The following is a 138041-nucleotide window of genomic DNA, read 5'->3' on the forward strand; positions in this document are numbered from 1 at the left end:
AAGTGAATTCTCCACCCACCAGAGTTCTTCCCATTCAACACTTCTGCTGACTCAGATTTTTGATGCTTTCCATGAAAACACAAAAAATTGGAATAAATTCTCACACCTTCCAAAGGCAGCTGGAGCTCCCAGGGGCAATCCCAGGGCTGGGATTAAAGGGGAGCAGGATTTGTGAGCCAGGACTGCAAACACTGATGCTGATTTGATTTTCCCCTCTTCAATTCAGGTACCCCCAGATAATTCCCTCACAAATCCAGGCCATCATTGAGTTAGGAAGGATTTGTGTTTGTGTCACTTCAATGAGAGGATTTTCCTCAAAAGTGAAGTGAATTCAAACCACTTGAATGAGAGGATTTTCCTCAAAAGTGAATTCTCCACCCACCAGAGTTCTTCACATTCATTTCTCCTGCTGACTCAGATTTTTGACGCTTTCCATGAAAACACAAAAAATTGGAATAAATTCTCACACGTTCCAAAGGCAGCTGGAACAATCAGAGTGAAATAAATCCCTGGAAAAGCTGGCCCAGGACTGAGGAGAGAAGTTTTGCTCTCTTTTCCAAACATTTTGTGACAATCCCCTCCTGGAACCGAGAGCCGCAGCTCCCAGGGCTGGGATTAAAGGGGAGCAGGATTTGAGAGCCAGGACTGCAAACACAGGAAAAACCTCAAAACGAAGCTGGCAGAGATGCCAGGGCTGGGGCTGCCCCAGAAACCCCAAAGTGGATGGGATGGGACAAGCCACGAGCACCAGCAGGATTTAGGGATGGGGAATGAACAGCTTGGGGTGCAAAAGCTCTGGAAGGAAACACTCAGAGCTCTGCTCTTTGGAATTATCACCTTTAACTCTTGGGTTTGCTTTGTTTTTCCCATAAAAGCTGATTTTAAGGGATCTCTGTAAAATCTTCATTTTCCCATCTGCTTAGATCTTTACAAGAGAAGGGATGGGGGGGAAAGGAGGGAGAAGGGGAAAAGAGGGAGAAGGGAAAAAGAAGGAGAAAGGAAAAAGGAGGAGGGAAAAGAAAGAGAGAGAAGGGGGAAAGAGGGAAAAAGGAGAAGAAAGAGGGAGAAGGGAAAGGAAGAAGGGAGGAAAAAGAGAGAGAAAGGAAAAAACAGGGAGAAGGAAAAAAGAGTGAAAAAGTAGAAGAAAGAGGGAGAAGGGGAAAGAAAAAGGGAGGAAAAAGAGAGAGAAAGAAAAAAGAGGGAGAAGGGGAAAAGAAGGATAAAGGAAAAAGGAGGAGGGAAAAGAAAGAGGGAGAAGGGGGAAAGAGGGAAAAAGGAGAAGAAAGAGGGAGAAGGGAAAGGAAGAAGGGAGGAAAATGAGGGAGAAGAGCAAAAGAGGGAGAAGGGAAAAAACAGGGAGAAGGAAAAAAGAGTGAAAAAGTAGAAGAAAGAGGGAGAAGGGGAAAGAAAAAGGGAGGGAAAAGAGAGAGAAAGAATAAAGAGGGAGAAGGGAAAAAGAGGGAGAAGGGAAAAGAAAGAAAAGGGAAAAAGAAAAAGGGAGGAAAAAGTGGGAGAAGGGAAAAGGAGGGAGAAGGAGAAAAAAAGGAAAAAGGAGGGAGAAGGGGAAAAGAGGGAAAAAGGAGAAGAAAGTGGGAGAAGGGGAAAAGAGGAAGAATGGAAAATAAAAAGGGAGGAAAAAGGAGGGAGAAGGAAAAAAAAGGGAGAAGGAAAAAGAAAGAGGGAGAAGAGAAAAAGAGGAAGAAGGGAAAAGAAAAAGGGAGGAAAAAGAGGAAAAGAGAGAGAAAGGAAAAAGAGAGAGAAAGGAAAAAACAGGGAAAAAGAGGGAGAAGGGAAAAGACAGAGGGAGGAAAATGAGGGAGAAGGGAAAAGAAGAAGAGAGGAAAAAGAGGGAGAAGGAAAAAAACGGGAAAAGGAAAAAGAAAAAGGGAGGAAAAAGTGCGAGAAGGGAAAAGGAGGGAGAAGGGACAAGAAAAAGGGAGGAAAATGAGGGAGAAGGTTAAAAGAGAGCGAAAGGAAAAAGAGAGAGAAAGGAAAAAACAGGGAGAAGGGAAAACGAGGGAGAAGGGAAAAGGAGGGGAAAAGGAGAAGAAAGAGGGAGAAGGGAAAAGAAAAAGGGAGAAGGGGAAAAGACAGAAAGGAAAAAGAGGGAGAAGGGAAAAGGAGGAAGAAGGAAAAAAGAGGGAGAAGGGACAAGAAAAAGGGAGGAAAAAGAGGGAGAAGGGAAAATGAGGGAGAAGGGAAAAAACAGGGAGAAGGAAAAAAGAGTGAAAAAGTAGAAGAAAGAGGGAGAAGGGGAAAGAAAAAGGGAGGAAAAAGAGAGAGAAAGAAAAAAGAGGGAGAAGGGGAAAAGAAAAAGGGAGAAGGGGAAAAGACAAAGGAAAAAGAGGGAGAAGGGAAAAGGAGGAAGAAGGAAAAAAGAGGGAGAAGGGACAAGAAAAAGGGAGGAAAAAGAGGGAGAAGGGAAAAAGAGAGAGAGGAAAAAGCAGGGAGAAAGGAAAATGAGGGAGAAGGAAGCACTTGGCTCCTCTGCATGGAGATGGGGAAGCAAAAGAGGGAGAAGGAAGCCCTTGGAGCCCTGCAATCCGTTCAAGATGAGTAAAACTGAACAAAACCCCCAGGGAATAAAATCAAAATAGGGGCATCAGTTCAGCTAATAACATTTGAGAGGCGATTTGAAAACTTCTCGCCTTGTAAATCACTTCAGCACCGGGGCAAACCCCACTGTGCTGCCTTGCAGGCTCAGAATCCCGGAGAAACCTCACAGGGAGCTCCTCTAAAACTCCCAGAGCCAAACGCAGCAAAACCAATTCGGCTGCTGCCCCTCAAAGGGAGTTACAAGAAACCATCCGGGCTCATTCTGCTCCTTTGTGCCATTGCTGCTCGTTTGGAACCTGATTAAAGCCATCTGGTGACAGCAGCCACTTTCTTTTTCTAAAGAAATCTGCAAAAAGTAAAAATAAAACCCAATCCAGGGGCCGGGAGAGGTGCTGGGGGCTCAGCCCTGCAATGATGCTGCTTTATTTGTCCAAAAGGTGATTCCAGAATGAATAAAAGAGCACAAATCCCTGAAAATCATCTGCCAGGACAGGTGGGAAGCTCAGATTTTTTCACTCATTCCTCCAGGGAATGGCAGAAGTGAAGCACAGAACCATTAGCACATTAAACAAAGCACATTTGATTTTTTTTTTTTAACTATTTTTTTGTAGCATTGTAGGAAAACATGGATAAAATTACCCAAATCCTGCTTTTTTTTGTTTTTTTTTTTTTTTTTTTTTTCTGCTGTCACCTCCCTCTGCTTTTCCTGGTGAATCCCAAGGAGTCAGAGTGTTGGGCAGGATGAAACAAGAAAGTTTTTCAAATATGACTGCTTAGTAAAAGATTTTGAGAATACAGAAACTATATGTGAGATTGAAATGAAAGTAACTTTGGAGATACTTTAGTTGTGACCAGTTGAATGTGATTTTTTGGGAAGAAACAATTTTTTCTGCAAGTAGGTAGACTTAAGATTCAGAGCAGGCTTTGCAGCTTGGTAGATAAGGCTTAAAGAATAAGATTTAGGGTTTAACATGTAAACATAGCATGGCAATGTAGTGATTTTTATAGGTTGTGTAGAAATGTTATAAGATATGCATGCTGTAGTAGATGGGTTAATGAGAATTTGCATATTTAACACTGAAGACGATTTATTGTATTGTAACGGGAGTTTTGCTCTCTTTTTTTGCTCTTTTTTGTTTTCTTTTGTTTCCCTCCAAACAGAGATCTGAACTAAAAACTAAAAGAATAAAACTAAATTTGAAACGAAATGTGTTAAAAATAGAATAAAACTAAAATTTGACTCCTCAGCCCCAGCCTCACCTGAGGTTTGTGCCTCAATTTTTGGGTACAAAAGGAAAAATTTCACTTGTCCAAATCTACATTTCCCTGATGGAATTATTCCTGATTTGCTTATCAGGCTGGAATATTTGATTTATTTGTGAATTTTAGGATGTGAGGGGTGCCTTGGTCCTGGTGGAATTATTCCTGATTTGCATTTTAGGCTGGAATATTTTATTTATTTGTGAATTTCAGGATTTTGTGAGGGGTGCCTTGGTCCTGATGGAATTATTCCTGATTTGCTTATCAGGCTGAGATATTTTATTTATTTGTGAATTTTAGGATGTGAGGGGTACCTTGGTCCTGGTGGAGTTATTCCTGATTTGCTTATCAGGCTGAAATATTTTATTTATTTGTGAATTTTAGGATGTGAGGGGTGCCTTGGACCTGGTGGAATTATTCCTGATTTGCATTTTAGGCTGGAATATTTTATTTATTTGTGAATTTCAGGATTTTGTGAGGGCCAAGGTGGAGGCAGGACCCTGATTTGTGAACTCTCAGGGTTTTTTGGTACAAAAGGAAAAATATCACTTGTACAAATCTACATTTTCCTGATGGAATTATTCCTGATTTGCAGATTAGGCTGGAATATTTTATTTATTTGTGAATTTTAGGATGTGAGGGGTGCCTTGGTCCTGGTGGAGTTATTCCTGATTTGCTTATCAGGCTGAAATATTTGATTTATTTGTGAATTTTAGGATGTGAGGGGTACCTTGGTCCTGGTGGAATTATTCCTGATTTGCATTTTAGGCTGGAATATTTTATTTATTTGTGAATTTCAGGATTTTGTGAGGGCCAAGGTGGAGGCAGGACCCTGATTTGTGAACTCTTCCTTAAGAGCTGCAGGCCCATCCTGCAGCATCTGTTATTTTAATAAATTATCTGTTATTTTAATTTATTATCTGTTATTTTAATAAATTATCCTCCTAAGGGGTTAAAGTTCATCCCCTCAATTTGTCCTCAATGAAACAACACCAGGACAAGGAGGGAAAAGAGGGAGAGGTGAATTTGGGTTTGATGCCACAAAAAGCTGCTCCTAAACCCTTTTAATTTTATTTCCTTCCTAATTCTGATTTATTTCCACATTACCCAAACCAACTGAGAAGTGCAGGAAAAGAGCAGAAAAAATTCCAAAAGAGATTTTTTTTTTCCCCTCCCTTGCTGTTTCCGCATTTTATTTTATTTTGTTTTATTTTATTTTATTTTATTTTATTTTATTTTATTTTATTTTATTTTATTTTATTTTATTTTATTTTATTTCCTTCCTAATTCTGATTTATTTCCACATTACCCAAACCAACTGAGAAGTGCAGGAAAAGAGCAGAAAAAATTCCAAAAGAGATTTTTTTTTCCCCCCTCCCTTGCTGTTTCCGCATTTTATTTTATTTTATTTTATTTTATTTTATTTTATTTTATTTTATTTTATTTTATTTTATTTCCTTCCTAATTCTGATTTATTTCCACATTACCCAAACCAACTGAGAAGTGCAGGAAAAGAGCAGAAAAAATTCCAAAAGAGATTTTTTTCCCCCCTCCCTTGCTGTTTCCACATTTTATTTTATTTTGTTTTATTTTATTTTATTTTATTTTATTTTATTTTATTTTATTTTATTTCCTTCCTAATTCTGATTTATTTCCACATTACCCAAACCAACTGAGAAGTGCAGGAAAAGAGCAGAAAAAATTCCAAAAGAGATTTTTTTCCCCCCTCCCTTGCTGTTTCCACATTTTATTTTATTTTATTTTATTTTATTTTATTTTATTTTATTTTATTTTATTTTATTTTATTTCCTTCCTAATTCTGATTTATTTCCACATTACCCAAACCAACTGAGAAGTGCAGGAAAAGAGCAGAAAAAATTCCAAAAGAGATTTTTTTTTTCCCCTCCCTTGCTGTTTCCGCATTTTATTTTATTTTGTTTTATTTTATTTTATTTTATTTTATTTTATTTTATTTTATTTCCTTCCTAATTCTGATTTATTTCCACATTACCCAAACCAACTGAGAAGTGCAGGAAAAGAGCAGAAAAAATTCCAAAAGAGATTTTTTTTTTCCCCTCCCTTGCTGTTTCCACATTTTATTTTAATTTGTTTTATTTTATTTTATTTTATTTTATTTTATTTCCTCCCAAACAAACTCTGCTGAGCAGGATCTCCATCCCTGCCCTGCTTCAGGTGAATTAACTATTCTTAGTTAAACAGATTTGCTTTAGTCTCAGTCTGAAGCCAGATTAACTCCTGACTGCTGGGATTATGGATTTACCTCTGCAAATAAATCACTTTTGAATCTCAGTTCCAGCTTTTAGTTCATTCTAGCTCAGCTGAACAGCTTTTAGTGCCTCCTTTGTGCTTCTGAAAGAATGATTAAACATCATTAAATCCAAGCTCAGGGCTCTTGCTCACAGCTCCAGGGAATAAACAGCTGATTTCAGGGGTTTTTTGAAGAATAACAGAGTTTTATATGGATTTTTTTTTTTCAGCATAATTAATGCCATTTTAATAATAATGCCAATTTTTTCAGCATAATTAATGCCATTTTCTTCTAAATCTAGAATGTTTTTGTAGTCCACACCACCTCCCCCTAAACAATTATTTCCTTTAAAATCCAAGTTATTTAGAGATTCCAGCCTTGTGGGGGGATTCCTGAGGATGTGCTTTCTATTTCTTTGCTATTTTAATCAGCAAACTTAAAACTACAGCAAAAACACCAAAACACCTCCTCAGTGAGAATCTGTCTTTAAATATTCCATTTGCCACGAGTGCCACGTTCCTCAGGACACATTTCAGAGCAACTTGGAGCTGTCACATCCCTGGGCTGCAGCTCTGTCCCCATTTGGAAAAAAAAGCAGCAGAAATCTGAATTTCAGAGCCCACACCACCTCCCCCTAAACAATTATTTCTTTTAAAATCCACGTTATTTAGCAATTCCAGCCTTGTGGGGGGATTCCTGAGGATGCACTTTTTATTTCTTTGCTATTTTAATCAGCAAACTCCTTAAAACTGCAGCAGAAACACCAAAACACCTCCTCAGTGAGAATCTGTCTTTAAATATTCCATTTGCCACGAGTGCCACGTTCCTCAGGACACATTTCGGAGCAACTTGGAGCTGTCACATCCCTGGGCTGCAGCTCTGTCCCCATTCAGAAGAGAAAAGCAGCAGAAATCTGAATTTCAGAGCCCACACCACCTCCCCCTAAACAATTATTTCCTTTAAAATCCAAGTTATTTAGAGATTCCAGCCTTGTGGGGGGATTCCTGAGGATGCACTTTTTATTTCTTTGCTATTTTAATCAGCAAACTCCTTAAAACTGCAGCAGAAACACCAAAACACCTCCTCAGTGAGAATCTGTCTTTAAATATTCCATTTGCCACGAGTGCCACGTTCCTCAGGACACATTTCAGAGCAACTTGGAGCTGTCACATCCCTGGGCTGCAGCTCTGTCTCCATTTGGAAAAAAAAGCAGCAGAAATCTGAATTTCAGAGCCCAGCAGAGACGCGAGAGAAGTGAGAGCACCAAGAAAAGCTCCAGGTTTTTTCAGGTATTTTTTTATTCCCTCACTAAATCCCGACTTCTGAGTGATTTCCAGCATAATTAGCTAATTAAAGGGGCTCACCCAGCCAGTGTTCTTGCAAAAATCTCGAGGTAGGTCCCAGGAATTTGCTGTTTTCTGAGGGATTGCAGCTGATTTGTCACCAGCTGGAGGTGGAACAGCTCACGTGCTCCTCATGATCATCTTGCAAGCTAAAAGCTCATTAACAACAATTAGGAAAAATAGATAAACTTGGCAGCTTTGTGTTGTTTTCTGCCTACTGCAGGCACTCCTTAATGCTGTTGTAAAAAGGGAATTTTATTTTCCCTTTCACAGCCAGCAGAACAGTGGGGTTTAATCTGAATTTCCCTCAGTGCACCAGGATATCAATTACAGCAAATTGATAAATAATCAGCTTTATTTCACCTCAAATTCCATCCCAAAGGTGGCAAAGGGCAGAACCTCACCTCCAGCTTTATCTCTTCTCCTTTTTAATCTGTTTTGTTTCCATGGGGTGCTCTGGCTGCTCTGGGCCGGAATTTTGAGCCACAAAAGCCTCACCTGACCCAAAAACCTCCAAAAACCCCAAAGTGAAAAGAATCTGTGGGCACACAGGGAAACATCAACCAACAGCTGAGATATTCTCAGCTCTGAATGGGATTTTTAGATAATTTCTGTTCAATAATTTGGATTTGCTCAGCATCCTTAGGAGCAAAAGCTCATTAAGGGTTTGACACTAATGAGGGAGCTCCTTCTCTCACTGGAATTCAAGGGGGGATTTTTTCCAGAGAAGAGTCTGGGGGGGAGGGTTTGGGAAAGGGGAAAATTTTGGGAAAAGTGAAGGAGTTTAGGAAGGGGTGGAGAAAGGGGGTTTGGGAAGGGGTGAAGATTTTGGGAAAAGTGAAGGGATTTGGGAAAGGTGAAGATTTTGGGAAAGGTGAAGGGATTTGGGAAAGGTGAAGATTTTGGGAAAGGTGAAGGGATTTGGGAAAGGTGAAGATTTTGGGAAGGGGTGAAGTTGTTTGGGAAAGGAGAAGATTTTGGGAAAGGTGAAGGGATTTGGGAAAGGTGAAGGGATTTGGGAAAGAAGATTGGGAAGGGTGAAGGGGTTTGGGGAAGGGGAAGATTTTGGGAAAAGTGAAGGAGTTTGGAAAGGGGTGAAAAGTTTGGAAAGAGTGAATGAGGTTTGGAAAGGGTAAAAGGGTTTGGGAAAGGTGATGGGATTTGGAAAAAGGTGAGATTTTGGGGAAGGTGAAGGGGTTTGGGAAAGGGTGAAGGGGTTTGGGAAAGGATGGACAGGTTTGGGAAAGATCAAGATTTTGGGAAGGGTGAAGAGTTTGGGAAAAGGTGAAGATTTTGGGAATGGTGGAGGGGTTTGGGAACAATGACAGTTTTGGGAAAGGTGGAGGTGCTTGAGAAATGATGAAGAGGTTTGGGAAAGGGGAAGATTTTGGGGAAGGGTGAAGAGGTTTGGGAATGGTGGAGGGGGTTTGGGAAAGAAGATTTTGGGAAAAGTGAAGGGTTTGGGAAAGGGGGAAGGGGTTTGGGGAAGGGTGAAGGGGTTTGAGAAAGGGGAGGATTTTGGGAAAAGTGAAGGAGTTTGGGAAAGGGTGAAGAAAGGGGATTTGGGAAGGGGGAAGGTTTTGGGAATGGTGGAGGGGTTTGGGAACAGTGAAGATTTTGGGAAAGGATGGACAGGTTTGGGAAAGATCAAGATTTTGGGAAGGGTGAAGAGTTTGGGAAGTGGTGGAGGGGTTTGGGAAGGGAGAAGATTTTGGGAAAAGTGAAGGGTGAAGTGGTTTGGGAAAGGGGAAAGAGTTTGGGAAGAGTGAAGGGGTTTGGGAACAGTGAAGGTTTTGGGAAAGGTGGAGGTGCTTGAGAAATGATGAAGAGATTTGGGAAAGGGGAAGATTTTGGGGAAGGGTGAAGAGGTTTGGGAATGGTGGAGAGGGTTTGGGAAAGGGGGAAGGGGTTTGGGAATGGTGAAGGGGTTTGAGAAAGGGGAGGATTTTGGGAAAGGGTTAAGAAAGGGGGTTTAGGAAGGGGGAAGGTTTTGGGAATGGTGGAGGGGTTTGGGAAAGGATGGACAGGTTTGGGAAAGATCAAGATTTTGGGAAGGGTGAAGGGTTTGGGAAGTGGTGGAGGGGTTTGGGAAGGGGGAAGGTTTTGGGAAAAGTGAAGGGTGAAGTGGTTTGGGAAAGGGGAAAGATTTTGGGAAGAGTGAAGGGGTTTGGGAACAGTGAAGGTTTTGGGAAAGGTGGAGGGGTTTGGGAAGGGGTGAAGAAAGGGGGTTTGGGCAAGGGTGAAGATTTTGGGGAAGGGTGAAAGGGATTGGGAAGGGTGGAAGAGGTTTGGGAAAAGTGAAGGAGTTTGCAGAGGTGAAGGGGTTTGGGAAAGGCAAAGATTTTGGGGAAAATAAAGGAGTTTGGGAACAGTGAAGAAAGGGGGTTTGGGAAGGGTAAAGATTTTGGGAAAGCTGAAGGGGTTTGAGAAAGGGAAAAATGAAGGATTTATGAATATCAAGCTGCTGAGATAAAAACATCTCCCAACGTTTCATTCCCCAAAGGGAAAAAAAATAAAAATAAAAACCCCAGCAACAAACCCAAGCCTTGATGAAATATTCAAGCTGAAACCCACAAATGTTGTTAAACAAAGCGAGAAAAGTTCCCATTCTCACCGGAGAGAATTCCTGCACAACACAAAGGGTTGGAGGGGAAACCTTGGAAACTTCAACCCCATCTTCCCATTCCTCCTCACCTCAACCCCTGCTCCCACTTACAGGCAAACTTATTTATTATTTCTCTGTTTATTTATAACAATTTTAAACCAAACCCCTCAGTTTTGTTCTGCCTCAGAGCTGGGGTCAATTTCAGAAAACCTTTCACACTTCCCCAGAGCTAAAAACAGCCAGGAAGGAATTCACACCAACAGCTGAATTTTGTAGGATTTTTTAGAATTTTGTATTATTTTGAATTATTTCCATTTGTTAACTGCTCTAAATCAACCCATTAACATCTTCTTAGGGTTGAGGGTTAACATCATCTCACTAAATTTCATTTTATGAGTCCCTGTGACATTTCAGTATAAAAACAGAAAAGAGGGGGAAAAAAGGCCAAGAAAAACAGGATCTAAAAGGCATTTTCAGTCCTTTCTAGTGAATAAACCACTTTTGGTGCTGAGCAAGTGCTTCTTGTCACGTGTCCAGAGGTGCTGAGACAACACAGGGCTGCTCAAAAATAATAATTAACAAGTGAGTGTGTTTAGCACTGAGGAGAATGACCTGTGATGTGGGCAGAGCTGCAGCAGCCACAAGAAATCCTCTGCAAAAAAAAAAATAAAGACACCCAGAACCTGAATGTGCTTTTTTCTGTCCCCACTGAGCAATTGTCAGCACTCCCTTCCCAACCCGAATTTCTGCATCCTCACAAGCCCTGCACCACATGGAGCTGGGATCTCAGCGGGAATTGCAGCAAGAGATTCCTCCCTAACAATCCTTGGCCACAAAACAGCCCAAAAAAATCCCCACTTTGGGCTTTTTTGGCTCTTTTCTAAGCCCCTAACCCGTTGCATGTGTGACTATTGTCCAAGCTTTGCTCCTGAACAAGCAAAATTCTCTTGTAACCAACCCAGCCTGCACAAAACCAGGAATTATTCCACGCTGGAAAAAAAGAAATCTGCCAACTTCAAAACATCCTTTTCCACTTGGAGTCAGCTGGGAGAATGATCAGGGCAGGGATAAATGCACATTTATGGTTTGCTGAAAGCACAGAGACATCAAATGCTGCTCACACTTGGCACATCCCTCCCAAACATCAGCACCCAGCAATTAAAAACACCAAATAAAACACCAAACGCTTTTGTTGCCTTCTCCTTTTCGGGTTCTTAAAGATCACCCAACCTCTCTGACCCTGCATAAAGCACAGGAGCCCCCCCAGGGCAGAGCAGCCAAATTTTGGTGAAAATTCCACACGGGGCAGCTCCCAACACTTCATTTAATCCGAATTTAATCCACACTGCTCGCATGCACAGGGAGTTTTTAATTCACAATTCCACTCGTTTATCCCCTCTTATCCTCCAGCTCTTCCTCCCATCCTCATTCCCACATCCCAGCCACATTTCCTCAGCTCTCAGCCCCCTCCACAACACTTCATTTTTTGCTTCCAGCCCTACAAATCATCCCTTTTAATCCGCTGCTTTCTGCACTTCTTCCTCCCAAAAACGGCTGAAAACTCCAGGAAAAATCCATCGGTTTTCCCCGGGACCTCCACCTCCATCCCTGGGCTCCAGGAGCATCTTCCCGGAGGCAGCAGAAAACGTGAAAGGACCAAATTTCGCCTCGTTTCACACCAGACGAGCCCGGCCACTCCAGGCATCTCTGCCTGACTAAAAACTGCAGCAAAAAAAAACTCCACAAAGCGAAGAAAACTTCCCACTTTCCCAGCTCCAGCATTTCGGGATAACGGGATGCTCGCCCCACGCCGCTCCACCCGCAGCTGCTCTGACACAAGGATCAGCCTCGTTGCCTACGCGTAAAGCGATTAACGGGAGATTTTTTTTTTTTTTTCCTAAAATTACGCTGGATTCCCGTTTTAAAGGGCTCGGTTATCCCTGATCCGTGATCGTGGCAAAGGGGGATCCCCTTGGAGGTTTAAAAAGGGGATTTTGGAGCAGTTTTGCTGCCAAGCCCTCCCCCGGATTAAGTTCAGCTCTTCCCCCCTCTTGGGGACACAAACGCACGGCTTTTTAAGCTTGTTTTTTTTTTCCTACATAAACACAAACCCGCACCGAATTTTCTCGTTTTGGTGCCCTTGCCCCGTTCCAGCTTAGCACGGAGGTTTAAAGGGAGTTTTTTAAGGGTTTTTTCCCCCCCCCTCCCAGCAAAGCCACGACCCCCAGCACCCCCTCACGGTCCCGGCGAAGGGAAGGGGAGAGGATCCCGGCGAGGAGGAGGTGGAAGGGGGGTTTGGGGGATTTTAGGAAGAGGAGAATAAAGGGGGAATCTGGGGAGAGGTGGGAGTGGATCCCGAGGATGAGGGGGGGAACGTGGAGAGCGGAGGATGTTCCCTCAACAAAGGCAAAGTTGCGGAGCCACCGAGCCCGGCGCGGGGGTCCCGCCCGCACACAAAGGCGGCGACCCCCGTGAGGGATGAGGGGGGAGCGGAGCGGGGTCCGCCTCAGCCCCACCACGGAGCACGGCGGGGGGGGTCCCTTTGAGGGGGGCATCACCGAAGACCCCTCCTCTCCTCTCCTCCTCCTTCTCCTCAGCCCCCATATCCCCCCAGCTCTCCGTCCCTCTCTGCCCTCAGGAGGGGTCGCGTCCCGCGTGTCCCCCCCCGCACACCTCCCGTCGCCCCCCCGCCCCCCCGTCCCCTTTATTTACCGCCATCACCAGCACGCGCGAGCTGTCACCCAGCGCGAGACGCCCCGGCCGGCCACGCCCCCTCCCCGCCCATTGGCCACCGCGCCCCGCCCCGCCTTTCCATTGGCTGGAGCGCGCGTCGCTCAACGCCAACACCCGCCTCCCTCTCCGCCGCTTACGCCGATTGCGTAGCGTGGCACACAGGCGAGGAGCGCGGGTGTTTACGCTGTTTGCGTAGCGTACGCACTCCGCTGGCGTAGCGTACGCCGCGGCGGGCAGAGCGGTATCGGGGCGTACGCAGTCTGCGCAGCCGGCAGGCGGCGCTGTTCAATGGGCGCCGGGGGGGGCGGGCCGGCGCAGGTTCGAGTCCCGCCCCCGCCCGTGACGTACCGGGCTTTGTGAATCGCGGGGCCGAAGTTCGGTTGAGGCTCGGGAGGGTAAATAAGGGTGTCTCGGAGACAAAGAGGCTCCTAAAGGGGCGGCGCGGGGGCCCCCGAGGGGGTGGCGTGGGGTGGGAGGTACCCCACGGCGGCCCTGAGGTGATGGCGGTGCTGAGGGGATGGCGAGGGCGCGCCCCACGGGGGTCCTTTAGGTGATGGGGGGGCACAAGGGGGAATCTGTGAGGGCTTTGAGGTGATGGATGCCTTGAGATGGAGATCCTGAGGCGATGAGGGGGCACCCCGGGGGGATCAAGGGAGTTCTGAGTGATGAAGACCCTGAGGGGACTGGGGGGACACCTTAAAGGATCCCTGAGGGGAGGCCAAGGGGAGGCCAACTATTGAAGACCCTGAGATGATGAGGGGGCTAAGGAGGTGCTGAGGTGATGAAGACCCTCAGGGGTCTTCCTTCTGGTGAGGAGACACCCCAAAGTGTCCATGAGGTGGTGAGGGCACACCTCAAAGGGTCCCTGAGGTGATGAGGGGACACCCCAAAGTGTCCATGAGGTGATGAGGGGACACCCCAAAGTGTCCATGAGGTGATGAGGGGTAACCCCAAAGGATCCATGAGGTGATGAGGGGACACCCCAAAGGATCCATGAGGTGATGAGGGGACACCCCAAAGTGTCCATGAGGTGATGAGGGGACACCCCAAAGTGTCCATGAGGTGATGAGGGGTCACCCCAAAGGATCCATGAGGTGATGAGGGGTCACCCCAAAAAAAACAACCAACTCTGATGGCAGTGAGACTTGGAACAGGCTCTGCCACTGAAGCACTTGCGACCCTGATAACATCACCTGTATAAATAAATAAATACAAATAATGAAAAAAATCCCTCTTGGGAATGAATTTAGGGAATGGAACAACACTGACAGAGATTTTGAGAGGCGCAGAAGCAAAAAAAAAAAAAAGGATCCACAATGGAGCATGATCTCACCTCTACATCTGAGAAAACAACCAACCTTCCCAGTTGGGATTTGACAGCAAAAATGAGGATTTTTTCAGGGAAAAAGAGTAATTTTGGCCATCAAGGGAGTGAAAGGAGCAGCTCCAGGGGTCCCTTTTTGGAGCTCCAGGAGCAGCACAATGAATTCATAAAACCCCAAGAATCCCCAGGGATTCCAGCACACACTTCCATGGTTTTTAGGCACACGAGCAGAGTTTTGACATCTCTGGTTACGGAATTAACAAAGTATTCCCGACATTCACCATGACTAATCTGCTCATTAACAGGGATTTTTTATTTTAAACTTTAAGGTTTGTAATGGGAAACAGGACAGGGATAACCATCCCTATAAATCCCAGTTTGTTTCTCTAAGTTTTCCCAGTTTAGGACAGTGAATTTTCACCACTGAACAGTCGTGAACTTGGGGCTAAAATCTGCAAAAAATTCAGTGTATTCAGCATGTTGGAATTTTTTACCTCACTTAGGGGACATTGTGCCATTTCTTATGGCTCATGAACCATCTCTTTCTGGGCCCTGTGCTGATTAAATTTATTAAATCCAAAGAAGACTGGAAATTTACAGCACAAACCAGCCCAACCCTCACTGTGCAGGGACAACTCCTCCTCCCAAAATCCATCCTTTTATTGAGATGAAATACAACAAAACACCGATGTGGATATAAAAAATAATAGGAATTTAAGGGATGTCTGTATTTTTCTGGAATTTCTCTTTTCCCTGCACAAAACACTGTCCACAAAACCAGAGGACCAATGGATCCAAGGGAGGAAACAGATTTTGACATTCCCATCAACTACAGAGGATGAAGGCAAGGTAAGAACGTGCCAGGAAGAGGAAAATTAGGGAATTCCTGGATTTTTTTCACAGGGAAATATTTGCTTTAGGGGCATAAAGTTCTTGAAGTAAATCCAAAGGAAGACTGGAAATTTACAACACAAACCACCAAACCCTATCCTTTTATTGGGATGAAATACAACAAAACACCTATGTGGATATAAAAAAAAATAATAGAAATTTAAGAGATGTCTGTAATTTTGTGGAATTTCTGTTTTCCCTGCACCAAACACTGTCCAAAAAGCCACAGAACCAATGGATCCAAGGGAGGCAGCATATTTTGATATTTCCATCACCTACAGATGAAGGCAAGGTAAGAATGTGCCAGGAAGAGGAAAATTAGGGAATTCCTGGATTTTTTTCACAGGGAAATATTTGCTTTGAGAGCATAAAGCAAATCCAAGGGAAGACTGGGAATTTACAACACAACTCTCACTGCAGGGACAACTCCTCCTCCCAAAACCCATCCTTTTATTGGGATGAAATACAACAAAACACCGATGTGAACATAAAAAAAAAAAGAAATTTAAGAATGTGTTTTTCTGGAATTTCTCCTTTCACTGTCCAAAAAACCACGGAACCAGTGGATCCTACCCTCCCAAACCACGGAGGACACCCAGAATTGCACGGTTTGGAACGGGGAAATCTCCAGAAGGAGCAGCTCCTGGGGCAGATTTTGGAGGAGCTGGTGGTGCAGGCAGGGTGAGGGTGCAGTCAGGAGCTGCAGGGGCTCCTCCTCACCTGATGCCAGCCACGGGCACCTGCTGCTGCTTGCGGATCTTGTTGAAGAGCTCCATGTACTGCACCATGGTGTCCCCGGGGCTGTAGGTGCTGTCGTGCTTGGCGCCGAACACCGACGGGACGCCGGGCGTGTGGCTGCCCATGAAGCTCTGCATGAACTCCATCAGCAGGTTCCAGCAGTCGTTGGCGATCACACAGGGGCAGTATTCCACCTGGGAACACAGCCCTGCAGGTTTGGAGCTGCTCAGAGGGGCAGAATCCCACCTGGGAACACAGCCCTGCAGGTTTGGAACTAGCAGCAAGAACAGTATTCCACTTGGGAACACATCCCTACAGACTTGGAGCTGCTCAGAGGGGCAGAATTCCACCTGGGAACTCATCCCCACAGGTTTGGAGCTGCTCAGAGGGGCAGAATTCCACCTGAGAACTCATCCCCACGGGCATGGAGCTGATCATAGGGGCAGAATTCCACCTGGGAACACAGCCCAGAGCTCTGGAGATGGTGCCAGGGGCACTATTCCACCTGGGAACACAGCCCTACAGGCTTGGAGCTGCTCAGAGGGGCAGAATTCCACCTGGGAACTCATCCCCACAGACTTGGAGCTGCTCAGAGGGGCAGAATTCCACCTGAGAACTCATCCCCACGGGCATGGAGCTGATCATAGGGGCAGAATTCCACCTGGGAACTCATCCCCACGGGCATGGAGCTGATCATAGGGGCAGAATTCCACCTGGGAACTCATCCCCACGGGCATGGAGCTGCTCAGAGGGGCAGAATTCCACCTGGGAATATATCCCTACAGGTTTGGAGCTGGCAGCAAGAACAGTATTCCACCTGGGAACACAGCCCCACAGGCTTGGAGCTGGCAGGAAGCACAGGATTCCACTTGGGAACACATCCCCTCAGGTTTGGAGCTGCTCATAGGGGCAGAATTCCACCTGGGAACTCATCCCCACAGGTTTGGAACTAGCAGCAAGAACAGTATTCCACTTGGGAACACATCCCTACAGGCTTGGAGCTGCTCAGAGGGGCAGAATTCCACCTGGGAACACAGCCCTGCCGGCTTGGAGATGGTGTCAGGGGCAGAATTCCACCTGGGAACACAGCCCCACAGGTTTGGAGCTGCTCAGAGGGGCAGAATTCCATCTGGGATCACAGCCCCACAGCCCTGGAGCTTCCATGCAGGGAAGGCTTTTCATGGAAACATCTCAAAACATTCAGCATCTAACAAGGATGGGTAAATACAAACAGGACATGCTGGGAACATGCAAGAGACCCTTTCCAAAGGGAAGGTAAAATTCAAAGGGAAGGACAGCAAGCCCCAAATCAGCACGGAATTAGCACTGGAGAGGTTTTATCCCCTTTACCTGATTAACCTGAGGGATGGTGCTCCTGTTGTGCAGCTGGAATTTAATCAGTTTTTTATCGGGATAGAATTCCTGCAGGGATTCCCACTGCAGGGACAGCCCTGGAGCACCAAGGATTAAACCTCAGGAGAGGAGATCCACAGCTGCCTGCTGCACCAGCAACACCACTGAGACACAGACAGGACAGGGAATTCCAGAATCGTGGAATGGTTTGGGGATAAAGCTCATCCAGGACAGGGACACCTCCTACTGTCCCAGGCTGCTCCAAGTCCCCTGGCCTTGGACACTTCCAGGGATCTGGGGGCAGCCACAGCTGCTCTGGGACATCTATTCCAGGGTGTTCTCACCTTCCAGGGAAGAATTTCTTCCCAACATCCCATCCATCCCTGCCTGGAACTCCATGCCCTTGTCACTAACTCACTCCTCTCCATCTTCCCCCTTGGCTCGCTTCAGGACACCCTCAATTCAATCCCCCCTAAACCTTCTCCAGCTTCTCCCGTGGACTCCCCCTGCCCATCCATGAATTCCCCACCCTTCCCAAAGATCTCTCACCTCCACGGAGATGCCCCTGGCGCTGGGGCCCATGGTGACCGTGCCCAGCTTCACCAGGAAGTCGCAGTACTGGTAGCGGGTGCCGCGGCTCTCGATCTTGTTGGCCTTGGCGTTCTGGAAGAAGCCCTTGAGCTTCACCATGAGGGTGTCAAAGTTGGCATCGGCCACCAGGCAGGGCCCGTTCTCAAAGAGGGCGAAGCAGCTCAGGGGGTACTCGGAGTTGTGCATGACGTACATCAGCTTCCCTGTCTGCCCTGCAACGACAGCGAGGGCTGGAAAAACGAATTCTCTCGGATTCTCTGCTGCTCAGAATGACCCCGAGATACCCAAGCCCTCTTCCCCTCCTTTTTTCCCTTTTCCTTTCTCCCTCCTCTCCTGGCTCCCCACATCCCTTCCAGGCACTGATGTGTTCACAGCCCTGGCTCTGCTGAGCTGCCGTTCCCAGCTAGACCCATTGGGATGTTCCAGAGCAGCTTTTTCCTGCTTTTTTGGCAGCTGGAACGTGGAGGAGAGGCCAAGCCCAGCTCCCTCTGGGCAGTGGGAGCTCCTGGGGTTCTCCTTTCACCTCACCCCGAGCCGTGCTGATGTTTTATCCCGGTGCTGCCGAGGATTTCTTTTCCCCTATAAATTTCCATCAGAAAAACCAAGCTGTTGCCTGAGTGCATGCCATAACAACACGTGAGGATGGAGAATTAAAGCAAGGACGAGAGGCAGGAAGAGGAGCTGCTTTAAGGCAGGAATTTTGTGGGAACCCAGGAAATTCCTCTGGCTGGGAACAACAGGCTCAGCAGAGCCAGGGCTGTGTGGTGAAAATCACATCAGTGCCTGGAAGGGATGTGGGGAGCCAGGAGAGGAGGGAGAAGGGAAAAGGAAAGGGAAAAAAAGGAGGGGAAGAGAGGAAAGGAAAAGGGAAAAGAAGAAAGGGGAAAGGAAAGAAGGAATTGTAGAATCATCAGAAGTTGGAAGAGACCTTCAAGATCAGCCAGCCCACCACTGCCACTGTAACCCCTAAACCACATCAAGCAGCATCAGATGCAGGCGCCTCCAGGGAAGGTGGGGAAGGAGGAGAGAAGGGGGAAAAGGACGGGAAGGAGAAGGGAAAGAGGAGCTCGGAGAAGGGCTCAGCTGACCCTGCGTGCCGAGGGTGGCCGCGGTGTGATAGGTCTCGCAGTCCACGCCGAACGTGCCCTGCTTGTCCGCGCCCAGCGCCTCCAGCCGCCGCGCCAGCAGCTCCACCGTCTGCTGCACGCTCTTGCCCTCGGCCACCGGCACCTGCGACACGCTGCGACACGGGCCGGGGCTCGGGGACCCGCCGGGACATCCCCGGGGCTGCTCCGCATCCTCGCCCGGAGACTCTCCCCGCGTCCCCGGGGCTGTCACCTCATTCCGGGAGCCTTTCCCGGTGCCTTCCCTCCATTCCAGGAATCTATCCCGGTTCCGCCCCCCATTCCAGGAGTCTATCTCGGCGCCTCCCCTCCATTCCAGGAGCCCTTCCCGGTTCCGTCCCCCATTCCAGGAGCCCTTCCCGATGCTGTCCCCCATTCCAGGAGCCCTTCCCGGTTCCGTCCCCCATTCCGGGAGTCTCTCCCGGTTCCGCTCCCCCATTCCAGGAGCTTTTCCCGGTTCCGCTCCCCATTCCAGGAGCCCTTCCCGATTCCGCCCTTCATTCCAGGAGCCTTTCCCAGTGCCTCCCCCCCCCATTCCAGGAGCTTTTCCCGGTTCCGTCCCCCATTCCGGGAGTCTATCCCGGTGCCTTCACCCCCATTCTAGCAGTCTACCCCGGTTCCACCCCTATTCCAGGAGCCCTTTCCGGTGCTTTCCCCCCGTCCCGGATCCCCCGCTCTCACCAGGTGACCCCCATGGTGCCGGCGCCGCCACCGGAACGGGCGGTGCCGGTGGCCCCGGAAGAGGCGGGGGCAGATCCCGCGTGTGCCGCTCCGCCGTGCCCCGGTTCCGCTCCGCCGTGCCCGGTCCCGCCGCGATGCCCAAGGCCCGGCGGGCGCGGGGCTCGGGCCCGGCGCCGGCGCTGCCCTTGGCCGAGCAGATCCTGCAGGACGCGGCCCCGCGGCTCCGGGCGCGGGAGAAGCGCGGGGCGGAGGAGCCGGGCGGCGATGGCGGCACCGGGGACGGGTTCGTGGACGCGCGGCTGTCCCGGCGCATCCTGGAGCAGGCGCGGCGGCAGCAGGAGGAGCTGGAGGCCGAGCACGGCCCCGGAGCGCCCGCGGCACCCCGAAAGCTCAGCGCGGTTCTCGGTGAGCCCCCCGGTGAAAAACGCCAATCGCTTGGTTTTTTAGATTTTAAAAACGCCAATCACTTGTCTTAAAAATTTTAAAAGTTATAAAAGTAAAAATTCTAATACAAGTAATAGAGTAATAGAATGATAATAGAGTAATATTAGAGTAATAATAATTTGGACAATTTGAATTAGGACAATATGAGACACTAAAGAGTTACGGACAGTCCGGGTCCGTAACCTTTTTCTGGGCAGCACGAACCCGAAAAAGGACCCACGTTAACAAAGGATTAACCCTTAAAAACAACAGTCTGTTGTGTATTCATACACTTATGCATTCGTTATACTTTTATTATGTATGATGCATAAATTCCATTCAAACACAGGATTCTGTCTGGTCATCGACAACTTCTTCCTCTGAATCCTGACAGCGCCTTTGAGGCAGGAAGAAGTTCGTTTCTTCTGATAAGAGGGCAATAAATTCACTTTCTCTGAAAGATTCAGGTGTCCTGTGGCTGCTATCTCGCTGCGAGTCCTTTCTTTAAAAAAAAAGTATCCTATATAGGGTAATTTCTATTTTAACATTTTTTATAACCTAAAACTGTATTTAACACGCTACTTAAGAGCATCAATACAGCATCACTTTCTAACACAAGACATAAAATATTAATTTGAATATTTGCAAAAAGCCAATCTTAAAATACCCGAGGGTGCCCGGCCCCGGGCTGAGCCAGCTCCGCTCCCCGCAGGTCCCGACCCGGACTCGGAGGATGATGAGGAGTGGCCTTCGCTGGAGAAGGCGGCGGCGGCCGCGGGACGGAGCGGGGACTACGGCGGGGAGGTGGAGGTGGACCCCGAGGACGAGAAAGCCATCGAGATGTTCATGAACAAGAACCCACCCCTGAGGTGAGCGCTGTGGGCTGGGGCCGCCTCCCTGCGCTGGCTGTGCCCTGTCCGGTGTCAGCCCCACGGAGCCCCGAGTCACCCCAGTGTCCCAGTCCCTATCCAGTGTCAGCCCCCAGGTCACCCCCATCCCCTGTGATGTGATCCCATCGTGTCACCCCCCTGTTACCCCCGATTGTCCCCCTGGTGCATGCACAGATTGTCCCCCAGCTGGCCCCCATCCCTTGTCAGCCTCTGGCTCGCCCCTGTCCCCTGCCAGCCCTCCCATGTCCCCCACTGTCCCTGTCCCCTGCCAGCCCTCCCATGTCCCCACTGCCCCTGCCACCGCTCCCACGTCCCCTGACCCCGTCCCTGCCGTCCCAGGCGCACGCTGGCCGACATCATCATGGAGAAGATCACGGAGAAGCAGACGGAGGTGGAGACGGCGCTGTCGGAGATCTCGGGCTGCCCCATGCCCCAGCTCGACCCCCGTGTCCTGGAGGTCTACAGGGGTGTCAGGGAGGTGAGGATGGAACATCCAAACCCACAGCCACCACCCTGAGGTGACAATGTGCTCTCTTGTCCCTGCTGTCACTTCCCCCAGTCACAGCCTGGCCCCTGTCCCTGTCTCTGAAGGTGCTGTCCAAGTACAGGAGTGGGAAGCTCCCCAAGGCGTTCAAAATCATCCCTGCCTTGTCCAACTGGGAGCAGATCCTCTACATCACCGAGCCAGAGACGTGGACAGCGGCTGCCATGTACCAGGCCACCAGGTAAGGTCACCTCAGGGACCCTCTGCCATGGCATCTTTGGGGTTTTCGTTCCCATAACCACAGTCAGATCACCAAAACTGGTTACAAAACACCAACCCGCCCATCGGGCCTCCTTTCCTCACCCACCCCTTCGTGCTTTGCTGGTCCCAGGATATTTTCCTCCAACCTGAAGGAGAGGATGGCCCAGAGGTTCTACAACCTGGTGCTGCTGCCGCGCATCCGCGACGACATCGCCGAGTACAAGCGGCTCAACTTCCACCTGTACATGGCTCTGAAGAAGGCTCTGTTCAAACCAGCAGCCTGGTTCAAGGGTAGGGCTCCTGCAGGGTCCCTGAGGGGCTGGTGCATGCCAGGGGGTGTCCCGGTGATGCTGCAGGAGTGGGGATTTCTAGGGGGAAGGGGCTGAGCTGTGCGTGGAGGTGGTTGGTGCCTGACTGTGGTGGGGCTCACAGGGGTCCCAGGATGAGGGAAGAGAATCTTGACTCCATGTTCAGAAGGCTGGTTTATTATTTTATGATATATATTACATTAAAACTTTACTAAAAGAATAGAAGAAAGGATTTCATCAGAAGGCTGGCTAAGAATAGAATAAGAAGGAATGGTAACAAAGGTTTGTGGCTTGGACTTTGTCCGAGCCAGCTGACTGTGATTGGGCATTAATTAGAAACAACCACATGAGACCAATCACAGATGCACCTGTTGCATCCCACAGCAGCAGATAACCATTGTTTACATTTTTTCTGAGGCCTCTGAGCTTCTCAGGAGGAAAAATCCTAAGGAAAAGATTTTCCATAAAAGATGTCTGCGACACCTGACTTGTGGTGGTGTTCACAGGCATCCCAGGACGAGGGAAGAGAATCTTGACTACTCCATGTTGAGAAGGCTAGTTTATTGTTTTATGATATATGTTATATTAAAAGTAAATGATATATTAAAACTATAGTAAAAGAATAGAAGAAAGGATTTCAGCAGAAGGCTTGCAAGGAAAGGAAAGGAATGGAATGATAATAAAATCGTGTGACTCTGAGAGTCTGAGCCAGCTGACTGTGATTGGCCGTTAATTAAAAACAACCACAGGAGACCAATCACAGATCCACCTGTTGCATCTCACAGCAGCAGATAATCATTGTTTTTCTTTTCCTCTGAGGCTTCTCAGCTCCTCAGGAGAAAAAAATCCCAAGGAAAAGATTTTTTATAAGATGTGTCAGTGACACCTGACTGTTCCCCTTCCCAGGGATCCTCATCCCCCTGTGTGAGTCTGGCACCTGCACGCTCAGGGAGGCCATCATCATCGGCAGCATCCTCAGCAAGTGCTCCATCCCCGTGCTGCACTCCAGGTGAGGCCCTGAGGGGCTGGGGGGGAAGAGTTTCTCCTGCAGGGGCCCTGGGAAGCGCCTTGGATCCAGCCCTCAGCCTCTCCAGCCCCTCGGAGGTGGTCAGGGGTCACTCAGCTCCCTCTGGGCTTGAGGTTCAAGGCTCAGCTTTGTGCCTCGGTGCTCCATGGTCCAGTCCAGGTCCCCCTGACCCCTGTGGTCCCTCCCTGGTCCTTGTGGCTCCTGCCTAGCCCCCCCATGGCCATTCTTCAGTCCCCAGGACTCCAGTCCCCCTGGCCCTTGTGGTCCCTTGTCAGTCCCTGAGCTCCATTCTCCATCCCCATGGCTTTGGCTCTGCCTGTTCCTTGGTCCCTGTGGCTTCTGCCTGGTCCCCCTTGACCTCTGTGGTCCCTCCTCTGTCCCCGTGGCTCTGTCCCCTGGCCCTTCACCCTGTCCTGTGTCCCTGTGGCTCTGTGTCCTGACTCTGAGCCCCTCCTTGGTCCCCATGGCTCTGTCCCCTGACCCCTGACCACTCCTGTGTCCCTGTCCCCTGGCCCCTCACCTCTCCTGTGTCCCTGTGGCTCTGTGTCCTGACTCTGAGACCCTCCCTAGTCCCCATGTCCCTGTCCCCTGACCCCTCACCTGTCCCATGTCCCCATATCCCTGTCCCATGGCTCCTCAACAGTCCTGTGTCCCCATGGCTCCATCCCCTGACCCCTCACCACGCCCTTGTCCCTGTGTCCCTGTGTCCCTGTGCCCTGACCCGTCACCCCATCCTGTGTCCCAGTGGCTCTGTGTCCTGACTCTGAGCCTCTCCCTGGTCCCCATGTCCCTGTCCCCTGCCCCCTCACCTCTCCTGTGTCCCTGTCCTCTGACCCCTCCTGTGTCCCCGTGACTCCATCCTGTCCCCTTACTGTTCCCATCCCCATGTCCCTGTCCCTTGACCCCTCACCTTTCCTGTGTCCCTGACCCCTGACCTCTCCCATGTCCCCATGTCCCTGACCCCTCACCTCCCCCATGTCCCCATGACTCCATCCCCTGTCCCCTCACCTCTCCCCTGTCCCGTGCCCCATCCCCTGAGCTGTCCCCTGACGGCTCCCATGTCCCCATGACTCCATCCCCTGAGCTGTCCCCTGACCTCTCCCATGTCCCCATGTCCCCATGTCCCTGACCCCTGACCTCCCCCATGTCCCCATGACTCCATCCCCTGTCCCCTGACCTCCCCCATGTCCCCATGTCCCTGTCCCCTCACGGCTCCCATGTCCCCATGACTCCATCCCCTGTCCCCTGACCTCCCCCATGTCCCCATGTCCCTGTTCCCTGACCCCTCACCTCCCCCATGTCCCCATGACTCCATCCCCTGTCCCGCGCCCCATGCCCCGAGCTGTGCCCGTGCCGTCCCTCCCGCAGTGCGGCGCTGCTGAAGCTGGCAGAGATGCAGTACAGCGGCGCCAACAGCATCTTCCTGCGCCTGCTCATCGACAAGAAGTACGCGCTGCCGTTCCGCGTGCTGGACGCGCTGGTGTTCCACTTCCTGGCCTTCCGCGCCGAGCGGCGCCCGCTGCCCGTGCTGTGGCACCAGAGCCTGCTGGCCCTGGCCCAGCGCTACAAGGAGGACCTGGCCTCGGAGCAGAAGGAGGCTCTGCTGGAGCTGCTCAAGTTCCACAGCCACCCCCAGATCTCGGCCGAGATCCGCCGCGAGCTGATGAACTCCGGCACCAGGGACGCGGAGGGGGAGCGGGCGCCGGCCATGGAGTGAGCGGGGAAGGGCCGGGACGCAGCTGGGAGCCTGGGGCAGGAGATCCCTGCTGGGTCCTGCTGCTCTGAGCGGGCACTGGGACAGGCTGGGCCCTCAGAGCTGGACTGTGCTGCTGGCAGTGCCACCCAGGAGCCTGGGGACACCAGCACGGGGACCCTCTGGCTTGTCCCTGGACACTCTGGCTTGTCCCTGCACACTCTGGCTCGTCCCTGGACCCTCTGGCTCATCCCTGCACACTCTGGCTCATCCCTGCACACTCTGGCTCGTCCCTGGACACTCTGGCTCGTCCCTGGACACCCTGGCTTGTCCCTGGACACTTTGGTTTGTCCCTGGACACCCTGGCTTGTCCCTGGACACTTTGGTTTGTTCCTGGACACCTTGGCTTGTCCTTGGACACCTTGGCTTGTCCCTGGACACCCTGGCTTGTCCCTGGACACTTTGGTTTGTTCCTGGACACCTTGGCTTGTCCTTGGACACCTTGGCTTGTCCCTGGACACCCTGGCTTGTCCCTGGACACTTTGGTTTGTTCCTGGACACCTTGGCTTGTCCCTGGACCCTCTGGCTTGTTCCTGGACACCCTGGCTTGTCCCTGTACTCAGAAATAAAACCAGAGCCCTGTCACTCAGTCAGGGCTGGCTCTGCCCCGCGTGCTCCCAGCCTGTCCCTGTCCCCACCAGCTGCTGGAGCTCCTTGCCCAGGGATTTTCCCAAAAAAAAAGCTTCTCAGGGTTTGGTTCCTGAAGCCACAGGGCCACCATCCTCACCTGGCCATGGGTCACCTGCCTGGTGTGCTCCTGGCACTGTGCCCGAGTGCCACCTCTGCTGGAAAAACAAACCCAGGGGAGACTTTTCCACCAGGCCCTGGTGCCACTGTCACTGCCAGCTCTGTGCCCTGCTGCCACTGTCACTGCCAGCTCTGTGTCCTGGTGCCACTGTCACTGCCAGCTCTGTGCCCTGCAGCTTTGGGCCACAGAGAGGAGCCCCTGCTGCCCCCTGAGCTGTGCCCAGGGCAGCTGCCCCGTTGTCACCTCTGGTGGCAGGAGGAGCCCCTGCTGCCCCCTGAGCTGTGCCCCCTGTTGTCACCCCCGAGGTCCCCACGCCCCTCAGCCTTTTCTGTGACTCGCTGATTTTATCTGATTCGAGGCCGATGGGCACAGGAGGGAGCCTGGGCTGGCACAGAGCTCCTGGCACTGTCCTGGCACCCCCTGAGCTGCTCCAGGGCCCCTCACCCTGCTGGGGAGAAGGTGAGAAGGTGATGCCTCTGCTCCAGGGCCACCTCACCTGCAGGAAGGATTTTGGCTCCACCACCACCCCTGAGTGTCCCTCAGGGTCCTCTCCCCACTCCATGCTGGGAAAAGCAGGGCTGGAGCTCCCAAGCGATCCCCAAAACCAGGAAAAGATCCAAGAACAGCACAGGGAAACCCTCGAGCCACCGTTTTTTTGGGTTTTTTTTTTTTTGTTTAAAATATTTTATTGCAACATCACAGGGTTCTCTGGCTCTCCCAGCAGCGAGACTCGTGCGAGTGAACACCAAACCAGTTTTACTCTTAAATTAAAAATTCACTTTGATATATATATATATATATTTATATATTAAAAAAAAAAAAAAAAAACCAAAAAAAAACAAAAAAGAAAGAAAGACATTTCCTCTTGCACAGGCAGGCCCTGTCCCAGCCCTCCTGCTCGCAGGAGGCAGCGGCTCCGAGGGTTTCCGGGCCAGGCAGGCTCAGGGAGGAGCAGCAGCCCCACCTTTTTCCGCCGGATTTTTGTGGGCTTGGTGCCATCCAAAAGGAAGATCTCGACCTCCTTTTCCACACATCCCCCACGGGAGGACAACAGCCACACGTCCAGATGTCCCCAGGGAGCAGCAGCAGATTCTGCTTCCCATCCCTGTGGAGTCTCTGGCTTCTCCTGGCTAATTCCACTCTGGATTTCTTATAGAAAAGCAGCATTTTTTTTTTTTTTCCTTTTTTTTTTTTTTTTTTTTTTTTTCTGTTTTACAACAATTTTTATAAAAAAAAACTAACAAGGAATCAACAACAACAACAATACAAAAATGCGGTAATTGCTTTCCCAACTCAAGTGCGCAGCAAAGTTTTCCACCCTGTCAGGAGGCAGCTCCAGATCCACGCGGATTGGACGCAGCTCCCTCCTGAGCACGATCTGAAATCCCTGCCTTGGAAGAGTGGAGATGCATCCCAGACCATAGCAGCACATTCAGAGGTTTTCCTTAAATCCTAGTCTGATGCCTAAGCTACCAGAGGCAGCTCTGAGGAGAGTCTGCCACTGCCCAGGGAGCCAGGGAAGGGAGAAAGGGGGAAGGCACTTGACTGGGGAGGAGAGGAGAGCAGCACCCAGCACCCTGAGGGATTCCAGCTCTCCTCCCTCCCCTTTTCCCAGCAGTGAACAATAAATTAAGCAGCCGAGGGGACCCTGAGCTCCTCCCGAGGCGCGTCCCCCGAAATTCCCACATCCAACAGCAAAAACCCAAACAAGCCCCACGGCTCCTCCCCAAGCACAAGCAGCTGCACGGCGTCCCCGGGAGCTGCGGGGACGTGGCACGAAGCAACGGGGACCAAGCAGCTGCTCCACGAGCCCCACAGCAGCTGGGGGTCACCGGGACCGGGGCGGCTCTGCCGTTTCCGTCCCTCACGGGGGCTGGAAGTGGCCGCGAGGAACCCGGAGAGCCGGGGAACACCAACACAGAAACGATTCCAACTTCCCCTCCAGGCTCCTGGGTGGGCAGGGGGGGCGTGCGGCGAGCCGGGGGTGTCCGGGGAGGGGCTGCAGCTCTGGCCGAGGGCTCCTCGCTCACAGGTTGACGTCGGTGACGTCCGTGGGGGTGCTGGTGGGCACGGGCTGGCTGCCCGCGTACGGCGCCGCCTTGGAGCTGAATTCCTGCTGGGGTTGGGATGCCTGCTTCAGGCTCTCGGCCAAGGCCGCCTCGATCTGCTCCTGGCAGGCCTTCAGGCAGTCCTGCAACGGGGAAACACAGATGGGGCATCAGATCCTGCTCCTGCTGCTCCTTCAGAACAGCTCTGTCCCTGTCACCGGAGCTCCTTGCCCGGGGATTTTCCCAAACAAAACCTCCCAGGGCTTCAAGTCTCTGACTCCCCCAGCAACCTCTTGGATTGCACTGGGATGGTTTATTATGACTATGACAAGAATATATTGCTTTTCTGCAAGCAGACATGATATTTCAAGAGAAGACATCGACTTCATCTGCAAGGGCAGGGCATGAAAGAAATGAAAATAATTATTGATTTTTTTTTTTTCCATCTGGCCAGCAGCAAAAGGAGATTTTCTCCATCTTTGTCCCTCCTCAGGTAAATCCCCACACTTTGGTTGTCCTCCCGCCTCCCTGGAATGTGTCAGCAGAAGTTCCCAAAGTCCTGGAGCCAGGGGGTGGCTCCAGATGGGTGACAAGAGCAGGACAAACGTCCCAAATCCGAAAAATGTGAATGTCCTTGCGACATGGATCCTTCTCCAGCTCCCCAGCCCCTCCAGGCCAGCATTCCCAGGAATTCTGCTGCGTGCCCCTGGTTCAGAAACTTCTGACAAGGTTTCCACCCTCCTGTCCCCTCTGGGACACCCCAGAGCTGGGGGACAGCACAGAACCTCGCCAGAAATGCAAACCCTGCTCTGGTTTTTCCCCCTCGAGCTGTAAAAGCAGGAGGAAACTCCCACCCGGACACCCCAGGGGCACAGCCCGGCCTGGTGACAGTTTGCACCTCACGGGACATTGTCACACCCTGAAATCAATTACCAGGAATCCGCGGCGGTTCTTAGAAACTGACAGAGGATGTGGCGAGCGAAAATAGCAACGCCCGGCTCCTCCTGCCCGGCTCCTCCTGCCCGGCTCCCCCTGCCCGGCTCCCCCTGCCCGGCTCCTCCTGCCCGGCTCCTCCTGCCCGGCTCCTCTGCCCGGCTCCTCCTGCCCGGCTCCTCTGCCCGGCTCCTCTGCCCGGCTCCTCCTGCCCGGCTCCTCCTGCCCGGCTCCTCTGCCCGGCTCCTCTGCCCGGCTCCTCCTGCCCGGCTCCCCCTGCCCGGCTCCTCTGCCCGGCTCCTCTGCCCGGCTCCCCCTGCCCCGGCCCTGAGTGCCAGGGGCACCTGGGCAGGGGCTGGGCACCCCCTGGGCAAGGGCTGGGCATCACCAGGGGCACCTGGGCAGGGGCTGTGCATGCCCTGGGCATCTCCATGAGCACTTGGGCAGCGGCTGGGCATCCCCTGGGCACCCCCTGGGCACCTGGGCAAGGGCTGGGCATCCTCTGGGACACCTGGGCAGGGGATGGGCATCCTCATGGGCACCTGGGCAGGGGCTGGGCATCCCCACAGACACCTGGGCATGATCTGTGCATCTCCTGGGCAGGGGCTGGGCATCACCAGGGGCACCTGGGCATGGGCTGGGCATCTCCACAGACACCTGGGCATGGGTTGGGCATCTCCACAGACACCTGGGCAGGGGCTGGGCATCCCTAGGGGCACCTGGGCAGTTGCTGGGCATCCCCTGGGCACGGGCTGTGCATCATCATGGGCACCTGGGCAGGGGCTGTGCATCCCCACAGACACCTGGGCATGGTCTGTGCATCTCCTGGGCAGGGGCTGGGCATCACCTGGGCCTCTCCATGGGCACCTGGGCAGGCGCTGGGCATCCTCATGGACACCTGGGCATGGGCTGTGCATCTCCATGGGCACCTGGGCACGCTCAGGGAGAAGCAGCAGCACAAATGAGGGAGCTGAGCCCAGGAGCTCTCGCAGGAACCCAAAACTCTGGGTTCAATCCCAGGAGGAGCTGCCCTGGCCCTGCCCGGGCTGGAGCTGTTTGTGAGGCACCCCACACCTGGGCAGGGGCACAGCAGATGCTGGGGAGGGCCAGGAGGGGACAGCAGGGGACAGCAGGGGACAGCAGGGGACAGGAGGGTGCCGGGCTCCATTTCAGCTCCTCTCCCTGCACAGAGCCCTCCCTGCTTCCCACCTGTTCCCTGCACAGCCCCGGCTCCCAGAGCAGGTTGGGAGCAGCTGGCTGCACTGATTCTCTCTTCAAAAAGGCCCCGGAGAACAAAAAAATTCCATCTGCACAAACAGAGCAGGAGCCTCCCCCCGGACAAAGCCACCCCAGGTCCTGGCAGGGGAGTGTAACCCACCTGGGCAGGGGAGGAGATCAAAGGGGAGAGGAGAAGCTCAGATTGGAGCCCCACAGGGTCCCTGTGCCCCCTCCCAGGGCGCTGAGGGGCTGCAGAGCCCCCCCAAAGCTGCAAGGTTTCAAGTCCCAGCCCCCCCTGTCCCCCCCAGGTGCAACCGGACACTGAGGGGAGCAGATGCTGAGCCTGAGCGTCCCTGTCCCCATCCCAGGCCGAGAACCCGATCCTGCCAACACCTGCCCGGGCAGGGAACGGATCCTGCCCTTTGTGTGGCACTCCAAGGGCTCTGAGCCCACGCTGCCCTGCCGGGCTGTGCCTGGGATCAGCCCTGGGCTCTCCTCAAACCGGGGCAGCACCGTCTGAACAGCAAAATCCCACAGAACCCAGAGCAGATGGGGCTGGAAGGGCCCTCGAGTCCATCCCTGCAGCCCAGGCTGACCATCAGCACAGCCAGACCATCCCAGTGACCATCAGCACAGCCAGAGCACCCCAGTGACCATCAGCATGGCCACACCACCCCAGTGACCATCAGCATGGCCACACCACCCCAGTGACCATCACCTCACCATGGCCAGACCATCCCAGTGACCATCAGCACAGCCAGACCACCCCAGTGACCATCAGCATGGCCTGACCACCCCAGTGACCATCACCATGGCCAGACCACCCCAGTGACCATCAGCATTGCCTGACCATCCCAGTGACCATCAGCATTGCCTGACCATCCCAGTGACCATCAGGATGGCCACACCATCCCAGTGACCATCAGCACAGCCAGACCATCCCAGTGACCATCAGCATGGCCTGACCACCCCAGTGACCATCAGCACAGCCATCCCAGTGACCATCACCATGGCCTGACCATCCCAGTGACCATCAGCATGGCCAGACCATCCCAGGCTGACAATCCCTGTGGCCAGTCCATCACCATGACCAGTCCATCTCAGGTTCTCCACCACCACAGCCAGACCATCCCTGGGCTGACCATCACCATGACCAGTCCATCACCATGACCAGTCCATCACCATGACCAGTCCATCCCAGTCCCTCCCTCACCACGTTCACCTGGAGCAGGTGACACAGGTGACACATCAGGTGGATCTGGAACATCTCCAGAGGCACAGAGCCCACACCCTCCCCATGCAGCTGTCCTATCCTGATGGAGAGCCCTTCCTCTGAGTGGCAGCAAGGCTCCCACAGCTGTGCCAGCCCCAGTGCCCACTCAGAGCTCGGTGCCAGCCCCAGTAACACTCCTCACCTCGGTGCCAGCCCCAGTGGCACTCATTCACCAGCTCGGTGCCCGTGCTCCTGGCCAGCAGCTCGGTGCCAGCCCCAGTGGCACTCCCCAGCTGTGCCAGCCCCAGTGCCCACTCAGAGCTCGGTGCCAGCCCCAGTAACACTCCCCAGCCCTGTGCCCATCACTGACCAGCTCGGTGCCCGTGCTCCTGGCCAGCAGCTCGGTGCCAGCCCCAGTGGCACTCCCCAGCCCCAGTACCCACTCCCAGCTCGGTGCCAGCCCCAGTGCCCGCCACTGACCAGCTCGGTGCCCGTGGTCCTGGCCAGCAGCTCGGTGAGGGCCTCTCCGCTGCCCGGCAGCCCCAGGCCGTGCGCGGCGGCGCCGATGCTGCCGGTGGCGATCATGGACGGGGGGTACATCACAAACGTGCAGTCTGCAGCCAGCACAGAGGGCAGAAAAGGAGATGTTAGAGATGGTCAGGTGGGGTTTGGGGTCGGGGTTTGGGGTCGGGGTTTGCCCCGCAGGGCCCCACAGAGGGGTCTGCGCAGCATGGCGTGCAGGAGAATTGTCACAGAGGCATTTTATGGAAATTTCTCTAGGATTTTTCTGCTGAGAGGCCTCAGGAATGAAATACAAGCAATGATTATCTGCTGCTGCGGGATGTGGCAGGTGAATCTTTGATTGGTCTCGTGTGGTTGTTTTTAATTAATGACCAATCACAGTGAGCTGTGTCGGGACTCTGAGCAGTCACAAGCTTTTATTATCATTCCTTCCCTTCTCTATTCTTTAGTTTTAGTATAGCATAATGTAATATAGTATAGTATAATATAGTATGGTATGATATAATATGGTATAATATGATATGGTATAATATAGAAAATATCATATTCATTCTATTATGCATTATAATGCATATATTATATTAGAATATGGAATATTATAATATATTATATTATATTATAACATGGAATAAAAGAATATTATAATATAATGTAATGTAATATATTATAATATAATGTAATGTAATATAATAAAATAAAATATAATATAATATAATGTAATGTAATATAATATAATATAATATAATATAATATAATATAATATACATTATATTATAATATGGAATAAAAGAATACAGTATTATAATATTATACATTAATACAATATATTATTAATATAATATATAATATAATGTAATATAATATAGAACATAATAGATATTCTATTCTATTCTATTCTATTCTATTCTATTCTATTCTATTCTATTCTATTCTATTCTACATTAATAAATTGCCCTTCCAAGGACATGGAATCAGATTCTCAACTCTCCATCCTGGGGACCCCAGCCGCCCTCCCACAGGCACACAGAGCCTGGCACACACCCCTGCTCCCCTGGCATCCCACAGCACCATCCCACCCCGAACCCTGACTACAGAGAAGCCCCCAAAAAAGGAGGGGAGCCCATGCCAGGCGTGCCAGGCGTGCCAGGCGTGCCAGCAGCCCCCACCTGTGGCGCAGAGGGCGATGAAGGTCTGCGCGTGCTTCTTCACCAGCTCCACCTTGTCGGCGGGCAGCGGCAGCCGGTGCAGGATGTGCGGCAGGAAATCGTTGGCAATCACCGACACCAGGTCCCACTTGAGCTTCTCCAGCACCAGCAGCTCCCAGTGCTGAGGGCACAGAGAGGGCGGCACGTCATGGGGGGCTCAGGGGCACCAGGGACAGGGCAGGACGGGGAAGGGCACAGGGACCGTCCCCGCGCTGTCCCCGTGGCGCCATTCCAGCCCTGGAGGCCCCAGCGTCAAGGCGGGACGGGGAAGGGCAGATGGGTTGTCCCCGCGCTGTCCCTGTGCCACCATGCCAGCCCAGGAGGCCCCAGGGCCAGAAGGACAGGGAAGGGCAGAGGGGTTGTCCCCATTTTGTCCCTGTGCCACCATGCCAGCCCTGGAGGCCCCAGGGCCACTGTAGGACAGGGAAGGGCGCAGGAGCTTACCCCACTGTGCCCATGGCACCATGCCAGCCCAGGAGGCTCCAGGATGGGGAAGGGCAGAGGGATTGTCCCCACGCTGTCCCCATGGCACAATGCCAGCCCAGGAGGCTCCAGGATGGGGAAGGGCTGTCCCTTGGGCTGTCCCCACGCTGTCCCCACGGCACCATGCCAGCCCTGGCTGTGTCCCTGCCGAGGCTCCAGAGCTGCCCCAGGCTCAGCTCAGGCTCAGGTTCATTTCTGTTCCCCCACCCAGCACAAATCCCCTTCTGCCCCAAACTCAGGATCCCACCAGCGCTGCCCCAGAGCTCAGCACAGACACTTTGAGGAAGTGACAACGGTGACAATTCTTTCCCAAGCTCAGATCTTCATTTTCCCCTTTTTTTTTTCTGGTTGTTGCCTCCCTTCCCCTTGCACAACAAACCCGCCCTGGGTTGCTCAAAGGAGCAGAATTGCTCAAGCTGCTCCAAACCCACCCTGGGCAAAATGTGTCACCCTCAGGAGCCATTCCTGTCCCAAAGGCCACCCTGGGCACAATTTACCACCCCATTGTCCCCTCAGGAGCCATTCCTGTCCCAAAGGCCACCCTGGGCACAATTTGCCACCCCATTGTCCCCTCAGGAGCCATTCCTGTCCCAAAGGCCACCCTGGGCACAATTTGTCACCCCATTGTCCCCTCAGGAGCCATTCCTGTCCCAAAGCTGCTCCACCCAAGCTCTGAGCAGCTAAACCCCCTCTCAGCCAGGCCAGAAAAGTCTTTATAAAAATGAAATAAAATAAAATTAAATAATAAAATAAAAGAAAACATTAAAATAATATAAAATAAAATAAAAAATAAAATAACATAATAACATAACATAAAATAACATAAAATAATAAAATAACCTAAAATAATGTAAAATAAAATAAATTACAAAATAAAATATGAATCACATAAAATAAAATAACAGAAATAAAATAACATAAAATAAAATAACATAAGATAAAATACTATAAAATAAAATAACATAAAAATAATAGCATCAAATAAAATAACAGAAATAAAACAATAACATCAAATAACATAACATAAAATAATGTAAAATAAAAAATAACATAAGAAAAAATAAAATAAAATAAAATAAAGAATTAAATTTAAAAATAAAGAATTGAATTAAAAAAAAAAAAAAAAATAACCCCAAGGTGGGTTAGAGAAGGGCCTGGACGGAAACCCAACTTCCTCCAAATGGACAAATCCCTCCTTGCATCATTTCCTTCTCCCCCAGAATGACTCCAGAGCGCTTCTGTGTCCTTCTGAAGGGCTGAGCTGCTGCCAAGCCCCTGCCCGAGGAGGAGGAGGAGGAGGAGGAGGAGGAGGAAGCAGAGGCCGGGAATGCGAGCCAGCTTCCTGCAGGGATGGCCCCGGGCCACCAGGATGTGCCATTGTCCCCAGGCTGCTGGAGAAGCTCCCCTGGCCCTGCTCTGCCCTCCCTCCTTTGGGAAAGAGCAGGGGGTGAGCACGGAGGGGCAAGGAGCAGCTCTGGGCTGAGGAAATTCAGATTTAACTCCCTCAGGGCCCTCAGCCAGGGTGAATCCCTCAGATCCCTGGGTATTCCCTCCATTCCCTCTTTATTGGAGCAGAATGAGCTCCAAAAAGGGTTAAAATCCATGGAAATCCAGTTAATCTGGGTTTAAATCCCTCAGCCAGGGTGAATCCTTCAGATTTCTGGGTATTCCCTCTATACTGGAGTAGGATGAGCTCACAAAAGGTTAAAATCCATGGAAATCCAATAACCTGGGTTTAAATCCCACAACAAGGGTGAATCCTTCAGATCCCTGGGTATTTTCTCTTTACTGGAGCAGGATGTGCCCCAAAAAGGGTTAAAATCCATGGAAATCCAGGCAGGAAGACTCTCCATGGACAATTCAGATTTAACTCCCACAATCAGGGTGAATCCCTCATATCCCTGGGTATTCCCTCCATTCCCTCTTTACTGGAGCAGGGGGTGAGCACGGAGGGGCAAGGAGCAGCTCTGGGCTGAGGAAATTCAGATTTAACTCCCTCGGGGCCCTCAGCCAGGGTGAATCCCTCAGATCCCTGGGTATTCCCTCCATTCCCTCTTTATTGGAGCAGAATGAGCTCCAAAAAGGGTTAAAATCCATGGAAATCCAGTTAATCTGGGTTTAAATCCCTCAGCCAGGGTGAATCCTTCAGATTTCTGGGTATTCCCTCTATACTGGAGTAGGATGAGCTCACAAAAGGTTAAAATCCATGGAAATCCAATAACCTGGGTTTAAATCCCACAACAAGGGTGAATCCTTCAGATCCCTGGGTATTTTCTCTTTACTGGAGCAGGATGTGCCCCAAAAAGGGTTAAAATCCATGGAAATCCAGGCAGGAAGACTCTCCATGGACAATTCAGATTTAACTCCCACAATCAGGGTGAATCCCTCATATCCCTGGGTATTCCCTCCATTCCCTCTTTACTGGAGCAGGGGGTGAGCACGGAGGGGCAAGGAGCAGCTCTGGGCTGAGGAAATTCAGATTTAACTCCCTCGGGGCCCTCAGTGAGGGTGAATCCTTCAGATCCCTGGGTGTTCCCTCCATTCCCTCTTTATTGGAGCAGAATGAGCTCCAAAAAGGGTTGAAATCCATGGAAATCCAGGGAAGAGACCTTTCCATGGACAATTCAGATTTAACTCCCTCAGCCAGCGTGAATATCCATGGAAATCCAGTAAATTGGATTTAACTCCCTCAGGGCCCTCAGCCAGGGTGATCCTTCACAGATCCCTGGGTATTCTCTTTATAGTGGAGCAGGATGAGCTCCAAAAAGGGCTAAAACCCATGGAAATCCAATAACCTGGGTTTAAATCCCACAACCAGGGTGAATCCTTCAGATCCCTGGGTATTTTCTCTTTACTGGAGCAGGATGTGCCCCAAAAAGGGTTAAAATCCATGGAAATCCAGGGAGGAGGACTCTCCATGGACAATTCAGATTTAACTCCCTCAGCCAGGACGAATCCTTCAGATCCCTGGATATTCCCGCCATTCCCTCTTTACTGGAGCAGAATGAGCTCCAAAAAGGGTTAAAACCCATGGAAATCCAGAAACCTGGGTTTAAATCCCACAACCAGGGTGAATCCTTCAAAGATCCCTGGATATTCCTTCTATACTGGAGCAGGATGAGCTCCAAAAAGGGTTGAAATCCATGGAAATCCAGAAACCTGGGTTTAAATCCCACAACCAGGGTGAATCCTTCAGATCCCTGGGTATTTTCTCTTTACTGGAGCAGGATGTGCCCCAAAAAGGGTTGAAATCCATGGAAATCCAGGGAGGAGGACTCTCCATGGACAATTCAGATTTAACTCCCTCAGCCAGGGCGAATCCTTCAGATTCCTGGGTTTTCCCTCCATTCCCTCTTTATTGGAGCAGGATGTGCCCCAAAAAGGGTTAAAACCCATGGAAATCTAAAAACCTGGGTTTAAATCCCACAACCAGGGTGAATCCTTCAAAGATCCCTGGGTATTCCCTCCATTCCCTCTTTACAGGAGCAGGATGAGCTCTAAAAAGGGTTAAAATCCATGGAAACCCAGTAAAATTGGTTTAGCTCCCTCAGGTCCCTCGGCCAGGGTGAATCCTTCAGATTCCTGGGTATCTCCTCTATACTGGATCAGAATAAGCCCCAAAAGAGATTAAAATCCGTGGAAATCCAGTAACCTGGGTTTAAATCCCACAGCCAGGGTGAATCCTTCAAAGATCCCTGGGTATTTTCTCTTTACTGGAGCAGGATGTGCCCCAAAAAGGGTTAAAATCCACGGAAATCCAGGGAAGAGGACTTTCCATGGACAATTCAGATTTAACTCCCTCAGCCAGCGTGAATCATTCTCAGATTCCTGGATAGTCCCTCCATACTGGAGCAGAGTTTGCCCCAAAAAGGGTTAAAACCCATGGAAATCCAGGAAAGAAGACTCTCCACGCCCAGGGATCTCCCCGTGCCTCAGTTTCCCTCCCTCAGGTTCCTGACTCTCTGTGCAGCCCTTGGACATCAAACAGGACCAAACCCCTGCTCTGCTGAGCGCTCTCATTCCCACCAGGAGGGAAGAGAAGGATCCAGTTTGCTTGGAAAAGCCAAAAAAAAAAAAAAAAAATCACTTTTGACCCCCAAAATAAAATTATTTTCATTCATTAAACATCCAAGCGCAACCCAGGGATCCTGGGAGGGGAGGGAAAATAAATTAATTTATTTTATATCCCCTTGCTGGATGGAAGGAGAATTCCCAGCAGGAATGGAGCCTGGGAATGAGGGGGAACCTGCAGGGATGCTCCAGGCTGAGCTGGGAACAGCAAATCCTCCCCCAAAATCAGATTTAAACCTGCAAGGAGCACCAGGAGAGGCCGTGGTGTCCCCCAGGGATGGGGCACCCCATTCCTGCGGCCATCCCCATCCCTCATCAGCTAATTAGGAGTGTTAATTAAGGCAATCACCCCCCACCAATGACTGTTCTGGAGGGGAGGGGATTTTCCCCAGAATTGGGAAAAACCAGGTTGAGCTCAGAGCTCTGCAGTGCCCCTGAGTCACACCTGAGAGTTTTGGGGGTTCTGGGGCTCAGATCCCACCCCAAAACCACCAGAGCTGCTCGGGGGGTGATGAGTAAACCCCAAAAAGCCCCCGGGGTCCCCAGGGATGCTCTGTCACTGAGGAGAGGTCACTGCTCCCTCCTGAGGCCCCAAAAAAAGGGTTTTTCTCCCATTTCCTCCCTCGTGGCCGAGGCTGAGCTCGCAGGGCTGGATCTCAGAGTTTTTATCAGACTCTTTTGGCCCTTCAGAGCTCAGAATGGAACTCTGTGGATGCAGGATGAGAAGTGCAGGGGTTAGAGCAGGAATTCCACCCATCCTCAGCAGCCTGGAGCACCCACTGAGCTCACAGACCCCTCACAGACATTCAGCTGCTTCACTCTGCACCTGAAATCTGAATTTTTCCTGCTGCTGTGGAAGCGAAATCTCCCGCATTCCCCCGATTCCCACATTCCCCCGATTTCTGCAGCTGGGGGGAGGCAGAGCTGCAGAAACTGGGGGGGATGTGGGAAATTCACATTCCCTGACCCTGAGCTTGGAGATGTCACTGCAGTGACAGCCCAGAGTGACAGCCCAGAGTGACAGCTTGGTGGTGGGACAGAAAACTTCATCCACGGCCAGGATGGGGACAATTGAGGGGACAATTCTGCTGCCCAGCACGGGGAGGGTGGAAAATGCAGAGGGATGGGATCAGCAGAGCAGGAAGAGGAGATGCCAACCAGAGCCTGGAGACGTCACTGCAGTGACAGCTCAGAGTGACAGGACAGGAAACTTCACCCACAACCAGCAGGGGACAATTCTGCCGCATGGGGAAAGTGGAAAATCCTTCACCAAGAAGGAAGGGAATGCAGAAGGACGGGATCAGGAGATGCCAGGAGGATCTGGGCGCTGGGAAGGCACCAGAGCTGTGACTTTCGGAGATGTCACTGCAGTGACAGCTCAGAGCTGGGACAGGAAACTTCATCCACAGCCAGGAGGGGACAATTCTGCCGCCCAGCATGGGGAGGGTGGAAAATCCTTCACCAAGGAGGGGGCAAATGCAGAGGGTCGGGATCAGGAGATGCCAGGCAGGAGCTGGGCACTGGGAGGGGGCACTGGGATGTTCCCAGAGCTGTGACTCTTGGAGATGTCACCGGAGTGACAACCCAGAGTGACAGCCCAGTGGTGGCACAGAAAACTTCACCCACAACCAGCAGGGGACAGTTCTGCTGCTGCGCTGGGAAGGTGGAAAATCCTTCACCAAGGAGTAAGGGAATGCAGAGGGATGGGATCAGGAGATGCCAAGGAGATGCCAGGCAGGAACTGGAACTCAGGGCTTTACCAGCAGCTCCTGGGGCGTGATGGAGTTGTCGGTGTAGATGCAGAGCTTCTCCACGGTCAGGGGCATGGTCTCCCTCAGCTTGGAGGCCAGCAGCATGCACACAGCCCCCAGCAGCTGCAGGTGGTTCTTGTGCACGGCCACCGAGGCCAGGAAGCGATCCACGTAGTTCATGGCCAGGGGGAACACCTCCTCCTCGCACTTCTGCTCCTCGCACACCTGCCTCGGACGCGGCACAGAGAGAAAAGGAAGTTTTGGTGAGGGGAGAGAGCTGAGCTCGGCCTCAGAGCTGCTGCTTCACGCTCCTCACAGGGAGCTGCCCCCGTGGTGTCACCCTGAGGCTTCGCCTTCCTGTGGGGAGCGGCTGCAGCTCCAAAGGGCTCGTGGAGAAACCTGAATTTGCCCCGTTTGGCCCCGTTTCTGCTGCGCCCTGCTGGGAACGGCTCCTGTCTGCTGCCACCCCTGCCCTGGGCAGCTCTGGAGGGTGGAGAGGAGGATCCAGGGCTGGAAATTCTACCTAGAACATGTGGATAAATCTGAATTTGCTCCATTTGGCCCCATTTTGCTGTGCCCTGCTGGGGATGCCCCTGCCAGCTGTCACCCCTGCCCCGGGCAGCTCTGGAGATCCAAATTTCCTTTTTTTGGCCCATTTTCTGGCTGGAGGGTGGAGAGAAGGATCCAGGGCTGCCAATTCCATCTGGAGCACATGGATAAATCGGAATTTGCCCCATTTGGCCCCATTTCTGCTGTGCCCTGCTGGGGATCCCCTGGGCAGCTCTGGAGCTCCAAATTTCCTTTTTTTGGTGCATTTTTTGGCTGGGGGGGTGGAGAGAAGGATCCAGGACTGCCAATTCCACCTGGAGCACGTGGATAAATCTGAATTTATCCCATTTGGCCCCATTTTGCTGTGCCCTGCTGGGGATGCCCCTGCCAGCTGTCACCCCTGCCCTGGGCAGCTCTGAATGGGACAAATCCTTTAGACCCCTCTATACTGGAGTAGGATGTGCCCCAAAACGCAGGAAATGGAAACGCAGGGATGAGGGCTCTCCATGCCCAGGGATCTCCCAGTGCCTCAGTTTCCCTCCCTCAGGTTGCTGGGGGTGTGGAGAGAAGGATCCAGGGCTGGGAATTCCACCTGGAGCATGTGGATAAATCAGAATTTGCCCCATTTGGCCCCATTTTGCTGTGCCCTGCTGGGGATGCCCCTGCCAGCTGTCACCCCTGCCCCGGGCAGCTCTGGAGCTCCAAATTTGCTTTTTTTTAGCGCATTTTTTGGCTGGGGGGGGTGGAGAGAAGGATCCAGGGCTGGGAATTCCACCTGGAGCATGTGGATAAATCAGAATTTGCCCCATTTGGCCCCAATTCTGCTGTGCCCTGCTGGGGATCCCCTGGGCAGCTCTGGAGCTCCAAATTTCCTTATTTTGGCGCATTTTTTTGGCTGAGGGGGTGGAGAGAAGGATCCAGGACTGCCAGTTCCACCTGGAGCTCTCCAGGGACACGACGGCAATCAACGGCATCACCCAAATCAACCCCAAACTCCACAAATTCCCCACCAGCAGAGCCCAGCAGCTCCCAAATTTCAGCCCTGCGCCTCTTATCTGTCCCCAGCCACTTGTCACAGCGAACTTCCTTCTTTCGACACCGCCGCCGCCAAATCTATTGCGGTTTCTGCTCCTCCCGCAGCCAACGCCACCCTGCTGCCAGCAGCGATGGGGACAACGACACGCGGGTCGTGACATCCCCCAGGGCCACCTCGCTGCTTTTAGAGCCGCTCCCAAAGCGGGGTTTATCTACAAAAGGGGATTGCGGGAATAATGACAGCAAAGGGGGGGGAAAAAAAAATCTTCTTTAAAATATAAATATTCTGGATTTTTTTTTTTTTTTTAGAAGCGTTCCCCGCAGCATCGGCTGGGACAGGCAGGACGGAGCGCTGCGGAATTGGCATTTATGGGGACCCTGGCCCGAACTTCACCCGCAGATTCATTTTTAATTTCAGGAACTTAACAGCAGCGTTATTATTTCCCCCTGGGGCTGAGCTGTGCCCTGCCCGGAGCTTTTGAGGAAAAAAAAAATCCCAATTTTAGCACAGGAGAGCGAATTTCACCCTCCATCCCCACCGGCATCACCGCTGTGCCCGACACCCGTCAGCTCTGCCTTGTCCCCCGGGCTTTTTGGGTGCAAACCCCGCAGCATCCCGGTACCTCCAGCATCCAGAAGGCCAACATCTTCCTCATGTAGGGCTGGATGTCCCTCTGCACGCACTGGAAGTAGGACACGCGGGGGCTGTAGCGCTCCTCCAGGCTCAGCAGGTTCTGCAGCACCCGCCGGTCCCCCAGCAGATGCGGGTCCCGCCCGGCGCGGGGGGCGCGGGCCGCGGGTTCCACGCACAGCAGCTCCATAAGGGGGCGGGCAGGGGTTCTGGGGACGCTGAGGGGACGCTGAGGGGACGCACGGAGGAGGCGCCGCGGGCACCGCCGGCTCCGCCGCGGGACGCCGGGAACTGGCGCCGCTCCCGCCCCGGCCCCGGCCCCCAGCGCCGCCGCGCGCCGGGAGGGGGCGTGCCCGAGCCGCGCCGCAGCCAATCACCGAGCGGCACCGCCGCGCTGCAGCCAATCAGAGAGAGGCAGCGCCGCGCCCGCCGAGTTGAGGGGCGTGGTTATAACGGTACTGACCAATCAGAACGCTGAGCGCTGTGGAGGGGGCGGGGCCAGGGGTGCTCTGGCGGGACGGGCGCACGTGGGGCGCTGCTGCCATCTTGGGGGGGGACGCGGGGACAGACGGGGGGACGGACAGACGGACACTGCGCCACCCCCGCGCGTTTCCGCTGCGTCCCCTTCATCTCCCCGCTCCGAGGCGTCCGGCAACCCCTGACACTTGAATTTCTTCTCCTATAACTTTTTTTTCCTTTTTTTTCCTTTTTTTTTTCCTTTTTTCCCCCTTTTTTTTTCCTTTTTTCCCCCATTTTTTCCCCTTTTTTCCCCCTTTTTTCTTCTTTTTTTAGCACATTTTTTCAAGGCTGTGGAAATAATCAGCCGTGCACATGTTTGCAGCCTGCTGGCTTCCAAAATTCACCCTGGTGCGGGAGATAACCGTGGGGGGAGCTGCCCAGATAAGCTAGAAAGCATATAAAATTTATATTTTATATTTAATTTTTAATTATATATATAAAATTTATATTTAAAAATCATATATTTGTGTGTATATATACTTAAATATTTTATATATAAAATATATTAAATAATTTTAATATAAATATGTTTTATTTTATATATGAAATATATAAAGTAAAATATTTTAATATAAAATATATAAAATAAATATATAATAGAAAATATAAATGTTATCTATTTTATATATGAAATTAAATATTTTATATATAAAAATTTAAAAATTATATGAAAGAAAAGATATAAAAATAAAAATATAACAAAAAATTAAAATATACCAAATATATCAAATATAAATAATAATAAACCTAGAATTAAAAATATATAACAAAAATATATAAAATAAAAGAAAATATTTAATAGCATAAAAATATATAAAATAAAATAAAATAAAATAAAATAAAATAAAATAAAATAAAATAAAATAAAATAAAATCCACACAAAACTCAAGAACAGAGCAAAAATTTCTGGGATCTGCCATTTAATAATTGCAACTTATGCCATTTAATATTGCCATTTATGCCATTTAATATTGCCATTTATGCCATTTAATTATTGTCATTTATGCCATTTAATATTGCAATTTATGCCATTTAATTATTGTCATTTATGCCATTTAATAATTGCTATTTATACCATTTAATATTGCCATTTATACCATTTAATTATTAACAAAAATAACAAAAATAACAAAAATAACAAAACTTTTGACTCCAGCAAAGGAGTCAGAAGTTTTGTTAATTTTGTTATGTAAACTCCAGTGGTTCATTTTGGGCCTTCTGGTTTTGTTATTTTTAAAAAATTTTTGTTATTTTGTTTGTATATTTTTATTTTTTATTTTTTCTTATTTTAATTATTTTGGTTTTTGCTCCTTTTCTGGTGTTTGTGGCCCCAAAAAAGGGGGAAGGGAACATTGCACAAGCTGCTGTTCCCTCCAGATGATGACTGGGCAGAACTGGAGCCTCTGAAAGCCACAAGGAGAGGCTGGAAATGCCAAAAAAAAAAATTAAAATGCAGGATCCTAAAAAGCTTAAAATGTCTGAGTGTGGGCAGAAAAATGGGGGAAAATTCCAGGAAAACCAAATGTTGGTCACTGCTGGCCGTAGATAGGCGATTTCCTGGCTTGGGCAAGGTTAAAAAAGGAAATTCCTTGGGAGTGGAAATGACAAAAAAACCTCAGAGGTTTCCAGGAGCTCGGCAGGGTGAGGTTGGTCTTGGCTGAGGGATAAAATTGGGATTTTTTTGGGATGTTGGTGATGAAAAGTGGGAGTTTTCCATGGAATGTGGGGTCATTTCTGTGTGTTCCTGGAATTGCTGGGGCTGGAAAATCCCTGCAGGATCTCCCAGTCCAGGCTGGGAATGGTCCCCAGGTTGTCACCAGCTCTGTCACATCCAGGAATTCCTTGGACACCTCTGGGAATGGGGACTGGAAATTCCTCATGATTTTATGGGGAAATTCCTCCTGAATCCATAGGAAATTCCTGATTCCATAAGGAAATTTCTCCTGATTCCAGAGAGAAATTCCTGCTGATCCCATAGGAAAATCCTCTTAATTCCATGAAGAAATTCCTGATTCCATGAGGAAAATCCTCCTGATTCTATGAAGAAATTCCTCCTGATTCCATAGGAAAATTCCTTCTGATCCCATAGGGAAATTCCTCCTAATTCCACAGGGAAATTCCTGCTGATTCTGTGAAGAAATTCCTGCTGATTCCATGAGGAAATTCCTCCTGATTTGATGAAGAAATTTCTCTTGATCCCTTAGGAAAATTCCTCCTGATTTCATGAGGAAATTCCTGCTGATTCCATGGGGAAATTCCTCCTGATCCCATAGGAAATTCCTCCTGATTCCATGAAGAAATTCCTCCTGATTCCATAGAAAACTCCTCCTGATTCCATGAGGAAATTCCTTCTGATCCTGTAGGAAAATTCCTCCTAATTCCTTGAGGAAATTCCTGCTGATTCCATGGGGAAATTCCTCCTGATTCAGTCGGGAAATTTCTCCTGATCCTATGAAGAAATTCCTCCTGATCCCATAGGAAAATTCCTGCTGATTCTATGAAGAAATTCCTGATGATTCCATAGGAAAATGCTTCCTGACTCCACAGGAAATTCCTGATTTCATTAAGAAATTCCTCCTGATTCCATAGGAAATTCTTCCTGATTCCACAGTGAAATTCCTCCTGATCCTATAAGGAAATTCCTGATTCCATGAGGAATTTCCTCCTGATCCTGTAGGAAAATTACTGCTGATTCCATAGAGAAATTCCTCCTGATTCCATGAGGAAATTCCTCCTGATTTTTTGAAGAAATTCCTTCTGATTCCACAGGGAAATTCCTCCTGATCCCATAGAAAATTCCTGCTGATTCCATGGGAAAATTCCTCCTAATTCCATGAGGAAATTCCTGTGGAAATTCCTTCCATGAGGAAATTTCCCATAGGAAAATTCCTTCTGATCCTGTAGGAAAATTCCTGCTGATCCCATGAGGAAAATCTTCCTGATCCCGCAGGGAATTTTCTCCTGATCCCATGTTTCATTTATCCCGATTTTTCAGAGCGTTTTTTGCCCTCCTTTGCCATTTCCCAGCTGTTTGGTGCCTCAGTTCCCTTTTCCCAGGGAATCTCCAATGAAATCTCATTTTCCTTGACTCAGACTCGGAACCAGAGCGAGGCAGCCCTGGGTGAAATCTCATTTTTACTCCAAAAATCAGTGTTTTAGAACAAGAATTCACCAGGAGAGAAAGAAAGAAAGAAAGAAAAAATAATAAAATTTAAAAAAAGAAAAAAAAAAAAGAAAAGAAGAAAAAAGCAAAGTTGAAACCAAAATTTCAGAAAACAACCTGGGCTTGGAAAGCCCCCGGATGGGACAAATTTAGGTCATTTCAGGGGATTATCTGTGGTCACCAATTATGCAAACAGTGAAACAAAAACCACTGCCCTGATGTTTTACATCTAAAATTCAGCTTTTGTTCCACGCCCCTGCCTTGTCCATCCTTCCTGCCCTGATGGGAGATTCCATGGGTTTGGGTTTTTTGAATATTTTAAATATTTTATATATTTAAATATTTCAAAAATTTAAAAGAATAATTTGGGATTGCAGATTATTTTTTTAATATATATTTTTATTTTAAAAATATTTTTATTTGATGTTGTGAGGTTGGGGCTCCTCAGAGGAGCAGCACAAATGGAATTTCCAGGGATTTCCTGGGAGAATAATTTATAAGCTGAGCTCAGGGCAGGGAAGGGAGGATTTAAGCCAAGTTTAAGATGGAGCCTGGAGAGAATCATTCCCTGTCCAGGAATGGAGGGAATCCTGAAGGATTTCCTGGAATAATGATTTTTTTTTTTATTCTGGAAGAATAATTTTTTTTTTTATTCTGGGATAATAATCCAGTGAAGTTTCGGGGTTTTGGAGATGAACACCCTGTGAAGTTTTGGGGTTTTGGGAGATGAACACCCAGTGAAATTTGGGGTTCTGGAGATGAACACCTTGTGAAATTTGGGGTTTTGAGTGGCAAACACCCAGTGAAGTTTGGGGTTCTGGGAGATGAGCATCTGGTGAAGTTTGGGGTTTAGGGAGACAAATATCCAGTGAATTTTTGGGGTTTTGGAGATGAACTCTCTGTTAAGTTTGGGGTTCTGGAGATCAACACCCAGTGAAATTAAGGGTTTTGGAGATGAACCTGGTAAAATTTGGGCTTCTGGGAGTTGAGCATCTGGTGAAGTTTGGCGTTTTGGGAGACAAATATCCAGTGAAATTTGGGGTTTTGGGAGATGAATACCTGGTGAAATGTGGGATTCTGTCTGGGAATTCCTTGGGAAACACTGGAGCAGCCCCAGGGCAGGAGGATGAGGAGAATTTTGCTGCCCTCACTCAGCTTTGGGGTCCTGGGGGGCTCCCCCAGCCCCTGGGCAGGCCGTGGAAGGGCTGAAATTGCCAACAAATCCTGCTGCGAACCCCCCAAAGCCCCCAGACCCCCAAAACCCCAAAGCCCCCAGACCCCCCAAAACCCCAAAGCCCCCAGACCCCCCAAAACCCCCAAACCCCCTGGTGCTGGCAGGAAGGGGATCTGGGGCTGCTGGGTCTGAGCCTGCAGAGGTTTCCTGGAGACCCCAGCACAGCCCTGGCAATGTCTGACCCTGCCTGGGCACCGCCACTGTCCCCGGGGCTGGCAGCAGAGCTGGCCCTGCCACTTCCTCCGGCTGCTGTGTGCCCTGCCAGCTGCTGGCACTGGGACAGGGACACTGAGCCTGCGGGGCTCTCAGGGGACAGGGACATAGAGCCTGGTGCTGTCCCCTGAGGGGGGATTCAAGGGACAGGGACACCCAGCCTGGTGCTGTCCCCTGAGGGGGGATTCAAGGGACAGGGACACTCAGCCTGGAGGTGTCCCCTGAGGGGGGATTCAAGGGACAGGGACACTCAGCCTGGAGGTGTCCCCTGAGGGGGGATTCAAGGGACAGGGACACTCAGCCTGGTGCTGTCCCCTGAGGGGGGATTCAAGGGACAGGGACACAGAGCCTGGGTGCTGTCCCCTGAGGGGGGATTCAAGGGACAGGGACACAGAGCCTGGAGGTGTCCCCTGAGGGGGGATTCAAGGGACAGGGACACTCAGCCTGGGGGTGTCCCTTGAGGGGGGATTCAAGGGACAGGGACACTCAGCCTGGGGGTGTCCCCTGTCTGGACAATCTGGGGGGTTCCCAGGGGACAGGGACACATATTCTGGGTGCTGTCCCCTCTCAGGGACAGGGACATCAGCCTGGGGGGGCTCTGAGGGACAGGGACACTCAGCCTGGGGGTGTCCCTTGTCCCTGAGCCTGGGGGGCTCTCAGGGGGCAAGGACACAGAGCCTGGGGGGTTCTTGGGGACAGGGACACAGAGCCTGGGGGGTGTCCCCTGTCTGGGGAGCCCTCAGGGGACAGGGACACACAGCCTGGGGACTCTCAGGGGACAGGGACACAGAGCCTGGGGGGTTCTTGGGGACAGGGACACAGATCCTGGGTGCTGTCACCTCTCTGCAAAGCCTGGGGAGCCCTCAGGGGACAGGGACACTCAGCCTGGGGAGCTCTCAGGGGACAGGGACACAGAGCCTGGGGACTCTCAGGGGACAGGGACACAGAGCCTGGGGACTCTCAGGGGACAGGGACACTCAGCCTGGGGACTCTCAGGGGACAGGGACACTCAGCCTGGGTGCTGTCACCTCTCTGCAGAGCCTGGGGAGCCCTCAGGGGACAGGGACACTCAGCCTGGGGACTCTCAGGGGACAGGGACACAGAGCCTGGGGACTCTCAGGGGACAGGGACACTCAGCCTGGGGACTCTCAGGGGACAGGGACACTCAGCCTGGGGACTCTCAGGGACAGCGACACCCAGCCTGGTTCTGTCCCCTGTCCCCAAGCCTGGGGGCTCTCAGAGCTGAAACCACAGCGGTTCTTGCAAATCATCCCCGGGCAGGTCCCTGGCTCAGCTCTCACACTTGCGGCAGCAATTTCTTGTTTTTTTTTTAGTCTCCTAAATGAGTTTTGTCGAGAGAAAAATGAGGGTTTTTCCACTAATGGGGTGGGTAATAAAAATATGGGGTCAATATTTACAGTGAAAATTCATACTGGGAAGAACCAGGGATTGGGGAAATCAATATTCAGGGTGGAAATCCATGTTGGGAAGAACCAGGGATTGAGGATTGTGAAATTCAATATTCAGGGTGGAAATCCATAATGGGAAGAGCCAGGGATTGAGGATTGTGAAATTCAATATTCAGGGTGGGAATCCATACTGGGAAGAACCAGGGATTGAGGAAATCAATATTCAGGTTGGAAATCCATGTTGGGAAGAACCAGGGATTGAGGATTGTGAAATTCAATATTCAGGATGGAAATCCATACTGGGAAGAGCCAGGGATTGGGAAGAGCCAGGGATTGGGGATTGATTTTTGGTTTTTGCTCTGCTCAGAGCATTCAGCTGCTCCTGGCCTCAGCTTCCCCCCAGCCAGGTGAAATCACAACGTTCAGACACTCCAGGCACCCTCATGGAAACCTAAAATTCACCATATTTATTCTGCATTTCCAAGGCACGGAGCCCGTTTTTATTTCGGTGATTAATTATTAATAGTTGTCTTTGATTAAAGGTAATAAAGGCCTTCAGGATGGGAGAAAACTCCCAGGTGGGAGATGATGCCTTTCAAAACAACTCCACAAACACAGAAACAAAGGGTTTAATTCCCCTTGAAAATGCCATTGTGCACTGCAAGGCTGCAGCAGCCCCTTGGAAAGGCACCTGGTAATTAACAGGGTGTAAATTAATCAGCCTCACACAGGATTTAGGCACTCTCAGAGCTCCGAGCTGCCTTTTGTAGTGACAAAACCCAGGGAGACTTTCAAGTCCTGCCTGCTCCAAGGGGTGGAAACCCAAGATTTGGGAATATTATTATTATTATTATTATTTTAACAGCATCCCCAAGCCAAAATCTGGATTTTTTTTTTTTTTTTTTTTTTGGGCACTGTCACACGCAGGAGGTGCCAACCTGGAGATAAGGAGGACAAAGGAGTTGCTGGGAGCCCAGGGAAGGGGAAATGTGGGATTTGGTTCCCTGGGAAAAGCTGCCAAGGGGTTTGAGCAGCCTGGGGACAAGGACAGGGCCTGGCTGGCTCATGGGAAAAGGGATTTAGGGGAGAATTTGCCTCAGAATCAGGTGGATCCGGGCAGATCAGAGCTTTGCTCCTTCCAGCAGCCAGCAGAGGATGTTGTGGTGGTGAAACCAGCTCGGCGTGACTGTATTTAAATCAGCAGAAATGTAAAATCAACGGGCTTTGATGTAAAGTGAGGCTAAATTTGTGTAAAAACATCTCAGGGGTGAATAAAGCTCCTCCAGCCCAGCAAGCAGTGATTCCTGAGGTTCCCACACATGGAATAAAAATACATTTATAAAAATAAATTTATAAAAAATAAAAATATTTTATATAAAATATATATAAATATATATATATGAATATATGAAACTAAAAATGAAACTAAAACTGAAAACAGGAATAAGGAAATGCTCGTTAGTAGGAGAAACACTCAAAGTGAGACTCCTGCAATTAATTAAAAAGGAGATCAGAGCTGCCTAAATACTGGGTGAGCTAAAACTGGAACTGATGAGAAAATAAATAAATAATAATCTCCAAATACAACAAAGTCAGAGACTCCACCCCTGCTGTCCCTGAGGCTGCCAGGGTGGGGCTGCCAGCAGCTGTGCTGGGACCTGTCCTGGAGAAACCCCAAATTCACTGCGTGTCCGTCTCCCAAAACCCCAAATTTCATGGGATATTTGCCTCCCAAAGCCCCAAACTTCACTGGCTGTTTGTCCCCTAAAATCCCGAGAGGAGTTGTTTTTCCTACATTCAAATCAAGGCAGGGAAAGATGGAATCACAACGTTTGGGATGTCCCAAACCCTTTATAGAAGCGGGGAAAGAAATCCCAATATTTGGGATGCTCCAAATCTTTTATAGAGGCAGGGCAAGATTCAACCCCAGTATTTAGGAAAATGCAATCCCAACATTTGGGATGCTCCAGATGCAACCCCAGTCTTTGGGGTGCTCCGAATCTTTATTGACTCAGGGAAAGGTGCAACCCCAATATTTAGGATACTCTAAATCCTTTGTAGAAGCAGGGAAAGAAACCCCAATATTTGGGATGCTCCAAGTTCAATTCCAATATTTGGGATGCTCTAAACCCTTTATAGAGACAGGGAAAATGCAATCCCAACATTTGGGATGCTCCAGATGCAACCTCAGTCTTTGGGGTGCTCCGAATCCTTTATTGACTCAGGGAAAGAAACCCCAATATTTAGGATACTCTAAATCCTTTACTGAGGCAGGGAAAGAAACCCCAATATTTGGGATGCTCCAAGTTCAATTCCAATATTTGGGATGCTCTAAACCCTTTATAGAGACAGGGAAAATGCAATCCCAACATTTGGGATGCCCCAGATGGAATCCCAGTCTTTGGGGTGCTCCAAATCCTTTATTGACTCAGGGAAAGGTGCAACCCCAATATTTAGGATACTCTAAATCCTTTGTAGAAGCAGGGAAAGAAACCCCAATATTTGGGATGCTCCAAGTTCAATTCCAATATTTGGGATGCTCTAAACCCTTTATAGAGACAGGGAAAATGCAATCCCAACATTTGGGATGCTCCAGATGCAACCTCAGTCTTTGGGGTGCTCCGAATCCTTTATTGACTCAGGGAAAGAAACCCCAATATTTAGGATACTCTAAATCCTTTACTGAGGCAGGGAAAGAAACCCCAATATTTGGGATGCTCCAAGTTCAATTCCAATATTTGGGATGGTCTAAACCCTTTATAGAGACAGGGAAAATGCAATCCCAACATTTGGGATGCCCCAGATGGAATCCCAGTCTTTGGGGTGCTCCAAATCCTTTATTGACTCAGGGAAAGGTGCAACCCCAATATTTAGGATACTCTAAATCCTTTACTGAGGCAGGGAAAGAAAGCCCAATATTTGGGATGCCCCAAATCCTTTATTGAGGCAGGGAAAGAAACCCCAATATTCGGGATGCTCCAAATTAAATTCCAATATTTGGGATGCTCTAAACCCTTTATAGAGACAGGGAAAATGCAATCCCAACATTTGGGATGCCCCAGATGCAACCTCAGTCTTTGGGGTGCTCCGAATCCTTTATTGACTCAGGGAAAGGTTGCAACCCCAATATTTAGGATCCTCCAAACCCTTTGTAGAAGCAGGGAAAGAAACCCCAATATTTGGGATGCCCCAAATCCTTTATTGAGGCAGGGAAAGAAACCCCAATATTCGGGATGCTCCAAATTCAATTCCAATATTTGGGATGCTCCAAATCTTTTATAGAGGCAGGGCAAGATTCAACCCCAATATTTGGGATGCTCCAGATGGAATCCCAGTCTTTGGGGCGCTTCGAATCCTTTACTGACTCAGGGAAAGGTGCAACCCCAATATTCAGGATGCCCCAAATCCTTTATTGAGGCAGGGAAAGAAACCCCAATATTTGGGATGCCCCAAATCCTTTATAGAGGCAGGGAAAGAAACCCCAATATTCGGGATGCCCCAAATCCTTTATAGAGGCAGGGAAAGAAACCCCAATATTCGGGATGCCCCAAATCTTTCACAGAGCCAGGCAAAGATGCATTCCCAATCTCTGGGATGCTCCCAAACCCTTTTATCAAACCCTGTCCAACCCTTTCCAACCCTTTCAAGCCGAGCTTTGCCAAGCTCAGCCCCGAGCTCGGGACCCCTCCCCAGCAGAATCCCTGAGCTCAAAACTCCCCCCAAAAACGCCTCAGAACCAGCCTGGGCTGCAGGTGTGGGGATCAGAGGAGATTTAGGGGTGCACAAGCTGCTCTGCAGCGCTCAGCTGCGCGCCCAGCCCTGCAGGTGAGCAGAAATCGTTGCTCAGCAGCTTTTGTGTTTGTTTTGTTTTTTTTTGGTTTTTCCCGCCCGATTTTTCGCTCTGCAGGAAGTAAAGAAACACTTCTGAGCGCTCGCTGTGGCGTTTGGCGGGTAAAAATAAATTTGTGGGGCACAACGGGTTTGTGGGGACCCCCTGAAATCTTGGGGGGCGGCAAAGGCAGCCTTGTGGTCTTGAAGATTTTTTGTTTCTTTTTTTCTCCCTGACACCATCAGGGGAACCATCCTGAGGGGGAAAACCTTGAGGGCTCTCCTGGCTCCATCAGGGCAGGATTCAAACAGGATTTTGGTGCTCAGAGGTACAAAAATTTGGATTTCCCAGCCCTGCAGGTGAGCAGAAATCGTTGCTCAGCAGCTTTTGTGTTTGTTTTGTTTTTTGGTTTTTCCCGCCCGATTTTTCGCTCTGCAGGAAGTAAAGAAACACTTCTGAGCGCTCGCTGTGGCGTTTGGCGGGTAAAAATAAATTTGTGGGGCACAACGGGTTTGTGGGGACCCCCTGAAGTCTGGGGGTCTTGCAGGGCTGAGGAAAAATTTGGGATTTCCATTCCAAAATTTGGGATTTCCATTCCAAACCTTGCAGGGCTGAGGAAAAATTTGGGATTTCCATTCCAAAATTTGGGATTTCCATTCCAAAATTTGGGATTTCCTTTCCAAACCTTGCAGGGCTGAGGAAAAATTTGGGATTTCCATTCCAAAATTTGGGATCTTCATTGCAGACCCTGCAGGGCTGAGGAAAAATTTGGGATTTCCATTCCAAAAATTTGGGATTTCCATTCCAAAATTTGGGATTTCCATTCCAAACCCTGAAGGGCTGAGGAAAAATTTGGGATTTCCATTCCAAAATTTGGGATTTCCATTCCAAAATTTGGGATTTCCTTTCCAAACCTTGCAGGGCTGAGGAAAAATTTGGGATTTCCATTCCAAAATTTGGGATTTCCATTCCAAGATTTGGGATTTCCATTCCAAACCTTGCAGGGCTGAGGAAAATGGTGGGATTTCCATTCCAAAATGTGGGATTTCCTTTCCAAACCCTGCAGGGCTGAGGAAAATGGTGGGATTTCCATTCCAAAATTTGGGATTTCCATTCCAAAATTTGGGATTTCCTTTCCAAACCTTGCAGGGCTGAGGAAAAATTTGGGATTTCCATTCCAAAATTTGGGATCTTCATTGCAGACCCTGCAGGGCTGAGGAAAAATTTGGGATTTCCATTCCAAAAATTTGGGATTTCCATTCCAAAATTTGGGATTTCCATTCCAAACCCTGAAGGGCTGAGGAAAAATTTGGGATTTCCATTCCAAAATTTGGGATTTCCATTCCAAAATTTGGGATTTCCTTTCCAAACCTTGCAGGGCTGAGGAAAAATTTGGGATTTCCATTCCAAAATTTGGGATTTCCTTTCCAAACCCTGCAGGGCTGAGGAAAATGGTGGGATTTCCATTCCAAAATTTGGGATTTCCATTCCAAACCCTGCAGGGCTGAGGAAAAATTTGGGATTTCCATTCCAAAAATTTGGGATTTCCATTCCAAAATTTGGGATTTCCATTCCAAACCCTGCAGGGCTGAGGAAAATTGTGGGATTTCCATTGCAGTTTGATGGCCCAGCTGCCTCTGGAAGTGCAGGCAGCTCTTCCCCCTTTACCCTGTGGGGTGCTGATAGCCCAGGGCAGCCTCTCCCTGCGCCTGGGGACAGGGACAGGGACAGGGCCAGCCCTGCTGGCAGCGCTATCACTCCCTGTCCCCATCCCCACACGTTTTGTTTGTCTCATTTCTCCTTTGCATTCTGAGAAACCCGAGCCTGGAGCTGCAGGAACACAAAATAAAATGCGAGTTTTTTTGTTTTATCTTTGTCTGGAGCTGCACAGGCACCCAAAAAGAAAAGGACTTCTTGTTTTGTCTCTGCCTGGAGCACCAAAAAAAAAAAAAAAAAAAAAAAAAAAAGGAGTTTTTGCTTTATCTGTGCCCTTTCTGCCCCCACAGGGCCTCGATAGCCCAGGCTGGGCTGGCAGGATTAGACACCAAGGTGCCACCTGCGCGGCTCTGGGGACACCCAGATGTGGCACAGCTTCCCAAACGCCCTCCCAGCTGTTCTCCACAAAACTGTGGGGATTATTCGTGGCTGGAAAAGCTGCAGCCACCCCTCCTGAGTGCCCTTTTTGGGGACATTTTGTGGGATTGTCACAGCCGTGGTCAGGCTGGGCAGAAATCAACCAAAGGATGGGGAATTTATGGGGAAGGGAGGAAATTAGTCCCATCCCCTTTCCTGATTATTTTTTAAAACTTATTCCCCGTGTCACAGGAGCTTGCTGCAGGTCCAGCTGCAGGTCCATGATTTCATTGCTCCTAGAAGTGGACTAGAGATTTCCTAATGGACTAGGAAATTGAGAGTCAAGGATGAAAACCAGTGAAATTCAACATTTTCCTGAGCCAGAGGTGAGAGGGTCATTACAGGGGCTGTAGGAAATTGATTCCATATTACAACAAAACAGAGGAGTCTGAAAATATTTCTTCTGTGGCTTTTTCCTCCTAGAAAACACTGCTTTCAGAATCCAGTTTTCAGTCCTCAAAATCCCCATCCTTGGAGGCCAGGCTGGTGGGTTTAGCTGGGATTTTTCTGTTTTTCTGATGAGGAAACGAGGGCAGAAGTTCTGGAAAGGTTTGGGTCCATCCTGGTGGATGGACCCAAACCCAAAAGACTGGGATTGCTTCTGGATTATCCCAAAGACTGGGATTGCATCTGCAGCATCCCAAAGGTTGGGATTGCTTCTGGAGCATCCCAAAGGTTGGGATTGCATTTTCCCAAAGATTGGGATTTCTTTCCTTGCCTCAAGAAAGGGTTTAGAGCATCCCAAAGATTGGGATTGCATCTGGAGCATCCCAAAGATTGGGATTGCATTTTCCCAAAGATTGGGATTTCTTTCCTTGCCTCAAGAAAGGGTTTAGAGCATCCCAAAGATTGGGATTGCATCTGGAGCATCCCAAAGATTGGGATTGAATCTGGAGCATCCCAAAGGTTGGGATTGCATTTTCCCAAAGATTGGGATTTCTTTCCTTGCCTCAAGAAAGGGTTTAGAGCATCCCAAAGATTGGGATTGCATCTGGAGCATCCCAAAGATTGGGATTGAATCTGGAGTATCCCAAAGATTGGGATTGTTTCTGGAGCATCCCAAAGATTGGGATTGCATCTGCAGCATCCCAAAGATTGGGATTGAATCTGGAGCATCCCAAAGATTGGGATTGCATTTTCCCAAAGATTGGGATTTCTTTCCTTGCCTCAGGAAAGGGTTTAGAGCATCCCAAAGATTGGGATTGCATCTGGAGCATCCCAAAGATTGGGATTGCATCTGGAGCATCCCAAAGATTGGGATTGAATCTGGAGCATCCCAAAGATTGGGATTGCTTTGGGACTATCCCAAAGATTGGGATTGCATCTGGATTATCCCAAAGATTGGGATTGAATCTGGAGTATCCCAAAGATTGGGATTGTTTCTGGAGCATCCCAAAGATTGGGATTGCATCTGCAGCATCCCAAAGATTGGGATTGAATCTGGAGCATCCCAAAGATTGGGATTGCATTTTCCCAAAGATTGGGATTTCTTTCCTTGCCTCAAGAAAGGGTTTAGAGCATCCCAAAGATTGGGATTGCATCTGGAGCATCCTACACATTGGGGTTGCATTTTCCCTGAGTCAATAAAGGGTTTGGAGCATCCCAATGCCACTAAATGGGGCGATTTTGGGGTTTTGTTTTTTCCCCATTTCCTGCTTGTCACTCTGCCTGTCCCTGTCCCCTGTCTGTCCCTGTCCCCTGTCTGTCCCTGTCCCCTGTCTGTCTGTCTGTCCCTGTCTGTCCCTGTCCCCTGTCTGTCCCTGTCCCCTGTCTGTCCCTGTCCCCTGTCTGTCTGTCTGTCCCTGTCTGTCCCTGTCCTCTGTCTGTCCCTGTGCCCTGTCTGTCTGCCTGTCCCTGTCCCCTGTCTGTCCCTGTCCCCTGTCTGTCTGTCTGTCCCTGTCCTCTGTCTGTCCCTGTCCCCTGTCTGTCTGTCCCTGTCCCCTGTCTGTCCCTGTCCCCTGTCTGTCTGTCTGTCCCTGTCTGTCCCCTGTCCCCTGTCTGTCCCTGTCCCCTGTCTGTCCCTGTCCCCTGTCTGTCCCTGTCCCCTGTCTGTCTGTCTGTCCCTGTCCTCTGTCTGTCCCTGTCCCCTGTCTGTCTGTCTGTCCCTGTCCCCCCTCCCTGAATCCCCCCCAGCCCCAACGGCCGCCCCAGCTGTGGCGGCTCCTCTGTCACCCCAGAGAGGCCCCAAGTGACAGCAGGTGACAGCAGGTGACAGCAGGTGACAGTTGTGTGCACGTGAAGCGTGGCCTGCCCCCCCCCGGGTGCCCCCGAGCCTGGCAGGGCCCCTGGGAAACCATTGCACCAACGTCTGAATATTTGAATTTATCAGCTTTGAATATTTGAATTTATCAGCGTTTGAATATTTGGATTTATCAGCGTTTGAATATTTGGATTTTGTCAACATTTGAATATTTGAATTTATCAGCATTTGAATATTTGGATTTTGTCAACATCTGAATATTTGGATTTATCAGCGTTTGAATATTTGGATTTATCAGCATTTGAATATTTGGATTTATCAGGGTTTGAATATTTGGATTTATCAGCATTTGAATATTTGGATTTTGTCAACATTTGAATATTTGAATTTATCAGCATTTGAATATTTGGATTTCATCAATGTCTGAATATTTGGATTTATCAGCGTTTGAATATTTGGATTTTATCAACGTCTGAATATTTGAATTTATCAGCGTTTGAATATTTGGATTTATCAGCATCTGAATATTTGGATTTTGTCAACATTTGAATATTTGAATTTATCAGCATTTGAATATTTGGATTTCATCAATGTCTGAATATTTGGATTTCATCAACATCTGAATATTTGGATTTATCAACATCTGAATATTTGGATTTATCAACATCTGAATATTTGAATTTATCAACGTCTGAATATTTGAATTTATCAGCGTTTGAATATTTGGATTTATCAGCGTTTGAATATTTGGATTTTATCAACATTTGAATATTTGAATTTCTCAGCGTTTGAATATTTGGATTTTCACAGCTGAGGGATGGGAAAATGGCCATGAATCCACTCAGCGCTGCTGATCTGGTTGGTGAGTGAAGAAATAATCAGAATTTCTCGGTGCCAACGTGCCCTCTGCTGGCAGCGGGGCTCCGTGCAAAATGGGGGAGAAATCGCGATAAATCGTGATCAAAATGTGGGAGGAATCACGATTAACATGTGGGATAAATCACAATAATTCACGATAAAAATGTGGGAGAAAGCACAATAAATCACAATCAAAATGTGGGATAAATCATTATCAAAATAGGGGATAAATCACGATAAATCACAACCAAAATGTGGACTAAATCAGGATCAAAATGTGGCATAAATCACAATAAATCATGACCAAAATGTGAGATATATCACAATAAATCACAATCAAAATCTGGGATTGTCATCAATAAATAATAATAAATAATATTATATGTATATACATATATATAAAAATAAATAAATTGGGGTATCATAAATCAGGATATAATAAATTGGGATGCCATAAATCGGGATGTTATAAATCAGAATATCATGAATTGGGATGTGATAAATCAGATTTCAATGGAGACTTTGCCGACTCAACAAAATCCTCGCGCTCCCCGTGTCCTGCGCGGTTTGGGATGGGCGGGACCATCAATCCCATCTCGTTCCACCCATTGGGATCTCCAGATGTGCGGGGCAAGGGAGGGCGGGCGCATCCAGATGTTGCTTCTCCTCCGCACTACAACTCCCACAATGCCCCGCGCGTCGCTCCGGCTGCACCACAACTCCCACAATGCCCCGCGCTCCCGCCCACAGCCGCGCCCGCACCTGGCGCATGCGCACAGCTCCATATGGCTCCAAGATGGCCGACACAGCGTCCGGGGGCTCCGGCACGGTAACGGCGCCTGATTCCCGGGGCGCGGGGCTATGAGGGCGGGTTCCCGGCGGCTCCCCGGCGGGGCCGGGCGGGGCGGCAGCGTCCGATCCCTCCGGGGCGCGGAGGCGGCCGCGGCCAGGCCGCGGAGCGTGGAGGCGGCGGGTGGAGGGAGGGAGGCGCTGATTGGCTGGAAGGCCAGAGGGAGGCGGGGTTTGATTGGCTGAGGATGGCGCGCTTCAATTGGCTGGCGGGGCACAGGGCGGGGCTTGTGGGTGTTTCCTTAAAGGGCCGCGTCCCAAAAAGTGTCTGGGAGGTTCTATAAGGACACGTGTGTAAAAAAAATATATACATACATACATATATATATCTAAATGTTTGTATATATATATATATAATATATGTATACGTGCCCGCGTGTGTATGTGAGTGTATAGGACACACGTGTATGTTCGTGTACCTGTGTTCCTGCAATGTCACCCTTCCCATTACCTGCTCCGAGACCTTTTTCAATCCCTGCTCCATGTTTCTTCCCAGTCCCTGCTCCCAAACCCTTCCATTCCCTGCTCCCTGCCCCATCCCACCCCATGGATTCCATCCCATCCCATGGATCCCATCCCATCCCATGGATCCCATCCCATCCCATGGATCCCATTCCATCCCATGGATCCCATCCCATCCCATGGATCCCATCCCATCCCATGGATCCCATTCCATCCCATGGATCCCATCCTATTCCATGGATCCCATCCTATTTCATTGCGTCCCATTCCATGGATCCCATTCCATCCCATGGATCCCATCCCATCCCATGGATCCCATCCCATCCCATGGGTCCCATCCCATCCCATGGGTCCCATCCCATTCCATTGCATCTCATCCCATGGGTCCCATCCCATCCCATGGATCCCATTCCATCCCATGGATCCCATCCTATTCCATGGATCCCATCCTATTTCATTGCGTCCCATCCCATCCCATGGATCCCCTCCCATCCCATGGATCCCATCCCACCCTTCTCAGGGGGTACAAACCCTCCTTTCCCCATCCCTAACTCCATTCCTCCATCCCAGCAGGGCGGGCAGCAAGCAGGCGGGCACTCCTGCAGACAATTCCCATGGATCCCATCCCATCCCATCCCATCCCATCCCGTCCCATCCCATGGATTCCATGGATAACTTTTCCCATTTCCCTGGTCCCAGAGGGGCAGCAAGCAGGCTGGCACCCCCGCAGACAATCCCCATGGATCCCATGCCATGGATAACTGTGGTTTTTCCCTGTCAGAGGGGCAGCAGGCAGGCTGGCACCCCTGCAGACAATCCCCATGGATCCCATGCCATGGATAACTCTGTTTTTTCCCTGTCAGAGGGGCAGCAAGCAGGCTGGCACCCCCGCAGACAATCCCCATGGATCCCATGCCATGGATAACTCTGTTTTTTCCCTGTCAGAGGGGCAGCAAGCAGGCTGGCACCCCCGCAGACAATTACCAGCTGGCGCGGCGCCGCACGCTGCAGGTCGTGGTGAGCTCGCTGCTGACCGAGGCCGGCTTCGAGAGCGCCGAGAAGGCGGCGGTGGAGACGCTCACCGAGATGATCCAGAGCTGTGAGTGCCCCCTGCCCGCCCAGGGAGGGGCTGGGTCCTGCTTTTCACACAGGGACAGGGTGGGGAGAGAGCTGGCAGGGCACGGAGTGCAGCCCTGCTCTGGCGCTGAGGATAAATCCCAAAAATCAGCCCCAAACCCAGGGGACCGATCCCAAAAATCGGCCCCCAGTCCAAGGCACAAATACCAAAAATCAGCCCCCAGTCCCTGCAATCAGCCCAAATCCAAAGGCACAAATTCCTGGAATCAGCCCCCAGTTCAAGGCACAAATCCCAAATAAATCCAAGGCACCAATCCCAAACATCAGCCCCAAATCCAAAGGCACAAATTCCTGGAATCAGCCCCCAATCCAAGGCACCAATCCCAAAAGTCAGCCCCAAATCCAAAGGCACCAATCCCAAAAATCAGCCCCAAATCCAAAGGCACAAATTCCTGGAATCAGCCCCAAATCCAAAGGCACAAATTCCTGGAATCAGCCCCAATGCAAGGAACCAATCGCAAAAATCAGCCCCAAATCCAAAGGCACAAATTCCTGGACTCAGCCCCAAATCCAAAGGCAGCAATCCCAAAAGTCAGCCCCAAATCCAAAGGCAGCAATCCCTGCATTGAGCCCCAAATCCAAAGGCAGCAATCCCTGCATTCAGCCCCAAATCCAAAGGCAGCAATCCCTGCATTCAGCCCCAAATCCAAAGGCAGCAATCCCTGCATTCAGCCCCAATCCAAAGGCACCAATTCCTGTATTCAGCCCCAAATCCAAAGGCAGCAATCCCTGCATTCAGCCCCAATCCAAAGGCACCAATTCCTGTATTCAGCCCCAAATCCAAAGGCAGCAATCCCAAAAGTCAGCCCCAAATCCAAAGGCAGCAATCCCTGCATTCAGCCCCAAATCCAAAGGCAGCAATCCCTGCATTCAGCCCCAAATCCAAAGGCAGCAATCCCTGCATTGAGCCCGCAGTTCCCCATCCCTGGAGCTGCCCCAGCTGCAGAGTTGAGCCCTGGTGTTTTTGCCCTGCAGACATCTCGGAGATCGGCAGGAGCGGCAAATCCTACTGCGAGCACACGGCCAGGACGCAGCCCACGCTCTCGGACATCGTGGTGACCCTGGTGGAGATGGGTGAGCAGCTCCCTCCTCCCACCCCTTCCCACTTGGACTGGGACATTTCCCCCCAAAATCTGGCATTTGGGGTCCCAGGACAAGGGAAGAGATGAGAATCTGACTCCGTATTCAGAAGGGTTGTTTATTGTTTTATGATAATAAAATTATTAATTTTAATTATATTTATATTTAATATTTTATGATAATAAAATAATTATTTTATTGTTTTATGATAACGGACACATTTTATGAAAAATCCTTTCCTTAGGATTTTTTCTGAGAACCCTCAGGAACAGAATGTAAATAACAATAATAATTATCTGCTGCTGTGGAATGCAACAGGTAGATCTTTGATTAATTTCATGTGGTTGTTTCTAATAATGACCAATCACAGTCAGCTGGCTCAGAGTCTCTGGTCAGTCACAAGATTTTGTTATTTATTCCATTATTTTTCCTATTCCTTTTCAAGCCTTCTGATGAAATCCTTTTTTCTATTCTTTTAGTATAGTTTTAATATATATATATAATGTACTATAATGCAATATAATATAATATGATATAATATGATATGATATAATATAATATAATATAATATAATACTATGTAATATAATATAATACTATGTAATATAATATAATACTATGTAATATAATACTATGTAATATAATATAATATAATATAATATAATATAATATAATATAATATAATATAATATAATATAATATAAATCATAAAATAATAAATTAGCCTTGTGGAACATGGAGTCAGATTCTCATCTCTTCCCTCGTCCTGGAACCCCTGTGAACACCACCACAGATGATTTATATTATATTAGAACTATACTAAAAGAATAGAAGAAAGGATTTCATCAGAAGGCAGGAAAGGAAGAGGAAAAGGAAAAGGAAAAGGAAAAGGAAAAGGAAAAGGAAAAGGAAAAGGAAAAGGAAAAGGAAAAGGAAAAGGAAAAGGAAAAAGAAATCTTGTGACTCTCAGAGAGTCCCAGCCAGCTGACTGTGATTGGCCATTAATTAGAAACAACCACATGATTCAATCCCAGATGCACCTGTTGCATCCCACAGCAGCAGATAACCATTGTTTGCATTTTGTTCCTGAGGCCTCTCAGCTTCTCAGGAGGAAAAATCCTAAAGAAAAAGGAATTTTCATAAAATATGTCCCTGACAGGTGCCCTGTGCTGTGGCCACACACAGCCGATGCTTTTCCATGATCCTCCCCATGATCTGCTCCCCTGGCCCATCCCTTTCTTGTTCAATTTGGGAAAAATTCTGGATTCGGACAGGACCGATTCCTCTTTTCCCCTTTTGTGCTCCAGGCTTCAACGTGGAAACCCTTCCAGCCTACGCCAAGCGTTCCCAGAGGATGGTGATCACTGCCCGTGCGTGGGGGGCCCTCCCTGGGCTGGGAATTCCAGCCTGGAACTCCTGGGATTCCTCCCACTGCCTTCCTGAGGAGCTTTCTGTGGGACAAGCCCGGGATTTGGGGCTCCTGTGCTGGGTGAAGGGACCCGGCTCACTCGGGAGGGGATTGGTCTGAGGGATCGAGGGATCCTTTTCCCTTTGGGATCCAATCCCCGGCTCAGGGATGGGGTCAGAGCTTTGGGGGGACCCTGGGAAGGAGAATTCCTGTGTTTGTTTCCCTCATTCCTCTGTGTTTTCCCTGATTCCTTTGTTGTTCTCCTTTTTTGTGTTCCCCTGATTCCTGTGTTCTTTTCCCTCATTCCTGTGGGTTTTTTCCCTGATTCCTGTGTTTGTTTCCCCGATTCCTGTGGTTTCCCCTGATTCCTTTGTTGTTCTCCTTTTTTGTGTTCCCCTGATTCCTGTGTTCTTTTCCCTCATTCCTGTGGGTTTTTTCCCTGATTCCTGTGTTTGTTTCCCCGATTCCTGTGGTTTCCCCTGAATCCTTTGTTCTTTCCCCTGATTCCTGTGGTGTTTCCCCTGATTCCTTTGTTGTTTTCCTTTTTTGTGTTCCTTGATTCCTGTGTTCTTTTCCCTGATTCCTGCGGTGTTTTCCCTCATTCCTGTGTTTTCCTTCATTCCTGTGTTTGTTTCCCCTGATTCCTTTGTTGTTTTCCCTGATTCCTGTGCTGTTTTCCTTGATCCCTGTGTTTTCCCTAATTGCTGTGGGGTTTTTTCCCTGATTCCTGTGTCTGTTTTCCCTGATTCCTGTGGGTATTTTCCCTGGTTGCTGTGGTGTTTTCTCTGATTCCTTTATTGTTTCTCCTGATTCCTGTGTTCTTTTCCCTGATTCCTGTGTTCTTTTCCCTGATTCCTGTGTTCTTTTCCCTGACTCCTGTGCTGTTTTCCCTGATTCCTATGTTACTTTCCCTGATTCCTGTATTTGTTTTCCCTGATTCCTGTGGTGTTTTTCCCGATTCCTGTGTTTGTTTTCCCTAATTTCTGTGTTTTCCCTGATTCCTGTTTGTTTTCCCTGAATCCTTTGTTGTTTTCTGATTCCTGTGCTGTTTTCCCTGATTCCTGCGGTGTTTTCCCTGATTCCTCTGTTTATTTTCCCTAATTTCTGTGTTTTCCCTGAATCCTTTGTTGTTTTCTGATTCCTGTGCTGTTTTCCCTGATTCCTGTGGCTTTTTTCTCCAATTCCTGTGGTATTTTCCCTGACTCCTTGTTTGTTTTCCCTGATTCCTGTGGGTGTTTTCCATGATTCCTGTGGGTTTTTTTTTCCCTGATTCTTGTGCTGTTTTCCCTAATTCCTGTGGGTTTTGTTTTTTTCCCTTATTTCTGTGTTTTCCCTGATTCCTTTGTTGTTTTCCCTTTTTGTGCTCCCTGATTCCCGTGCTGTTTCCCCCCTGCAGCTCCAGTGACAAACCAGCCCGTGACCCCCAAGGCCCTGACAGCCGGGCAGAACAAACCTCACCCACCCCACATTCCCGGCCATTTCCCAGAGTTCCCAGATCCTCACACCTACATCAAGACACCAGTGAGTGAAAACAACTTTTTTTTTTTTTTGGTGCTGTTTGGGGCTCTCTCTGAATTCCAGGAGTTGGGGAGGTGTTGCTGCAGTGCTGCTGCCGTTCTATCCAAAATATTCCTGCTGACCTGATACATTCCTTCCTTGTGGGTTGTGGGCATCCCTTGCCATCCAGAAATCAGCCAGAACCCCTGGATTTCTCATTTTTGTGCTGGCTGGGATCTGTTTGATGTCCAGAACCCCAGAAGTGTTTTTTTTATTATTACTTCAGTGCTGGTGCCATTTATCCAAAGTATTGTTTTTCCTGGCTTTGAATATTCCTTGTTTGTGGGTTGTGGGCATTCCTTGGGATGGGATCCTTCCCACTGCCTGCTCCCAGAGCATTCCCAGTGCAGGATCCCTGGATTTTTGCCTGCTGGACTCCAACTGTCCAAAACACTGGAGATGGTGAAGAGCAGAGCCTGCAGCTGCTCCATCCCTGAGATGTTTGGGAGTGGAGATGCTGCTCCATCCCTGGGATGTTTGGGAGTGGAGATGCTGCTCCATCCCTGGGATGTTTGGAAGTGGAGATGCTGCTCCATCCCTGCGATGTTTGGGAGTGGAGATGCTGCTCCATCCCTGGGATGTTGGTTTGGAGGTGGAGCTGCTCCATAACTCCTCCCATCTCTGTGAAGTTTGGAGGTGGAGCTGCTCCATCCCTGGGAAGTTTGGGAGTGAAGCTGCTCCAACCCAGGGATGTTTGTTTGGACGTGAAGCTGCTCCATCCCTGGAATGTTTGGAAGTGGAGCTCCATCCCTGGGATGTTTGTTTGGAGATGAAGCTCTCCATAACTCCTCCATCCCTGAGAAGTTTGGAGGTGGAACTGCTCCAGGACTCCTCCATCCCTGTGAAGTTTGGGAATGGAGGAGCTGCTCCATCCTTGGGATGTTTGTTTGGAGGTGGTGCTGCTCCATCCCTGTGAGGTTTGGAGGAGGAGCTGCTCATTCCCTGTGCAGTTTGGAGGTGGAGCTGCTCATTCCCTGTGCAGTTTGGAGGTGAAGCTGCTCCATCCCTGTGAGGTTTGGAGGTGGAGGAGCTGCTCCATCCCTGTGGGGTTTGGAGGAGGAGCTGCTCCATCCCTGTGCAGTTTGAAGGTGGAGGAGCTGCTCCATCCCTGTGAGGTTTGGAAGTGAAGCTGCTCCATCCCTGTGAGGTTTGGAGGTGGAGGAGCTCCATCCCTGTGCAGTTTGGAGGTGGAGCTGCTCCATCCCTGTGAGGTTTGGAGGTGGAGGAGCTGCTCCATCCCTGTGCGGTGTGGAGGTGGAGCTGCTCCATCCCTGTGCAGTTTGGAGGAGGAGGAGCTGCTCCATCCCTGTGAGGTTTGGAGGTGGAGCTGCTCCATCCCTGTGAGGTTTGGAGGTGGAGGAGCTCCATCCCTGTGCGGTGTGGAGGTGGAGCTGCTCCATCCCTGTGCAGTTTGGAGGAGGAGGAGCTGCTCCATCCCTGTGAGGTTTGGGAATGGAGGACCTGCTCCATCCCTGTGATATTTGGAGGAGGAGCAGCTCCATCCCTGTGCGGTTTGGAGGTGGAGCTGCTCCATCCCTGTGAGGTTTGGAGGTGGAGGAGCTGCTCCATCCCTGTGAGGTTTGGAGGTGGAGCTGCTCCATCCCTGTGGGGTTTGGAGGTGGAGCTGCTCCATCCCTGTGGGGTTTGGAGGTGGAGCTGCTCCATCCCTGTGGGGTTTGGAGGTGGAGCTGCTCCATCCCTGTGAGGTTTGGAGGTGGAGCTGCTCCATCCCTGTGGGGTTTGGAGGTGTAACCCTGCCCGTCTCCCGCTGCTGTCCCTCGTGCAGACGTACCGCGAGCCCGTGTGCGATTACCAGGTGCTGCGCGAGAAGGCGGCGTCGCAGCGCCGGGACGTGGAGAGGGCCCTCACCCGCTTCATGGCCAAGACTGGCGAGACCCAGAGCCTCTTCAAGGACGATGTCAGCACCTTCCCACGTCAGTCACCCCATGGTTTCACCTCCCTGCAGGGTTTGGGAATCATCCCGTGGTGGTGCTGGCCTTGCTGAGTGTGGGAATCCTTAAAATCAGAGGGTTTGGGGGAAGGATTTAAGGATGGCCACAGTGGGAGGTTGGGAAAGGAGGGGTTGGGGGTTAAAGTGCGGAGGAAAAGAAGAAAGCAGCTCCTCGAGGTTCCCTTTCTTTTCCTGGTGGAGAAGTTAAATCCAAATCTCATCCCAAATCCAAATCTCATCCCAAATCCAAATCTCATCCCAAATCCAAATCTCATCCCAAATCCAAATCTCATCCCAATCCTGGCTCCATCCCTGTAACCTCCCCCAGGAATTTCTTCTCCCTGACATTTTCCTGCTGCTGGAAATTTTCCTCTCTCTGCCTGCAGAGCAGTGATGAGGATTCCCACTTTTCCTAACGCTTGCTGGCCCCACAGCTTCATTTAAGAGGAGCCCAAATCTCCCAGATAATTGGGATTTTATGGTGGAGCCCAGGAAGGATTTTCTGTGTTGGAACACTGCTGGAAACATGAAGAGATTCAGAAAATGGGGAAATAGAGAGTGCCGTCTTTTAAGGATCAGAAAATTGGGAAGGAGAGAGTGCCATCTTTTAGGGGTCAGAAAATTCGGGTTTGAGGAAAGGATTTAAAGATTGCCACAATGGGAGGTTGGGGAAGGAGGGATTTGGGGTTAAAATGGGGAGGAAAGGAAGAAAGAAGCTCCTCGAGGTTCCCTTTTTTCTCCTGGTGGAGAAGTTAGATCCAAATCTCATCCCAAATCCAAATCTCATCCCAAATCCAAAGTAGAGAGTGCCATCTTTTAAGGATCAGAAAATTGGGAAGCAGTAGACTCTGTCATCTTCTAGGGATCAGAAAATTGGGAAATAATAGAGATTGCACCTTTTAGGGATCAGAAAATTGGGAAGTAGAGAGTGCCATCCTTTATGGATCAGAGAATTGGAAATAGAGAGTGCCATCTTTTAGAGATCAGAAATTTGGGAAGCAGTAGGGGCTGCCATCTTTTAGGGATCATAAAATTGGGAAATAATAGAGATTGCACCTTTTAGGGATCATAAAATTGGGAAGGACAGAGTGCCATCTTTCAGGGATCAGAAAATTGAGAAGTAGTAGAGACTGTCATCTTTTAGGGATCAGAAAATTGGGAAGGTGAGAGTGCCATCTTTTAGGGATCAGAAAATTGGGAAATAATAGAGACTGCCTTCTTTTAGGGATCAGAAAATTGGGAAGGTGAGAATGCCATCTTTCAGGGATCAGAAAATTGGGAAGCAGTAGAGACTGCCATCTTCTAGGGATCAGAAATTGGGAAGGTGAGAGTGCCATCTTTCAAGGATCAGGATTTCCTTCCTGATCCTTAGGAAGTGTAAGGAAAAGTATCAAAAAAAAAAAAGGAAAAGGAAAATGAAATGCGTCCAAACCCAGAACCAGCGAAATGTTTGATCTCCATAACTTCGCCCCTCGTTTCTGAGGGCAGGAGTTTCTCCCAGCTTGCTGACTGTGTCTCCTGTTTTCCCTGCTGCCAGTGATTGCTGCCAGGCCCTTCACCGTGCCCTACCTGACGGCGCTGCTGCCCTCGGAGCTGGAGATGCAGCAGATGGAGGAGACGGATTCCTCGGAGCAGGACGAGCAGGCGGACACTGAGAACCTCCCGCTGCACATGAGCACGGTGGGGCCACCCCGGGGGGCTCCCGGGGCCATTCCTGCACCTTGGAAACCTGCCTGTGCCTCCTGGGAGTGGGAAATGATGGGAAATAAATGGGAAACGGAACTGAGCGGTGTCAGGGTTCTGCAGCTTGGGAAACCTGGCTCTGCCTCCTGGGGGATGGGAAGTGGGAAATGGGAAATGGGAAATGGAAATGGAACTGAGCAGTGTCAGGGTTCTGCAGCTTGGAAAACCTGGCTCTGCCTCCTGGGGGATGGGAAGTGGGAAATGGGAAATGGGAAATGGAAATGGAACTGAGCAGTGTCAGGGTTCTGCAGCTTGGAAAACCTGGCTCTGCCTCCTGGGGAATGGGAAATGGGAAATGGGAAATGGAAATGGAACTGAGCAGTGTCAGGGTTCTGCAGCTTGGAAAATCTGGCTCTGCCTCCTGGGGAATGGGAAATGGGAAATGGGAAATGGAAATGGAACTGAGCAGTGTCAGGGTTCTGCAGCTTGGAAAATCTGGCTCTGCCTCCTGGGGGATGGGAAGTGGGAAATGGGAAATGGGAAATGGAAATGGAACTGAGCAGTGTCAGGGTTCTGCAGCTTGGAAAATCTGGCTCTGCCTCCTGGGGAATGGGAAATGGGAAATGGGAAATGGAAATGGAACTGAGCAGTGTCAGGGTTCTGCAGCTTGGAAAATCTGGCTCTGCCTCCTGGGGAATGGGAAATGGGAAATGGGAAATGGAAATGGAACTGAGCAGTGTCAGGGTTCTGCAGCTTGGAAAATCTGGCTCTGCCTCCTGGGGAATGGGAAATGGGAAATGGGAAATGGAACTGAGCTTGGAAACCTGGCTCTGCCTCCAGGGGAATGGGAAATGGGAAATGGGAAATGGAACTGAGCTTGGAAACCTGGCTCTGCCTCCAGGGGAATGGGAAATGGGAAATGGGAAATGGAAATGGAACTGAGCAGTGTCAGGGTTCTGCAGCTTGGAAAACCTGGCTCTGCCTCCTGGGTGATGGGAAATGGGAAATGGGAAATGGAACTGAGCTTGGAAACCTGGCTCTGCGTCCTGGGAAATGGGAAATGGGAAATGGGAAATGGAACTGAGCTTGGAAACCTGGCTCTGCCTCCTGGGAAATGGGAAATGGGAAATGGGAAATGGATCTGAGCAGTGTCAGGGTTCTGCAGCTTGGAAAACTTGGCTCTGCCTCCTGGGGAATGGGAAATGGGAAATGGAACTGAGCAGTGTCAGGGTTCCTCAGCTTGGGAAACCTGTCCCTGTTTCCTGGGAAATGGGAATTGGGAAATGAGAAATGGAAAATGGAACTGAACAGTGTCAGTGTTCCCCAGCTTGGAAAACCTGGCTCTGTCTCCTGGGAAATGGGAAATGGAACTGAGCATTGTCCTGGTTCTCCAGCTTGGAATTCTGGCTCTGTTCCTTGGGAGATGGGGAATGGCACTGAGCACTGTCCTGGTTCCCCAGCTCCCCGCAGAGTCCAGCGCAGAGCGAGGCTGAGCTGGAGCTTTCAGGGCACCCCGAATTTTCATTTTCCCAGGGGATTTTCCTGTCTCACAAACCAGGAGTCCTGGCCTCTGCTGCAGCTCCTTGTGGGCTTGGTTGTTGATTGTCCCTCCTGCCCACAGCCTCAGGGCTTAGAACCTGCAATCCTGGAGCAGTCTGGGACCATAAAAATCCTGTCCCACGGGCGGGGACACCTTGCCCCAGCCCAGGATGCTCCAGCGACTTGGAGCAACCACGGGTTCTGCGAGCAGGAGGATTTCCAAGCCTGACTTTGTGACTTTTTTGCTGTTTTTTCCGTGTCAGGACGACGCAGGGCCCGAGAAGGAGAACAGCTCCGTGCTGCAGCAGAGCAGCTCCCTGGCGGGCAGCAGGAACGGCGAGGAGAGCGTCATCGACAACCCCTACCTGAGGCCCGTCAAGAAACCCAAAATCCGCAGGAAGAAGTGAGGGGGGGACGTTCCCCAAATCCCCCTGGGGAGCTCCCCCGGGGCTCAGGAGAGGCTGCCCAGCTGAGGAGGGGTCTCTGGGCCCCACTCCCACCCTGCTCTCCCTCTGCTCACTGGTCCAGGAGAACCAGCTGGGAATTGTCTGGGGGGCTTTGGGCTCCGCTCCGGGGGGATTTCATTTCTGAGGAGCTGAGAGAGCCGGGGCTTGGAGGGGCTGGGTTTGGATTTGGAGAACGCAGGGGCTGGGTTTGGACTTGAATTTGGATTTGGATTTGGATTTGGATTTGGATTTGGATTTGGATTTGGATTTGGATTTGGATTTGGATTTGGATTTGGATTTGGAGGACACAGGGGCTGGGTTTGGATTTGAATTTGGATTTGGATTTGGAGAACACAGGGGCTGGGTTTGGATTTGAATTTGGATTTGGATTTGGATTTGGATTTGGATTTGGATTTGGATTTGGATTTGGAGGACACAGGGGTTGGATTTGGATTTGGAGGACCAAGGGATTGGATTTGGAGTGCCCAAGGGTTGGATTTGGAGGACACAGGAGCTGGAGCTGAGGGATCCAGGGCTTGGAGGGACACAGGGGTTGGATTTGGACTTGGAGAACCCAGGGGTTGGATTTGGATTTAGAGGACGCAGGGATTGGGTTTGGATTTGAATTTGGATTTGGAGAACACAGGGGCTGGATTTGGAGGACCAAGGGATTGGATTTGGATTTGGATTTGGATTTGGATTTGGATTTGGATTTGGATTTGGATTTGGATTTGGAGGACCAAGGGACTGGATTTGGAGGAACCCAGGGGTTGGATTTGAAGGACACAGGGGTTGGATGTGGGGACCCAAGGACTGGATTTGGCTTTGGAGAACCCAGGGGTTGGATTTGGATTTAGAGGACACAGGAATTGGATTTGGATTTGGATTTGGAGGACACAGGGGTTGGATTTGGATTTGGAGGACCAAGGGATTGGAGTGACCCAGGGACTGGATTTGGAGGAACATAGGGTTGGATTTGGATTTGGAAAACTCAGGGGTTGAATTTGGGGGACACAGGAGCTGGAGCTGAGAGACCCAGGGATTGGAAGGACACAGAGTTGGATTTGGAGGACACAGGCGTTGGATGTGGGGACACAGGGACTGGATTTGGAGGGAAACAGAGTTGGATTTGGGGGACACAGGGCTGGATTTACATGAACACAGGGGTTGGATGTAGGGACACTGGTTGGATTTGGATTTAGAGGACACAGGGGTTGGATTTGGAGCTCCCAAGGGTTGGATTTGGTGGGACACAGGGGTTGGATTTGGATTTAGAGGACATAGGGGTTGGATTTGGATTTGGAGGATCCAGAGTTGGATTTGGAGGACACAAGGGGTTGGATGTGGGGACCCAGGGTTGGATTTGGATTTAGATTTGGAGGACCAAGGGATTGGATTTGGATTTGGAGGACACAGGGGTTGGATTTGGGGACCAGGGATTGGGATTGGGTTTGGATTTGGAGGACCCAGCCTTTATTTCCCCCCTTTATTCCCTTTATTTCCTGCCTTTATTCCCTTTATTTCCCCCCTTTATTCCCTTTATTTCCTCCCTTTATTTCCCCCCTTTATTTCCCCCCTTTACGTCCTTTATTTCCCCCCTTTATTTATTCCCTTTATTTCCTCCCTTTATTCCCTTTATTCCCCCCTTTATTCCCTTTATTTCCTCCCTTTATTCCCTTTATTTCCCCCCTTTATTCCCTTTATTTCCCCCCTTTATTTCCCCCCTTTATTCCCTTTATTTCCTTTCTTTCCTCCCTTTATTCCCTTTATTTCCCCCCTTTATTCCCTTTCTTTCCCCCCTTTATTCCCTTTATTTCCTCCCTTTATTTCCTTTATTTCCCCCCTTTCTTTCCCCCCTTTATTCCCTTTATTTCCACACCACTGTTGTCATTGTTTGCTGCTTCTCGAGGGCTTTGCTTTCATTTCCCTCCAGCATTTTCTTATAGAAAATAAAGAAGAAAAATCCTCTTTATTTTAGGCTAAAAGAAAACCAAAAAAGCTTTTCTTTGGTTTCTTTGGAAAAACCATTTGGGTTTCCTTTAACCCAAAATCTGGGCTCAGTTCCCATCAGAAAAAGCTCCTGAGGTTTGGTCCAAAATCTTCCAAAAATTCCAACTTCACCTCCGTGGTGTTAAAAGGATCCTCCCCTCTTCCCCAGGGCAAAAATTTAATTAAAAAAGGTTTTTTTTCAATGATTTCCTGCCAAAAAAAAAATCTGAAATTAAATCTCAGACTCCCCCCTGTGTGTGCCACTGTCACTTCTGCTGGTGCCTTGCTTGTACAGAGTGAAAAATGTACAGAAAACTGTAAATGTTTGTATATATCCACAAATTTTATCTTTTTTTTAACTTTTCTTTTTGTGGTTTCTGCGAGGAGAAAAATCCCTTGCTGGGTAGGGGAAATAAAAAAAAAAAAAAGTGGAATGAAAATTGTAGTTTTTATGTTCATAATAAAAGAAAATTTATGTCCTTACGAGCAAATTGTGATTTTTGTGTTCGTCAGAAAGGAATAATAATTATTATTTAGTAAAGGTATTTAGTATTATTATGTTCCTTTATCAATTTAATAAAAAACAATAATTTTAAATTTAATAACTATTAATTTAAGAAAATAATATAATAATAATTTATTGTGTTCATAATTTAAAAAAATTATGTCCTTATGGGCAAATTGTGATTTTTGTGTTCGTCAGAAAGGAATAATAATTATTATTTACTAAAGGTATTTAGTATTATTATGTTCCTTTATCAATTTAATAAAAAACAATAATTTTAAATTTAATAACTATTAATTTAAGAAAATAATATCATAATAATTTATTGTGTTCATAATTTAAAAAAATTATGTCCTTATGGGCAAATTGTGATTTTTGTGTTCGTCAGAAAGGAATAATAATTATTATGTAGTAAAGGTATTTAGAATTATTTAATAAAGGTATTTAGTAAAGTTATTTTGTATTATTATGTTCCTTTATCAATTTAATAAAAATTAATACATTTAAATTAAATAAATTTAAATTAAATAAAGGAATATAATAATAATTTATTATGTTCATAATAAAAGTAACTTTATCTGAGATTTTCTCTAATTTAAATTAAATTAAATCAATTTCATTGAAAAGAATTTCATTCATAATTAAAATTCAATTGTTAATTAAATTACTTTGAATTAAATTATTGATTTCATTTAATTTAAATTAACAATTAGGTTTGGAAATACAGAAATTAAAGGTTTGAGGGGAAACAGCTGCCTCAACACCAGGAACTTTCTGTTTCAGGCCACGTTTATTTTTGTCTCAATATTCTCAGTTTCCAGCAATTTTTATTTTTTTTTTTAATTAAGAATATTTTCATTTCAGCAGGGAAGGAGCCAAAATGCAAAAATCCACCTGTCCCAACCTGGCCCCTTTCCCTCGGTGTTTTCAGGGTGATATTTTGGGCAAAAAACATTAAAAAATTCTCTGAGTGTTAAAATTTGAAATGTAGGGAATTCTTGGAAAATTATTGGGTTTTTAAAATTATTTGGGATATAAAATTATTTGGCATATGAAAATATTTGATATATTAATTTTTTTTTGTGTATACAATTACTTTGTATATAAAATTACTTTGTTTATAAAATTATTTGGGATATAAAATGCTTTGGTTTATAACATTATTTTGTATATACAATTATTTGGGATATAAAATTAATTGGTATATTAAAATATTTGGGATATAAAAATATTTGGGATATAAAATTATTTGGGATATAAAATTATTTGGTATATAAAATTATGTGGTTTTAGAATCTAAAGTTTAAAATTAAATATAAGATTTAATTTGAGGCTTTAAAAAACCTTTTAAATACTAAAAGTGAGAATATAAATTCATAGTTTAGAGACATGTTAAACTAAGTAAAAGAAAGTTTAGAATTTGAATTTTTACCTTAAAATTTATTTTATATATTTCTATATTTTTATATATTATTATTTTCAGCTCACGACCGTAATTTTTTTAAAAAATACCTCCAACACATTTAAAACACATCCAAATATTTTAAAACACCTTCAAAACAAATTCTGGATTTCAGTTTCTTCCCAACGAGCTGGGACGGGGCTGAGAGGATTGAGATGAGCAGAGCAAATTAAAACCATTAAAAAGCATTAAAAACATTAAAAAGCATTAAAAACATTAAAAACCATTAAAAACATTAAAAACCATTAAAAACATTAAAAACCATTTAAAATACTTGATTTATTCAGCCTGGAGCTGCAGTGATGTCTCCAAATAAAGATATTTTTGATATTTTTTCCTCAGCCGTGGTGCAGCTTCAGGTACGCCTCCCTGCCCTGGTTTTTCTGGAAATTTTTATCCACAGTCATCTAAAAAAAAAAAAACCAAAAAAAAACCAAATTTTCCATTAAAAACAACGAAAAATGTGCCAGGAAATGAAAGGGTGAGACCCAAAATTGGGATTTAAATGAGATTTTTGTACCAGTTTAGCCCCACGAGGCACTGGAGGCCCCACTCTGCTCATTTTGGGGGTGGAAATTGGAGAAAATTCTGATTAAAAGGGGATTTTTTTGGGGGGGTTTTGCAAACAGGGATTGATTGAGAGAAAAATCACTTTGTGTTTTGTGCTCTTGGGCAGGGGAAAATAACAAAAAAATTGAGGAAATGTGAAGGAAAAAAAGGAAATTTTCTCTCGCAAGAAATAGGAAAAAACAAAATTGTGGAAAATGGGAATTGAAAGGGAATTTTTGTCCCAGAAGCTTTGAGGTAGGGAAGGATAAAAAAAAAAATGGCGGAGGAAATGGGGAATAAAAAGGAAATTTTCTGTCTCAGAAGCAGGAAAGGGAAATAAAATGGCGAAAATATGGAGTGAAAAGGAAATTGGGGAATTTCCTCTCTCAGAAGCACTGGGGTAGGAAAGGAGTATAAAATGGAGAAAATACGAATTTAAAAGGAAATTTCTTGTCTCAGAAGCAAGAAAGAACAATAAAATAGCAAAAATATGGAGTGGAAAGGAAATTCCCTCTCAAAAGCAGGAGAGGACAAGAAAAAAATGTAATTTAATTTAAATTAACGATTGGGTTTGGAAATTTCCTCTCTCAAAAGCAGGAGAGGACAAGAAAAAAATGTAATTTAATTTAAATTAACGATTGGGTTTGGAAATTTCCTCTCTCAAAAGCAGGAGAGGAGAATAAAATGGTGAAAATGGGAAGTGAAAAAAAGGAAAATTTCAAAAGCAGGAGAGGAGAATTAAATAGTGAAAATATGGAGTGAAAAGGAAATTTCTTGTCTCAGAAGCAGGAAAGAACAATAAAATGGTGAAAATGGGAAGTGAAAAGGAAATTTCCTCTCTCAAAAGCAGGAGAGGACAAGAAAAAATGTAATTTAATTTAAATTAACGATTGGGTTTGGAAATTTCCTCTCTCAAAAGCAGGGGAGGACAAGAAAAAAATGTAATTTAATTTAATTTAATGGTTGGGTTTGGAAATACAGAAATGAAAGGTTTGGGAGGAAACAGCTGCCCCAACAGGAAAAAAGTGAAAATGGGAAGTCCAAAAAGGAAATTTCCTGTCTCAGGAGCAGGAAAGGACAACAAAAAATGAAAATATGGAGGAAAAAAGGAATTTCCTGTGTCAGGAGCAGGAAATGAAACAAAAAAGTGAAAATATGGAGGAAAAGGGGAATTTCCTGTCTCAGGAGCAGGAAAGGACAACAAAAAAGGGAAAATATGGAGGAAAAAATGGAATTTTCTGTCTCAGGAGCAGGAAATGAAAATAAACCAGTGGAAATATGGAGGAAAAAAGGGAATTTCCTGTGTCAGGAGCGGGAAATGAAACAAAACAGTGAAAATATGGAGGAAAAAAGGGAATTTCCTGTGTCAGGAGCGGGAAATGAAAACAAAAAGTGAAAATATGGAGGAAAAAAGGGAATTTCCTGTGTCAGGAGCAGGAAAGGACAACAAAAAAGTGAAAATATGGAGGAAAAAGGGAATTTCCTGTGTCAGGAGCAGGAAAGGACAACAAAAAAGGGAAAATATGGAGAAAAAAGGGAATTTCCTGTGTCAGGAGTAGGAAATTAAACAAAAAAGTGAAAATATGGAGGAAAAAAGGGAATTTCCTGTGTCAGGAGCAGGAAAGGACAACAAAAAAGTGAAAATATGGAGGAAAAAAGGGAATTTCCTGGGTCAGGAGTAGGAAAGGACAACAAAAAAGGGAAAATATGGAGGAAAAAATGGAATTTTCTGTCTCAGGAGCAGGAAATGAAAATAAACCAGTGGAAATATGGAGGAAAAAAGGGAATTTCCTGTCTCAGGAGCGGGAAAGGACAACAAAAAAGTGAAAATATGGAGGAAAAAAGGGAATTTTCTGTCTCAGGAGCAGGAAATGAAAACAAAAAATAAAATATGGAGAAAAAAGGGAATTTCCTGTCTCAGGAGCAGGAAATGAAAACAAAAAGTGAAAATATGGAGGAAAAAAGGGAATTTCCTGTCTCAGGAGCGGGAAAGGACAACAAAAGAGTGAAAATATGGAGGAAAAAAGGGAATTTTCTGTCTCAGGAGCGGGAAAGGGCAACAAAAAAGTGAAAATATGGAGGAAAAAAGGGAATTTCCTGTGTCAGGAGCGGGAAAGGACAACAAAAAAGGGAAAATATGGAGGAAAAAAGGGAATTTCCTGGGTCAGGAGCAGGAAATGAAAACAAAAAATAAAATATGGAGAAAAAAGGGAATTTCCTGTCTCAGGAGCGGGAAAGGACAACAAAAGAGTGAAAATATGGAGGAAAAAAGGGAATTTTCTGTCTCAGGAGCGGGAAAGGACAACAAAAAAGTGAAAATATGGAGGAAAAAAGGGAATTTCCTGCCTCTGGGCCTTCCTCACCTTCTGCACCTGCATCTTCACCATCCTCTGCACCGGCTGCGGCAGCGCTGCCCCGTTGGGAGCCCCGAACCGGGAGGGCCACGAGACCTTTTTGGTTTGGGGCTCCCGGATGTCGTAGGAGCCAGGCCTGGGGAGCAGCAATTGTTTGTTTATTTAAATAAATAAATTTAAATAAATTTTATCTGCATTTTCGGGCTGGTTTGGTTGAATTGAAACGTCCCGGTGTTGGGCCAAAGTGTCCCAGCGATGAGCAAAATATTTGAATGTTGTCCAAAATATTCTAATATCCAAAATATTCCAGTGTTAAGCGAAATATTCTGATGTTAATCGCAGTGTTCCGATGTTAACCAAAATGTTAAATAAAATATCCCAGTGTGAATCAAAATATCCCAGTGTTATCCAAAATGTCCCAATGTTAACCTAAATATTAAATAAAATATCCCAGTGTAATCCAAAATATCCCAGTGTTATCCAAAATGTTCCAATATTAACCTAAATATTCCAATGTTAATCTAAATATTCTAATGTTAATCACAATGTTCCAATGTTAACCAAAATATTAAATAAAATATCCCAGTGTAAATCAAAATATCGCAGTGTTATCCAAAATGTCCCAATATTAACCTAAATATTCCAATATTAACCAGAATATTCCAGTGTTAATCAAAATGTCCCGGTATCATCAAAAATGTCCCAATGTTAACAAAAAAAATTCCAATATTAAGCTAAATATTCCAATGTTAATCACAATGTTTGAATGTTAGCCAAAATATTAAATAAAATATCCCAGTGTAAATCAAAATATCCCAGTGTTATCCAAAATGTCCCAATGTTAACCTAAATATTAAATAAAATATCCCAATGTAAATCAAAATATCCCAGTGTTATCCAAAATGTCCCAATGTTAACCTAAATATTAAATAAAATATCCCAGTGTAATCCAAAATATCCCAGTGTGATCCAAAATGTTCCAATATTAACCTAAATATTCCAATGTTAAGCTAAATATTCCAATGTTAATCACAATGTTCCAATGTTAGCCAAAATATTAAATAAAATATCCCAGTGTAAATCAAAATATCCCAGTGTTATCCAAAATGTCCCAATATTAACCTAAATATTCCAATATTAACCAGAATATTCCAGTGTTAATCAAAATGTCCCGGTATCATCAAAAATGTCCCAATGTTAACAAAAAAAATTCCAATATTAAGCTAAATATTCCAATGTTAATCACAATGTTTGAATGTTAGCCAAAATATTAAATAAAATATCCCAGTGTAAATCAAAATATCCCAGTGTTATCCAAAATGTCCCAATGTTAACCTAAATATTAAATAAAATATCCCAGTGTAATCCAAAATATCCCAGTGTGATCCAAAATGTCCCAATATTAACCTAAATATTCCAATGTTAAGCTAAATATTCCAATGTTAATCACAATGTTCCAATGTTAGCCAAAATATTAAATAAAATATCCCAGTGTAAATCAAAATATTGCAGTGTTATCCAAAATGTCCCAATATTAACCTAAATATTCCAATATTAACCAGAATATTCCAGTGTTAATCAAAATGTCCCGGTATCATCAAAAATGTCCCAATGTTAACAAAAAAAATTTGCAATATTAACCTAAATATTCCAATGTTAACCAAAATATTCTAATATTAATAAAAATATCCCAATATTAACAAAAATATTCCAATATTAACCAATATTTTTTGAGATAAAAAGCTTATTTTTTGGAGATAGAAAAACTTCTTTTCAGAGATAAAAAGTCTTATTTTTGGGACATAAAAATTTTCTTTTCAGAGATAAAAAATCTTCTTTTTTGGGACACAAAAAATTTATTTTGGGAGCTAAAAAACATCTTTTTTGGAGACAAAACCTCTTTATAAAATTTTTTAAAATTACTTTATTTTATCTTATATTTTATATATTATATTATATTATATTATATTATATTATATTATATTATATTATATTATATATATTATATTATATATATTATAATATATTTTATTATAATATAATATAATATAATATAATATAATATAATATAATATAATATAATATAATTATATTGTATTATATATTGTATTATATATATTATATTATATTATATTATATTATATTATATTATATCATATTATATTATACTATATAATATAATATCATATATTATATTATATGAATTATATATATTGTATTATATATTATATTGTATTATATATTATATTATATTATATTATATTATATTATATTATATTATATTATATTATATTATATCATATTATACTATATTATATTATATTATATTATATTATATCATATCATATCATATCATATCATATCATATCATATTATATTATATGTTTTTATTTTTATTTTATATTTTATATTTTTTAATTTAATTTAATTTAATTTAATTTTTTTTTTTTTTTTTTTTTTTTTTTTTTTTTTTTTTTTTTTTTTTTTTTTTTTTTTTTTATTTTCTATTTTACAAAGGGTTTTCCTTACCCGGGGTAGCGGTCCCGGTCCCGCAGGCGGGTGGGGAACCGGGGGCTGCTGGAGCTGAACGGGACCGGGGCCGGGCCGGGCCGGGCCGGGCGGGGCTCAGCCGGGAAGGGCCCGTAGGCGGCGGGGCCGGGGGTCACGGTCTGGGAAAGCGGCCAAAAACTGGGAAAATCAGCCAAAAACCAGGGGAAAAGAGGCCAAAAACCAGAGGAGTTCAGGGAGAATTCACCTCCAAAATTCCACTTCATTCCCATCCAAAATTCCACCTCATTCCCACCCGGAATTCCACCTCATTCCCATCCAAAATTCAGTCTCATTCCCTCCTGAAATTCCATCTCATTTCCATCCAAAATTCCACCTCATTCCTCCCGGAATTCCACCTAAATTCCCTCCCAAAATTCCACCTCATTCCCACCCAAAATTCAATCTCATTCCCTCCTGAAATTCCACCTCATTCCCACCTAAAATTCCACCTCATTCCCTCCCGAAATTCCACTGAAATTCCCTCCCAAAATTCCACCTCATTCCCTCCCAGAATTCCACTGAAATTCCCTCCCAAAATTCCACCTCATTCCCATCCAAAATTCAATCTCATTCCCTCCTGAAATTCCACCTCATTCCCACCCGAAATTCCACCTCATTGCCATTCAAAATTCCACCTCATTCCCATCTAAAATTCCACCTTATTCCTCCCAGAATTCCACCGAAATTCCCTCCCAAAATTTCACCTCATTCCCACCCAAAATTCCACCTCATTCCCACCCAAAATTCCACCTCATTCCCACCCAAAATTCCACCTCATTTCCTCCCGGAATTCCACCGAAATTCCCTCCCAAAATTCCACTTCATTGCCATCCAAAATTCCACCTCATTCCCTCCCAAAATTCCACCACATTCCCACCCGAAATTCCATCTCATTCCCTCTCAAAATTCCACCTCATTCCCATCTAAAATTCCACCTCATTCCCACCTAAAATTCCACATCATTCCCTCCCGAAATTCCACCACATTCCCACCCGAAATTCCACCTCATTCCCACCTGAAATTCCACCTCATTCCCTCCCAAAATTCCACCTCATTCCCACCTAAAATTCCACCTTATTCCCACCCAAAATTCAACTTCATTCCCTCCCGAAATTCCACCCCATTCCCTCCCGAAATTCCACCTCATTCCCTCCCAAAATTCCACCTCATTCCCACCTAAAATTCTACATTCACCCCCAAAATTGCACATTGCCATCCAAAATTCCACGTGCCCATAAAAATTCCACCTTCCTGCCCCAAAACTGCAGATTCACACCCACAATTCCACGTTCCCACCTGAAATTCCACATTGCCACCAAAATTCCACCATATTCCCAGCCAAAATTCCAACATTCCCACCCAAAATTCCAACATTCCCACCCAAAATTCCAATATTTCTACCCAAAGTTCAATATTCCCGCCCAAAATTCCACCACATTCCCACCCGAAATTCCACATTCCTGTGGCAGCACCCAGGGCATGGCACAGCCAGGCTGGGGAATATTTTGGCTGCTTTTCCCCGCTTTTTTTGGCTGCTTTTCACCTCTTTTCGGCCGCTTTTCTCCCTTTTTTTTTTGCTGCTTTTCCCCTGTATTTTTTCTGCTTTTCCTCTGTATTTTTTTCTGCTTTTCCCCTGTATTTTTTCTGCTTTTCCCCTGTATTTTTTTTTCTGCTTTTCCTCTGTATTTTTTTCTGCTTTTCCCCTGTATTTTTCTCTGCTTTTCCCCTGTATTTTTTCTGCTTTTCCCCTGTATTTTTTCTGCTTTTCCCCTGTATTTTTTTCCTGGTTTTCCCTCTTTTTGGCTTTCCCCTCACCCGGGCCCTCTGCTGGAATCTCGGGGCCGTCCTGGCTCCCATCACGTAGCCCAGGGCGCTCATGGGCCGGGTGCTCCAGGAGGATTGCAGGACGTTGTTCTGCAATTTGAGACCCAAAATAATTTATTTGACGTTATTCAAAACCATCCTTGGCAGGGCAGAGTCAGCTGAGCAGCAAATGTTATTCCTAATAGGGTTATTCCTAATTATTCCTTTAATTTCTGTCTATTCCAGAACCTCGAGGATTGGTTGGGAAAGGAGATAATTCATTTTTTCCAGGAAAATTTCCTGTTTCCATCCTGCAGTGGGTTTAAACGAGCAGCAGATACTACTCCTATCAAAGTTATTCCTAATAATTCATTTAATTTCTGACTATTCCAGAACCTCGAGGATTGGTTGGGAAAGGAGGTAATTCCTTTTTCCAGGAAAATTTCCTTTTTCCATCCTGCAGTGGGTTTGCAGGGCAGGAGTGCATGATACTGCTCCTATTATTATTCCCTTAATTTCTGATCATTCCTAATTATTTCCTTATTTTTATTCCCTTAATTACTCCCTTAATTTCTGACTATTCTGAACATCAAGGATTGGCTGGGAAAGGAGAAAATTCCTTTTTCCAGGAGGATTTGGACAACTTGCAGTGGATTTGCAGGGAGGACTACATGGTACTACTCCTAATAAACTTATTCCTAATTATTCCCTTAATTTCTGACCATTCCTAATTATTTCCTTATTTTGTTCCTTTAATTATTCCCTTAATTTCTGACTATTCCAGAACATCAAGGATCGGGTGGGAAAGGAGAAAATTCCTTTTTCCAGGAGGATCTGGGACATGGTCCAGCAGGTTTGCAGGGAGGATTTCATGGTACTATTCCAATTAAACTTATTCCTAATTATTCTATTAATTTCTGACTATTTCTAATTATTTCCTTATTTTGTTCCCTTAATTTCTCACTATTCCAGAACCTCAAGGATTGGTTGGGAAAGGAGAAAATTCCTTTTTCCAGGAGGATTTGGGACACCTTGCAGTGGGTTTGCAGAGCAGAATTATCTGAGCAGCAAATTAACCTAATAGAGTTAATCCTAACAGTTCCCTTTATTTCTGACTATTCCAGAACCTCAAGGATCAATTGGGAAAGGAAATAATTCCTTTTTCCAGGAAAATTTCCTTTTTCCGTCCTGCAGCAGGTTTTCAGGGAGGACTGCATGGAACTATTCCAATTAAACTTATTCCTAATAATTCCCTTAATTTCTCACTACTTCAGAGCCTGAAGCAAAGGAGACAATTCCTTTTTCCAGGAGGATTTGGGACATGTTCCAGCAGGTTTGCAGGGAGGATTTCATGGTACTATTCCAATTAAACTTATTCCTAATAATTCCCCTAATTTCTGACTATTACAGAACCTCAAGGATTGGTGGGGAAAAGAGATAATTCCTTTTTCCAGGTGGACGTGAGGCACCTTGCAGTGGGTTTTAATGGGCAGTAGTGCAGCATGAAAAGCAGATTCTATTCCTAATAAATTTATTCCTAATAATTTAGGAATTTCTTAATTTCTCACTACTGCAGAGCCTGAAGCAAAGGAGACAATTCCTTTTCTCCAGGAGGATTTGGGACATCTTCCAGCAGGTTTTCAGGGAGGACTGCATGGTACTACTCCTAATAAACTTATTCCTAATGATTCCCTTAATTTCTGACTGTTCCAGATCCTCAAGGACTGGTTGGGAAAGGAGATAATTCCTTTTTCCATCCTGCAGTGGGTTTTCAGGGCAGGAGCGCAGCATGAAAAGCAGATACTTTTCCTATTAAACTTACTCCTTATAATTCCCTCAATTTCTCACTATTGCAGATCCTCAAGGACTGGTTAGGAAAGGAGACAAAAATTCCTTTTTCCAGGGGGATGTGGGACATCCCGCAGCGGCGGAATTATCTGAGCAGCAAATTATTCCTAATAATTCCCCTCAATTTCTCACAACTGCAGAGCCTGAAGCAAAGGAGACGATTCCTTTTCCCAGGAGGATGTGGGGCATCTCCCAGCGGGTTTTCAGGGCAGGAGCGACCCCGTAACTTGTCTAAAAACCCCAGAAGGCAGGAGGAGCTCACCTCCGGCCCCAGGTAGGAGCCTGGCCCCAGCAAGGGGCTGCCCCTCACGCCCAGCACCTCGATGCCCAGCCTGTCCGGGGCAAAGCTGGAGGGGAACATTTTCCGGTCCTGAGTGGTCCCAAAGGAGATGAGCTTGGACATAGCTGGGGGACAGGCACAGGGAAATGCCAGAGAAACAAGAAAAAAAAATAAAGAGAAAAAAAAAAAAAAAAAGAGAAAAAAAAGGTAACCATGAGCTGCCTTCTGCCTTAATCCCCCTGCCCTGGGGTATTTGGGAGGGATTTGCTCTTTGCCTCAAAGCCACGAGGGGCTGAGAGGAATGAGGGACTTGTCTTTCCAAAAAGATTTGTTTTTCACAGGAAAATGGACTTGTTTTTCACAACCAGTGACAGATTTGTTTTTCCAAACAGATTTGTTTTTCACAAGAAAATGGATTTGTTTTTCGCAAAGAACGACAGATTTGTCTTTGCCATGGATATTTAAGAGGGGTCTGCCCTTCCCTCTGCCTCGTTCCTCTCAGACCCTTCTTCAAAGCCACGAGGGGCTGAGAGGAATGAGGGATTTGTCATCCCCGATTTATTTTTCACAAGCAAGGACAGATTTGTTTTTCCAAACAGATTTGTTTTTCCAAACAGATTTGTTTTTCACAAGAAAATGGATTTGTTTTTCACAAAGAACGACAGATTTGTCTTTGCCCTGGATATTTGGGAGGGGTCTCCCCTTTGCCTCTGCCTCGTTCCTCTCAGACCCTTCTTCAAAGCCACGAGGGGCTGAGAGGAATGAGGGATTTGTCTTTTCAAACAGATTTATTTTTCAAAAGTAATTTGTCTTTCCAAACAAACTGTGGGTCTGCTGGTAGGTAAAACCAGCACCGAGAGAGAAAAGAAATTATGGGAAGGATTCCCATGGATGGAAATCCAACCATGGATTGGATTCAACCCATTCCCATTCTTGATGAATGGGAAAAAAAGATATTTACCTTTATAAATAAGCTGTAGGTTTGCTGATAAATTAAATTGGATATTGAAAGTTGAAATAAACAATGGGAGAAAACCCTAAATTCCATAAGAATTAAAAATGAAAAGGGAGGGTTGTACATTAGAGGGGAATCTTTGGTGTCAGGTGTTTTGGGAAGTCTGAACCTCTCAGGTACCTCAGAAATGGGGAAAGAGAGAGGAAAATTGGGATATAAAGGAGGCTGCATCCTCCAAAAGTTGGAGACCCCAGGTGAACACCCCATGGCCTCTCCTTTTATTGGAATAAAGCAAAACAACTCCTCTGTCTCCATTTTGGCCACAAACCTCTGATGTTTGTGGATTAATTTTCCTGACAGGGCGGATTTTTCTTCTTTTGGCCACAAACCTCTGATGTTTGTGGATTAATTTTCCTGACAGGGCGGATTTTCCCCATCCCATTCTGAGCAGGGAACTGGGATCTGGGAAGCTCCTGGAGCAGCTGATGGTGGGATGGGGGATGAAGGAGAAGCAATGCCAGCCCCTCCAGGTGCCCCTGCCTGGGCCAGCTCTCACCTCTGGGCTCCTGCCTCGCTGCCATCCCGGCCTGGCACAGCTGCGGGTGTTATGGGCACCGGGGAGCCGGGGCAAAGCGGGGATTGGGCATCAGGGGGCCGGGAAAAAGCCGGGATTGGGCATCGGGGGGCCGGGGAAAAGCCGGGATTGGGCATTTCCCTCGGGAACGGGCCGGGCGGGCTCCGGGAGCAGCTCTGCCTTGTGAGGTCACAGCGCTGGCGGTGTGACAGCGGCTCTGCCCCGGTTCCCCTGGCACTGCCAGGGAGGGGCAGCGAGAAATGCCGGCTGGGAGGGAGGCCAAAACCTGCCCGAGATACACATTGGAATGGCGGCTTTTTGCAGGTGTTAAAAGGGATTTTATATGCGTGGCGTTAAAGTAACTTTGCTATAAAAATATGGTTTTCATTTGTGTTGTTAATTAAGCTTGGACGTAGTAGTGAAAGAGATGATATAAGTATGTGTTATAGATGCATAATATTGGCTTTTTGCTAATATTTATATGGATTTTATATGTGTGGTGTTAAAGTAACTTTGCTATAAAAATATGGTTTTCATTTGTGTTGTTAATTAAGCTTGGACGTAGTAGTGAAAGAGATGATATAAGTATGTGTTATAGATGCATAATATTGGCTTTTTGCTAATATTTATATGGATTTTATATGTGTGGTGTTAAAGTAACTTTGCTATAAAAATATGGTTTTCATTTGTGTTGTTAATTAAGCTTAGACGTAGTAGTGAAAGAGATAAGTATGTGTTATAGATACATAATATTGGCTTTTCGCTAATATTTAAATGGATTCTATATGTGTGGTGTTAAAGTAACTTTGCTATAAAAATGTAGGTTTCATTTCTGTTGTTACTTCAACTTAGACATAGTAGTGAAATAGATGCTATAAGTATGTGTTATAGATACATAATATTGGCTTTTCGCTAATATTTAAATGGATTCTATATGTGTGATACTAAAGTAACTTTGTTATAAAAAGATAGTTATCATTGCTGTTGTTACTTAAACTTAGTAGTGAAATACATAACTATGCGTAATAGATACATAATATTCGCTTTTTGCTAATATTTAAATGGATTCTATATGTGTGGAGTTAAAGTAACTTTGTTATAAAGACAGTTTTTATTTTGGTTGTTAATTAAACTTAGTAGTGAAATGGCTGATATGTGTTATAGATACGTATTATAATATTGGCTTCTTGCTAACATTAAAGTGGATTTCGTATGTATGATTTTGAAGTAACTTTGTTATAAAAATACAGGTTTCATTTCTGTTGTTACTTAAACTTAGTAGTGAAATACATAACTATGCGTTATAGATACATAATGTTGGCTTTTTGCTAATATTTAAATGGATTCTATATGTGTGGTGTTAAAGTAACTTTGTTATAAAAATATAATTTTCATTTGTGTTGTTAATTAAGCTTGGACGTAGTAGTGAAAGAGATAAGTATGTGTTATAGATACATAATATTGACTTTTTGCTAATATTTAAATGGATTTTATATGTGTGGTGTTAAAGTAACTTTGCTATAAAAATGTAGGTTTCATTTCTGTTGTTACTTCAACTTAGACATAGTAGTGAAATAGATGCTATAAGTATGTGTTACAGATACATAATATTGGCTTTTCGCTAATATTTAAATGGATTCTATATGTGTGATGTTAATTTTGTTATGAAGATAAATTTTTTATTTCAATTGTTAATTAAGCTTAGACATAGCAGTGAAATAGCTGATATGTGTTACAGACACACTGTAATATTGGCTTTTTGCAAGTATTAAAATGGATTTTATATGTGTGGTGTTAAAGTAACTTTGTTATAAAAATATGGTTTTTATTTCTGTTGTTAGTTAAGCTTGGACATAGTAGTGAAATAGTGAATAATGAATTTTGTGTTAAAATGCCCGCTTGGATGGGATAACAGCCCAAAAGCACAGCCAGGAAACACAGGCTCTAAAAAGGCAGAGCAAGGAGGGGCCATGTGAAATAGCTCCTGAATATGTAAATTAGTTTATTGATATGCATAAAAACTATGAATATTCAACAGAATGATTTAACTAAGAGGTATTTAAGGGGAATCCCCGAGGATAACAGGGTGCTCTTGGCTGACCCCATAACGTTTGTCCTTGTTTCCCATTGTCCTTTATTGAACTTCTTAATTTTCACAGGAGAGTGAAAGTGTTTTTCACATCTTTGCTCTCCTGTTGTCCTTTATTAAACTTTTACATTTTCACAGTTTTTCACAGGTGTTTTTCACTGTTTCACACTTTGCTCTATGGTCCTTGTGCCCTATTGTCCTTTATTTTCCTTTTAAACTTTTCCACAGGAGAGTGAATGTGTTTTTCACACCTTTGCTCTATGGTCCTTGTCTCCCGCTATCCTTCACTGAACTGTTTACATTTCCACTGGAGACTGAGCCTGTTTTTCACACCAACATCCTGAGAGTATCAGGAAGTGACAAAACACAAAAGAAGAAACGAGTGGAACCAGGAAGTTGTTGGTTTTGGGTGAAGGTTTATTGAATCATTGTCATTGTGTGCAATGGGATCAGAGGGATCTTTGGGCTGGATCAGGATCAGGATTGGGATCAGGATCTGTCACTGCAGCTCCTCCTGCACCTCCAGCAGCTGCAGGGACGTGAGGACTGTGCTGTGAAAAGAAAGCAGAATTTTCCTTGGTGTGACACATGAGTAATGCCATGGCTGACTCTCACAAATTAAATATCAATTAAATTAAAGTAAATATCATGTATATCTCTTAGGAGAAGTTTTATAGATTTATAGTTATGTTTTATCCTCTCCTTGTGTTGTTATTATGGGGTGGCCTGTTGGGACATTTGGGAGGGTGGGGTTGTTACTATGGCAACAGCTGATTTCCAATTAAGAATTAAGGAAGTGAAACTCCACCACTGGATAGGGAAGAAGGAGTCAATAGACAAAACTTTGGGAAGGGCTAAAGGGTTAAAAGGCAAAACCTCCATTGTGTAAACAAGCACATGCCATGGAAAAAAATCCTTTAAATTTTCTCTATTCAGTCTTCTGTTATATTTTTGATAAAGTTTTAATAAACCTTTTTTTGGAACTAATATTTAATAATTTAATAAATATAATATTAATAACATTTAATATATAAACATGGTAAAATTTAATATTTTAATAAACCTTTTTCGGAAGCAAACTTTAATAAAACTTTTTTGGAAGTGAGTATCGTTTTTCACACTGGGGAAGGGACGATGTTTGCAATGCCCCCTTGCCCACCCCTCTGTGTCCTTTGGGGCACACAGCCCGTGTTCCATGTCCCTCCCTGTCACTCACAGCACGCTCACAGCCCCAGGCCCCTCTTCAGCGTGGAGATCAGGGGGTATTTGCCCTGGTGGCAGAAGTTGCCAGTGAAGTCATCCAGGTCGATGGTCCACACCATGGCCCCTCCAAAGTTGTTCTTCTTCAGCCAGTCCACCTGGGGGGAGGAAAATCTCAGTGAGCGCCAGGAATTGATCCCACAGGAGAATCCAGCCCCATCCCAGCACTGCCCCCAGACCTTGAGGCCAAAGCTCCTCTCGTTGTCGTAGCCGACCCATTCGCTGCCCTTGTAGGTGTAGGGGACATCCTGAGGCGCATCCCAAGCCTGGGTGGCTCCAGAGCTCAGGAAGGTGCAGATCTAAGGAGAAAGAACAGTGGGAATGTCAGCCAGGTTAGTAACCCAAACCTGGGTGCTCAGGAAGGTGCAGATGTGCAAGAAAGAGCAGTGGGAACATGAGCCAGGTTAGGAATTTCGTGCTGGAAGTGCCAGCAGTGTCAGGGCTGCCCTTGCAGGCCGCCATGAGTCCCTCACACACCTCGTAGTAAGCCAGGAGCCCGGCCTCCCCGGTGTAGGGCCCTGCAGGGCCAGGCCCGGAGCTGGGGGCACCGATGGCCGTGTTGGATGGGTTCTGCAGGGTGAAGCTCTTTCCATATGTTGGGAATCCCACCAGCAGCTTCTGGGCTGGGGCGCCGTTGTTCTTCCAGTAGTTCATGGCGTATTCCTGGAAAAGGCAGCAGGGTTCAGGCTGTGCTGTGGCACGGGGAGCCCCGGGCCGGAGGCCCCAAAGGCACTCACAACACTGAGGGTGCTGCCGCTGCTGAACAGGGGGCTGTTCTCGCCCGTGGAGCCGTCCCAGGGCCCGTGGAAGTCGTAGGTCATGACGTGGATGTAATCCAGGTACCTGTGGGGAGCAGGGCTCTGTCCTCACCTGAGGGCCCGGAGCTGGGGCTGCCATCACCCCACAGCCCCTGAACTTGGGAAACCCTCAGGGGCTTTCACTGCCTGTCCACAGGGTGTCAGGTTGAGTTCTGACTCTGTCAGTGTTGTTTTAGTTTACTACATTGTTTATTTTATCCTTTTATTTCCTTCGCTATTAAAGAACTGTTATTTCCCACCCAGGGAACCCACCCCAGGACCAGCAGGGACCCCAGGTTTGTCACTCACTTGCCCAGCTCAGCAATCTCGTAGCCAGCCTGGATGGTGGAAAGTCCTCCAGCCACAGCAGCAGTGACCATGAGCCGGGGCCTGTTGCTCTGCTTGGCTTCCTGCTCGAAGGCTGCCACCATTTCCTGAGGGACCCAAGGCACAGCGATCACCTGGGGGCTCTCAGGGCTGAGGCTTTGCAGCCGCCCAGGGCTCAGAGGCAGAGCTGTGGCCAGCAGGGCCTGGAGCCAAGCCCACCTTAACCAGGACGGTGAAGAGGGACTTGTCCTGGGCAGGGCTGCCCCTGGAGCCGGGGTATTCCCAGTCCAGGTCCAGCCCGTCGAACTGATACTGGCGCAGGAACCTGACCACGGAGTTGATGAAGGTCTGGCGGTTCTGGGGCGTGGAGACCATGGTGGAGAACCTGGGCAAGCAGAGCAGGAGAGAGGTGAGGTTGGAATCCAACCTCTTCCTGCTTTCCCTCCCTCTCCCAGGAGTCATAATTGGAAATAGCTGGTTGGACTCACTTCTGTGTGCCGAAATTCCATCCTCCAATGGCCAGCAGGGTCTTCAGGTTGCGGTTCCTGCAAGAAAGGGACAGGAACTGGAGTGACCCCAAGGGTTTGGTCAGTGCAGCCTGGGTCACTTTTGTGGGAAAGGCCAAGAGCCACTGCCCCCATGCTCAGAGGATGGGGCTGTCCCCATGTCCTGCCTTGGCCGTGTCTCTGTCCTTCTTCACTCAGCATCCTTGTCACCAAAAAGGACAGGGAGGGAGCAGAGAAGGGCACAGGATGGCACAGGAGGGAGCAGAGAAGGGCACGGGAGGGAGCAGAGCCCTGCTGGGGCTCCCAGCACTCACTGGTTCTTGAGGCCATTGAAGGACTTGTAGAGGGTCTCGTCGTTCCACTCGTAGGTGGTGATCTCGTTGTTGTTCATGCCGGCGAAGGCGTAGATCAGGTGGTTGCACAGGTTGGGGTCGATGTTCTCGGGGGTGTACCTCCCCTCCCCAGGCCTGTACTGGGCCCAGTTGGTGAAGTAACAGGTCAGCACATAGGCAGTGCCTGCGGGGAGACAGCGGCCATGGAGGGGCTGCAGTGCCTGGCATGGCCCGGCCCTGGGCACGGCATCCCCACTGTGGGCACAGCTCCTGTGCCAGACTGCAGGGCAAGATCTGTTCTGTTGTCATCTGGGTGGCAGCTGGCTTTTGGCAAGCAGGCAGTTTGCCTTATCTCTCCCACAATCACTTCTCACTATGGACAGACATCTGCTGATAACAGCTATTGATTGATAAGAGCTACACTGCCTGACTGATAAGGACTACAACATCCCACTGGGAGCTGCTCTGCCCAGAAAGAGGAGCCAAGCATTGCCACCCAGATATAATCTGGAGATTCTGCAACACCAGCACAGCTTCTCCACTGGATTTACCAGAGGAGCAGCAGCTCCCTCTTGTTCCACTGGTTCTGACTCTGTCGGTGTTGTTCTAGTGCACCGCACTATTTATATTATCCTTTTATTTCCTTTCCCTATGAAAGAACTGTTATTTCCTCTCCCATATTTTTTACCTGACAGCCCCTTAATTTAAAATTTATAGTAAATTAGAGGGGTGGGGAGGGTTCACATCCCCCATTTCAGGCGAGGCTCCTGCCTTCCTCAGGGCACCTACCGAGCTGGGCGTTCAGCAGCAGGGCCAGACCTGCAGGGCACAAGGAAACAACAACACACGGTCACTGCTGGGCCTGGGCAATGCAAACCCTGCAGCAAGGCTCAGGCACAAGAGTTTGGCTAACATTTCACCAAGCACTGCATTTCTCCAATGATTTCAGGTAAAAGCACCAAAAAGAACCCAAACAGATGCGAAAGGAATCGTTGAGCTTTGAGATTGAAGTCTAAAAGCACATTTCCATTGCAGCCTGCAATGAACTATGTCCATGCTCAGGCAGAAGAGTTTCACTAAAATTTCACCAAGCACTTAATTTCTCCAGTGATTCCATGAAAAAGCACCAAAAAGAACCCACACAGATGCCAAAGGAATCATTTGGATTTCAGGTTTATATCTAAAAGCACATTTCCATTGCAGCCTGCAGTGAGCTCTGTCCATGCTCAAAGCAGAGCAGATCCCCAGCCCCAGCAGCGTTAAAGAAGAGAAATTTCCCTCCCCAAAGGAAATTGAGAAATCTCTGACAGAAAAGAGAGAGAGCAGCGTTTTCATGCCTCCAGCCCCCGGGCAGGCAGCAGAGCAGCAGTGCCAGAGCCCCCAGCCCTGCTCAGGAGGGCACAGAGCTCCAGCCCAGCAGCACTCACCGGTGAGCAGAGTGAGCTTGGCCATCCTGGACCAGACTGATGTGCTCGGGCTCTCTCCCTCTTTTATACCCTGCTCCTCTCTGCTGCCAGCGTGGGACCCACAGCGATGGACAAACATTACGCAACTTGGCAGGGAGCAGTGTCACCAAACCTGTCACCAGCACAATGGGCCCCGGCTCTCCAGCTGCAGGGGTCACTGCCGTGGGGCTGTGCCACGTCCTGGAGCTGCGAGGGCAGATAAAGAGCGGGATTAGATTGTGGGGTTGTTCAAATGTTGTTCTAACAGCAGCTCTGTGTCCCCCGGTGGCTGCAGGGGTGACCTTGTGCTGTCCCTGAGCCCTTCCCAGGGGCTGGCACTGCCCAAGCCCAGCCTGGGTGTCCCTGGTGGCAGCGGCCCCAGGCAGGGCTGAGCGGGGCTCTGGCTCCAGCCCGGGCACTGCTGGGGGCTCTGCGCTCACCTGGGCTGTGGGACAGAGGGACCCTGGGGCTCTGAGCTCACCTGAGCTGTGGGACAGAGGGACCCTGGGGCTCTGAGCTCACCTGGGCTGTGGGACAGAGGGACCCTGGGGCTCTGAGCTCACCTGGGCTGTGGGACAGAGGGACCCTGGGGCTCTGAGCTCACCTGGGCTCTCCTCTGGCAAACAGAGGAAGGTTCTTTATTTCTTGGAGGGTAAACTCCACAAGGCACTCTCCGGAGTATGAACCCAGTTAATTTTCCTCTCAAATTTGTCCCCTCATTTTCCCGCTCATCTCTTTCACAAACTGAGACACCCCTGTGTTGCTGAGCATTCCCTTTTTTCCCTAAGTGAAGCTCCATCAGCTGAATGCCTCAAAATATCCTTTCCACATTTGATCTTCTGTCCCAATGGAGACTCCAAGCTCCCTCCCTGTGTGAGGAGCCTGGGGACTGGATTTCTTCCCTTTTCCCTCTGTCGGACAGAGGGACCTTGGTGCTCTGAGCTGTGTCTTGCCCACCCAGGTGAGGTGGGGTCTCCTCTGGAAGCAGACATGAGGAGTCCCATTACTAAAGAAAAACCACATTGGTTTTTACTGAGTCATTCTCCACCTGATAAAGCAAAATTCTTCTGTAAGAAGCGTTGTTTTTGTCATCTTCTTTCCCTAATCTCCTGACACCCATGGTCACAAGAACAAGTGGGAGGACAACGCAGCAGAAGCTGATTCTGATTCACTTCGTTTGCAGCAAGCCTTGTGCCACACCTCTGTTTTGGTAATTCCAGTGTTGGTGTTCCCAGCAGCCAATGGAATGGGCAGGATGAGAGTTTTACCGGGAAGATGCAGCTGGAAAAACCAGAGTGGTGAAATCTCTCTGCAACCCAACACTGGAATAGATGGAAGGTCCCTGTCTGCTCTTTCTAATTGGAATTCTTTCAGCAAGGACCAATTCTTGTGCCCTTCGTTACTTCCCAGCACTCCAATGGAACCCACAGCAAAACACCTTTGTTAGAACAGAAGGGCAGGATAAGTCCTGAAGGAAAACTCCTGATTTGTTACCCCCACATGAAAACAAATCAGTGTCCTTGATCCTGCCCCAAATGCTCTCGTGTCTATACCCAAACACCTTCCCTGGGTAACAGAGCTGAAAATGCTCCAGAGGTCACTGAGGGCAGGATTTTCCAGACCTATCCCAGCTGAATTTGTCTTTATCAACCAAGAAAAACATTGGAAAAATACTCCTTGAGGATGTTGTCCTGTTATCAGCTGTGTCCCACCCCGTGCCTGCAGCAAATACCAAGGCTCAGGTTGGCACATTTTAATCTGCAGATCAGCCAGCATCTGATACCAGATTGTTTTCCAGGTTTCCAGTCATCCAAGGCTGGGTGACCTCCTGGAAAGTCACCTTCATGTCACCCCACAGGGAATTAAACCTCCCAGTGCAGGGACAGAGCCGTGTCCCCATTCCTGAGTTGGGAAAAGGGAAGAAATCCAGTCCCCAGGCTCCTCACACAGGGAGGGAGCTTGGAGTCTCCATTGGGACAGAAGATCAAATGTGGAAAGGATATTTTGAGGCATTCAGCTGATGGAGCTTCACTTAGGGAAAAAAGGGAATGCTCAGCAACACAGGGGTGTCTCAGTTTGTGAAAGAGATGAGCGGGAAAATGAGGGGACAAAGTTGAGAGGAAAATAAACTGGGTTCATACTCCGGAGAGTGCCTTGTGGAGTTTACCCTCCAAGAAATAAAGAACCTTCCTCTGTTTGCCAGAGGAGAGCCCAGGTGAGCTCAGAGCCCCAGGGTCCCTCTGTCCCACAGCCCAGGTGAGCTCAGAGCCCCAGGGTCCCTCTGTCCCACAGCCCAGGTGAGCTCAGAGCCCCAGGGTCCCTCTGTCCCACAGCCCAGGTGAGCTCAGAGCCCCAGGGTCCCTCTGTCCCACAGCCCAGGTGAGCTCAGAGCCCCAGGGTCCCTCTGTCCCACAGCTCAGGTGAGCTCAGAGCCCCAGGGTCCCTCTGTCCCACAGCCCAGGTGAGCTCAGAGCCCCAGGGTCCCTCTGTCCCACAGCCCAGGTGAGCGCAGAGCCCCCAGCAGTGCCCGGGCTGGAGCCAGAGCCCCGCTCAGCCCTGCCTGGGGCCGCTGCCACCAGGGACACCCAGGCTGGGCTTGGGCAGTGCCAGCCCCTGGGAAGGGCTCGAGGACCGCACAAGGTCACCCCTGCAGCCACCGGGGGACACAGAGCTGCTGTTAGAACAACATTTGAACAACCCCACAATCTAATCCCGCTCTTTATCTGCCCTCGCAGCTCCAGGACGTGGCACAGCCCCACGGCAGTGACCCCTGCAGCTGGAGAGCCCGGGCCCATTGTGCTGGTGACAGGTTTGGTGACACTGCTCCCTGCCAAGTTGCGTAATGTTTGTCCATCGCTGTGGGTCCCACGGTGGCAGCAGAGAGGAGCAGGGTATAAAAGAGGGAGAGAGCCCGAGCACATCAGTCTGGTCCAGGATGGCCAAGCTCACTCTGCTCACCGGTGAGTGCTGCTGGGCTGGAGCTCTGTGCCCTCCTGAGCAGGGCTGGGGGCTCTGGCACTGCTGCTCTGCTGCCTGCCCGGGGGCTGGAGGCATGAAAACGCTGCTCTCTCTCTTTTCTGTCAGAGATTTCTCAATTTCCTTTGGGGAGGGAAATTTCTCTTCTTTAGCGCTGCTGGGGCTGGGGATCTGCTCTGCTTTGAGCATGGACAGAGCTCACTGCAGGCTGCAATGGAAATGTGCTTTTAGATATAAACCTGAAATCCAAATGATTCCTTTGGCATCTGTGTGGGTTCTTTTTGGTGCTTTTTCATGGAATCACTGGAGAAATGAAGTGCTTGGTGAAATTTTAGTGAAACTCTTCTGCCTGAGCATGGACATAGTTTATTGCAGGCTGCAATGGAAATGTGCTTTTAGACTTCAATCTAAAAGCTCAACGATTCCTTTCGCATCTGTTTGGGTTCTTTTTGGTGCTTTTACCTGAAATCATTGGAGAAATGAAGTGCATGGAGAAACTTGAGCGAAACTCTTGTGCCTGAGCTTGTGAGCAGAGCCTTGCTGCAGGGTTTGCATTGCCCAGGCCCAGCAGTGACCGTGTGTTGTTGTTTCCTTGTGCCCTGCAGGTCTGGCCCTGCTGCTGAACGCCCAGCTCGGTAGGTGCCCTGAGGAAGGCAGGAGCCTCGCCTGAAATGGGGGATGTGAACCCTCCCCACCCCTCTAATTTACTATAAATTTTAAATTAAGGGGCTGTCAGGTAAAAAATATGGGAGAGGAAATAACAGTTCTATTAATAGGGAAGGAAACAAAAGGATAATATAAATAGTGCGGTACACTAGAACAACACCAACAGAGTCAGAACCAGTGGAAGAAGAGGCAGCTGCTGCTCCTCTGGTAAATCCAGTGGAGAAGCTGTGCTGGTGTTCCAGAATCTCCAGATTATATTTGGTTAGCAATGCTTGGCTCCTCTTTCTGGGCAGAGCATCTCCCAGTGGGATGCTGTAGTTCTTATCAGCCATGCAGTGACATTCAATAGCTGTTATCAGCAGGTGTCCCCTCTCGAGGGTGGAGATAAGGCAAACTGCCCACTTGACAAAAGCCAGCTGCCACGCAGATGACAACAGAACAGATCTTGCCCTGCAGTCTAGAATGAGCGGGGGATGCCGTGCCCAGGCACTGCAGCCCCTCCATGGCCGCTGTCTCCCCACAGGCACTGCCTATGTGCTGACCTGTTACTTCACCAACTGGGCCCAGTACAGGCCTGGCCTGGGCAAGTTCACCCCTGAAAATGTCGACCCTTGCCTGTGCAACCACCTGATCTACGCCTTCGCCGGCATGAACAACAACGAGATCACCACCTACGAGTGGAACGACGAGACCCTCTACAAGTCCTTCAATGGCCTCAAGAACCAGTGAGTGCTGGGAGCCCCAGCAGGGCTCTGCTCCCTCCCGTGCCATCCTGTGCCCTTCTCTGCTCCCTCCTGTGCCATCCTGTGCCCTTCTCTGCTCCCTCCCGTGCCATCCTGTGCCCTTCTCTGCTCCCTCCCTGTCCTTTTTGGTGACAAGGATGCTGAGTGAAGAAGGACAGAGACACAGCCAAGGCAGGACATGGGGACAGCCCCATCCTCTGAGCATGGGGCTAGCAGCTCAGGGGTGCTGTGGACATCCATTCTATGATTTTATGACATACAATAACTCAGGTTCCTGCCTCTTGCCCTGCAGGAACAAAGACCTGAAGACCCTGCTGGCCATTGGAGGATGGAATTTCGGCACAGCCAAGTGAGTTCAAACCATTTCCAGCCCTAAATGGCAATGTAGGAACAAAATGAGAAGGGGAAGGGGCTCCATGGGAACCCCACCTCTCTCCTGCTCTGCTTGCCCAGGTTCTCCACCATGGTCTCCACGCCCCAGAACCGCCAGACCTTCATCAACTCCGTCATCAAATTCCTGCGCCAGTATCAGTTCGACGGGCTGGACCTGGACTGGGAATACCCCGGCTCCAGGGGCAGCCCTGCCCAGGACAAGTCCCTCTTCACCGTCCTGGTTAAGGTGGGCTTGGCTCCAGGCCCTGCTGGCCACAGCTCTGCCTCTGAGCCCTGGGCGGCTGCAAAGCCTCAGCCCTGAGAGCCCCCAGGTGATCGCTGTGCCTTGGGTCCCTCAGGAAATGGTGGCAGCCTTCGAGCAGGAAGCCAAGCAGAGCAACAGGCCCCGGCTCATGGTCACTGCTGCTGTGGCTGCTGGACTCTCCACCATCCAGGCCGGCTACGAGATTGCTGAGATTGGCAAGTGAGTGACCAGCCTGGGGTCCCTGGTGGGATTTGAGAGATTTCCTGAGAGTGATGAGGTGAAAGAGCCCCTGAGGGTGGGGTGATGGCAGCTGCAGGCCCTCGGGTGAGCACAGAGTCCCTCTCCCTGCAGGTACCTGGATTACATCCATGTCATGACCTACGACTTCCACGGCTCCTGGGAGAGGAACACTGGAGAGAACAGCCCCCTGTTCGCTGGCCCTGCCGACAGCGGCGACTACAAATACTTCAACGTCGTGAGTGCTTCTTTGGGACACCCACAGCTCCCAGATCCTGGGTGAGATTTCGAGGAATTCATCCTTCAAATCCTAGCAAAGATCTGAGAGGGAATGGTTTCTTGCAGGAATACGCCATGAATTATTGGAAGAGCAATGGTGCCCCAGCTGAGAAGCTCCTGGTGGGATTCCCAACCTATGGAAAGAGCTTCACCCTGCAGAACCCATCTGACACCTCCGTTGGAGCTCCAGCATCCGGCCCTGGCCCCGCTGGACCCTACACCAGGGAGGCTGGAACTCTGGCTTACTACGAGGTAGGGATGTTCCATCACATTCCTCGCTCAAATCATTTGAAGGAATTGGTCAGGAAGCTCCCGTGGAGTTTCCATTTGAAGGAATTGATCAGGAGGGTCCCATGGAGGTTTCATTTGAAGGAACTGATCAGGAAGCTCCCGTGGAGTTTTCATTTGAAGGAATTGATCAGGAGGCTCCCATGGAGTTTCCATTTGAAGGAATTGATCAGGAGGCTCCCATGGAGTTTCCATTTGAAGGAATTGATCAGGAGGCTCCCATGGAGTTTCCATTTGAAGGAATTGATCAGGAGGCTCCCATGGAGTTTCCATTTGAAGGAATTGATCAGGAAGCTCCTGTGGAGGTTTCATTTGAAGGAATTGATCAGGAAGCTCCCGTGGAGTTTCCATTTGAAGGAACTGATCAGGAAGCTCCCGTGGAGTTTTCATTTGAAGGAATTGATCAGGAGGCTCCCATGGAGTTTCCATTTGAAGGAATTGATCAGGAGGCTCCCATGGAGGTTTCATTTGAAGGAATTGATCAGGAAGCTCTTGTGGAGTTTTCATTTGAAGGAATTGATCAGGAAGCTCCTGTGGAGTTTCCATTTGAAGGAATTGATCAGGAAGCTCCCGTGGAGTTTTCATTTGAAGGAATTGATCAGGAAGCTCCCATTTGAAGGAATTGATCAGGAGGCTCCCATGGAGGTTTCATTTGAAGGAATTGATCAGGAAGCTCCTGTGGAGTTTCCATTTGAAGGAATTGATCAGGAAGCTCCCATGGAGGTTTCATTTGAAGGAATTGATCAGGAAGCTCCCATTTGAAGGAATTGATCAGGAGGCTCCCATGGAGCTCTCTGCGTGGCTCAGGCACAGAGCTCTCCATGGAATCACCAGGAGGGAGTTGTGCACTCAGGGAATGGGGAGGCAGCACAAAACCAGAGGATGAAGCCAAGGCAAGGGCAGAGCCTGGGCTTTTCCCTTTTTGTGGATAACATTCCTGCTTCCTTCTCCTTAGATCTGCTCTCTCCTGAGCTCTGGAGCCACCCAGGCTTGGGATGAACCCCAGGATGTCCCCTACGCCTACAAGGGCAGCGAATGGGTCGGCTACGACAACGTCAAGAGCTTTGGCCTCAAGGTCTGGGGGCAGTGCTGGGATGGGGCTGGATTCTCCTGTGGGATCAATTCCTGGCGCTCACCAGGACTTTCCTCCCCATAGGTGGACTGGCTGAAGAAGAACAACTTTGGAGGAGCCATGGTGTGGGCCCTGGACATGGATGACTTCACTGGGGATTTCTGCAAGGAAGGCAAATACCCCCTGATCTCCAGCCTGAAGAAGGGCCTGGGGCTGCAGAGCAGCGGTGAGTGGCTCCAGAGAGCAGGAGCAGCTCCTTGGTGGAGATTCCCGAAATTCCTACAGGGGTGTGGGAGGGATGAAACATTTTCAACCCTTTTCCCACCCAAATTCCAGATTGTGTTCCCCATCTGAGCCCCTTCCTCCCATCACTGAGGGTCCCACCACCAGCAGCAGGAGCAGCTCCTTCATGGAGACCCCCAACCTTCCTATGGAGGTGTGGGAGGGATGAAACACCAGGAACGTTAAAACAAACCTGCTCCTTGTGGAGCAGCTCCTTCATGGAGACTCCCAAAATTCCTATGAAGGATGGGGTGGAATCAAACACTTCCAACCCCTTCCTGCCTAAATTCCAGACTCTGTTCCCCTTCCTCCCACCCATTTGAGGCTCCCACCACCAGCAACAGGAGCAGCTCCTTCATGGAAGGACTTCTTATGGAGGTGTGGGAGGGATGAAACACCAGGAACATTCAAATAAACCTTTTCCTCGTTGAATTCTTGAATTCCAGACTGCGTTCCCCCCTCTGAGCCCCTTCCTCCCATCACTGAGGCTCCCACCACCACCCGCAGCAGGAGCAGCTCCTTCATGGAGACTCCCAACCTTCCTATGAAGGATGGGGTGGAATCAAACACTTTCAACCCTTTCCTGCCTAAATTCCAGATTGTGTTTCTCCCTCCTCCCATTTGAGGTTCCCACCATCAGCAACAGGAGCAGCTCCTTCATGGAGACTCCCAAAATTCCTATGAAGGATGGGGTGGAATCAAACACTTCCAACCCTTTCCTGCCGAAATTCCAGACTCTGTCCCCCCCTCCTCCCATTTGAGTCTCCCAACACCACCACCAGCAACAGGAGCAGCTCCTTGATGGAGACCCCCAACCCTCCTAAGTAGGTGTGAGAGGGATGAAACACCAGGAATGTTAAAATAACCCTATTCCTGGTTGAATTCTCGCATTCCAGACTGCGTTCCCCCCTCTGAGCCCCTTCCTCCCATCACTGAGGTTCCCACCATCAGCAACAGGAGCAGCTCCTTCATGGAGACTCCCAACCTTCCTATGAAGGATGAGGAGGAATCAAACACTTCCAACCCATTACTGCTTAAATTCCAGACTCTGTTCCCCCTCCTCCCATTTGAGTCTCCCAACACCACCAGCAAAAGGAGCAGCTCTTTATGGAGGAGCTTCCTATGTAGGTGTGGGATGAAACACCAGGAACGTTAAAATAACCCTATTCCTGGTTGAATTCTTGCATTCCAGACTGCGTTCCCCCCTCTAAGCCCCTTCCTCCCGTCACTGAGGCTCCCACCACCACCTCCGGCGGCTCTGGCGGCTCTGGCGGCTCCGGCGGCTCTGGATTCTGTGCCGGGAAACCCAACGGGATCTACGCAGACCCCAACAACAAGAGGAACTTCTACAGCTGCCTGAACGGCCAGACCTTCGTGCAGAGCTGCGAGCAGGGGCTGGTCTTCGACCCCGCCTGCTCCTGCTGCAACTGGCCCCAGTGATTGCCAACCCTTTCGCAGCCAGTCCATCCCTCGGATTTCATTGTGTGCAATAATCATGATTAAACAAAGCTTTCTCAGAGCAATCCTCTCTGTTGTAACTCTATTTTTTTTTTTTTTTTTTTTTTGCATTTTCATGGCTCCCAGGGAATCCTGGAGTGCGTGGCTGTTAAAATTCCCGACAGCAGGTGTCAATGTTGCCTGCTCTTCTTCCCGGCCGTGGTGGAGGGAATTTTCCAGGAGTTTTTTAGAGATTTTCCGGCAACATTCGGAGAAGAAAAGCGGCTGCAAGCCTGAAAGCTGAGTTGTTGTTCATCTTTGTCACAAATCCATATCTGAGGCAAAGAGGAATTTTTTAAGCATTTTTTAATAGAAATAGAGCACTTTGATAGGTAAAAAACCCCCAAAAACAGGATAAAGGCAGAGTTTGTTTCTCCAGGGTTTCAAAGCCTGTGGGAGACATGGAATCACGGAATCCCAGCGTGGGCTGGGTTAGAAGGGACCTTAAAGTTCATCCCATTCCACCACAGGCCATTCTTCCTGTTTGGGACAGGCAGGAAAGCTCCTCTCTCTCTGAGTCCCACCAGCTCAGTGGATAAATATAAATATAAATATAAATATAAATATAAATATAAATATAAATATAAATATAAATATAAATATAAATAAATATAAATATAAATATAATATAAATATACACATAGAAATACACATAGAAATAGAAGTATACATAAAAATATAAATAGAAATAGACATAGAAAATTAGTATAAATATAAGTAGAAATAAACATAGACATAAACATAAGAACATAAATTGTATAGATAAACACATCAATACCTATACCCATAAATACAGATATAGATATAGATGTGGATGTAGATGTAGATATTGATAGAAATAGAAATATACATAGAAATAGAAGTATACATAAAAATATAAATAGAAACAGACATAGAAATATTAGTATAAATATAAGTAGAAATAAATATAAATATAAATGTAAATATACACAGAAATACACATAGAAAATACACATAGAAATAAAAGTATACATAAAAATATAAATAGAAATAGACATAGAAAATTAGTATAAATATAAGTAGAAATAACTATAACTATAACTATAACTATAACTATAACTATAAATACAAATAGAAATAGAAATACACATAGAAGTATTAGTATAAATATAAGTCTACATTGATATAAATAGTATCAACAAACACAACTATACCTATACCCATAAATATGGATAAATAGAAATAGAAATAGAAAGACACATAGAAATACACATAGAAATATTAGTATAAATATAAGTATATATTGATATAAGTAGTATCAATAAATACAACTATACCTATACCCATAAACATGGATAAATAGAAATATAATTATAGCTAGAAATAGAAATATACATAGAAATAGAAATACACATAGAAATATGAGTATAAATATAAGTAGAAATAACTATAACTATAAATGTCTCTATTTTCAAGCTCAAACCCCAGCTCCATCTTCCCCTGGATCTCCACAGCCCCGGCAGCAGCGCCGATTCCCGGCTCCCCGCGCTGCCCTCCGGGGCGGTTCCTGCCTCCGTCCCTCCCTCCTTCCCTCCCTCCTTCCCAGCAATGCCGGCTCTGACTCACCGCCTTACGAAATCCTGCAGCCGCCCCCCTTTGGCTCCTCCAGGCCCCTTTGTCCCCCTCTTGTCCCCGGGGATGTTCGAGGAGCGCCCAGAAATTTTCCCCTGATGGTTCCATGCCCTGCTGCCCCCTCTCCCATTGTCCGTCCCTCCCGTCTCTCACATCTTTCCCCGCTCCTCGTTTTCTCCGCTCTGTGAACAAACCCCGAGCTCTCTCGGGTGTTGCGAAACAGCTCCAGCTCAATTTGTGCCCGTCCTGTTCCCCAAATAACCCCGGCCCTGCTGGGCTGTGGGAACCCAGCCCGTTCCTGGCTGACTCAAGGCCCTGGCATGGGGCTGAGACCTTGGCACGGAGTCAAAACCACCTGTGCCTTTGATTTTAGCCCATGGAAACAATTCCCAACTCTGTGTGAGGAGTTACCTGCCACAGGGGTTTGAGTAGAATGGTGGTGACTTTGTCACAGGGTGAAAAAGGAGAATTTGGGGGTTTTTAGAATGGGGGTTTAGGAGGCAAGATGGAGGAATCTGGGTGTGCGCTGTCGTCGTCGTCTCCTTCTCCTTCTCCTTCTCCTTCTCCTTCTCCCAGGATTCTCTGCCCCCCAGCCCCATCCCAGCCCATCTAATCCCAGTTTAACCCCTTGTGCTGAGGCAACATCTGCCTGTCCCCCCTAATCCCAGCTCCAGAGCTGGAGCCATCTGGGCAGGGAGGCTGGATCAGCTTCCCATGAAATATTTACCACAGACAACCCAGCTGACCCCACGTTTCTTACAAAAAAAAAAAACTCCCAAAAAATAAAATAAAAGGGTTTAAAAATGGCTGTGGATCGTCACATCCCCCCCAGCACACGGTGTGAGCTCCTCTCATTCGCATCCATAAATTCCTGCTGGTTAAAATAAAGGATTATTTAGTGACTACAAGAAAATGGTCTGGGAGGAAATGAGGTGCAGTGCAAAGGACCAAAACAGGCCAAAACCAACCTGACAGGTGTTGCAAAAGCAGGGGAAAAAATCAAGGAGGAAGACACAACTTGGAGGGGAAGATATGAGTGACCTGGCATGGATAATTAAAACAAAACAAAAAAAAAAAAAAAAAAAAGGATTTTTAATAATTTAATGACATTTTGAGCCCAGCTTGAGCAACCAAATAGCCTTTAAATAAAACATTCCCTGCTGGAGCAGGTGCCCTTCAACCTCCCTGGGTTTAAAATAGCTCTGGAGTCAGGCTGAGCCCCCAGTTCAGCTTTCCTGAGCGGGGTTTAAGGTGACCTTCACTGGGGCAGGGACATCATCTCTGTCCCCACGCTGGCTCAGCCACTTGGCCTTGTTTGGAAATAGCAGAAATTTCCCTTCCAAATCTATCTGGATGGGGTTTATCTCCCAACACCCTTTTATCCCCCTCAAGGGTTTTTATTTGGGACAGAATTTCCTGTTCCCTCAGCAATGCTTCAGTCGGCAGAGCAGGAAAAAACCTGAAATGAAAAATTAAGGGAAATGAATTAAAAACCTGAATGAAAATTAAGGAACGAAGGCAGAAATTGGGAATATCTCGAGGGGGAGGGTTAGGGGATCATGGCTTTTGAGGGTGTATTAGTTTTTTGAGGTTGGGATTGAAGGTGTTTGAATGTTTGGACTGAGGTATTTATTATTTTTTATTAATGAAAAAGTCCTATAACTATGAGTTTTGTAGTTTTTTATTAGTAAGGTAAAAATGCTTAACTTTTTTGTTATAAGGTCTTTTAAGATGAGACTATTTAATTAAGAACTGATACTTAGATTATTTTCCCCACTAACCTAATAATGGATCTTTTGAAGTTTGTAATGTGGACTTTTCCTTCCCTGGACTGGATCTCTCCCATTCCTTCCTCTCTTCCAGGCTGGGTTCATCCCTGTCTCCCTGCATGTTCTTCTCTTCTCTCCTATTTCCCAATCTTTTATTTCTCCCACAGGGCAGAAAACAAAACTGGGACATGGAACAGGATCTGTTTTCCTGCTGACAATTCCCTATTTTCTGCCAGATGTTCCCTATTTTTTCCCAGATATCTGGGACTGAATCTCTCCCACTCCTTCCCCTCTTCCAAGCATCCCTGACGTTCCTCTCTCCTCTTTCCCAATCCTTTATTTCTCTCACAGAAATAAAGGACAGAACCCCTTGGTTCTGTCCATTACTGGGACACAGAACAGAACCCCTTTTCCTGCTGACAATTCCCTATTTTCTGCCAGATATTCTCTATTTTTTCCCAGATATCTGGGACTGAATCTCCCCCACTCCTACGCCACTTCCAGGCTTGATTCACCCCCTCCTCTCCCTGGATGTTCCTCTCTCCTCTTCAATTTCTCAACCCTTTATTTCTCCCGCAGAAATAAAGGACAGAACCCCCTGGTTTTGTCCATTACTGGGTCATGGAACAGGGTCTGTTTTCTTGCTGACAATTCCCTGTTTTCTGCCAGATATTCCCTATTTTTTTCCCAGATTCCCTGGACTGGATTCACCCCTCCAACCCCAGCCCCTCTCCAGCAGCCCCCCGACATTCCCGGGTCTCCCCAGGGCTGGAATCCCGTCAGGAGCTCCATCTTTGGCAGCCTGGCTGTGTTCCAGAGCCCCTGGTCCCATCCAGAACATGGAATGGGATCTCTTTTCCCACTGACAATTCCCTATTTTCTGCCAGATTGCCTGGACTGGATCTCTCCCACTCCTTCCTCACTTCCAGGCTGGATTCACCCCCTCCTCTCCCTGGATGTTCCTCTCTCCAATTTATCCATCCTTTATTTCTCCCACAGAAATAAAGGACAGAAGCCCTTGGCTCTGTACATTAGGAACAGGATTTGTTCTCCCACTGACAATCCTGGCAGAAAATAGGGACTGGATCTCTCCCACTCCCAAGCATCCCTGACTTTCCTCTCTCCTATTTCCCAATCATTTATTTCTCCCACAGGGAAGAAAACAAAACTGGTACACAGAACTGGATCTGTTTTCACACTGATAATTCCCTATTTTTGGGCAGGAAAATAGGGATTGGATCTGTCCCACTCCCAAGAATCCCTGACGTTCCTCTCCCCTCTTCCATTTCCTAATACTTTATTTCTCCCACAGAAATAAAGGACAGAACCCCTTGGCTCTGTACATTAGGAACAGGATTTGTTCTCCCACTGACAATTCTCTATTTTATGCCAGGAAAACAGGGATTGTCTCTCTCCCACTCCTTCCCCACTTCCAGGCTGGATTCACCCCTCCAACCCCAGCCCCTCTCCAGCAGCCCCCCGACATTCCCGGGGCTCCCCGGGGTGGAATTCCGTCAGGATCTCCATCTTTGGCAGCCTGGCTGTTCTCCAGCCCTCCCTGGCAGCTTTTTCCTCCCACGTCATTTGTTTTGGAGCTCCCTGCTGCTCCCGCTGACGTCCGCGGGGCCGCGTCAGGCGAGGGAAGCGCGGCCCTTTTTTGGGAATTTGGGATTTGGGAACAGCTGGGATCTGTCAGCTCCAGGGATAAACACTCCAGGGTTCTTGTTTTATCCCCCCTGTGCTCAGCACAGTATTTTCCTTTCTCTTTAAGAAGCGTTTTGCTGCTGAGGTTGGGATTATTCGCCAGAATTCTTTTTAAATTTGATTTTTTTTCCTCCCCATTTCAAGCCTCTCCAAAGCAGTTGTGGCTCGTTTGGAAAGGGAAAAGATAAAACATCCTTTGGTTCCCCAAAAATTTGGGAGTTTTGAGTCCCGGGGGAGAACTGGGGAACTTTTGGGGGGGTTCAGAAGGTTTGTGGGGGAGTAAAGGAGAATTGGCGACTTCAAATGCTTGGGAAAGGGGGATTAGAAAAATAGAAGGGTGAAAAAAGGGGGATTAAAAAAGGGGGATAAAAAGGGAGGTAAAAAATAAAGGGGGGTAAAAAAGGGGATAAAAGGGGGGTAAAAAATAAAGGGGGTAAAAAATAAAGGGGGATAAAAATAAAGGGGGATAAAAATAAAGGGGGATAAAAATAAAGGGGGATAAAAATAAAGGGGGATAAAATAAGGGAGGTAAAAAATAAAGGGGGATAAAAATAAAGGGGGATAAAATAAGGGAAGTAAAAAAATAAAGGGGGATAAAAATAAAGGGGGATAAAATAAGGGAAGTAAAAAATAAAGGGGGATAAAAATAAAGGGGGATAAAAATAAAGGGGGATAAAATAAGGGAGGTAAAAAATAAAGGGGGATAAAAAGGGGATAAAAGGGGAATACAAAATAAAGGGGGATAAAAATAAAAAGGGATAAAAAATAAAGGAGGGTAAAAATAAATGGGAATTAAAAATAAAAATAAAAATAAATGGGTCTTAAAAGAGGATAAAAAAGAGGGGTAAAAATAAAGGGGGGTAAAAAGAAGGGAATAAAAAAGAGTGGGACAAAAAAAGGGGCTAAAAATTAAATGGGAGTAAAAATAAAAGGGGATAAAAATAAATGGGGATAAAAATAAAGGGGTATAAAAAATAAAAGGGGATAAAAAAAATAAATGTAGCTTAAAAGGGGAGTAGGAGTTGGCCCCAGCTGAAGGACACAGGGAGATGCTGGAAAATCCCTTTATCCCAAACTGGAGAGAGCCAAAAATGAGGATCACCCCCAGGGCTTTCATCATCTGGAGAAGGAAAACCCCAAATTCAAGGCAAGGCCCTTTTTCCTTGACCTGGCTGCAAATCCCTCCTCTCATGTGGGTGGTGGGAGATAAGGCAGGTCCTGCTCTTAAATATGAAAAAAATCAGCAAAAAATAAAGAAATCAACAGGGAAAAAAATCAGATTACAGAGGCCCCAGCTGAAGGACACTGGGAGATGCTGGAAAATCCCTTTATCCCAAACTGGAGAGAGCCAAAACCGAGGATCACACCCAGGGCTTTGATCTTCTGGAGGAGCTGGAACCTGCTGGGCAGGGCAAGGAGCAGAGTGGGACCAGCAGGAGCTTCTCACCCTGGGCCAGATGTGGTCAGAGCCTTTTTCATCCCACGTGTGCTGCCTTTCTTTGCATAGCCCAGGTGTCATTAGTTGTCATTAAGGCAATTATGCCGAATTTTAGCAGCCCACAGAGTAATTGGGGGGCAATTTTTAGCATCCCCAGGGGCCCTGCTGATGATTTTCTCAGGTCAGGTGTGGCTCAGGTGACACCTTTGAAGTGGACCTTGTTGTGCTGCTGCTGTTGGGGTAAGGCTGGAGGAGAACAACTCCAATTTTCCAATTTTTCCCTTCCTTTTTGTTAAAAAAAGGATTTTTTGTTTCTCTTGTTTCAGCTCTGAAGCAAATTAAACCTGAGGAGTGGTTGGGAAAAATCCGGGTTCAGGTGGGACACACCAGGTCCATGGGGAAAATCAGGGTATTTAATGCCTTATAAAATCCATTTTTAAAAAATGTCATGGCTTCTAAAATCCATAAATTTCCTGTGGTTTTACTCTGGCTGTACTTGGAACAGGAGGAGCAAAGGGGACTCAGCTTTGGGGTGAGGAAATTCTGAGCATCACCTTCTGCTCCACAGGGAAAATCAGGGAATTTCAGGGAATCCACAGGGAAAATGAAGGAATTTCGTGGCTTCTAAAATCCATCAAATCCCTGTGGTTTATCTCTACCCCAAAACAGCACCAGCCCAAAGGGAAATTTAGATTTTTTTTCCTTATTCTCTTCTTCCCTCAGCTCATTCCTGCATTTCAGGCCTTGTTGAGGATCAGCAGGAGCAATTCCAGATTTTTCCACAGCCAAAACCTCCTCTTAATTAATTAACCAACCCACACAGGGGGGCAAAAAAAGCCTCAAAAATAAAAAAAAAGCCTCAAAATTAGGAGATTTGAGGAGCTCAGGGCTGAAATTCCTGAGCAGAGCACTTGGAGCACAGCACGGCCTAGCCAGGAAAATGGAAAAAAATCCCATTTATGGTTGACAAACATAGCCAGAGGCCAAGGAAAATCCTTCAGGGGTTTTGATCCAGCAGGGTGAGGGGGTGGGAGATATTTTTATTTGGGTTTTTTTCTGCTCACCCCTCAAAATTGAGACATTTGAGGAGCTCAGAGTTGGGATTCCTGAGCAGAGCGCAACAGGGCCTTGGGGGAATAAAGTGAAAAAAAAAAAAAAATCTCATTTATGGTTGAACAGCGTGGCCAGAGGCCAAGGAAAACCCTCCAGGGCTGTGGATCCGGCAGGCTGAGGGGGTGGGAGATATTTTTAGCTGGTTTTTTTCTGCTCCAGAGGCCTTTGGGGCCTGTGAGAGCAGCTCAGGAGCTCTCCTGAGGATGAGGAGGAGGAGGAGGGAGTGGGAGGTTGGAATTTGAGACCCTTTTAAAGCTCTGTTTGCCTTTCCAGCCTCGGCAGGCTCCAAGGGCACGGCCATGGGGTTGTCTTGGCAAGGGCAGAGGGCGGGGAGAGCCTTGGAGCCATTTATAGGGGATTTTATAGAGGATTTTCCCTGCTCTGCTGGGCCATTCCCGTTTTAATGTCCCTGATCCCAAATAGGAACAACCCCTCAGTGGGATCAGAGCCATTTATGGGGGATTTTTATGATTTATGTAATCCTCAGCTCAGATCAGGGGCCTTGGAGCCGTTTATTTGTGGGGTATTTTTATTTTTCCCTGCTCTGCTGGGCCTTTCCACCAGCCCCTTTCTTCCTCCACTTTATTTTCTTAATTCAATATATTTAATTCTCCCATTCCCTGTCCAGCCCTCTTCACTGAATTTCTTTATTCAATGTTTTTAGTGATGGAAGGATTTATAAGGCTCAGCTCAGATCTGTGCCTGGGTTTGCTATTTGGGATATCTGGAATGGCTTTTTCTTATTGTTTGGGATGCTCTTCACCATTTCCTCTTTCATTTGAAAATAATCTAATAATATTTAATAATAATTAATATTGCAATACTAAAATTATTACTAATTTAATAATTATTGTGTAGTTATAATATTTAATAATACTTCATTAATAATTAAAACAACTTTGCGTGAGAAGTTACAAGCCACAGGGGTTTGAGTAAAATGATGGTGAATTTGTCACAGGGTGAAAAAGTAGAATTTTGGGGTTTTAGAATGGGCGTTCAAGAGGCAAGATGGAGGAATCTGGATGTGCCTTCTCCTTTTCCTTCTCCTTCTCCTTCTCCTTCTCCTTTTCCTTTTCCTTTTCCTTCTCCTCCTCCTCTTCAAGCCCAGCAGGGTCAGAAATTCCCTTCCCAGCTGCTGCAGCTTTGGTGTTCCTTGGCCTTGTTTTGGTGGCAGGGATTGGGGTTGCCATGGAGCTGCACCCCGCGTTCCCCTCTCTTCAAAACGGGCAAAAAAATGCAGATTTTGGGCAATGTGCTGCCCTGGCAGCTCCTCCCAGCCTGGCTGAGCTGCACTTTGGCAGCCCAGTTACCCTTAAAAATATATATATATATAAAAAATAAAATTCCTGTCTTGTGGTTTCAGCCAGAGGTCTGGGGTTTTTTCTTTGTTGGTTTTATTTTTGTACTTCTCGTTTCTAAGAAAAGAAAAAAAATCTGTTTTTCGTAGTTGTGTGTCAGCAGGGAAAGGGGAAATCCTTCAGTCCAGCCTGCCTTAGAAGGAAAGGTGTGAGACAGACCCGAGGAGGGAGGTTTGGCCTGAAAAATTCAGGGAGAGGGGAGAAAATTTAGTCTTTTACCCCACCAGTGCTGTGTCCTGATTGCTTTTTGGCCTGAAAAATTCAGGGAGAGGGGAGAAATTTTGATCCTTTATCCCACCAGTGCTGTGTCTTGATTGGTTTTAGCCTGAAATATTCAGGGAGAGGGGAGAAATTTTGATCCTTTATCCCGCCAGTGCTGTGTCTTGATTGGTTTTAGCCTGAAATATTCAGGGAGAGGGGAGAAATTTTAGTTCCTTCACATTCCTGCTGTGTCCTGATTGTTTTTTTGCCTTGGAACAGTGGGTGCCATCTCCCAGGCTTGGTTTTCTCCATCCTGGAGAATAAATTTCCCACAAATTTTCCCAATTTTCCCTGGATTCCTGTCTGTGGGTGTCTCTGTGGCAGTGCCAAGGACTTGGCGTGTCCCTTGTCCCACCATGTTGTGTCCTGATTATTTTTTGGCCTAAAAAATTCAGGGAGACGGGATGAATTTTAGTCCTGCACATTCCTTCTGTGTCCTGATTGGTTTTACGGCCTTAAAAATTCTGGGAGATGGGAGAAATTTTGATCCCTTATCCCATCACTGCTGTGTCCTGATTGTTTTTAGCTGGAAAAATTCTGGGAGAGGGGAGAAATTTTAGTCCTTTATCCCACCACTGCTGTGTCCTGATTGGTTTTATGGCCTTAAAAATTCTGGGAGATAGGAGAAATTTTGATCCCTTATCCCATCACTGCTGTGTCCTGATTGTTTTTAGCTGGAAAAATTCTGGGAGAGGGGAGAAATTTTAGTCCTTTATCCCACCACTGCTGTGTCCTGATTGGTTTTATGGCCTTAAAAATTCTGGGAGATAGGAGAAATTTTGATCCCTTATCCCATCACTGCTGTGTCCTGATTGTTTTTAGCCAGAAAAATTCTGGGAGAGGGGAGAAATTTTAGTCCTTTATCCCACCACTGCTGTGTCCTGATTGGTTTTATGGCCTTAAAAATTCTGGGAGATGGGAGAAATTTTGATCCCTTATCCCATCACTGCTGTGTCCTGATTGTTTTTAGCCAGAAAAATTCTGGGAGAGGGGAGAAATTTTAGTCCTTTATCCCACCACTGCTGTGTCCTGATTGGTTTTATGGCCTTAAAAATTCTGGGAGATGGGAGAAATTTTGATCCCTTATCCCATCACTGCTGTGTCCTGATTGTTTTTAGCCGGAAAAATTCTGGGAGAGGGGAGAAATTTTAGTCCTTTATCCCACCACTGCTGTGTCCTGATTGGTTTTTTTGCCTGAAACAGGAGGTGCCATCTCCCAGGCTTGGTTTTCCCCATCCTGGAGAATAAATTTATTTTATTGTAAATTTCCCCTGATCTCTCTGTGTCTCTGTGGCAGTGCCAGGGACTCGGTGTCACCGCACCTGTCCCCAGGTGTGCGCAGGAGGGAGGGAGTGCCTGTTTTGACTGCGCTCCGTGTTTGTCCTGGGAGTTTCCAGAGGGGAAAGGGCAAGGCCTGGCTGGGCAGCCGCACCCTGATAAGGAGCAATCACCGAGGGCAATTTGCCCGTGCCCGCCTGTGCCCCCACGTGCTGTTTGCCCTGGGCTGGGGCAGATTTTATCGCAGCTTGGGGTGGGGCACAGAGGGCACGGCTCACCTTGGTCCCTGCTCTGTTCCCAGGGCCCTGCAGAGCTTTGATCTCCTGAGCCAACGCTGCTGCTGCTGCTCCCAGGGCCAGCTTGACCTGGAAAAATAAATGTATTTTACATTTTGTATTTTGTATTTTATATTTTATATTTTGTATTTTGTATTTAATATTTTATATTTTGTATTTTATATTTTATATTTATTTTATATTTTAAATTTTAAATTTCATATTTTGCATTTTATACTTTACATTTTATATTTAATATTTTACATTTTACATGTTATTTTATATTTTATATTTTATATTTTATATTTTATATTTTATATTTTATATTTTATATTTTATATTTTATATTTTGTATTTTATATTTTATATTTATTTTAAATTTTAAATTTAAATTTCATATTTTGCATTTTATACTTTACATTTTATATTTAATATTTTACATTTTACATGTTCTTTTATATTTTATATTTTATATTTTGTATTTTATATTTTGTATTTTATATTTTTTTATATTTTAAATTTTAAATATCATACTTTGCATTTTATACTTTACATTTTATATTTAATATTTTACATTTTACATGTTCTTTTTTTATAATTTATAATTTATAATTTATATTTTATTTTTATATTTATATTTATATTTATATTTATATTTAATACTTTACATTTTACATTTTCTATTTTACATTTTACATTTTAATTTTACATTTTACATTTTACACATTACATTTTATATTGTATATATTAATGTAAATATATTATTATGTATTATATAATATATAAATTTGTATGTATTATATAATATATTCTATACATTTTACATTAATATATAATGCATTATATTTTATATATTATATTTTACATTTTATACCTTATATTTTACATTTTACATTTTACACTTTACATTTTACATTTTATACTTTACATTTTACATTTTATACTTTACATTTTATATTTTACACTTTACACTTTATACTTTACATTTTACACTTTACACTTTTACATTTTACATTTTACATTTTATACTTTACACTTTATATTTTATATTTTACACTTTACATTTTAAAAAAAAAGGAAAAAAAATTAAATTCAGCAAGTCGCCCTCCTGCTGACAGCACTTTGCCTTGTTTGGGGTGTTTTGGGGACAGGGATTTTTTGGTGGTTACCAGGATTATTGCAAATATATCCATTATTTTTACAGTTCTGGACCATTCCCAGCAATTTTTTCCCTCCTAAACTTAAAGAAAAGCAGCTCAAATGGACCAAGATAAGCTTGAAATCCTTCCCAAAGCCTGGGGTGGCTGCAGGGACCCACCAGGGGAGGTGGCCAGGCCTCTTTCATCTGTGGTGCTGATTTAAAAAAATAAACAAATACATCCATTATTTTTACAGTTCTGAACCATTCCTAGCAATTTCCCCCCCTAAATTTAAAGAAAAGCAGCCCAAATGGACCAAGATAAGCTTGAAATCCTTCCCAAAGCCTGGGGTGGCTGAAGGAACCTGCCCAGGCCTCTTTCATCTGTGGTGAGGGCTTCAAAACAAAAAAGGGAAAAAAAATAGGAAAAAAAAAAATTCAGCAAGCGGGACGCAGCTGATGAGCAGGATTTGAGAGTTAATGAAATGTTAATTATGTTAATTGTGAATTCTGGGGCTGTTTTCCTGCTGGGCGCAGGGCTGCAGAGTCCCCCTGTGTGGGCCGCTGCCTCTGCTGGGGTTCCAGGACGTTTGGGGTTGGGGTTTGTGCCTCGTGCCCTACAAGCTGCGGACTGGGGGTGTCGTCACCCTAAAAAATAACAAACCAAAACCACAAGGAGCCCAAGCGCGGCGTGGGAACTGAACATGAAACACGCTGAGCTGCTGACTTGCAAAGCCTCAGTCCCTGAGAGCAGCTCGGGTTTAACCCTTGGTTGGGCGCCAAATGTTCTCCCTTTTTTTTTTTTTTTTTAATGTATTTAAATTTATTTTCATTTTTATTTTATTGTAAAATTTCCGGCTCGACTGGTTTGGAGCCTCATTTGGGTGGCCAGGAGGGTTTGGGAGCCTCTGTGAGCTCCTGGTTCCTGTCAGACCAGTTCCAGCCCCAGCCTGGCCAATGCCTGAGCAGAAATTTGCTGAGTTTGCCTTGTTGGTTTTTTGTTGGGTTTTTTAAAATTGAAATCAAAATGCTCTCAGCTAAATGCAGGGCGGAAAAGTAACCCAGCCAGAACAGCATCAAACTCAGAGAAAATAAGAAAAGGAAAATAGGAGGGAAGGAAAATGGGAAGGAAGGAAAATGGGAAGGAAGGAAGGAAAATGGGAAGGAAGGAAGGAAAATGGGAAGGAAGGAAGGAAAATGGGAAGGAAGGAAGGAAAATGGGAAGGAAGGAAGGAAAATGGGAAGGAAGGAAGGAAAATGGGAAGGAAGGAAGGAAAATGGGAAGGAAGGAAGGAAAATGGGAAGGAAGGAAGGAAAATGGGAAGGAAGGAAGGAAGGAAGGAAGGAAGGAAGGAAGGAAGGAAGGAAGGAAGGAAGGAAGGAAGGAAGGAAGGAAGGAAGGAAGGAAGGAAGGAAGGAAGGAAGGAAGGAAGGAAGGAAGGAAGGAAGGAAGGAAGGAAGGAAGGAAGGAAGGAAGGAAGGAAGGAAGGATAGAAAAATAACAGAAAATTACAGAAAGAAAGAGAAAATAAGAAAGAAAGAAATCAAATTTGATTTTCTGGTGGTTCCTTTGCTCTGGAACTCTTCTGAGAGGCTGCACTGAGCCTCAAGCTCTGCCTTAAAACCCCAAGGGCAGAAATGAGGACACAAAACCCGCTTGGGGGGCCCCGAGCCCACAGGAAATCCCCTCTTGGAAGGGTTTAACGGGGCCAAGCTGATTTAGGAGCCTGGTGAACACAGGGGCGATCAGGAGTAAATGGGAATTTGGGGAACGGTGCCACCACTTCCCCCATCCTGGTGGGACCAGGGGAACCTGCCCGGTGGGGCTGCCTCATCCTCATCATCCTCATCATCATCAGTGCCTAATGAGCACGGTTAGCCCCTAATGGTTAATTAATAGCCTGGTTATTAGAGCTGCTCTGGGCCAGGCTGCAGCAGAGCTCCTGCTCCGAGTGACTCAGGGCTGGAGGATTTCATCCCGAAATTCTTTAGGCTGGGGGGAACCAGCCCTGATCCCAGCTGGGATGGCCAAGCTCAGCTCAGTGAAATATGTTTTATATTAATTTGTATTTTTAATTTATAATTTTCAAAATTTCAATAATTTCATTTATTAATTTAATTTTAATTAATAATTTTCATTTTTAGTTTTAATTTATTAAAATTATTTTTTTAAAAATTAAATTAGTTTTATTAATTTAATTTTAATTAACTATTTTTAATTTTTATTTTTAATTTATTTTTATTTTTAAAATAATTTTAGATATTAATTTAATTCTAAATAATTATTTTCATTTTCATTTTTAATTTATTAAAATTAATTTTAAAAATTTTATCCATTATTTGAATTTCTTTTAATTAATTATTTTTAAATGTTGTTTTTAATTTATTAAATTTTAGATTTTTAAAATTAATTTAGTTTCTTTATTAATTTAATTTTTTAATTGATTTTTTTTTTTTTTTTTTTAATTTGGTTTTTCTGGCTGCTTTTGCACATGGGGGATATTTCCCACCAGGATGGTTTTGCTGGATTCCCATTTCTTTTTTTCTTGATTCCCATTTTTCCTGCTGAACCATGTGCCCAGATGTGTTGAGAGCTCGGGGTGTTGTCCAGCCTCTTCCAGGGGGCTCTGGGATATCCAAAATATCCAAATATCCAATCCCCTGCCCCTGCAGCCTGTGCTGGGCCCTCCCAGGCCTCTCACATCTTAAAAAAAAATAAATAAAAAAGAAAAGAAATAGGAAAAAAAATCCTTAGACTTTAATCCTTGGGTTTATTTCAAAGCTTACAAAGGCAAATCTGGTTTGTGGTGAGAGATTTGCCTGATTTCTTCTGCTCTGGGGTGGCAGATGGGGAGGGGAGGATTTGGGGACCCTTTGGCTGTGTCTGCTCTCAAACCTGACCCAACCCTGGGCACGAAATGGGGTCAGGAACTCTGAATTTCCCTTTCCCATAATTCCCAAATTTCCATTTTCCTTCCCCTTATTCCTGTCCCATTCCCAATTCCTGTGCACAGCCCTGGGTGGGAAATCCCTTGTGCAGAGCAGGAATAAACCCAGAGCAGGAATAAACCCAGAGCAGGAATAAACCCAGAGCAGGAATAAAACCAGAGCAGGAATAAAAGCAGCTGCAGGCTGCAAGCAAAACGCCTCAATTTAAAAAAAAAATCCTATTACAGCCCAGAATCCTGGGAAATATTGGAAATTTAAGACCTGGAGGTGCTGGAAAACCTCAGTGCCATCCTCATTTTTAGGGGTACAAATGGGTGATGCTGCACCTTGGTCAGGATAATTTTCCAGAGGGACAGAACCCCAAGGGTCAGCAAATCCAGGATAATTTTTCAGGGAAGACTCAAAAGGCCAGGATAATTTTCTAGAGGAAAAGGATCAGAAGTCCAGGATTATTTTCCAGAGGGACAGAAAAGGGTCAGCAAATCCAGGATAATTTTCCAGTGGGACAGGAATAGGGTCAGCAAGTACAAGATAATTTTCTAGAAGGACAGAACCCCAAGGGTCAGCAAATCCAGGATAATTTTCTAGTGGGACAGAAAAGGATCAGCAAGCCCAGAATAATTTTCCAGTGTAAACCCAAGGATCAGAAGTCCAGGATAATTTTCTAGTGGGACAGAAAAGGGTCAGCAAACCCAGGATAATTTTCCAGAGGGACAAGACCCCAAGGATCAGCAATCCAGGATAATTTTCTAGTGGGACAGGAGAGGAGCAGCAAGTCCAAGATAATTTACAGGACCCCAAGGGTCAGAAGTCCAGGATAATTTTCCAGAGAGACAGAACCTTGAGGAGCCCCAGAGAGGTGGGATTCCTCATCCCAACTGCTCCCAGCACTTCTGTTGAAAATAATATCTAAAATAATCTTCTGAATACCCATGAAAAGTTTAACCAAATAAAACCAAACCCTTCTGTCATATACAGTGATAAATCAAAAGCACAAATTAAAGCAAGAGATTCAGACTAAATGTAAGAAAACCTTTTCCATCTCAACAACAACCACCCCCCAAAAAACCCTCCGAGCTCCAACCTTCAAAATCCACAAAACCCAAGCAGACAAAACCCCAAAGGACCTGATCCAGTCTCACAACTGCACCTCAAACATCAAACCCCGCTAGAAACCTCCCACCCCAGCGTGTCCATTCCCTCTTGTGCTGACCTGGAGATGCCAGGTGAGCACCTGGAACCTCATTTGGGGAGCAGAGGGCGTTTTTCTGGGGAGCAGAGCAGAGCTTTGTGTCCAGGTCCTCCTCCAGGAGCTCAAGGTTGGTTTGGAACTGGAGTGGGTTGGTTTGGAACTGGGGGAGGCTGATTTGGAACTGGGGGAGGCTGATTTGGAAATGGGAGAGGTTGGTTTGGAATTGGACAGGGTTGGTTTGGAGTTGGAGGAGGTTGGTTTGGAATTGGACAGGGTTGGTTTGGAATTGGACAGGGTTGGTTTGGAGTTGGAGGAGGTTGGTTTGGAGTTGGACAGGGTTGGTTTGGAGTTGGAAGACGTTGGTTTGGAATTGGACAGGGTTGGTTTGGAATTGGACAGGGTTGGTTTGGAGTTGGACAGGGTTGGTTTGGAGTTGGAAGACGTTGGTTTGGAATTGGACAGGGTTGGTTTGGAATTGGACAGGGTTGGTTTGGAGTTGGAGGAGGTTGGTTTGGAACTGGAGGACGTTGGTTGAACCCATCCTGGAGCTCAGGCAGGGAATATCTCACCCAGGATCCCACCCCTGCCTCCATCTGAGCTCTCCCATGGATGATCAAAGGCAGGAGCTCGCCCTCCCACTGCTCTCTAGCTCGGGGCCAGTTTCAGCAGGAGCTCCTGTGGTGGCTTCCAGGTGCTCCTGCATCTCCCACAGCATCAGGGTTCCTCCTGTCCCTCCCTCTGGGCTGGCTGGGAGCACCTGGAGGCTCTGTGGCTGCTCCAGCCCTGCCTGCCCTGGCTTGTCCTGGCGTGGGACACGGCCCTGGTGCCACCTCCTCCTGCATCCTGCTCTTCCTCCAGCCTGGAGTGGGGCTGGGAGGTCCCCGGTGTCCCATTCAGCCTCCTCGGGTGGGGTGGGGGTGGCACTGTCACCCCTCAACTCCTCCAGGGGACATCTGGAACCTTCTCCCTTCTTCAGGATGTTCAAGGGTGGCACTGTCACCTCTTGTGTCCTCCAAGGGACACCTGGAACCTTCTCCCTCTTCTTCAGAAGGTTCAGCAGGTTCAGGAGGTTCGGGGGGGCTGGCACTGTCACCCCTCATGTCCTGCAGGGACAACTGGAACCTTCTTCAGGAAGTTCAGGAGGTTCAGAAGGTTCAGGAAGTTCAGAAGGTTCAGGGGGTGGCACTGTCACCCCTCACCTCCTCCTGTGTCCTTATCCCTGTCCCTATCCCTGTCCGGGTCCCATTCCTCTGTCTCTGTGTCCCTGTCCTGTCCCTGTGTCCCTATCCTGTCCCCCGTCCCTCTGTCCCTGCCCCTCTCCTTGTCCCTGTCCCTGTGTCCCTATCCCTGTCCTGTCCTTTTACCCTGTCCCCCTGTCCCTTTATCCCTGTCCTGTCCCTGTCCTGTCCCTGTGTCCCTGTCCCCTGTCCCTACCCTGTGTTCCTATCCTTGTTCCTCTGTCCCCCTGTCCCTGTGTCCCTCTGTACCCCTGTCCCTGTGTCGCTCTGTCCCTGTCCCCTATCCCTATTCCTGTGTCCCCTGTCCCTGTCCTGTCCCTATCCCTGTCCCTGTCCCTCTGTCCCTGTGTCCCTGTCCTGTCCCTGTGTCCCTCTGTCCCTGTCCCCTATCCCTATCCCTGTCCCTCTCTGTCCCTGTGTCCCTCTGTCCCTGTGTCCCTCTGTCCCTGTCCTGTCCCTATCCCTGTCCCTCTCTGTCCGTGTGTCCCTGTCCTGTCCCTGTGTCGCTCTGTCCCTGTCCCCTATCCCTATTCCTGTGTCCCTGTGTCCCTGTCCTGTCCCTGTGTCCCTGTCCTGTCCCTGTGTCCCCCTGTCCCTGTGTCCCTCTGTCCGTGTGTCCCTGTCCTGTCCCTGTGTCCCTCTGTCCCTGTGTCCCTCTGTCCGTGTGTCCCTCTGTCCCTGTGTCCCTCTGTCCGTGTGTCCCTGTCCTGTCCCTGTGTCCCTCTGTCCGTGTGTCCCTGTCCTGTCCCTCTGTCCCTGTGTCCCTGTCCCTCTGTCCCTGTGTCCCTCTGTCCCTGTGTCCCTGTCCCTCTGTCCCTGTGTCCCTCTGTCCCTGTGTCCCTCTGTCCCTGTGTCCCTGTCCCTCTGTCCCTGTGTCCCTCTGTCCCCCCCGATCCTCCCCCGGTAACCGCCCCCCCCCCTCCACCCCCGCGCGCTGTGACGTCACCGCGCTGAGCTCAGCCGCTATTACCATACCGCTCCATTTGCATTCCCTCATTTGCATGCGGCGCGGCCAATGGAACGCCGAGGCCGCGCCGTGACGTCGCGCGCGAGCCGCCCTATATAAACCGCCCGCAGTGCCAGCGGCCGCCAGTCCGAGCGCCGCGGAGCCGCCGGGAAGGTCGCGGGTGTCGCCGCGTCCCCGCCGGGATGAGCCAGCGCCACAGCCAGCGCCGCGGGCCCCGGGCCGACATGGTGCCCGAGATCGCCGCCGCCGTGGGCTTCGTGTCCGGCCTGCTGCGGACGCGGGGCTGCGTCAGCGAGCAGCAGCTGCAGGTCTTCAGCGGGGCGCTGCGGGAGGCGCTCACAGGTGAGCTCGGGGAGAGGGCGGTGACGGAGCCCGCTGGCGGCCAGGGGGACACCGGACCGCTTCCCCCGTGTGCCTTCCAGGACCTGGTGTCCTTTTTAGTGCCGTCTGTGCTCCTTCCAGGACCTGGCCTCCCTTTGAGTGCCCCCTGTGCTCCTTCCAGGACTTGGTGGCCGTCCCGAGTGCCCCCCAGTTGTTGCTCCGAGGAGCTGGTGTCCCTCTCGTCTTAGTCCCGGGACCTGCTGTCCCCTCCTGAGTGGCCCCCGTGTCCCCTCCGGGACGGGGTGTCCCCTCCCGAGTGGCCCCGGTGTCACTGCTGGGTCCTGTTGTCCCTCCTGGGCTGTCCCCCGTGTCCCCTCCAGGATCTGATGTCCTTTTCCGTGTCGCTCCCGGGACCTGGTGTCCCCTCGGGGACTCCCCCCTGTGTCCCCTCCAGGACCGGGTGTCCCCTCCCGAGTGCCCCCCCGTGTCCCCTCGGGTCGGGCACCCCTCGGGTCTGTCCCGTGCCACTCTCGTTGCCATCTGTCCCTTTGTGTCCCTTTGTCCCATCCCAGCGCCGCTCCCGGCGGTGTCCCCAGTGCTGCCCGGTCCCTGCCGTGCCGGTGCCGCTGTCACCGCCCGCGTCCCTCCCTGGGCGGTGCGGGGCTCCCTCCCTCCGGCCCGGGGCTCTTATCAGCCCCAGGAGGGGTGGCCGGGCTGTGATAAGGGGTAGCAGAGTGCTGAGCTGTGGGATGGGGCAGCTTTGGGGTGCCCTATCTGCCCCCGCAGCCCCTGGCACTGTCCTGATGGGGGTTTTTGGGGTGAAGAGAAGCATTTGGGGTGCCCAGTGCTTCCCTCTCCCTGCCACCCTTGGAAAAGGGATTTGGGTACCGAACTTTTGGTACCGAACTCTTTGGTGCGGAACTTTTGGCGCAGTTTTAATTTCCTGCCCTGCCCGGTTTAATTTCCTGCCCTGCCCGGTTCCTTTTGTGCTCCCGGCGTTCAGGGAGGCTCTGCCCGGGTGTTTGTTGGGATTTGGGTTTTAAACTCTGAATTTGGTGAGAGCTGAAGGCTCTAAACCCCACCTGGCTGCTGGGAGGGAGCACTGCAGACAGCGCTGGTTCCCTGAGGGACCCTTTCAAGGGGTTTTCTTTAGGATTTGGCCTTTAAACCTCAAATTTAGTGGGAGCTAAGGGCCCTAAACCCCACCTGCCTGCTGGGAAGGAGCCTTACCTAGGACACACCCTTTCTCGCTGGGTTTTCTTTAGGATTTGGCCTTTGAACTCTGAATTTAATGGTGGCTAAAGGCCCTAAACCCCTCCTACTTTCAGGATATCCTTTTGCACATTTCTTTTCCCTGCTTAGAGTGTTACAAAGACCCCTGCTTCCCCGAGAAACCCTTCAAAAGGGTTTTCTTTAGGATTTCTCCTTCAAACCCCAAAGTGGTATCTAAGTGCCCTAAACCCCACCTCCTTTCAGGATATCTCTGCTCACAGCTGTTTTTCTTTTCCCAGAGCACTACAGACACAATTGAGAAAAAAGGGTTTTCCTTAGGATTTGGCCTTTAAACCCCAAATTTAGTGGGAGATAAAGGCTCTAAACCCCACCTGCTCTTGAGATATCTTCTCTCACCTCTCTTTTTCCCTCCCCAGAGCACTACAGACACCATTGAGAAAAAAGGGTTTTCCTTAGGATTTCACCTTCAAACCCCAAATTTAGTGGGAGATAAAGGCTCTAAACCCCACCTACCTGTAGGATATTATTTTCTCACAGGTGTTTTTGTTTCCCCAGAGCACTCCAGACACCACTGGTTCCCCGAGAAACCCTTCAAAAGGGTTTTCTTTAGGATTTCTCCTTCAAACCCCAAATTTAGTAGTACCCAAGTGCCCTCAACCCCATCTACCTTTGGAATATCCCTGCTCACAGCTCTTGTTCGCCTCCCTGGAGCACTACAAACACCATTTAGAAAAAAGGGTTTTCCTTAGGATTTCTCCTTCAAACCCCAAATTTAGTGGGAAATAAGGACCCTACGCCCCACCTACCTGTAGGATATTATTTTCTCACAGGTGTTTTTGTTTCCCCAGAGCACTACAGACACCATTGAGAAAAAATGGTTTTCTTTAGGATTTCGCCTTCAAACCCCAAATTTAGTGGGAGATAAAGGCTCTAAACCCCACCTACTCTTGAGATATCTTCTCTCACCTCTCTTTTTCCCTCCCCAGAGCACTACAGACACCATTGAGAAAAAAGGGGTTTCTTTAGGATTTTGCCTTTAAACCCCAAATTTAGTGGTATCTAAGTGCCCTAAACCCCACTACCTTTGGGATATCTTCTCTCACAGGTGTTTTTGTTTCCCCAGAGCACTCCAGACACCACTGGTTCCCCGAGAAACCCTTCAAAAGGGTTTTCTTTAGGATATCACCTTCAAACCCCAAATTTAGTGGGAAATAAGGACCCTACGCCCCACCTACCTGTAGGATATTATTTTCTCACAGGTGTTTCTGTTTCCCCAGAGCACTACAGACACCACTGGTTCCCCGAGAAGCCCTCCAAAGGCTCCGGCTACCGCTGCATCCGCATCAACCAGAGGATGGACCCTCTGCTGAGCCGCGCGGCGGGGCAGGGCGGGCTGGGCGTGCCCCAGCTGTTCCAGCTGCTGCCCCGCGAGCTCACGCTCTGGGTGGATCCCTACGAGGTCTCCTACAGGATCGGCGAGGACGGCTCCATCTGCGTCCTCTACCAGGCCGCCAGGCCCCACCACGCCAGCCCCTACGGAGGGATGCTCACCTGCAAGAACCAGATGATGCTGGGCCGTAGCAGCCCTTCCAAAAACTACATCATGACTGTCTCCAGTTAAAAAAAAAAAAAACCAAAAAAAAACCAACAAAAAGACACCACCCCCCACCCACACCCGCCCCCACAAAACGCGACAAAAAGAAAAAAAAAAAAACAAAATTTTTTTTTTTTTTCTCCTCCTCCTCCTTGTCCTTACACTGCCGAGACACAGGCTACTGTAATACCTCAAGCTGAGGATCTGTTTTTAAGATGAAGAGCTTATTTATATTTTTTAAAAAAAAACCTCCAGAAAATCCAAAATTAAAATTTCGGGCGCCGCTCTGAGCCGAGGCGACGCCCCAGGTGCCTTTTCTAAAGCTGTTGCAAGCTTGTGAGTTTCTCTCTTTTTTTTTTGTATTATTATTATTGTTATTATTGTGAAACTGAGATCTGCCTAATGGTGATTTTGGGGCTGGCTTTGGAACGGGGGATGAGGGGGTGAGGCCAGGCTGGGCAGTGTGGCTGCTTTGTCACCTTGTCACCACCCTGTTGTCACCTTTGCTGCTGGTGCTGCATCTCCAGGTGCTGCAGTGCTGGGTTTGTGGCCTGGATTTGCTGTCACTCGGGGCTGGGGACATTGGGGTCACCCTCCTGGACGTGCTGCAGCTCTGCCCTGCCCTGTCCCAACCCCTGGAAGGGCTCACCTGGCACCTGGAGCAGGGCAGAGACACCTGGCAGTGTCCCCAAGGTGACCCTGGTGGCACTGAGGGGACGTTCCTGCAGCTGTCACCACCCCAGACCAGGTGCCTTTTCTAAAGCTGTTGTGAGCTTATTTCTATTATTATTATTATTATTATTATGAAGCTGAAATCTACCTAAGGATGATTTTGGGGCTGGCTTTGGAATGGGGGATGAGGGGGTGAAGCCAGGCTGGGCAGTGTGGCTGCCGTGTCACCTTGTCACCACTTTGCTTGTCACCATTGCTGCATCTCCAGGTGTTGTTGTAGTGCTGGATCTGAGGCCTGGGTTTGGTGTCACCTCAGGGCTGGGTGACCCTGGGGACATTGGGGACATTGGGATGTCCCTCCTGGATGTCCTGTCCCAACCCCTGGAAGGGCTCACCTGGCACCTGGAGCAGGGCAGAGACACCTGGGAGCGTCCCCAAGGTGACCCTGGTGGCACTGAGGGGACGTTCCTGCAGCTGTCACCACCCCAGACCAGGTGCCTTTTCTAAAGCTGTCGCAAACTCGTGAGTTTCTCTTTTTTGTTGTTGTTATGAAGCTGAGATCTGCCTGATTTAATGTCGGATGATGGTTTTGGGGCTGGCTTTGCTCACCCTGGAATGGGCAATGAGGGGGTGAAGCCAGTCTGGTCACCTTGTCACCAACCTGTTGTCGCCTTTGCTGTTGCTGCTGCATCTCCAGGTGGAGATTTGGGGCCTGGATTTGGTGTCACTCAGGGCTGGGGACATTGGGGACATTGGGGTCACCCTCCTGGATGTGCTGCAGCCCTGCCCTGTTGGGTGACCCTGGGGACATTGGGATGTCCCTCCTGGATGTCCCGTCCCAACCCCTGGAAGGGCTCACCTGGCACCTGGAGCAGGGCAGAGACACCTGGCAGTGTCCCCACGGTGACCCTGGTGGCACTGAGGGGACATTCATTCCTGCAGCTGCCACCACCCTGGACCTGTGGATTTTCTGCCCTGGTGTCCCCTCTGTGTCCTTGTGTCCCTCCCCTCCTCGTCCTGCAGGGCTTGGTGTGTGTGTCACCCCCTTTTTGGTGCCTTTTCTCCCCAAATCTGCGTTTTTGGGGGGCTCTCCCTGCTCTCTGTGGGTGTTTTGGGAAAGGGATTTGGGTCCCCTCTCTTTGGTACAAAACTTTGCACGATTTAAAATTTCTGCTCTCTGCGTTTCCCTTTGCATTCAGGGAGGCTCTGCCCGGGTGGGTTTTGGGGATTTGGCCTTGAAACCCCCAAATTTATCGGCAGCTAAAGGCCAAAAACCCCACCTTGATTTTGGGAAGGAGCTACAAACACCTGTGAGAAACCCTTGAATGTGAATTCCTAAAGAAAACCCTTTAAACCCCAAATTTAGCGGCACCTAAAGATCCTAAATCTCTCCTTGATTTTTGAGAAGGAGCTACAAACACCACTGAGAACCTTTAAATGGATTTTATTTAGGATTTCACCTTTAAATCCCAAATTTAGTTGCACCTAAATGCCCTAAACCCCATTTGATGCTGGGAATGAGCATTGCAAACACCTTTAAAGGGTTTTTTTCTTTAGGATTTCACCTTTAAATCCCAAATTTATTTGCATTATATTATTTTATTTATTTTATAATATATTTTTATTGGTACCTAAAGTCCCTATACCCCATTTGATGCTGGCAATGAGCACTACAAACACCTTGAAAGGTTTTGTTTTTAGGATTTCACCTTTAAATCCCAATGTTGTTTGTGCCTGAGATCAGAGTTTGGAGTTGCATCACTTCTCTCCTCCATTCTAAAATTCAGATTTTTGGGGTTTTTTGCAAGTCCAAAATTGGAAAATGAGCCTCAATTCTCAAATGTTTATATTTTTATTTAAATGCCAGGTTGAAATCAGCCCGGATTCTCAAATATTTATATTTTTTTATGGATATGTCAGGTGGTTTGTGCTTGAGATCGCAGCAGAGTCTGGAGCTGCACCGTTCCTTCTTCACTGGAATTTCTCCCCCTTCTAAAATTCAGATTTTTGGGGTTTTTTTGCAAGTCCAAAATTGGAAAATCAACCTCAATTCTCAAATATTTATATATATTTTTTGGTGGAAATATCAGGTTGTTTGTGCCTGAGGAGATCAGAGCAGGGTTTGGAGTTGCATCATTCCCTCTTCACTGGATTTTCTGCCTTCTAAAATTCAGATTTTTGGGGTTTTTTGCAAGTCCAAAATTGGAAAATGAGCCTCAATTCTCAAATGTTTATATTTTCATTTAAATTCCAGGTTGAAATCAGCCCGGATTCTCAAATATTTATATTTTTTTACGGATATGTCAGGTGGTTTGTGCTTGAGATCGCAGCAGAGTCTGGAGCTGCACCGTTCCTTCTTCACTGGAATTTCTCCCCCTTCTAAAATTCAGATTTTTGGGGTTTTTTTGCAAGTCCAAAATTGGAAAATCAACCTCAATTCTCAAATATTTATATATATTTTTTGGTGGAAATATCAGGTTGTTTGTGCCTGAGGAGATCAGAGCAGGGTTTGGAGTTGCATCATTCCCTCTTCACTGGATTTTCTGCCTTCTAAAATTCAGATTTTTGGGGTTTTTTGCAAGTCCAAAATTGGAAAATGAGCCTCAATTCTCAAATGTTTATATTTTCATTTAAATTCCAGGTTGAAATCAGCCCGGATTCTCAAATATTTATATTTTTTTACGGATATGTCAGGTGGTTTGTGCTTGAGATCGCAGCAGAGTCTGGAGCTGCACCGTTCCTTCTTCACTGGAATTTCTCCCCCTTCTAAAATTCAGATTTTTGGGGTTTTTTGCAAGTCCAAAACTGAAAAATCAGCTTAAATTCTCAAATATTTATATTTTTTTAATGGAAATATCAGGTTGTTTGTGCCTGAGGAGATCAGAGCAGGGTTTGGAGTTGCATCACTTCTCTCCCATTTCTGTCATTCCCTCTTCACTGGAATTTCTTCCCCTTGTAAAATTCAGAATTTTTTGCAAGTTCAGGACTGAAAAAATCAACCTAAATTCTCAAATATTTTTATGTTTTTCTATGGAAAAATCAGTTTTGTTTGTGCTTGAGGCGATCAGAGCACTCTGGGCTTGCAGCGTTCCCATCGTTGCATTTCTCCCCTTTCTAAAATTCAGATTTGATTTCCTTTTTCGAGTCCAGAACTGAAAAAATCAACGTCAATTCTCAAACATTGATATATTTTCATTTAAAGATCAGTTTGTTTGTGCTTGCCAGCGCTCTGTGCTTGCATCACTTCCCTCTTCACTGGAATTTCCACGTCAGCAGGGCAGGAAGGAAGCTCTGAGGGGAATTTTCACTTGTGCAATAGGTGACCTCACCCACAGCCAAAAAATCAAAAAAACCAAATTATTTCCCAGTAAAACACATCCCAATGCCTTAATTTTAACCCAAAAACCAAATTATTTCCCAATTAAACACATCCCAATGCTGTAATTTTAACCAAAAAATCAAAAAAACCCAAATTATTTCCCAATCAAACACATCCCAGTGCTTTAATTTTAACCCAAAAACCAAATTATTTTCCAGCAAAACACATCTCAGTGCTGTAATTTTAACCAAAAAACCAAAAAAACCCAAATTATTTTCCAGCAAAACACATCCCAGTGCTTTGATTTTAACCCAAAAACCAAAAAAACCAAATTATTTCCCAGTAAAACACATCCCAATGCCTTAATTTTAACCCAAAAACCAAATTATTTTCCAGAAAACACATCCCAATGCTGTAATTTTAACCAAAAAATCAAAAAAACCCAAATTATTTCCCAATCAAACACATCCCAGTGCTTTAATTTTAACCCAAAAACCAAATTATTTTCCAGCAAAACACATCTCAGTGCTGTAATTTTAACCAAAAAACCAAAAAAACCCAAATTATTTTCCAGCAAAACACATCCCAGTGCTTTGATTTTAACCCAAAAACCAAAAAAACCCCAAATTATTTCCCAATTAAACACATCCCAATGCTGTAATTTTAACCCAAAAACCAAATTATTTTCCAGAAAACACATCCCAATGCTGTAATTTTAACCAAAAAATCAAAAAAACCCAAATTATTTCCCAATCAAACACATCCCAGTGCTTTAATTTTAACCCAAAAACCAAATTATTTTCCAGCAAAACACATCTCAGTGCTGTAATTTTAACCAAAAAACCAAAAAAACCCAAATTATTTTCCAGCAAAACACATCCCAGTGCTTTGATTTTAACCCAAAAACCAAAAAAACCCCAAATTATTTCCCAATTAAACACATCCCAATGCTGTAATTTTAACCCAAAACCCAAATTATTTCCCAGTGAAACACATCCCAATGCTTTGATTTTAACCAAAAAACCAAAAAAAACCGAAATTATTTTCCAGCAAAACACATCCCAATGCTTTAATTTTAACCCAAAACCCAAAAAAACCCAAATTATTTTCCAGCAAAACACATCCCAGTGCTTTGATTTTAACCCAAAAACCAAAAAAACCCAAATTATTTCCCAATTAAACACATCCCAATGCTTTGATTTTAACCCAAAAATCAAAAAAACCCAAATTATTTCCCAATTAAACACATCCCAGTGCTTTAATTTTAACCCAAAACCCAAATTATTTTCCAGAAAACACATCCCAATGCTGTAATTTTAACCAAAAAATCAAAAAAACCCAAATTATTTCCCAATCAAACACATCCCAGTGCTTTAATTTTAACCCAAAAACCAAATTATTTTCCAGCAAAACACATCTCAGTGCTGTAATTTTAACCAAAAAACCAAAAAAACCCAAATTATTTTCCAGCAAAACACATCCCAGTGCTTTGATTTTAACCCAAAAACCAAAAAAACCCAAATTATTTCCCACTTAAACACATCCCAATGCTTTGATTTTAACCCAAAAACCAAATTATTTCCCAGTAAAACACATCCCAGTGCTTTAGTTTTAACCCAAAACCAGAAAAAAACCAAATTATTTCCTAATTAAACACATCCCAGTGCTTTAATTTTAACCCAAAAACCAAATTATTTTCCAGCAAAACACATCCCAGTGCTGTAATTTTAACCCAAAAACCAAATTATTTCCCAATTAAACACATCCCACTGCTTTAATTTTAACCCAAAAACAGAAAAAACCCAAATTATTTCCCAATTAAACACATCCCAATGCTTTGATTTTAACCCAAAAACCAAAAAAACCCCAAATTATTTTCCAGCAAAACACATCCCAATGCTTTAATTTTAACCCAAAAACCAAAAAAACCCAAATTATTTCCCAATTAAACACATCCCAATGCTTTAATTTTAACCCAAAAACCAAAAAAACCCAAATTATTTCCCAATTAAACACATCCCAATGCTTTAATTTTCAGGGGGATTCCTCACTTTGAGTTTTGTGTTACTTTAATAAAAATGCAGCATCCAAATTTGTTTTTTTTTTCCCTCCCTCTCCCCAGAGAAATTTTCCATGGGAGAAATTTATTTTCCAGAAAATTTCCAGGATTTCCCCACCAAAGGAACCCTAAACCAGTCTCATCTCCAAGGTGTTTTTTTTTTAATTTTTTAATTTAAAATAAGCTTCAAAACCAACCAGATTTGGGTAGAAACCACTTCAAGCTGTGAATTCCTGAGCTCTCCTGGTGTGGATTGTGAGAAAATGTCTTTGAGGGGATTGGTTGCTGTCATTAATTATTATTATTATTATTATTATATTTTAATTTTAATTTTTAATCGAGCTGGACTGTTGAACGGGATCTGCTTCTTGTTTCTTTGGGTTATTTTGTTGGGGATTTTTTGTTTAGTTTTTCTTTTTTGTGGGTTTTTAATTTGGTTTTATTTTGTGTTCTTGGGGTTTTTCTGTTTGTTTTGGTTTTTTTTTTCTGTTGTTTTTTTGTTGCTAGGGTTTTGGGTTTTTTTCTTTTTTTTTTGAGGTTTTTTTGGGTATTTTTTGTATTTTTGGGGGCGTTGTTCTGGGGTTTTTGTTGGTTTTGGGGCTGTTTTTTTCTGGTTTTTTGGGTCTTTTTTTGTTAGTTTTTTTGAGGGGGGATTTGTTTTGTTTTTTGTTGCTAGGGGGTTTTATTTTTTGCATTTTTTTAGGTTTTTTTGTTATTGGTTTTGAGGGGCTGTTTTGGGGTTTTTGTGGTTCTTTGGGGTTTTTTGGGATTTTTTTGTTTTTTGAGGGGGTTTTGTTTTATTTTGGGTTTTTTGTTGCTAGGGTATTTTATTTTTTGTTTGGGTTTTTTTTGTGTTTTTGTGGGGGTTTTGGGGTTTTTGTTGTTTTGGGTTTTTTTTGTTTTGATTTGGGCACTGTTTTGGGCCTTTTTTTTTTGTGTTCTTTGGGTTTTTTTGTTTTACTTTTTGGGGATTTTTTTGTTTTGTTTTTTGAGAGTTTTTAAATTTTGTTTTGTTGTTTTTTTTGTTGCTAGGGTATTTTATTTTTTGTTTGTTTTTCTTTGTTTTTTTGTGTACGTTTGTTTTGGGGTTTTTGTTTTTGGGGTTCTTTTGGGGTTTTTGTTTGTTTTGGGTTTCTTTGGGGTTTTTTTGTTGGTTGTTTTTTTTTTTTTTTGTTTATGATGGGATTTTATTTTGTTTCGTTTTTGTTGCTAGGGTTTTTTAGTTTTTGTTTGGTTTTTTTTCCAGGGAATTAATTTGGGTTTTTTGTTGATTTTTTTGGGTTCTTTTTTTTTTGTTTTTTTAGGGTTTTTGGGGCTTTTTTTTTTTGTTGTTGTTGTTGTTTATTTGGTTTGGGTTTTTTTTTTGTTTGGTTTTTTTTGGGTTTTTTTTTTTTGTTTTCCTCCTTTTTTGGTGCAAACGCTCGGAATCCTGTGAGGATCCCTGATGTCCAGCACATTTTATCCCCCCCAATTTCCAGCCCCGATGCTTTTTGTTACTTTAATAAAAACGCAGAAATCTCAACCCAAAAATCTCTGCCTCGTTCCTGGGAGCTCGGGGGAAATTCAGGATTTGGGATTTCAGCCTAAACCCCACGCTGGGAATTCCGTGGGGTGAATTTCCCGTCTCACCCAGCACCAAAAGCTCCTTGGTCACGGTGTGACTGCAACCGAGGTGCCAAAACCAGGAATTAAAGCTGGGAATGACTCAGAGAGGCCCTGGGTGTGCAGCCCTTCCTCCTCCTCCTCCTCCTCCTCCTCCTCCTCCTCCTCCTCCTCCTCCTCCTCCAGCTGCTCCCAGCCTGGGACACGGCACGTTCTGCTTCCCTCTGTGTGAAATTCTGTAAAAATTCCTTTTTTCCCCTTATTTTCCCATCCATTTTCTCCTTATTTTCCCCTTATTTTTCCCCTTATTTTCCCCTTATTTTTCCATTCATTTTTCCATCCATTTTTCCCTTATTTTTCCACCAATTTTCCCATCCATTTTTCCATTTATGTTTCCCTTATTTTCCCATTCATTTTCCCATTCATTTTCCCCTTTTTTCCCATCCATTTTCTCCTTGTTTTCCCCTTATTTTGCCATTCATTTTCCCATTCATGTTTCCCTTATTTTTCCATTCATTTTCCCATCCATTTTCCCCTTCTTTTTCCACCAATTTTCCCATCCATTTTCCCTTATTTTTCCATTTATGTTTCCCTTATTTTCCCATTCATTTTTCCCCTTTTTTTCCCATCCATTTTCTCCTTATTTTTCCATTAATTTTCCCTTATTTTTCCATCCCTTTTCCCATCCATGTCTCCCTCCGTTTTTCCCTCCATTTTTCCATCCATGTTCCCCTTATTTTTCCATCCATGTTTCCCTTATTTTTCCCTTATTTTTCCATTCATTTCCCCTTATTTTTCCCTCAGTTTTTACCCTTCCATTTTCCCCATCCATTTTCCCCTTATTTTTCCATTCTTTTTCCCATCCATTTTCCCCTTATTTTTCCATCCCTTTTCCCATTCATGTTTGCCTCAGTTTTTCCCTCACTTTTTCCCATCCATGTTTCCCCTTATTTTCCCCCTTATTTTCCCCCTTAATTTCCCCCTTAATTTCCCCCTTATTTTTCCCTCCATGTTTCCCTTATTTTCCCCCTTATTTTCCCCCTTATTTTCCCCCTTAATTTCCCCCTTAATTTCCCCCTTAATTTTCCCCCTTAATTTCCCCCTTAATTTCCCCCTTATTTTTCCCTCCATGTTTCCCTTATTTTCCCATCCATGTTTCCCTTATTTTCCCCCTATTTTCCCATTCATTTCCCCCTTATTTTCCCATCCATTTTCCCATTCATTTTTCCCTTATTTTTCCATTCACGTTCCCCTTATTTTTCCATCCACTTTTCCAACCGTCCCCCAGCCCAGCTGTTAAAAATCCCCACAACCAAAGCCAGGAGGGTCCAGAAAAAAAAAACCCTAAAAAACCCCGGTGTTGCCTCCGTCCTTCCCCACTCCCGCTGAGCCTTTTCCATGGAGATTTTCCCCTTTTCCATGAAAATTTTTCCCTTTTCCCGGTGAAAGCTCCGTGCCATACCCGGACCAACAATTCCAGCCTGGATTCCGGCTGGAAATCCATCCCGGACAGGAGGAGAAGCGCTTGGTGCAGGCACTGCAAAGGTTTTATTGATGGCTTTGGGGTTTACAGTTCATGCTGGTGAAATTACGGGATTTTTTTGGGGGGTTTTTTTAAAAATGATCTTCGCATGCAGGAACGACGCAGAGGGTCGGGGTGAGCCCCCAAAAGCTCAGCTGCCCCTTCAGTCCTCAAACTCAGCCACCTGAGGGGCCGAGTTGGGGAATTTTGGGGGATTTGGGATTTTTAGGGAATTCCAACGTGGCTCTGTGATTGGTTTTGGGGTTTTCATTGGGATGTCTGAGCTCAGGGGGTGACAACTCCAGGATTTTCCCCACCCTGCCCTGATCCAGGGGTTTGGGAGGAAGATTTGGGATCCCTCTGTTCCTCAGGGGTTTCCCTCTGATCCCAAGGTGGGTTTCTCTCTTTTAGGGTTTCTCCCCGTTAATTCTGGAGCAGATTGATGGAAAAGGGGGGGAAAAGGAAAGGGAAGGGATGGATTTGCTCCTCCAGCCTGGAGAGCTTTAACCCTTCACTCCTGCAGATCCCAAGCCCTTGGGTGCTCATCCCAGGGGGCTCAGACCCGGATTTGGGATTGGGATTTCCCCATGGAAAAAGGGTCTGATTCCCCACGGGATTTCCCCATGGGATTTCCTCATGGAACAAGGGTTTGATCCCCATGGAAGGATGCTCCTTTTAGGGGGTTCAGATTCAGATTTGGGGTTGGGATTGGGATTTCCCCGTGGAAAAAGGGTCTGATTCCCCTGGAAGGATTTCCCCATGGAAAAGGTGTCTGATCCCCATGGAAAGATGTTCCTTCCAGGGGGTTCAGATCCGGATTTGGGATTGGGATTTCCCCATGGAAAAAGGGTCTGATTCCCCTGGGATTTCCGCATGGGATTTCCCCATGGAAGAAGGGTCTGATGCCCCTGTAAGGCAGCTCCTTTCGGTGGGTTCAGATCCAGATTTGGGATTGGGATTTCCCCATGGAAAAAGGGTCTGATCCCCATGGAAGGATGCTCCTTTTAGGGGGTTCAGACCTGGATTTGGGATTGGGATTTCCCCATGGAAAAAGGATCTGGTCCCCATGGGATTTCCCCACAGGATTTCCCCATGGAACCAAGGGTCTGATCCTCCTGGAAGGATGCTCCTCCCAAATCAGACCTGGATTTGGGATTGGGATTGGGGTTTCCCTATGGAAAAAGGGTCTGAACCCCCTGTAAGGAAGCTCCTTTAAGGGGGTTCAGACCAGGATTTGGGATTGGGATTTCCCCGTGGAAAAAGGGTCTGATCCCCATGGAAGGATGCTCCTTTTAGGGAGTTCAGACCTGGATTTGGGATTGGGATTTCCCCCCAGAAAAAGGGTCTGATCCTCCTGGAAGGATGTTCCTTCTGGGTCTGATCCCCATGGAAAAAGGGTCTGAACCCCATGAAAGTAAACTCCTCCCAGGGAATTCAGACCCAAATTTGGGATCGAGTTTGGGATTTCCCCATGGAACAAGGGTCTGATCCCCATGGAAGGATGCTCCTTTTAGGGGGTTCAGACCTGGATTTGGGTTTGGGATTTCCCCATGGAAAAAAGAATCTGAACCTCCTGTAAGGAAGCTCCTCCCAGGGGGTTCAGACCCGAATTTGGGGTCGGGATTGGGATTTGCCCATGGAAAAAGGGTCTGATCCCCTTGGAAGGATGTTCCTTCTGGGTCTGATCCCCATGGAAAGATTTCCCCATGGAAAAAGGGTCTGATCCCCATGGAAGGATGCTCCTCCCAGGGGGTTCAGACCTGGATTTGGGTTTGGGATTTCCCCATGGAAAAAAGAATCTGAACCTCCTGTAAGGAAGCTCCTCCCAGGGAATTCAGACCCGAATTTGGGGTTGGGATTGAGATTTGCCCATGGAAAAAGGGTCTGATCCTCCTGGAAGGATGTTCCTTCTGGGTCTGATCCCCATGGAAGGATGCTCCTTTTAGGGGGTTCAGATCCAGATTTGGCATTGGGATTTCCCCATGGAAAAAGGATCCGAACCTCCTGTAAGGATGCTCCTCCCAGGGAATTCAGACCCGAATTTGGGATCGAGTTTGGGATTTCCCCCTGTCCAAAGCAGGATGATCCCCACCCCTGCCATGTCCCACCCCACCCTGGGACAGGAGCTGCCCATGTCCCCTTCGTGGGACGCCTGTGGCGGGATCAGAGCCGGGATCTGAGTGCAAAAAGGGACAATTCCGGGAAAACCGGCGACGGCGCTGCGAGTCGGGCGGGGAAGCAGGAACGAGGGGATCCCCATGGGAACCTGTGGGGGACACCAGTCCTGGGGGGGCTCAGATCTCGATGACGGTGGCGCGGCGCAGGCACAGCGGCGCGTCCGGGGGCACCGCGTTGCGTTTGATGGCGTTGCCGTCCAGCCGCAGCACCTGCAGCCGCGAGTAGTTCACCACGTCCACCACGGAGCAGAAGCTGCTGATGGAGAACTCTGTGGGGGGAGAGGAGGTGGTGAGGCCTCGTGGTTTGGGGTTTTGGGGGGTTTTTTTTGGTGTTTTTTTGGGGTTTTGTGGTGGTTTAGGGTTTGGGGTGGGTTTGGGGGTGGTGTTAGGGGGTGGTGAGCTCTGTGCATAGAGAGAAAACAGTTCCTGCTCTAGTGGGGACCAAGGAGAAATGGTCCAAATTTCACCCCAAGAGCAGAAACAACAATGGAATGAAGAGAGAAAAACAAGAAGGATAGGACTTCATAACCTTAAGGTAATTAGACAATTAACTCCAATATTTGATATGCAGCAGAACTTATGAAAGTCACAGACCCCATGAGTGGTTGTGCATTTTGTGACCATTTTGGGTTCATTTTGTGACCATTTTGGGTCCATCTTGGTTTCATTTAATGACCATTTTGAGTCCATCTTGGCTTCATTTAATGACCATTTTGAGTCCATCTTGGGTTCATTTTGTGACCATTTGGGTTCACCTTGGGTTCATTTTGTGACTATTTGGGTTCACCTTGGGTTCATTTTTTGACCATTTTTGGGTTCATGTTGGGTTCATTTTGTGGCCATTTTGGCTCATCTTGGGTTTATTTTGTGACCGTTTTGGTTCATGTTGGGTTCATTTTGTGACCATTTGGGTCATTTTGGGCTCATTTTGTGACCATTTTGGGTCCATCTTGGGTTCACATTGTGACCAGTTTGCCTCATATAGAGTTCATTTTGTGACCATTTTGGCTCATCTTGAGTACATTTTGTGGCCATTTTGGGTCCATTTTGTGATCATTTTGTGACCATCTTGGGTACATTTTGTAACCATTTTGGCTCATCTTGGGTTCACTTTGTGACCATTTTGGGTTCATTTTGTGGCCATTTTGGCTCATCTTGGGTTTATTTTGTGACCATTTTGGGTCCATCTTGGATTCATTTTGTGGCCATTTTGGGCTCATTTTGTGACCATTTGGGTTTATCTTTGGTTCATTTTGGGTCCATCTTGGGTTCACTTTGTGACCATTTTGGTTCACCTTGGGTGCAGCCCTGGCTGGGCTCTTGTGCTGCCCAAGGCGGATCCATTGAGGAGATCCTTTTAATAAATCCCTGCTTTATTCTTTAGCTCTGTCTGGCCTGTTCTACCTCAGCCTCCTCTGTGGAGCCAAATCCCCCACAATTTTCCCCAAAAATGGATTTTCAGTGGGAAATTCTCTGTTCTGAGGGATCCACCTCTGCAAGCTCCTTTGTGTTGAGGCAGGCAGGGGGGAAAAAATGTGAGCTTAGTCCTCAGTGGAGATCTGGGAGAAACCAGTGGAGATTTGGAAGAAAACTCCGTCCCAATGGGGATTTGGGAGGAACCTCCATACGTGGTGGAGATTTGGGAGAAACCAGTGGAGATTTGGGAAAAATCTCCTTCCCAGTGGAAATTTAGGGAGGAACCTCCATCCCTGGTGGAGATTTGGGAGGGAACAGTGGAAATTTGGGAAAAACCTCCTTCCCAGTGGAAATTCAGGGAGGAACCTTAGTCCTGAGTGGAGATTTGGGAGAAACCAGTGGAGATTTGGAAGAAAACTCCCTCCCAATGGGGATTTGGGAGGAATCTCCTTTCTTGGTGGACATTTGGGACAAACCAGAGGAGATCTGGGAGGAACCTCCCATCCCAGTGGAGATTTGGGATGTCCCTGTCCCCATCCCAGCCATCCCCTCTGCTCCTCCGCTGCCAGCGCCAGGCAGGGAAATTCCAGCCCAGCCCAGCACATCAGGAAGCGGGAGATGGAACAAACTCCAAAATACATTTTTTTGGGATTTTTTTTTTCCGTGCAGGATTTGAGCCTAGAGGGCAGCAGAGCTCCAGGAAAAGGCAGCGGGATGCAGGGGGGGAGCGCTGGGATTTGGGGGCTGCACCCATAGAGGGACCCTCGGTGGGCCGGAGGGGCAGGACCGCGCTCCGGATGCTCCAAAGGGGATGGAGCCGCAAATCCCCGATTTTGGGGGGCTGTGAAGGTCAGCGGGACCCGCAGAGGAGGAGGAGGAGGAGGAGCCGGCGGTGGCTCCGCGGCGTTTGTGGGCAGACGGCGGCAGCTCCGCTTTGGAAAGCAAACATTTGGGAATCTGTTCCCGTGTCTGTGCTGCTGGCAGCTCCCCGCTGCGGGGTTCTGTGTTTTCCCTGCAACAGCTGATGGCGGCACTGGCACCTTCCCATCCCCATTCCTGTCCCTATCCAATTCCCATCCCCATCTCCATTCCTGTTCCTGTTCCCGTCCACCATTCCTGTCCCTATCCAATTCCCATCCCCATCTCCATTCCTGTTCCTGTTCCCGTCCCCCATTCCTGTCCCTATCCAATTCCCATCCCCATCTCCATTCCCGTTCCTATACCTGTACCTGTTCCCGTTCCCATTCCTGTCCCCATTTCCATCCCCACCCTATTCCCATTCCCCATTCCAATCCCCATCTTCATTCCCGTTCCCATACCTGTTCCTCTGGGTTTCCCACCACACCAGATGGTTCCTGTGGGTTCCCCACCCCGTTCCCCACCCCTGCTCACCGTCGATCTGGTTCCCCTGCAGGTAGAGGTTCTCCAGGTTGGTGTTGACCCGCGGGATCTTCTGCAGCCGGTTGTAGGAGAGGTCCAGCTCCAGGATGCTGCTGCTGTTGAAGGTGTTGCTGGAGAGCCCTTGGTTGGTCAGGCTGTTGTGGGACATCCTCACGTAGAGCAGCCTGGGGGACACCTGGAAATAGTCGTCGGGGATGGCGTTGATGTAGTTGTACTCCATGTAGAGCTGCTCCAGCAAGGCCGGCAGCCCGTCGGGGACCTTCCTGAGGTTGTTGTAGCTCAGGTCGGCCAGGATCAGCGACTTGAGCCCCTTGAGGGACGCGCCCATCTCGAAGATGAAGTTGTGGCTGAGGTAGAGCGCCGTGAGGTTCTCCAGCCCCTCCAGAGCGTTGGGAGGCACCTTGGAGATCTGGTTGTAGGAGAGGTGGAGCTCGCGCAGCGAGCGCGGCAGCGGGCTGGGCAGCCGGGTCAGGTTGTTGTTGTTCATGTAGAGCCTCTCCAACCTCTGCAGCTTCCCGAAAACCTTCTTGCCCATCTTGTCGCTGCTGATCTGGTTGTTGTGCAGCGCCAGCCACTCCAGCTCGGTGGCGTTGTCGAAGGCGCCCTCCTGGATGGAGGTGACGAGGTTGTTCTGGAAATAGACGTACTTCATCCGCGACGGCACGAAGGGCAGGTAGCGCAGGTTGCGCGTGTCGCAGTACATGGCCGACGAGAAGTTGGGGGGACAGTCACACTCTTGGGGACACCGCCAGGGCGCCGCCTGCTGCGGCTCGGGCTCGGGCTCCGGCTCCGTGTCGGTGGCGCTGGGGTAGGAGTAGGCGTACGCGGGGCTCTCCTCCTCGTAGTAGGGCACGTAGTTGTAGGAGGAGGCGCGGGACTGCCGCAGGTAGTACTGGAGCCACGCCAGGTCCTCCTCCTCGTTGTACTGGCCCAGCGAGGACGCGCAGAGCCCGGCCAGGATGAGGATGAGGGTGGTGGGCCGAGGCATGGCGATGGAGGGACCTGAGAGGGGACAAAGGCGAGGGAGGGTGAGGTGGGGAGGAAGGCAGGGCTGGAGGAGCAGGAAATGAAGGAATCCTGCCCAAAAATCCCTGGCTGTGGATATTTCTCCTGGGTGGAGTTGTGTGATTTTCACACTTTTCACCTTGGAGAAAATTGTGGCCCTGGTGGAGATTTGGGAGGAACTGGTGGAGATTTGGGGAAAACCTCCCTTCCAGTGGAAATCTGGGGAGAACCTCCCTCCCAGTGGAAATTTAGGGAGGAACCTACATCCCAGTGGAAATCTGGGAGGAACTGGTGGAGATTTGGGAAAAACCAGCAGAGATTTGGGAGGAACCTTCATTCCAGTGGAAATCTGGGAGGAACCCGTGGAGATTTGGGGAAAACCTTCTTCCCAGTGGAAACTGGGGCAGAATCTCCATCCCAGTGGAAATTTGAGAGGAGCCTTAGTCCTCAGTGGAGATTTGGGGGAAACCAGTGGAGATTTGAGAAGAAAACTCCCTCCCAGTGCGGATTTGGGAGGAATTTCCATCCCAGTGGAGATTTGGGAGGAATCTCCACCCCAGAGGAGATGTGCTGGTGAGATCCTGATTTCTGGCTCATTCCATCCCAGTTCCTGGGCAGAGAACAGAGCCTGGGGACGCGTGGATTTTTCTGGGGTCACACGAGGTGCCCCGGCTTGGCTCCGCGTGGGAGGGAGCAGAAGGAATTTGGATCCCCTTGGAGAAGGGATTTGAATTCTCTGCCTGAGAGCGGAATCTGCCAGATCAGGGCGATTCCGGGAGCCTGGGGAGCCTTTTGAAGGAGCTGGAGGCATCTTTTGAAGGAGCTATTTATGCTCCGCTCGCTCGCTGGTGACAGGAATCGCTGTGGGTTTCATCCAGCTCTCCCTTCCCCCACAGAAACGCGGGATGCAGATCCTGGTAAACAAATCCTGCCTGGTTTTGGAGCTGAAACCTCTTCCAAGCTCCCATTTCCCCAGGCACGAAAAGGGGCAGCGCCCTCGGTGTGACCAGGGAGAGGGGACAACACCTGGAAATGATCCAGAGGAGATCAGGGAATGAGGCAAAGCCGTCCCTGATCCCCTTGGCCTCCTCCTGCCGTGGCCAGGTGGGGCTGGGAGCGGGAGGATTCCAGCCCTGGAGCCATCCAGGCTCCTCATCCCGGGATGAATGAGCGCACGGGCTGTTCCTGCAGCCAGGCAGTTTGAAATCCCTCCAGGAATTTGGCTGCTGGGAGCGGGAGAGGATCCGACGTGGCTGGGAGGGTGTCACTGCCAGCTCTGCTCCGGCACGGACTGCAGGGACCAGCAGGGACCAGTAAGGACTAACAGGGACCAGTAGGGACCAGTAGGGACAGCAGGGACCAGCAGGGATAGCAGAGACCAGTAGGGATCAGCAGGGACCACCAGAAACCAGTAGGGACATCAGGGACCAGTAAGAACCAGTAGGGACCAGTAAGAACCATTAGGAACCAGCAGGGACGTCAGGGGACAGAAGGGACCAGTAGGGACTAACAGGGACCAGCAAGGACCAGTAGAAACCAGCAGGGACCAGTAGGGACATCAGGGGACAGCAGGGATCATCCGGGACCAGTAGGGACCAACAGAGACCAGTAGGGACAAGCAAGGTGAGCAGGGACCAGTAGAAACCAGTAGGGACATCAGGAACCAGCAGGGACCAGTAAGAACCAGTAGGGATCAGCAGGGACCAGTAAGAACCAGTAGGGACCACCAGGGACATCAGAGGACAGCAGGGACCAGTAGGAACCAGCAAGGGACAGCAGGGACATCATGGACAGCAGGGACCAGCAAGGACCAATGTCCCCTTTCTGCCGTGCCAGGGGTGGCCCTGAGGTCACCTGGTGGCCCCTGGCCGTGTCCCCAGGCTGCAGCAGGGAGGGGACACCCGGGCTGGCACTCCCAGAGGGCACAGAGTGCCCTGCCCTGCCAGCCTGGCACGGGAACAGAGAGGGATGGGGGGATCCAGGTTGGGGTTTGTCCTTTTTCCCTGCTCCTGCTCGGGACGGGATCCGGGGGTGCTGAGTGCCACGGGGAGCTTGGCAGGGCCAGAGGAGTTCCTGTTCCTCCTCCTCCTCCTCCTGCTGCTGCTCCAGGGCTCTGTGCCTGCTCTCATACCAGAGCCTGCAGCTCCTCCACCCTCTTGGCAGCCCCTTCTTGGGGGCCCTTTTGGGGCAAAACCCCATCCTTGGAGGAAAACCCCCATCCCTGGGGGCCAAACCCTATACATGGGGGCAAAAACCCCATTCCTGGAAGTAAAACCCTTTATCTGGGGGCAAAAACCCCATTTCTGGGGGCAAAACCCCCATTTCTGGGGGGCAAAAATCCCATCTTGGGGGGAAATCCCCATATCTGAGGGCAAAACCCCCATCCCTGGGGGCAAAACCCTATACATGGGGGCTAAAACCCCATTCCTGGAAGCAAAACCCTTTATCTGGGGG

The 138041-nt window shown here is 47.5% G+C and overlaps 9 protein-coding genes across 14 annotated transcripts in view; 4 read left to right on the plus strand and 5 right to left on the minus strand.

Moving 5' to 3' along the window:
• Positions 1-15052: 15052 nt before the first annotated feature.
• MED20 (mediator complex subunit 20) lies at positions 15053-19520 on the minus strand. Of its 3 annotated transcripts, none has more exons than XM_059488056.1 (4): positions 19469-19520; positions 18752-18921; positions 17622-17875; positions 15053-15913 (listed from the first exon to the last, which is right to left on the minus strand). In XM_059488056.1, exons 1-4 carry the CDS (start codon positions 19480-19482, stop codon positions 15698-15700), a joined length of 654 nt encoding a protein of 217 aa, XP_059344039.1. In that variant the 5' UTR covers positions 19483-19520; the 3' UTR covers positions 15053-15697. The 3 variants fall into 3 exon arrangements, with proteins under 3 accessions (XP_059344039.1, XP_059344040.1, XP_059344041.1); XM_059488057.1 differs by having other exon boundaries at positions 18752-18903; positions 19469-19496; XM_059488058.1 differs by lacking the exon at positions 18752-18921 and having other exon boundaries at positions 19469-19511.
• Positions 19521-19523: 3 nt separating this feature from the next.
• BYSL (bystin like) lies at positions 19524-25218 on the plus strand. The gene is made up of 7 exons (XM_059488055.1): positions 19524-19873; positions 20604-20760; positions 21121-21259; positions 21373-21506; positions 21657-21817; positions 22741-22843; positions 24230-25218. Exons 1-7 carry the CDS (start codon positions 19603-19605, stop codon positions 24576-24578), a joined length of 1314 nt encoding a protein of 437 aa, XP_059344038.1. The 5' UTR covers positions 19524-19602; the 3' UTR covers positions 24579-25218.
• A 1286-nt stretch (positions 25219-26504) lies between these two features.
• CCND3 (cyclin D3) lies at positions 26505-41256 on the minus strand. The gene is made up of 5 exons (XM_059487860.1): positions 41014-41256; positions 38816-39031; positions 32463-32622; positions 31255-31388; positions 26505-27553 (listed from the first exon to the last, which is right to left on the minus strand). Exons 1-5 carry the CDS (start codon positions 41209-41211, stop codon positions 27389-27391), a joined length of 873 nt encoding a protein of 290 aa, XP_059343843.1. The 5' UTR covers positions 41212-41256; the 3' UTR covers positions 26505-27388.
• A 16093-nt stretch (positions 41257-57349) lies between these two features.
• TAF8 (TATA-box binding protein associated factor 8) lies at positions 57350-71163 on the plus strand. Its single transcript, XM_059488095.1, has 8 exons — positions 57350-57409; positions 58837-58990; positions 60004-60102; positions 61415-61477; positions 62912-63036; positions 64859-65006; positions 66561-66703; positions 68509-71163. The coding sequence occupies exons 1-8, from the start codon at positions 57350-57352 to the stop codon at positions 68650-68652; spliced, it is 936 nt and encodes a 311-aa protein (XP_059344078.1). The 3' UTR covers positions 68653-71163.
• Positions 71164-72985: 1822 nt separating this feature from the next.
• On the minus strand, positions 72986-83576 carry CIMAP3 (ciliary microtubule associated protein 3). The gene is made up of 6 exons (XM_059487731.1): positions 83543-83576; positions 82014-82156; positions 79916-80014; positions 78080-78219; positions 75560-75686; positions 72986-73054 (listed from the first exon to the last, which is right to left on the minus strand). The coding sequence occupies exons 1-6, from the start codon at positions 83565-83567 to the stop codon at positions 72986-72988; spliced, it is 603 nt and encodes a 200-aa protein (XP_059343714.1). The 5' UTR covers positions 83568-83576.
• Positions 83577-86045: 2469 nt separating this feature from the next.
• LOC132083290 (acidic mammalian chitinase-like) lies at positions 86046-90334 on the minus strand. Its single transcript, XM_059487917.1, has 11 exons — positions 90299-90334; positions 89661-89690; positions 88854-89055; positions 88522-88578; positions 88253-88418; positions 88016-88140; positions 87647-87752; positions 87387-87572; positions 87089-87208; positions 86866-87007; positions 86046-86200 (listed from the first exon to the last, which is right to left on the minus strand). The coding sequence occupies exons 1-10, from the start codon at positions 90321-90323 to the stop codon at positions 86873-86875; spliced, it is 1152 nt and encodes a 383-aa protein (XP_059343900.1). The 5' UTR covers positions 90324-90334; the 3' UTR covers positions 86046-86200; positions 86866-86872.
• Positions 90335-93192: 2858 nt separating this feature from the next.
• Positions 93193-99019, plus strand: LOC132083280 (acidic mammalian chitinase-like). Its single transcript, XM_059487906.1, has 11 exons — positions 93193-93276; positions 93898-93927; positions 94482-94683; positions 94994-95050; positions 95155-95320; positions 95433-95557; positions 95690-95813; positions 95921-96106; positions 97098-97217; positions 97299-97440; positions 98689-99019. Exons 1-11 carry the CDS (start codon positions 93252-93254, stop codon positions 98934-98936), a joined length of 1425 nt encoding a protein of 474 aa, XP_059343889.1. The 5' UTR covers positions 93193-93251; the 3' UTR covers positions 98937-99019.
• An 18377-nt stretch (positions 99020-117396) lies between these two features.
• On the plus strand, positions 117397-120736 carry BTG2 (BTG anti-proliferation factor 2). 2 transcript variants are annotated; one of them, XM_059487821.1, is made up of 2 exons: positions 117397-117608; positions 120098-120736. In XM_059487821.1, exons 1-2 carry the CDS (start codon positions 117449-117451, stop codon positions 120439-120441), a joined length of 504 nt encoding a protein of 167 aa, XP_059343804.1. In that variant the 5' UTR covers positions 117397-117448; the 3' UTR covers positions 120442-120736. The 2 variants fall into 2 exon arrangements, with proteins under 2 accessions (XP_059343804.1, XP_059343803.1); XM_059487820.1 differs by having other exon boundaries at positions 117405-117608; positions 120080-120736.
• Positions 120737-129606: 8870 nt separating this feature from the next.
• FMOD (fibromodulin) overlaps positions 129607-138041 on the minus strand; it is a 10049-nt gene continuing 1614 nt past the window's right edge. Inside the window, exons 2-4 of one of the 3 annotated variants that reach the window (XR_009419943.1) lie at positions 134574-135584; positions 131349-132034; positions 129607-131113 (exon numbers count right to left, since the gene is read on the minus strand). Coding sequence is in view for 1 of the 3 variants with exons in the window: in XM_059488099.1 (XP_059344082.1) it covers positions 131883-132034; positions 134574-135570 (1149 nt within the window). In the remaining 2 variants the exon portion in view is untranslated. Of the gene's footprint in view, positions 132035-134573; positions 135585-138041 lie in introns of all 3 variants that reach the window. The other 2 variants (XR_009419942.1, XM_059488099.1) reach the window with 2 other exon arrangements.

This window comes from Ammospiza nelsoni, chromosome 23 (assembly GCF_027579445.1).
Source record: "Ammospiza nelsoni isolate bAmmNel1 chromosome 23, bAmmNel1.pri, whole genome shotgun sequence".
NCBI lineage: Eukaryota > Metazoa > Chordata > Aves > Passeriformes > Passerellidae > Ammospiza > Ammospiza nelsoni.

Bases quoted from the DNA above. Each gene is read 5' to 3' on its own strand.
- MED20 (XM_059488056.1), bottom strand. The intron at 17,876-18,751 runs GTCAGCTGAGCC...CTGTCGTTGCAG, and splicing joins GGCCACCCTCGGCACGCAGG to GGCAGACAGGGAAGCTGATG. The intron at 15,914-17,621 runs GTGAGAGATCTT...CTGTGTTCCCAG, and splicing joins CCAGGGGCATCTCCGTGGAG to GTGGAATACTGCCCCTGTGT.
- BYSL (XM_059488055.1), top strand. From the start codon at position 19,603: ATGCCCAAGGCCCGGCGGGCGCGGGGCTCGGGCCCGGCGCCGGCGCTG. The intron at 21,507-21,656 runs GTAAGGTCACCT...TGCTGGTCCCAG, and splicing joins GCCATGTACCAGGCCACCAG to GATATTTTCCTCCAACCTGA. The intron at 21,818-22,740 runs GTAGGGCTCCTG...TCCCCTTCCCAG, and splicing joins ACCAGCAGCCTGGTTCAAGG to GGATCCTCATCCCCCTGTGT.
- CCND3 (XM_059487860.1), bottom strand. From the start codon at position 41,211: ATGGAGCTGCTGTGCGTGGAACCCGCGGCCCGCGCCCCCCGCGCCGGG. The intron at 39,032-41,013 runs GTACCGGGATGC...CGTCCGAGGCAG, and splicing joins TGGCCTTCTGGATGCTGGAG to GTGTGCGAGGAGCAGAAGTG. The intron at 32,623-38,815 runs GTAAAGCCCTGA...CTGTGCCCTCAG, and splicing joins TCACGCCCCAGGAGCTGCTG to CACTGGGAGCTGCTGGTGCT.
- TAF8 (XM_059488095.1), top strand. From the start codon at position 57,350: ATGCGCACAGCTCCATATGGCTCCAAGATGGCCGACACAGCGTCCGGG. The intron at 60,103-61,414 runs GTGAGCAGCTCC...TTTGTGCTCCAG, and splicing joins GGTGACCCTGGTGGAGATGG to GCTTCAACGTGGAAACCCTT. The intron at 63,037-64,858 runs GTGAGTGAAAAC...TCCCTCGTGCAG, and splicing joins ACACCTACATCAAGACACCA to ACGTACCGCGAGCCCGTGTG.
- CIMAP3 (XM_059487731.1), bottom strand. From the start codon at position 83,567: ATGGCAGCGAGGCAGGAGCCCAGAG. The intron at 78,220-79,915 runs GTGAGGGGAAAG...CCGCTTTCCCAG, and splicing joins GATTCCAGCAGAGGGCCCGG to ACCGTGACCCCCGGCCCCGC. The intron at 73,055-75,559 runs GTGAGGAAGGCC...TTTTTTTTTTAG, and splicing joins TGAAGATGCAGGTGCAGAAG to ATGACTGTGGATAAAAATTT.
- LOC132083290 (XM_059487917.1), bottom strand. From the start codon at position 90,323: ATGGCCAAGCTCACTCTGCTCACCG. The intron at 88,579-88,853 runs GTGAGTGCTGGG...CCTTTCTTGCAG, and splicing joins TTCAATGGCCTCAAGAACCA to GAACCGCAACCTGAAGACCC. The intron at 88,419-88,521 runs GTGAGTCCAACC...CTGCTTGCCCAG, and splicing joins TGGAATTTCGGCACACAGAA to GTTCTCCACCATGGTCTCCA.
- LOC132083280 (XM_059487906.1), top strand. From the start codon at position 93,252: ATGGCCAAGCTCACTCTGCTCACCG. The intron at 93,928-94,481 runs GTAGGTGCCCTG...GTCTCCCCACAG, and splicing joins GCTGCTGAACGCCCAGCTCG to GCACTGCCTATGTGCTGACC. The intron at 95,051-95,154 runs GTGAGTTCAAAC...CTGCTTGCCCAG, and splicing joins TGGAATTTCGGCACAGCCAA to GTTCTCCACCATGGTCTCCA.
- BTG2 (XM_059487820.1), top strand. From the start codon at position 117,449: ATGAGCCAGCGCCACAGCCAGCGCCGCGGGCCCCGGGCCGACATGGTG. The intron at 117,609-120,079 runs GTGAGCTCGGGG...ATTTTCTCACAG, and splicing joins GCTGCGGGAGGCGCTCACAG to GTGTTTCTGTTTCCCCAGAG.